This window comes from Mesoplodon densirostris, chromosome 4 (genome assembly GCF_025265405.1).
Source record: "Mesoplodon densirostris isolate mMesDen1 chromosome 4, mMesDen1 primary haplotype, whole genome shotgun sequence".
NCBI classification, from domain to species: domain Eukaryota; kingdom Metazoa; phylum Chordata; class Mammalia; order Artiodactyla; family Ziphiidae; genus Mesoplodon; species Mesoplodon densirostris.
This window is the reverse complement of record NC_082664.1, coordinates 148,678,628-148,822,181: the sequence shown is the minus strand read 5'-3', so window position 1 is coordinate 148,822,181 and position 143,554 is coordinate 148,678,628. Positions and strand designations below refer to the sequence as shown.

The 143,554-nt window shown below is 45.9% G+C and overlaps 2 protein-coding genes and 2 pseudogenes across 3 annotated transcripts; 2 read left to right on the top strand and 2 right to left on the bottom strand.

The window, feature by feature from the left end:
* Window positions 1-7,515: 7,515 nt before the first annotated feature.
* Window positions 7,516-12,234, bottom strand: RAMAC (RNA guanine-7 methyltransferase activating subunit). Of its 2 annotated transcripts, XM_060097470.1 has the most exons (5): window positions 12,080-12,234; window positions 11,269-11,317; window positions 10,932-11,066; window positions 8,461-8,639; window positions 7,516-7,745 (listed from the first exon to the last, which is right to left on the bottom strand). In XM_060097470.1, the coding sequence occupies exons 4-5, from the start codon at window positions 8,628-8,630 to the stop codon at window positions 7,559-7,561; spliced, it is 357 nt and encodes a 118-aa protein (XP_059953453.1). In that variant the 5' UTR covers window positions 8,631-8,639; window positions 10,932-11,066; window positions 11,269-11,317; window positions 12,080-12,234; the 3' UTR covers window positions 7,516-7,558. The 2 variants fall into 2 exon arrangements, with proteins under 2 accessions (XP_059953453.1, XP_059953452.1); XM_060097469.1 differs by lacking the exon at window positions 10,932-11,066 and having other exon boundaries at window positions 12,080-12,211.
* Window positions 12,235-41,259: 29,025 nt separating this feature from the next.
* HOMER2 (homer scaffold protein 2) lies at window positions 41,260-140,848 on the top strand. Its single transcript, XM_060095349.1, has 10 exons — window positions 41,260-41,386; window positions 91,579-91,735; window positions 106,563-106,694; window positions 122,777-122,869; window positions 127,255-127,361; window positions 130,986-131,142; window positions 133,148-133,258; window positions 134,432-134,512; window positions 135,695-135,891; window positions 140,555-140,848. The coding sequence occupies exons 1-9, from the start codon at window positions 41,382-41,384 to the stop codon at window positions 135,881-135,883; spliced, it is 1,032 nt and encodes a 343-aa protein (XP_059951332.1). The 5' UTR covers window positions 41,260-41,381; the 3' UTR covers window positions 135,884-135,891; window positions 140,555-140,848.
* LOC132487610 (adiponectin receptor protein 2-like) lies at window positions 101,657-102,809 on the top strand (annotated as a pseudogene).
* Window positions 108,954-109,678, bottom strand: LOC132487609 (NADH dehydrogenase (ubiquinone) complex I, assembly factor 6-like; annotated as a pseudogene).
* Window positions 140,849-143,554: the final 2,706 nt, after the last annotated feature.

The following is a 143,554-nucleotide window of genomic DNA, read 5'->3' as shown; positions in this document are numbered from 1 at the left end:
GGCTACCAGCATCCCCCCTCTTACAGATTCTAGGGATTTGGTTAAGTAGTTCCTTAACCGTAAAGCAGAATATAAATTTTAGAACCCATCATGGCCTCCCACTTCAGATTTTTTTAATGCATGTGACTGGAGACTAAAAATTTTTAAAGCTAGATTTTCAATTTATATCCAAGAGGTGGCACCATAATGCAGTAGCAGAAAACCACACATAGTTTAAAGAAGGGAACGGACTCTTAATTCCTTTAAGTGAGCAGTACTATTAGGAAATCCCTTCTGTAGTGCCTACCAATGTCACAATCTCTTATCCTTCTTGTCTAGTCTTCTCAGAGACATTCCTTAGACTTAGTCCCCTCATACCTTGAGTTTAGCATGGGCCAGAGTGTGGCATTAACCAGGGCCGGCTGAGTACTCAGGAGTCTCGGGTCAGTACTTTGGTGGAGCCAGCGAGGTCCTGAGTGCCTTAATTTTGCAGCTTTCATAAATCCCATTTAGTCAGTGTTTTTGAAAATGGAATTGGGCTGAAAAATTAACAAGGAATTAATTTCTAAAAGGATGCCAATTTATTAATTTGAGTGAAGAACGTACCTGCCAAATAGACTGTGTAGTGGGATCCTCAGCACCTTCTGTCCCTTTGGGAAATCTTGTCAAGAAGCCAGTCATCATTTGAAGCTTGGAGAGCTTGGGGTCAGAGCCAGGGAACTTAGGGGCCAGGAGCAGGGAGCTATGACTGTCTTGAGCTCCCATTTCTGCTGCAGGGATAGACATATTTATCTTACCAGCCCCTCTCTTGGGACAACACTGAACACTGATGCTTCATGGCAGAGGAGCTCCCTTTTTCCAGGCTCCAGAAGAACACCTAACTCTGCTCATATAGGCTTTTTTCAGATAATCCTTATAATTCAACTGATACAAGTTTTCAGCATTTTATAATCCTATTCTAGCTGTGTGCCACAGGGTCCATCTAGTCCCCTTATTAGAGTTTTGCAGGGGTGAATCCCCAAACTCTGCAGCACAAGGTACAGAGTCTGTGGGCATTTCTACATGCAACTCATCTCATCCATGATGTGGTTTTACTATCACAGTGTCTTTGGAATTGTTTAGAGTCTTAGGTTTCCCCAGAGATACCTGGGGGATTGGAGTGCTGTGGAGAATAAGGGAGCAAGTCAAGTCAACAGAACTCCAAGCCTTTAGTCTGCTTCTAGAACTGTGCTGCCAATACACTTGCTGCTGGCCACATGTGGCTCCTGAGCACCTGAAATGTGGCTAATCAAATTTTAAAATAAAAAAATAAAAGCATCGTAGAAATAAAGGCCCTGCTGGAAACAACACAACAGAGAAGAGGCTGAATATATGACATGGAGTTTAGAGGGCAGGCTAGAGAAAGGTGAGCAAAGACAGGAAAATGACAGATAGAGAAGTCAGACAAAGGAAAACCAACACATGCATAACTGGAGAAGAGAACCAAAGAAATGGAACAGAAGAACAAAGATTTAAAGATATAATCAAGAAAATATTGGAGGACTTTCCTGGTGGTCCAGTGGTTAAGATGCCACACTTCCACTGCAGGGGGCATGGGTCCAATTCCTGGTCAGGGAAGTTCCACATGCAGCGCATTGTGGCCCCCCACCAAAAAAGAAAGAAAACATTGGAGAAATAGAAGATAAACTTACATAATGAAAGGTGCAGTGTCCTAGGTGAAATACTGACAGTGATCAACAATGAAACACAACCTAGTAAAGTTCTCCTAAAGTAAAATAGCCTGTGGCCATCTAGACAAAACGTTGAAGTCACAGGGAGAGAGGAGACACATACATGATGGGAATTGCTGATGGGAATGTAAATTGCTACAATGCTTTAGAAAATGTGGCAGCATTTATTAAAATGAAATAATACAGGTTTTTTTAACCCAACAATTCTACTTTTGAGACTACTCCACAGAAGACATAAAATAAAAGCATTCAAAAGATATATGGACAAAAGGAATATGGCATTGTTAAGTAGGGGCAAAAAAGGAAACAACCTAAGTGTCTACCTATAGGAGAATGATCATATAATCAATGGTATATCCATACTATACAATATCATGTTATTAAAATTAAGTCATTAATTTTTAATCTATAGCTAGTGACCTGGAGTGATGTCTATTATAATATGTTGTGTGAACGAAGAATAATATACACATGTGTGTGGGTTTATATATATAACCTCACTTTAGTAAGAAAGGAAAAACATGCATATACCAAATTTATATATGTATTTGTGTGGGCATGGTGAAAGAGACAGAAGCATTCACAACAGGCCAAAGTCACTGGTTGGATGCAGATTATTCATATTTGTCTAGTTTTACTTTTTACAGTATTATTTTGTATACACACAAAACATATAGTGAAGGAAACTTTAAAATGAGAAACACAAACACACACACACACAGGAGAAAGCTCTGGCCTTTAGCAATTACAGCAGCTTTATTTACCTGATTCAGACAAAGAGGCTGGTGATCCTTTAGGGAGTTGAAGGCACCGGCAGTGGAAAAAAACCATGAGATCATCATCACATCGTCCCCTGAAGCTGTCTCAGGAGAAGTCACTGAAACCCGGAGAAAATCTAACCGGTAATTAATACGTGGGGCTCTCTGTATCCCTTAGGGACAGGAATGAAAACAACTGAATTAGCCCATCAGCACATGGAGACTGGTGAAAGAGCTGAGCTGCACTTTTTGCACGCAAGTCAGCCCAGAGGTACCCCACTCTACTTCGGGAGGCACAAACCTGACACTGAATGGGCACGGAGTATGTGCCCAGCCCAGTGATGCGTACTTTATGCAAATGCTTTCACTTAATCCTTTAAGGGGGCAGTCAAATCACATATTAGCAATTTTGATGAGGATGACTTGTCCTCGTTAACCTCCTCCCATGCCATCCTGTAAGCCTTAAAATCTGAGGGGTATTATCCACAGCTCATCCTGTTTTCCAGTCTGACAGCACTGATAACAAGCTACTCAGATACAAACGTATCTCTGGCACATGCGGGCCTCAGCTGTGTCACACCAGCTTCAGTCACTTCCTCTTAAGCCCTGGCATATCCTAATACAGCAGCCCTACTGACTGAGACCCATGGAGCCGGCCTGGCCCTCTCTCCCCCCATCTCCACAGGTCATGGGATCTCTGCTCCCATCCCTATTTCTCCCAAAAGCTGGTCCCAGTAGAGGTCAGTCAGACCTCTAGAAAGGAGGAAACATTTGCTCTCAAGGCTACTTTAGAGTCCAACAGTACAATCTACTACTTGAATCTAGTTGTTGATTTGGCTCCAAAATAATTTGATGTAGCAGGACCCAGGAAAATATCCATTTAGATATAACAGAATGTCACATCTGAATATATCTGAATTCTTAAGTATTAATCTAAAAATTAACATCATTAATTTCTACAAATGTCAAGAATATTTACTGCTGTTGGTCTTAATTCATTCTAAATTAAAAACTAGAGAATTTTAAAAGCATACCTAAGCTTATAAATAGAGGAAACATTCTCTGAGTGACCTATATAATTAGGTTTTTCACACAGAATTAGCCAAAGCCTAATGTATTTCAAAGTTCCCATTTATATACATATATATATCAAATATGCTTCTTTGGTTAAAACACAAGACATTGAAAGACAAAGCCCAAACAAGCTTTTCAGTGAATAGTTTATATATAATACCTCAATTTGTCTAACATTACCAGAGTAAACGCTTTCACAAGTAACATTTCCAGCTAATTGAAGTTATCCAACAAGCCACCTCCAACAAGCTGGGAATGTTTATGTCCTACATTTCTTAACAAGAATAAAAATTCCCAGGCTTCCCTGGTGGCGCAGTGGTTAGGAATCCGCCTGCCAGTGCAGGGAACACAGGTTCAAGCCCCGGTCTGGGAATATCCCACGTGCCGCAGAACAACTAAGCCCGTGTGCCACAACTACTGAGCCTGCGCTCTAGAAACTGCAAGCCACAAATACTGAGCCTGCACGCCACAACGACTGAAGCCCGCGCGCCTAGAGTCCGCGCTCTGCAACAAGATAAGCCACTGCAACGAGAAGCCCGCGCACCACAAGGAAGAGTAGCCTCCACTCACCACAACTAGGGAAAGCCCGTGCGCAGCAATGAAGACCCAACGCAGCCCAAAAAAATAAATTTAAAAAAAAGAATTATAGCCTTTAAAAAAAAAGAATAAAAATTCCCTTTCACTATAAACAATAGTGCTAATTAAAAGAAGTCAAAGGCCCAGAGCATAGATTTCCATACACAGCCAAATCTCTGTTTAGGTTGAGTGAATCAAACAGAATACAAAGTCTAGGAAAATTTTTAAGGTGTTAAAAACCTGTGAAACAGGAATCTAGAAAAATGGTACAGATGAACCGGTTTGCAAGGCAGAAATAGAGACACAGATGTAGAGAACAAACGTATGGACACCAAGGGGGGAAATCAGGGCGGGGCGGGGGGGAATGAATTGGGGAGGTTGGGATCGACATATATACACTAATATGTATAAAATAGAAAACTAATAAGAACCTGCTGTATAATTACATCCTTGTCTGTTGAGCATTATGTTATAAGGAATGCAGCTTTGGAAACCAAAACCATGCTGGAGATCTCACTGGCTGTCTTTTTCCTATATGGTTTCAAGAACCTAAAAACTATTCTTAGAGCAGTGACACAAGGTTACTACACTCTGGATAACCTCAAATCCTTCTAGCACTCAAGGAAAAAAAAAAAAACAGTTCTCTATCTAAGTCTCTAGCATCTATCTCAAATGGATATTAATTTGATGTGTTCCATAATGAACATTCGACATTCTCAAGTCAGTGCCAATTTCCAAACAGCAAATGCCAGTAATTCTGGCTCAACTTTTATATAAACTTTCTTTCTTCCATATTTGTTTTTTTCTTTTTTGGGGGGGGGGCCACACCACAGGATCTTAGCCTCCCAGTCAGGGATTGAACCCAGGCCATAGCAGTGAAAATGCCGAGTCCTAATCACTTGGAACGCCAGGGAATTCCCCTCTTTCTTCCATAGTTGAAGTGTTTGTTATTTTCTGAAGGATATAATGTCTTATTCTTTTGCTAATTCATATAATAATTCACATAAGAAAACAATCGCAAATCTTTAATTCTCAAGCTGCCTACCTCATTTTCTATCAGTTATTCTACATACTTTATATCAACACTATGCTTTACAATTTATCAAATCCTTCCCTCCCATTGATTAAACAAATGTTTATGCAGCACCAATTATGTACCACTGGGGTTTTAATGGTCACGAGCTTTAGTTTCTATTCTCAAGCTCTCGTATGTTTGGTCACTTATTTTTATGATAACCCTGAGAGTGACAAGGGAAGGAGTTGCCCCCATTTTTGCAGGTGAGCAAATAAGCTCAAAGTTTAAGTGATTTTCTCAAGGTCAGATATCTTGGAGCCAGGATTCCTTATGCTCAATCTATATGCTATTACAAGAGACTACCTATTTGAGATTAATTCCATTTGACACTTCTAATTCTTTCTTCTCCACTTTTAAATGATCCTTAAGTTGGTTTGATGTTCTTTTCTGTCTCTCCCACATGAAGCAGAAACCATGCCTTTATTTCTTCCTGGTTTTAAGCACACAGGGAGCAGTCTGATAATGGCTGTTGCTTAAAAAAAAGAAAAACCACCACCACATAGATTACTCATGCAGAATGCAGAAATAACTCATGTTAAAAGGAGGACTCTTCTCATATTTTCAAGTAGAGTTGATACTCAGACCATATGTACCCTACTGTTACAGTGTTAAAATATTTAAATACTGTTAGAAAATACTCTTCTTCTGAGCTTCCTGAGAGGCATCCCTCACTCCAACCCTGTCCCTTGGATCCAGATATCTCTCTAATTAGTGTCAACAGCTGGCACAGCAGAGGACCTCCAGGATCCTGCTCTAAAGTTGTGGTCAGCTATTGTCCCAACTGGTCAGTGGCTGTGCTTTATCAGGTGACAGATATTTTTAATAACCCATCTGCTTTCAGAGAAGATCTTGGCGTATAGTCAAGCCATTCTTAACTCTCTGGGCTAAATATTCTGTAGTATCAAGACCTATCTTAATGTACCAGCACTGGCTTGTTGCCTATTGATGTAATGACAAGGGTACATGGAAAACCATTATCTTATTGTTAACATTTTATTTACATCTGAGTGTGAGTACTTGGTTTATCAAATCCTTTCTAATAAAATAGTTACCTGAAAGAATGGCTCTTCAGGAAGTGGGGGTGGAGGGGAGAGTTGGATCCAGAACATGTAGAAGTAGTACCTGGAGATGTCAACCTCAAGGGCCTAGAGTGGAGTGCTAAGAGAGAAGGCAGCAGAAGGCAGATTCAGGATGTTGCCTTTTAATACCTTTGACCTATGATGAAACTTGTACTCTTTCTTAATATTATTCTTACACTAAATAAACCTTTTTCAACAGATAGGAGAACAGAGTAATAAAAAATCAAAAAGCTCGACTCTAATGAATGGGCTAACTGCCAAAATTTGAGAGAGAATACTTACTTACAAGTATTTTATTTGAGTAAAACCATTATAATGGCCATTAAAATGATGTGAAATACAATGATCACTCTGAAAGGAAGTTACAGTATCACTGGATTTACAAAGGGGAAGCAGCAAAGGTGCACATTTGGAGGTGAACATAACATTGTAAAATCAACCCACATTAAATACCATAAAAGTAAATACAAAATGCAGCATTATTTACATATGATCGAAAAGGAAGGGAACATTGCAGAGTTAAACTTTTGTATAATGCGTGAATTCTGACCTGGTATGTTTAAGTTACCAAAAAACCTTAGAGTTTGTATAAAATTACTGTGTGCCTTAATCCCACCTAACACTAGATCAAGACATTGAAACTGAGAATGATTCCTTCCTGATTTTACAGCTTTATTCTTGATATCGCTCTAAAAAGAGACCAAAATGATTGTGAAGATGATTCATACCTATAGAGTAATTACAAAGTACCACAGTCACATAATAACAAAAGCCAAACGAAATATACTATAACTGTTTTCCTTTCAACTACTACTATGTACAATGTATCACAAGTAAGCATAGTTGTGCATTTAGGAGCTGACTGTACTACTTCTGTAAAATATTAGGAATGAGCACATCCGAGTACAGGGATACTTCCTTACCTTACAACGTAAAAGCAAGCATTTTCTATGTAAAATTTTTATTTCTGTGTAAAACAAAGAACTCCTGAAAGCCAAACAAGGAAAAAATTCACAACATTTAAAGCACTATTAAGTCATGAAATAAAGAATCTGAGGTAGAAGTCAAGCAATATAGTCCACAACCTTTTTAGGGGAGTATTTATTGATATTTCCAGCAGCCATCATATCTCTCCAGTAAGATCTAATTTTAAAAAAGTCTCAAGTTCCAAAACATCAATCCACTCTCTACAATCAGATGTAAAACTATGACCAACAGAAAATACAACATAAACTTTTGTCATGTTAACAGAGTAAATGGTTTTATTAAAAGCTGCTGACATTTCTATCAGTAGTAGCCATAGGGAGGCCGTTGGTTGTAACCATAGTGTCCATATTGATGGGGGTAGTAAGGTTCTTGTCTGTGCTGTGGGTAATTGTTACCCCAGGATCGCCCATGCCACTGATTGGATCGATTGTCACTTGGCCACCCCCGTCTGCTATCCCTACCTCTAAACTGTCTGTTATCTTGCAACCTACAACAACAAAACAAAAAAATTTTTATACTTCCCTTAAAAAAAAAAAAAACACATGACAAATCTATCCTGGTGCATTTCATTTCTCAATCTAATATACAAAAGAGTAAAAAACATTTTTCTCTACAGAATGTTATAGCACTAGTTATTCAAAACTTTCCTAAGATTCATATGCAGTATTATACTGGATATATTCAATACTTTGCAGAGAAGAGGTAGACTACAACACCAAGCCCCAAACAATAGGATGGTTCCGAAACCTATTCAATTGTTCAAAGCAGTATGGTAATATTCCTTTGATCTACTTTGAGGTATCAAACAGAAGTAATTTACATTGTATAAACTTTGTAAAACCAAAAACAATATCTTCTTTATGGAATCTAATGCAAAAGTTTTGTAAAAGACTCTAGGTTTTTAAAGCATATTTGCAGAGAAAATAAAATATTAGCCCAGAGAAAGAATATTTTTTAAAAAACCATTATAACACACTCACACACAACTGCATAGCAAGGGGAAAAAAATATGGTGCTGGCAAAATATTAAAACCAAATATTTACCAGGCACGTACTGTGTGCCAAGCAGTTACTAGGCACTCGGTATACCACACAGCATAAAAACACTGATTCCTGCCCTCACTGGCCTTGTGGGCTAGCAGATTCAAGCTATCCTCTCCCAGATCAGCCACAGGCATTTACTGTTCTGAAGTAATACATACCGATTGCCTCTATTTCTTTGGTTCCCACCAGCTCTGCTATTCCATTCCTCAACAATTGGAGGGGACTCAGGAGGGCGTTTCAGGTATTCCTGGTACTCTTTGTCATCTTCTGTGAATCTACTGGCAAACATCTCTTCAAAATTTGGAACAGCTTCAGAAGTGTCAGTCATTCTGAAATTCTGTACAGTTTTTAATATGTTTCTATTAGAATTTTTTTTTAAGTAACACTATCTTCACCAGATAGTGGAAAAACAAGAAGTAAATACTCTTAGGCAGGGTATTCATAAAAGTCCTTGTGTACTTTTAAACCTAAGATAGACTAGATTCAGTTCAGTACTTCTTTTTTTTTTTTTTTTGCGGTATGCGGGCCTCTCACTGTTGTGGCCTCCCCCGTTGCGGAGCACAGGCTCCGGACGCGCAGGCTCAGCGGCCATGGCTCACGGGCCCAGCCGCTCCGCGGCATATGGGATCCTCCCAGACCGGGGCACGAACCCGTATCCCCTGCATCGGCAGGCGGACTCTCAACCACTTGCGCCACCAGGGAGGCCCAGTTCAGTACTTCTTGATTACTATAGTACAGACATTGTGCTAACTAGGATCCTGGGATACAAAGGTGAACAATATATCATGAACCCTGCCCACAAAGAGCTCTCAGTCTAGTAGAAAAGACAGATATGGTGTAAATATAAAGGGAGGAGCAGCAAATGTCAAGAAATGAAGCTGTAAAAGTGGACAGGGGTCAAACTGTGAAAAACTTTGTATTCAATGCAAACAACTTTGCCCTTTTTCTGGGAGGCAGTGGGGAGTCATAGGTGGTTTAAGCAGGAAAGTCTCAAGAGCAAATTTACTATTTAGAAGGATCACTTTTCTAACAGGTAGAGAACAGATTAGTGAGTTTAAAGGCAGATTACTGCAATAATATAGGTGACATGCTGAGGGTTTAATCTGAGGCACTGACTGTGGGAATAGTTTTAAAAGAATTCCAGGAGAAATCAGTCAATGAGTAGAGGCTGTGAGGAGAGAAGGGAATAAAGGATAACTCCTAGGTTTCTGGCCAAATAATTGGACAGGTTACGGTGTCACGGGAACTACAGAAGGGTGGGCAAAGATCCACACTGAGCTGAATTTAGCTATGGTATGTACATCCACGTGGAGGGTCTGGGATTGAGAACTGGGTGGAAGATGAATATGGGAGACATTGGTTTTGTTGGTGGATAATGCAGTGAGAATGAATGAGACTCCTCAGGAAGGCAATGGGATAAGAAAAGAGTATCGAGAAACAGAATTCTGGAGAACATCAACATATAAAGAAGTTAAAGAAGGGATAAGAGGAGAACACACACAGATGAGAGAAGAACCAAAAGAGATTATCATAGAAAGCAAGAGAATAAAGAGTGAAAGGTCATCAGTGTTAAATTGTAAAGTAATAGGAAGAACCAAGAAGAGAAAATTAATTGGATTTAGCATTAGGAAGTGATTAGAGTATTGGGGATTAAAACAGGACTACAATTAATTAAGAAATAACTGGAAGGTAAGGAAGTAGAAATCTACACTGATTAAAGACCAAGCTTTCAAGAGGCTTGGCTGGAAACAGAGACAAAACACAAAGGGCAGTAGCTAAGGGGTTACTGGAAGGTTACCTCTTTTTTTCCCCAGGCTACAACACCTGAAGTTGTTTGTAGGAAAATAAAAGAGCCAGTAAAGAGAAAGACTGTAAATACAGTAAAGACATGAAAACAGAAAGGCAAATAAAAAGGCCTTTAAACACACAGCTACTAAGGTCTAGGGTAACTACTTTATAATGGTATTCAATATATTCTTATTCCAGGTTCTGTGACATATGAAAAAACTACTATAAATATTATCTAATGGCTATGAAAACTGATATCTGTATCAGCTGGGTTTTCCAGGGCAATTATGGATTCACTTTTGAAGCAGTATTTCTTCACCCAAATTTTCAGAGAGCCCTCTACCTCTGAGAAAAGATTTGACTTAGGCTGCAGCAGCCTAATCCTCGAGAAACCAGGGGAGAAAGAGTTCACTTCTTTTCATCTTCACCCAAGACCTGGAAGCCATCCCTAGCAGTATTTTGAAGGTAGCCCCCAATTTCTAGTCCTTCCTTGATGTAGTCCCATCCCCTACCTTTCCTCACCTAAACCCCATCTTTCTGTTCTTTGCCTCACGACCACTAAAATCTGTTCTATGATTTGGGGCATATGTGACATCATGCTAAAACTTTAAAACCAAATCTCCCTTATCTGATGTCCTAAAATTATTTTTTTCCTGTATTATTTCAGTTTATAATAAAAAGTTTCTGTCAAAGAGATGTGATACTGGAAGACAGCTTTTCCATTAGTTTTTCTTTCCTCCAAATCCCTCAAAACATATGCAAATATTTATAATACTACCCTTGTCCCAAGAAAATTAAAGATTATTATTTGGATGCAAGAAACAATATCTCCATGTCTTACCTTCCAGGCCTCCGCTCTCTTACAGTATGTCTTATTAAATACCAATGTGTCTGGTATTGGCAAACAGATGTCAAATTCTCAAATCCAGGGTACGGTTTAAAATAAATTCAGCAAATTAAAGGCGTGCCTTGATTTCTATAGGAATCACAGAAATCACCAGAAAGATGACCCGTAACTAACCAGAGGGGCGGTAAAAAATCATAAGCCAAGGCAAATGTGCTATTCTAACGTTCTTCCAAGATCCCCCTCCCACAAATAAACAAATGTGTATCATCTTTATCATTACTGGTGAGAATGAAATTTAAACAGAATTTTAACTGATCCAAGCTTTACTTACCCCAGGGATTTGAGGCAGCTGTACCGTTTAATGTTTAGATTGTTTAGATCTATGGGAAGAAAAACAAAACAAAACTTGACTCCCTTGAAAGAAACCCTCAACAGGTGTGTGTCGTGGGGACAAGGAACCATAAAGGTTAACGAAGTGGTAGGATTAAAAGTGCTCTAAAGACTTGCAACGTTAATTCCAAAGAGGGAATTGGAGCTTAAAGTGCCACCGAAGAGCTAGAAGATGCTACTCAAAACCAATGAGCTAGTTCGGGCATGAATAACAACTTCACAAAGTATGTTCTTTTCTGTCGGAAAACACAGGGTACAGCCTTTCAGATACGTACTCGAAGACTACTAGTTTCTTGACCCTAAATAAAACCACAGAGAACTTTCGCTGCGGGCCACTAACCTTGTAAACGACTACCCAGAATGGGGTTTCGCTGCCCTGGGAGATGAACCCAGAGAACTAACCGACGAAGACACGGACTGAGAACCACTGCTTTTTTCAGTCCTCTCTCACAGCACACCAGCGCCTGTCTATCAAGGCTTTGACTGATGCGCTTCTTCAGAAGCACCTCGGCCCCAGGTGCGAGGGAAACTGGAGGCTGCGAGGAGTAAGCGGCTTCCGGTCTCGCCAAAGAGTCTAGTCTCGGAACGGCAGAGGCGGAGGACACCTCGCCGGCCACTCAGCTCGGCCCGCCCGGCTCCCTCCCCCACGCGGCCCCGAATGAGCGACCCCCTCCCCGCCCCGCCCCACGCCCAGGGCTGTATCTATCCCGCTCGGGCCGGACTCCGCCAGCCGGACGCTCACGGAAACCTACCTCCGACCCAGAAGACCGTCACAGGACGTCCGGACCCCTCAGCTCTCCAAAGTAACAGGCCCACTTCGGCCAGACTCCGACCACCGCCTGACTTCCGCTTCCGGCGCGCTAAGGCCGAGGCAGGCCTGTGAAGTCTCGCGGTATCTTCGGCGCACCGTGTGGATTTTTCCCAATTCATCCAACGCTGGTGGCTGGCCTGGAGCTGCACGATGGTGGTGCGTTGGCAGGCTGAAGGTGGTGGTGCCCACCGTGCGCTTTCAGTCTGCCTGGTGGCTGTGCAGGAAGAGACGCATCGCTGTATATTGAGCCCCCTTGACTGGGAGCCGGTGACGGGTAGGGACGGAAAGGCTACTTCCGGCCGCCTGCGCCTGGAGTCTTTGTGAGGAATGCGAGGCGAGGGCAGGCGGTGGAAAGTAGACACGAGTGGATTCCTTCAGTGGCGCTACACCTTTCACTCCTGTTCAGGCAAGCTTCGGTAGTAAGATTTCTGTAGTCTGTTTTGTACGTGTTTTTGCCAAAACACAGCCCCGCTTTGCTCCAGCCTAAGTCGTCAGTATCTAGCTACCTCCAGGAGTCTTGGTCATTTCTTCTGGGATGTTCAGTAGGTGTTATAAACGCTGCATATTCCCAAATATGTCTTGGCCTCCTCCCTCCCAAATTGCTTTCCAGACTGGGTACTCCTTTTGGTTAATACTCTCATGAGTTTCCAGCTTGGAAACATAGATGTCTACATTTGATGCCATTTCTTTCTTTCCCTTGCTCCCGTCAGTTGCTAAGTTCTGTCGATCCTACCCTGCATTTAATTCTGGGATCGATCCACTCTGTACCCACTGCCTCCGCCTAGTCAAGTTGTCATTATCACCCCCTGGACAGTGGGAATGTGATACCTTTCTCGTTGATGCCCTTCCTCTATCATCACTCTCCTACCTGGCCATCTTACACATCGCTGCTGTAGGCTTACTCATCTTTAAGATGATAGAAAATCTTCATCGGCTCCCTGTTGCTTGTAGATTAAAGGCCAAATTTATTAACTTTGGATTCAAAACTATTTTCTGCTGTCCCTCTTTCATTCTCCGTTTGTCCATAACAAACCAGACCATGTGAAGCGCCTCATTGATGAACTACCCATTACCTTTCTGTAGAGGCTCTTGTCTCTTTCTGCTTGGAATACTCTTCCCTCCCCATCATCTCGGGATGTTGAAATTCTATCCATGAAAGCTGAATGAAGTAACATCTCCATCTAGAAATAAGTTTTCCTTCCACTGAATGTCCATTATGCTTTCTGAGCCGTTTTTCATCTATTCATTCAGTTATTAGCACTTTTTTTTTTTTTTTTTTTTTTTTTTCTTTTTGCGGTATGTGGGCCTCTCACTGTTGTGGCCTCTCCCGTTGCGGAGCACAGGCTCCGGATGCGCAGGCCCAGCGGCCATGGCTCACGGGCCCAGCCGCTCCGCGGCACATGGGATCCTCCCAGACCGGGGCACGAACCCATATCCCCTGCATCGGCAGGCGGACTCTTAACCACTGCGCCACCAGGGAGGCCCAGCACTTTTTTAAATTAGTTATTATTTATGTGGAAGTCTTTTCCCTCTACTAGACTACATTCATTCTACATGCATTTCTACATCCTGGAGTGTGTAACATTGTAATTTGTATAAAGTAAGCACTCAGTAAACGTTTGTGGAGTGGATGATGAACTATGAATGTTCCAAGCCACGTTTTAGAGACATTAACCTAGCTAAAGTGTATAGGATAGTATGGATGGGAAGATATGATAGTCTTGGTGTTGGGTAGTAAAGGTGAGAGCAGAAAGACCAAGGTTACAATAATTGAGTGGTATTGTAACCAAGTGGATGATGGGAGACAAGGATCAGGAGGAATCAGGAAAGACTCCTGTTCTTTAAGTCTGGAAAATTGCAACTGAGAAGGGATATCTATAGCATGAGTTGGTTTTAAAGCAAAAATGAGCTCAGAGCTCAAAAAGATTTGTAGAATTTGAGATAGTAGGGAAATATTCAAAAGAAAAATTTTAGGTGGTTGTTAGAAATACAGGACTAAAGCTGATGAAAGAGAAATGTGTGAGTCATCCATGAAGAAACAACAGTTGAAGTCATCAGTGTATGTGATCTTTCCAAAGGACAAAGTATTTATAGAGAAGAGCAGAAGGCCAAGGCCTGTGCCTCAGGAAATACCCATATTTAGGAGGAAGGAGGAATAAGAAATGTGAACTTGGGGCGTCCCTGGTGGCGCAGTGGTTGAGAGTCCACCTGCCGATGCAGGGGACACGGGTTCGTGCCCCGGTCTGGGAAGATCCCACATGCTGCGGAGCGGCTGGGCCCGTGAGCCATGGCCACTGGGCCTGCGTGTCCGGAGCTTGTGCTCCACAGCGGGAGAGGCCACAACAGTGAGAGGCCTGCGTACCGCCAAAAAAAAAAAAAAAAAAAAAAAAAAGAATATCTCTCTAATTTCTGGGACAAGGCAGGTTTGCTGAGTTTATAGTTTCCTAGACTGTGCCCAGTGGCACAATTGAACTTATGTGCCTATAGCTTGAGTTGGAATTGCAGACTCCCAAATGTTCTTTCGTCTTTATATTGTATTATTCAAACCATCTCCCCCTTTTCACCCCACCCATCCCACTCCATTCACAAACACACCATCTTTCACAAGCAAAGCACATGAACTCAATAAGTAAGTTCCTAAACGAGAATTGAAAAGTGACAACCGTCCACTCACTTTTTCTGATCCGGGCAAATCTCAGCACGTTTCCCTGCCCTGATTTTATCTTCTGCAAAATGGGAATGATAATCCGTGCTACTTCTCTGCTTCATAAGGTTATTGTAAGAATTAATTATTGCATATATAAAACACTTTAGGCTCAAGTGAAGAAAGATGCTATGTAAATTCTAACAATAATTAGAGTTGTTATATGTTACATAAATGTTTAATCTCCAAGAAGAAAAAACTTCAAGTTATATGAGGCATTGGTTTAGATTCACATCTGTACTCTTGTGGCTTTAATTACATGAAATTGTTTTGATCAGAGATTACAAAACCTTAATCTAGTTCTCCACCTCAGCGTCATCCTCCCACATAAGGAGTCTCTGCGTAGGGGCCTTTTTTCAAGAGACCGCAGAAAGCAAGCCAGTACTCATTGCAAGTTTGTTTACTACCTGAGTATTTCTATTTACCGTAGAAGCCAGTTGATGTTGTTAAAGAAATCACAGAAGAAGGAAAGATAAGCAATCTTGGGGATGAAAAAACTATGAATTGGTCTTAATAGGTTGGACTAAAGTCTTTTCCAATTCTAAAATGTGTGATTGTGATATGAAGGTGTTTTCTCACCTTTTTCCTAATGTTATATAAATAAGAGCACAAACTATGTTTTCTAAGTGGACTTAATTTGGACTCGAGTTACAAGATATCTGCCTATTTCTATTCCATTTGACAGGCCCATCAAGGGCTAAATGATGGCTCTAATCTTTATTATCCTTCCTTTGCTTTTTTGGTGACTGTTTTCTCTGTTTGCTCCGTTGACTCCCTCTAGTCATCTACTTTAGTGTCTTGGTCCTATCCACCTCTTCCTCAAATATGTGTGTTACCCGCAGAAGGGACCTTGGAAATGTGTGGAGAGGCCAAGAGACTTGTCCAGAGATTACTCTCAACCACTCCTTCCCCCATAACACCATACTGTCTCCTCCAGGGGCTTTTCCAGAATACTCTTCAGTGAAGTGATAACCACAGTTTGAGTGTTAGACGCATTTCCTAAGCACTGGAAAGTGGCATGAATAAGTCAGGATCCCTGTCTGAGGGTGAACTTCTGCTCTCTTACCCATTTTAAGAGGATGAGTCTTCTCCCAGGCCCCAATCCTGGGTTTTGGCAGGCTTACTGTCCTTGGTGACAGGTAGCTTATTCTGCCCTTTTGGAAGCTGGCCTTGCCTAGTAATCTTTCAAAAGCAAGGTACAAAAAGCCCCATTTTAAAACAGATGTTTAAGTGATGCAGGTATCTTCAAAACAAATGAGTAAAATCTAGGGAGTAGAAAGAGCACCAGGCAAGGAGTCAAGAAACTTGAATTAAAATCTTACTCCCTGTGGGTTATCATGCAGGTCACCACCTCTCTGGACCTTAGTTTCTCACTTTCTTATTTTGCAGATGAAATTGGAGCTTCAGCATCGGTTCCCTTGATTTCCCAATCTCACACCTACAGTGTGACCTCTTTCTGCCCCCTTGACCTCTTGTCTTCCAGTCTCTTGCCTCTGTGTCTCTGGTCAGTACACCCTCTGCTCTTCTGGACATCACCCCTGCAGTTATTCCTTCTCTCTTCTCTGTTTTCAACTCTCCCTCTTTAATGGCTTCTCCCACCCCCACCCCCACCACACTGTGTAAACTTGCTCAAGTTTCTCCAGTCTCAAAACAAAACTGATACCCTGCCTTCAATCCTGTGTCCACCTCTGAATATCTCAGATCTCCTTTCCCCTCATGGGGAGTGTCTTACAAAGAGTGCCCACAGCTGCACTATTCTACCTCCCCCTCTTTTTCTATTCACCGCAGTCAGGTTTCTGCCTGCAGACACACCACTGAAACCACTCTGACAAAGTTCCCTAGGACAGAGTTGACCTAGGGCAAAATTCAACTACTGACCGTCTAAAATCTTCAGTTTATTTAGTATCTGTGCAGCATTTGACACTTTTATCTCCTCCCTCCCTTAAGCCTTCTTCTCACTTTGTTTCCAAATTTCTCATGATTCTTTTCTGCCCTGGATTGCTGTTTGTTCTCTGTCTCCTTGGCTGACTTCTCATTCCCCTGCTCATGGCCCTGTCCGTACTCTCCTTGTGTTGCCTATGCAGACTCAGTCTTTTTATGGCTTCAGCTTCCTGCTCTGTGCTGATGACTCAACAATGGATACCTCTAGCCATCCATCATATCTGAGCTCCTGCATGCTATAGATATTTGTATCTGGATGTCCAAGAGGCATCTCCAGCACATATCTAAATGTGAGTTCATCTTTCTTCCGGAACCTGTCCATCTGCCTCTATCTCTATTTTTGGAGAATGATTCCACCCAGTTACCCACGTCGGAAACCTGGCAGTCATGCTGGACTCCTCCCTCTCTCTCATCCTACCCACCCAGTCCCTCCCAACGTCCTGTGGACTTCAGCTCCTGACCGTCTCTTCTGTTTGTTCACTCTTCCTTTCTTCCACCACTCTCTTAGTTTTGGCCCTCATCACTTCTCGTACAGACCATGGTCATAGCCTCTAACTGGTCCCTGTATGCAGCTGTGCCCCCCTCCAGACTCTTCTCCACCCCGTTAGTAGAGCGCTCCATTACTATCCTGAAATGTACAGAAAAGAACTGATGATCATAATGTAGCCGATTCTTGTGTATCTACCAACCAGCCCAGAGAAGGCTCTTTCTAAAACACAAACTGATTCCATTTATCCCTTGATCTGTCCACTGTTCAGTGGTTCCTAGGATGCACTCTAAGCTCCTTGGCATGGAATACAACCTGTTAAGATTTAGTTCTGTACTATCTGTTCAACCGCATCTCCTGCCACTCCCCCTAAGTGAACTAAATGCACAGCCATATCGAACTGTTGACTTAAAGTTTCTGGAATACTTCATGCTGTGTTGTACACATGTTGTTCTTTCTGTTTGAAGTGCCCTCCCCACTCTGGACTACCTGGTAAACCTAAGCCTATTACATCATCTTCAGGTGGTCGTCCATATACACCCCCCACCTCTAAGTGGAACTCATTATTTCTTCCTTTATATCTTTAACATATGTAGTCAATGCATTTATCACAATGTATTGTAATTGGTTTACATGCACTTAAGTTATAAACTCCTTGAGAGTAAGGCTGTATCTTTCACATCTTTAGCAATTAGCATAGAGTCTAGAGTCTATACATAATTGGTGTTTAGTAAATGTGTATTGATATGGCCCCTACCTTCCTCTCCAGTTCTATATTTGACTAATCTTTTCCCACTTCCTCCCCTCTCAGTACACACTCTACCTAGATAAAGACTCAGCTTACCTCCTGTGCATAGCACGTGTTCCCCGGACACCCCTTTATCGTGGCACCTGCATCACTTTATTGAGTCTATCTGTTTTCATGTCCATCTTCCCTACTAGAGTATAAGTGCCCGGAGCCTGCCTCGCCAACACCTAGGGACTGTCACACACGAGGCAGTGGAGAAGCATTGTGAACATATGACTGAAGGAGTTAGACTTGCTGATTTTTAAGTTCTCCTTCAACTCCAAACCTATATGATTTGAGGTTCCAAAACTGTGACATAATCTCAGAGCTTTCTCCCAGCAGATGGTCAGAACAGTTGAAACACCAATTCAAACAGTTGGCAAATATAAAGGTAAACATTTAAGAAAGTGAGCCAGAATGAAGGTGAATCCTCCAAAAGGAGCAGGAACATTGGCAAAACAGTGCATCCATGTAGTCACAGACACCCTCTTTGCATCTGATGGTGGGTTCCATATGGTCCCCTCAAGGAATATGACACATATGCCTTGAGAGCTTCTCAAGAGGGTGGTTGACAACCTCCCTATGACTAAACCCCCACTACTAGAAAGGAGCTGAAAGCACATTATCTCTCTGCAGCAAAAATTATTTTTTTTCTTCAGCATCTTATTTTAATTTGCTCATTTTTGTAAACTAAACACCAAGTTTAGTCATTTATTTACTGTTTTGTTTCTGCTCAGATAGAGTTCTAGGAAAAAAACCCTAATCTAAAGACTCTTAGGATTTGTGACTTATTTTTTCACTCCACAAGCATTTATCAATATCCAATATATTTCTAGGCTCAGTGTTGGGGGGAGTGGAGAGATTTCAAAAAATGTGGAACACGAATCTTAAGATCTAACTGAAGAGTCAAGCAGAAGATAGTTATGATGTAGCATATGCATAATATAAAATTGTGCATGGTAACCTACTGGAGTGCAGGAAAAAGTAATTCAGACTGGATACCTAAGTACAGAGAGGCTTCAGTGTGAGGAAAATATCAGCTCAAAGTGAAATTAACCAGGAGAAATTTACTGAAGGAGGTGAATCTCCAATAACACATATCCACACACAAAATATATGGATTGCCAGCAGTAGGACCTGTGCGTAATCTGGATTTTGGGGTATAGAGGATGGAGACTGGCCATTCTTCTGTTGACTGCTCTTCAGAGAAAGACTCGGAAGATGCTGCATTTCCCTTCAGGCCACCTCGCAGGGCTCTTTACTACTCCTCTCTCCCAAGTCCCCTCAGGGACCCCCTGTGTAATATCTTCCCTGTCATATTTGGACTATGAGTTGAGACGCCAGCTCACTTGGGGAAATGCATGTCTCTCTTCGGGTTTCTGCATATTCCAGTTAGAGTTGAGGATTGACTCTCTTTTCCCCATGGCAGGTAGGAGTCAGACCCCCTCCCACAGGTTGTTGAGATCTCTACAGAAATCTTCAGCATTTTCAGGTGCAAAGGGTATTGGCTTTAGCTGCAGGCCAACCCAAGTGATTTTAGCCAAGACAGAGGTTCAGTTACCTAATTTCTAAAATGAGATTATAATGATTATTTCTACCACCACAATATAAGAATTAACAAATGTTAGTTCCCCCTCCACTGTTTTCCAGACCAAAGTAAAACACTCTTGATTTGGCTGTTTTGAATAGTAGGGAGAGGTTCTGAAACAAACATTTCACAACAGTCCTGTGAAAACAGCCATGTCAAAATGTGGACATTACTACTATTACTATTTATTGAGCATTACTACATGCCAGGCACTGGGCAATGCTTTATATTACCTCATTTCTTCCTCACAATAACACACCTAGGTAGGTATTATCTCTTTTTAAAACAAACCTTAGAGATGACAGGTAATTTATCCAAGGTTACACAAGCAAGCAGGAGAAATGAGATTTGTTTTTTTTTTTGCGGTACGCGGGCCTCTCACTGTTGTGGCCTCTCCCATTGCGGAGCGGACGCGCAGGCTCAGCGGCCATGGCTCACGGGCCCAGCCGCTCCGCGGCATGTGGGATCCTCCCGGACTGGGGCACGAACCCGTGTCCCCTGCATCGGCAGGCAGACTCTCAACCACTGCGCCACCAGGGAAGCCCAAGAAATAAGATTTGAACTGACTCTCCTTTCTATAGAAGGGACACCAAAGAACCTGAAGAACAACATATTTGAGCTGGAGTTTTGAGAAAAACCTGTCTGACAGGCTAGTCAAGATTACCCTCTGTGGTGAGAGAGTAGAATGCAAATGTTCTGTGGCATTGATTGAAGCAAGATCCATTTGCTTTCATATTAGACACTGCTGGAGCCAGAACTTGGAGTCTGTCAGGGTTGAAGTGACAGCTGAGACTCAGCTCACAGTTCCTTCTGCTTTGGCTCATTCCTGAAGCAGAGACACAGTGCGAGCAATGTGAACGAGACGGCAGGCTCCCTGATGGCCTCCGCTTTCGTACCCAGTGGAGGCGTTCCCAAAGTCCGGTGCATCTCGAGAGCCCACACAAAGTGAGATGTCCACAGGCCCAAAGCATAAAAAACTCCGGGTGTAGTGCTTAGCACCCAGAAACAGCTGTGCCTCCATCTAAAGCCATCGGTCTGCTACTCAAGAGAAGGCGACATCACCATAGGCCTTGAAATTCCTGTTGTGTGTGCCAGAATTTGGAGCAGTCTCCCTGTCCCTACACCTATGCTGCAAGGCCTAAGAATTTTCCATTTATGTCCACTTGGGTACTTTCCATAGGCAGGCCTGGCTATGGCCTACTACAGACACACAGCACAAAATTATATTCTATTGTAAAAATTGAAGAATGCAATTTGTATCCTTACCCAGAGGGCCACCCTGCTTTCAAGTAGAGGTGTAAGAGTTCATGGATGGTTATGGCCAAAATTTTGTTTGGAAAAGAACCTGAAATAGAGACAGAAAACAGATAAGTGATTGCCTGAGGTTTGGAGTGGGAAAGGGATTAACAACAAATGAGCGTGAGGGATCATTTGGGGGTTATGGAAATACTGTAAAATTGGATTGTGGTGATGGTTTCTCGATAAATTTGCTAAAAATCATGAATTGCACACTCACAATAGGTGAATTTTATGGTATGTAAATTATGTGAGAGAGAGAGGGAAAAAAAAAAAGCAGCTCTGAACCTGCTTGAATATATGGCTAGAATTTCCATGAAGCCCCAGGGTAACTGGCCATGGAGCACAGATGAGAAGATTTTGGCCTAGAAAATGTTAAAGGCAGTAGTTAATAATTAAAATCTCTGTGTCCAAACATGACTTTGAGTATCTGCCTTCCTGATGTACCCCCTAGGAAAGGTGACCATCGTAATATTAATAATGGCTGTGCAGAAACATCTGGTTCTCTCTCACCCTCATATCTGTTCTCTTTTTCTTCCACAGTAGAGAGAGGGTTTTGAGGCACTGGTCCAGAGTGGGACTGACTTTAGCAGAGTCAAAGTTTAATAGCAAGAGCCATCATTTTTTTGCTTCCAGGAATTCTTTAAAATCTATTTGAATTTTAAAATAAATTCCCCACAGTAAGTTGTTGCATTTAAAATGTCAGGTTAGGGCTTCCCTGGTGGTGCAGTGGTTGAGAGTCCGCCTGCCGATGCAGGGGACACGGGTTCGTGCCCCGGTCCGGGAGGATCCCACATACCACGGAGCAGCTGGGCCCATGAGCCATGGCCACTGATCCTGCGCGTCCGGAGTCTGTGCTCCGCAACGGGAGAGGCCACAACAGTGAGAGGCCCGCGTACCGCAAAAATAAATAAATAAATAAATAAAATAAAATGTCAGGTTAAGGCTGGCTAGCCACCCAGCCGCTGGCTAGGGGCTCTCAGTGCCAGAATTAGTAAAATTTGTTTGAAAATGGTGTCAGAGTAAGAAATGGTACGCTTAGTGGCTCTGCCTTCCCAACAGCCTCTATCCATTTCTCTCTGTGTGTGTGTGTGTGTGTGTGTGTGTGTGTGTGTGTGTCTGGTTGCCACTTTCTCTCCACCACAACCCCCTCCCTTTCCCTCCTGCCTTTGACCACCACTTCTTCCCTCACCTGGTTCAGAATTCTTAAGAGAGGAGGAACAGGAGTCACCAGCTTTAGAAACAAGAACCGTGCCCTAGTGCCCTGTGGGGAGTTGGAACAGTAGGAAGGAGCACGTAAGCTTCCTCTACCCTCCCAGAATGATTTTAATTACCTGCAGCTGCGGCATGATCCGGCACCCAGGCCTCAGCTGAAAAATCCAGAAATCAGAGTTGCTCATTATCAAGGATTGGCTATGCTAACCAAGCTTATTTAACTAAGCTACCATACTGGTTTCTCATTGAATCAGATACCAGTTTATTCATTTACAATGAGAAATACACCTTCCCTTTGAATGGGCTACTTCCTTCCCATCAGTGATTCAGGGTGCCCCTTTCCTGGTGTCTGGGTATCCGGATGCTACTTGGGGCCATGGACTATGGCTTTCCGCCCCTGCATCCCTGGAACACAGTTGGTGCTTGATAAATATTTGCCAAACGGAATTGAATTTTGCCAGGGATAAGATTTGTGTATCTTCAGCCATTTTTAGTCAAACAAAACCTAAAGATATTTTTACCCCACATATTAGCTTAGTCAAATGCTGTTTCTGAGCCACAAGGATCCATGCAAACACTGCATGGCAAGATGTATGAAGTAGCCATTTGTTCGATTTTTTTTTCCCCACAGAAATGACTTCATCATAAAGAAAATTCATCTCAGGGGATTTACCTAGCAAGATATCACTCCATTTCATTTTGTGTTTTCTCTTTTCCTTTACATTTGAAATGAATGCTATAAAAGATCCCACTGTGCCACTGGTAATAATAGCACACACAACTATAGACTGTCCACTGTGTGTCCCTGAAATAGATTCTTCAGTAGAAAGAACAACAGTGCTGTCATTTACCAAGTTCTATGGGAAGCAAGCATCAGAGCTGAAGACATAAAAAGACTTATGAGTCGGTGGAGTCCAATTTAGCCTTGATGGTAGTGTGAGGCACATTATTAGGTCCATTTTCAGGGAAAATTATGTTGTTAGGGAAAAAAGAGTCCTGTCCATTTGTTAGAGCCCTGGTACTATGGTCTTTGGGGAGAGGGACCTCTTCTCAGGCCCCCAAACAGGCTTCCCCTTCTCTTGGGCCCTCTCAAATCCTCTGCTGATGTAGATTCTCCTAAAGGTTCCCAGACCCTCCTGACAGCCCTGTTTTCCCCTTGCCTCAGGCAGGAACAGTTTCTGGTTTGAAACTGAGGAGGTCTTGCTCAAAACTCTTAGCTGCCACGACATTACTCTCTCTGAGGTCAGTGTGCCCAGGACTCAACCCTTGACCTCTTCTCGTTCTCCATGCTTTTCATGTGAATTGTATTTATTCCTATGACGTCCGCTGCCACTTATGTGCTGGAGCCTTTGACCCTCAGTTATGGTGTATGTCCCTGACTGTGTTTAGGCATCAGTGTATTCTGTGCATGAGTCCTCTTGCATCCCTCATTGGACTTCCCAGATTCCTTTTCATCAGGCTGCCTATTCAGTTCAATTCAACAAATATTCATTGCATATGTTTGGCAGGGATCTTCTGTAGTTGTCGAGGATACTGAGGTTCCATTCTATTTAAGTGAAAAGTTCCTCTATTTAATTTGCAGTGTTCGTTTTTTATTTTTTTTTAAATTTCATTTATTTTTTAGCTGTGTTGGGTCTTCACTGCTGAGCACGGGCTTTCTCTAGTTGCAGCAAGTGGGGCTACTCTTTGTTGCAGAGTGCATGCTTCTCATTGCGGTGGCTTCTCTTGTTGCAGAGCACGGGCTCTAGGCGCGCGGGCTTCAATAGTTGTGGCTCGCGGGCTCCAGAGCACAGGCTCAGTAGTTGTGGCACATGGGCTTAGTTGCTCTGCAGCATGTGGGATCTTCCCGGACCAGGGATTGAACCCATGTCCCCTGCATTGGCAGGCGGATTCTTAACCACTGCACCACCAGGGAAGTCCTGCAGTGTTCTTTATTTTTATTTTTACTATCCAGTAATTGTAGGAATCCCTGAAGTCTGAACTATCAGCTACTGTTCTTCCCTTTCTCTCCCTGCATCCTCCCTAAGATTATTCATTAGTACAGTTTCAGTTTCACAGAGATAATTTTCAGGTATGCATATCTGATTCCAAATATCTTACCTGTCTCATTTAGTGCATGCACTTAGATGTCCTTTTGTTTCCTTATAATAAACACCTGTTGTGGCTTTGGTTCCTGATATCTAAAATGCAGAAGTGAATGGAGAGATAATTTATTAAGTTATGGTGTATCAATGCAATGCAGCTTTGAGCAGCTATTAAAAATGCTTGCAAATAACTATGGATAATTTCTGCTTCTCTATGTACTTTCTAAATTCCCCCAATGAGAATCCCTTTCTTTTCCTACAGGAAAGAAGTAAGAGAGGAAACAAGTGAGATGATCAATTATGTCTTACAGGGGAAGGTGGAAGAGTGACAGCAATTTGCTGTCACCTTGCAGCCACACCTAGCTAATCCCCAAAGATTTCTCAGAACCCTTCGGTTTGGGTCTCTCCTTTCCCTTCCAAGTGCCTGGCTGTGAAAATAGCTGAGATGATCATCAGCCTTGAACCTCAACCCTTAGTTTGCCTTTCCCCACTTCTGAAAACAAAGTACTTCTTAGACTGAGCTGCCTGAGAAAAGGACCATATTTTATTCATATCTGTAACTGTAAAGCACTTACCACAGTGTATGAAGCAGTTTGAAATAGTGGAATACTATACAGCTGTAGAAAGAAGGAGGGACATCTTTTTATTGTGTTATAGGGCCAAAAAAAGGCCAACTGCACATCAGCATGTATAGAATACCGTCATTTGGGTAGAGAAGGGGGAAAGGATGTTTTACTCTCTAGAAGGTTGTATAAGAAACTGAATGCCTCTGAAAAGGCAACTATGTGCTGAGGGAAGAAAGGTGGGAGGGAAACTTTTTGCTGCAAACCCTTTTGTACCTTTTGAATTTTAACCCTGTTGAATGTTTTAGTGATAAAAATAAATAAATAAAATTTAAATGAAAAAATATGTTGAATTTATATGAAATATCCAGAATAGACAAATCTGCAGAGACTGAAAGCAGATTAGTGGCAGCCAGGGGCTAGGAGGAAGAAGGAATGGGGAGTGACTGCTTAGTTGGGTATGGGCTTTCCTTTTGGAATAATAAAAAATACTCTGGAAGTGAATAGTGGCCCTGGTTGCACAACATTATGAATGTACAAAATGCCCCTGAACTGTACACTTGAAATGGTTAAAATGGTGAATTTTATGTTACAGGAATTTTACCATAATTATATATATATATATTTTTAGTGAGTGAATGAATGAATAAAATACCTATTATATTTACAGATTTATGTTAGATGGCCCCTCTGTGCAATGAGATATCTCTGCTTTGTGACGTTTTTAATGGAAAATTCCAAACTTAAACAAAAGTAGAACAGTGTAATGAACCCCACTTACCTACCACTCAGCGACAACAATTAGCAACTCATGGCAAATCTAACTCCATTTATACCTGAGCACTTGCCCTCTACACCTACTGGATTATTTTGAAGCAATTTGTAGATATTTCAGTGTGCATCTCTAAATGCTAATGATTTTTTTAACTTACTTACAATGCATTATCAACCTAAAAAATTAAGTTATTCCTTAATATTATCAAAGAGCAGTGTTCACATTTCCCAGATTGTCTCACAAATGTCCTCTTTAGAGCTGACTTTTTGCTTTGTTGTTTTAAAGAGACCAATCTCCTTTTCCCAGAGCTGACCTGGTAAGTTCATTCTTAGCCATAATGAGATCTGGAAGAAGTTAGTTTCTTATCTGAAGATGACTGAAGTTGGACTAGATGCTATTAAAGTTCCATTCATAATCAAACATTTTCTAAAGAGTTTCTGACAAAGTCCTTTGCCTGCTGTGGCCCACAGTGCTGTGTGGCAGTAGATGTCAGTCATGAAATGCCAGTGAGATGACTGAAATCCTAATTTGAGAGGCCCCAGTTTAGCACTGGAACTCACTGGCAAGAACCTTTTCATTCTCCCTCTTGGTTATTGGTACCTTAACAATTCCTATCTTTATTTACTAGAGTTCTGTATGACCCTCCTCCCTCTGGAGACTCCTTAGTAAATTTAACTTTTCTACATTGTCCAAACTAAGATCAGAGAGTCAGGGACTGATGGGGTACTCTAGGGTATCATAGGTGACAGCTAACACTGTCTTAAAAGAAATTGTGAGGTTTGACTCTTTTCTTTCTCCTCCTCCACTTTCTTCTCTTTTTTTGTGTTTATAATGCAGTGATTGACCCACATAAGTACATATTTCTATATAACCTGTTTCAAGGTTGATTTGATTTTTTTAAAAATTTTTGTTGGAGTATGGTTGATTTACAATGTTGTGTTAGTTTCAGGTGTACAGCAAAGTGAATCAGTTATACATATATCTACTCTTTTTTAGAATTTTTTTCCGATATAGGCCACTACAGAGTATTGAGTAGAGTTCCCTGTGCTATACAGTGGTCCTTATTAGTTATCTATTTTATATATAGTGCTGTGTATATGTCAATCGCAATCTCCAAATTTATCCTTCCCTCCCCTTACCACTTGGTAACCATAAGTTTGTTTTCTACGTCTGTAACTCTATTTCTGTTTTGTAGATAAGTGATAAGTGATTTGATTTTTTAATTTTTAATTTAAATTAAATTTAATTTAATTTAATAATTTTAATTTTTAAATTTTCCCTTCCCCCTACATTTTAGTGAACACTCCCATTCATCCTGGGCCCATCACCCAGGCCTGTTCCTCCATATTGCCTCCCAGTTGCTGTGAGTTTTAACTTCAGTTTATTAACTTCAGTTTATTCTTATCCGTTCATTCGCCCCTCAGTTCTCCTGTACTCCTAACGCCATGTGTGCCGTACCCTCTAAAGTGACCACTAGTTTACCTGCTGGAAAATGGAGCCCAGAAGTGGGTCGGAGGACCCACCCTCCTTTAGGAGACAATGCCTCTATTGCTTAACAAAGCAGCTCCATGTGTGCCTTTATCTAATCCTCACCAGTACCTTCAAAAGGAGGTACCGATATCACCCATTTTACAGTTGGGGAAACTTGAGGCACAGGGAAGTTAGATAACATGCCTCAGGTTAATAAGTGGGGGAGCCCAGGTAAAACTCCAGACAGCCTGCTTACTTAACCGCTATGCTCTACTGCTTAACACTAAGAAGTGATTTTTGTGGTTACACAGACCAGTACCTCAGAGGGAGGAGAGATTCACCTGAGATCAAGCAAAGTAGCAACTGCTTATTTCTTTTTTTTTTTTAATTAATTAATTTATTCTTTGGCTGTGTTGGGTCTTCACTGCTGTGCGCGGGCTTTAGTTGTGGCGAGTGGGGGGCTACTCTTCGTTGCAGTGCGTGGGCTTCTCATTGCGGTGGCTTCTCTTGTTGCGGAGCATGGGCTGTAGGCGTGCGGGCTTCAGTAGTTTGTGGCTCGAGGACTCTAGAGCACAAACTCAGTAGTTGTGGCGCACAGGATCAGTTGCTCCACGGCATGTGGGATCTTTCCAGACCAGGGCTCAAACCCATGTTCCCTACATTGGCAGGAGGATTCTTAACCACTGCACCACCAGGGAAGTCCCAACTGCTTATTTCTTATAGGTCAAGTTGGCTCTGGGTAACAGTATCCTTTATTATTTTTTCTTAAAAAATGTTTTTTCTAAATTTTTTTATTGAAGTATAGTTGTGTTAATTTCAGGTGTATAGCACAGTGATTCAGTTATACATATACATATATATTTTTTCAGATTATTTTCCCTACAGCTTATTACAAAATATTGAGTGTAGTTCCCTCTGCTATACAGTAGGTCCTTGTCGCTTATCTATTTTATATATAGTAGTGTGTATATGTTACTCCCGAACTCCTAATTTATCCCTCCCCACCTCTTTTCCCCTTTAGTAACCATTTCTATATCTGTGGGTCTATTTCTAATGCTATCCTTTACTTTAGCATTTCTCAAAAATGTGTCCTTTGGAAAACTACTTGAGGTTTCATTGTTAAATTCATTTAATTTAGGAAATACAGTGCACTGTATTCACTTATTAGAGTTTCCTGAATCTACATTGACATATTAAAAGTTCTTAAAAAAAAAACAAACCCACACTCCACAACTAAGGAGTCCGCATACTGCAACTCAAAATCCCGCATGCTGCAACTAAGACCCGGCGCAGCCAAATAAATAAATAAATGAATAAATAAATATTAAAAAACACCCCAAAACAGTGAAGAAACCTATTTCAATTTGTTTAGCCCAGTATTTCCCAAACCTGTGAAATATGGAACCTTTCCCTGCTGCATAACACCTGTTGATAGTCCATGGAAACACTGCTTTATGTAACTTTCTGGAGTGACGATAACAAAGAGCTATTTCAGAAATTGCGTTTCAATTCAAGCCTTACCAGCTTTATTAATAGGAAGACACTTCTGAGTTTCCTGCCTGTTTTGCCGTAACCCTCTCTAACTCATTGTATGGTGGGGTAGTTGTTGAGAGTGGGGAGGATGTCATATTACAGTTGCACTATACGTAGGGGGGCCCACTGGAGCAACCAGAACGTGAGTGAGCCTCCCAGGCTTGTATCAGAAGAGCCTCAAGGTGAAATTACAGCTCAGACAGTGTAGCTGGTATCCAGTGTCTCTGTCTGTAAAAACTGACCTTGGATTTGGTAGATACAAGCTTCCCGACTTATTTCCATACAATGACCCAGCTGGGTCTAAAGGTAGGTTATGATGTCACCAGCTATCTATAGTCACTCCCTACTTAATACGTGCCCAATGAATACCTGACTCTTTGTTCTAAATTGGGACTACATCTCATCTCAATTGTCATCCCTCAACTGTGGGGAACCAAGCCAGGGGACAGGGACAGGGCTGCCAGAACTTGGGATCAGCCGAGGTCTTCAGCAGTAGTGATAGAAGTAAGAGGCAGCACGTGGACCTTGCTTGGAGGATGTCGGGGGAGGAAGGGCCAAGTCTGCAAGGGCAGCAGGCCCACAGGAGTCTTGGGGCCCAATGGACCCGCAAGAGTTTGGGAAAGTAGTCTGAGTAGTTTCCAGAAGCATGAAGTAAGTCTGGCTGGGAGCCTTCACCTACACAGCCCCAGGCAGCTAGGTTGGACCCCCTTTGCTGATGGAACCCTCTAGTTCATTCTTTCCCAAATTTGCCTTTCATAAGAATCACTCCAGGGCTTCCCTGGTGGCGCAGTGATTAAGAATCCGCCTGCTGGGGCTTCCCTGGTGGCGCAGTGGTTGAGAGTCTTCCTGCTAATGCGGGGGACACGGGTTCGAGCCCTGGTCTGGGAGGATCCCGCATGCCGCGGAGCGGCTGGGCCCGTGGGCCACAACTACCGAGCCTGCGCGTCTGGAGCCTGTGCTCCGCAACAAGAGAGGCCGTGATAGTGAGAGGCCCGCGCATCGCGCTGAAGAGTGGCCCCCACTTGCCACAATTAGAGAGAGCCCTCCCACAGAAACAAAGACCCAACACAGCAAAATAAATAAATAAATAAATAAATAAATAAATAAATAAAATAAAATAAAAGGAGAGTGTAATGATAAAATGTATAATTAAAAAAAAAAAAAGAATCCGCCTGCCAAAGCAGGAGTCACGGGTTCGAGCCCTGGTCCTGGAAGATCCCACATGCTGCAGATCAACTAAGCCCGTGCACCACAACTACTGAAGCTGCAACTACTGAAGCCCGTGCGCCTAGAGCCTGTGCTCCGCAACAAGAGGAGCCACCGCAAGAGAAGCCCATGCACTGCAATGAAAGAGTAGCCCCTGCTTGCCGCAACTAGAGAAAGCCTGCAGACAGCAACAAAGACCCAACACAGCCAAAAATAAATAACTTAATAAATAAAATTATTTTTAAAAAATCACTCCAGGCACTTATTAAATATGCAGATTTCCATACCCCACCCCAGAAATACTAAATTGGTCTGTTTAATAAATGCTCTGAGTGATCTATATGATAAGTTTGGGAAACACTGCTGTAGTTATTCAAGGAATCTTGCTCAGTAGTAATGGACTCAGTCCATTCCTCAAAGTGCTTTTTTTTTCCTGTTGAGGAGGAACAGAATATGCCACCCCAAAATATGCCACTTTGGCATGAGAATTATTATTTTTTTAAAAATAAATTTATTTATTTATTTTTGGCTGTGTTGGGTCTTCGTTTCTGTGCGAGGGCTTTCTCTAGTTGTGGCAAGCGGGGGCCACTCTTCATCGCGGTGCGCGGGCCTCTCACTGTCGCGGCCTCTCTTGTTGCGGAGCACAGGCTCCAGACGCACAGGCTCAGTAGTTGTGGCTCACAGGCCCAGTTGTTCTGTGGCATGTGGGATCTTCCCAGACCAGGGCTCGAACCCGTATCCCCTGCATTGGCAGGCAGATTCTCAACCACTGCACCACCAGGGAAGCCCCTTATTTTGTACTGAAGACAATCAAGACCCAACAGACTCAGAAAAAGCTGTTTACCTTCCCTTACCTGACTAAAAGAATTTAAATAGAGGGCATGTACCAGGAAGATAGTCAATACCAAAGATAACTTTTTATATCAGGAAGACTTATCTGCATGGCACAGCAAACATTTGTTTACTGAACATCTGCCCCTCTCATCTTCCTGTGATTTGTCTTCCCTTTGAAGCCCCTGACCCCCACCCGCTTCTCCTTAGCTCAGGATGGCATGGAAGCCTCAACTGCCTGACTGTCTTTGGGTCTCATATCTTTGGGGCTCCCATACATATGAAAATTGTTTTTCTCCTGTTCATCTGTGGTTTTTTTTTTTCTTTTTTGTGGTACGTGGGCCTCTCACTGTTGTGGCCTCTCCCGTTGGGGAGCACAGGCTCCGGACGCGCAGGCTCAGTGGCCATGGCTCACGGGCCTAGCCGCTCCGTGGCATGTGGGACCTTCCTGGACCAAGGCATGAACCCGCGTCCCCTGCATTGGCAGGTGGACTCTCAACCACTGCGCCACTAGGGAAGCCCCGTGTTCATCTGTTTTATGTCAATTTAAATATTACACCAGCCAAAGAACTTAGAAGGGAAGAAGGGAAAAGCTTTCTGCCCCTACACTGTCAATTAATTTTTTGGCCTGACTTGGGATTCCACAAGGGTCTTGTGTTCTCTGAGAAGAGATGACAAGGATCTTATCCTTCTCATTCTCATCTTCTTCAGGGACTTTGGACTTCTAGCCCCTCTGGCTGAGGCCAGGTCATAGCCTGTTGTTGGGCCCCAGCTAGAATAAGTTTATATGTTTTCTCCCTTTTCTTGGGTTATCATTCCCCCTCTTGTTTTAATAAGAATTAATTTTAGAAGAGGTGGTTTGGTGGGCTATTGGTGCCCATTTGGTGCCTTTTATATTAAACCTCCTCTTTTATATTATCTCTAATTAGCCAAGAGTATTTTTGGAACACATACTATGTGCAGAACTAGGAATAAAAAGTAAATTAAACATGTCTCTACTTTCTGGAACATGTTTGGATTTGGGATAAAGAAAAACTGCTGGAGATGGATGGTGGTGATATTTGCACAACAATGTGAATGTACATAATTCCACTGAACTGTACACTTAAAAATTATGACAGTGCTACAATGAGGTATCACCTAACACTGGTCAGAATGGTTATCATCAAAAAGTCTACAAATAATAAATTCTGGAAAGGGTGTGGAGAAAAGGGGACCCTCCTACACTGCTGGTGGGAATGTAAATTGGTGTAGCCACTGTATGGAAAACAGTATGCACATTCCTTAAAAAACTATAAAAATAGAGTTATCTTATGATCCAGAAATCCCACTTCTGGGCATATATCCAGAGAAGATGAAAACTCTAATTTGAAAAGATACATGCTCCCCAGTGTTCATAGCAGCACTATTTACAATAGCCAAGACATGGAAGCAACCTAAGTGTCCATTGACAGGTGAATGGATAAAGAAGATGTGGTATATATATATATATATATATATATATATATATATATATATATACATACACACACACAATACAATGGAATATTACTCAGCCATAAAAAGAGTGAAATAATGCCATTTGCAGCAGAATGGATGAACCTAGGGATTATCATACTAAGTGAAGTAAGTCAGACAAAGACAAATATTATATGATATTGCATATATGTGGAATCTAAAAAATAGTACAAATGAACTTATTTACAAAACAAACAGACTCATAGACATAGAAAACAAACTTATGGTTACCAAAGGGGAAGGGGGGGATAAATTAGGAGTATGGGATTAACAGATACACATTACCATATGTAAAATAGATAAACAACAAGGATTTACTGTATAGCACAGGGAACTATATTCAATATCTTGTAATAACCTATAATGGAAAACAATTAAAAAAAGAATATATATGTATATGTGTGTGTGTGTATCACCGAATCACTTTGCTGTACACCTGAAACTAACAGAATATTGTAAATCAACTATACTTCAATAAAAAATTATGAAAATGGTAAATTTTATGTTATGTATGTTTTACCACAATTGGGGAAAAAAACTTTTCAGGCAACAATACACCCTAAAACCAACCGAGGAAGACATTTACAAAGTGATAAACCAGCAAATGTAGTAGAGCGCATGAATTTAAAGGGATACTTGAGTAAAGTAGACCAAACACTGAAACAGCCTTTGTGCTAGTTTTGAAGGAGGTAAAGAACTGGTAGATTGGAGAATTATAACAATGAAAGAGATGGCATGTGCAAAGAGAACAATAGATCAGATCCAATACAAAGCAAGTTTCTAAAGGGAAGGGTCTGTCAGAGAGGGAGCCCTCACACTACTGACCAACCTGGGCTTGGGAAGTGTTTGCTGGAGGAATGAGGTGATGAGGAATCGCAGGGAAAATGGTGAAAGGAGAAGTCTCTGCAGGTGGCTGGTGACTATGAGGGATCAACCAGCCCCTTGCTTTGAGTGAGTAGAGAGGTATTGTCTTGATTCAAAGTGATTTTCTGCTAAGTATTCTGGTATTATTACTGTGAAGTTACTGAAAGGAAACTCCTGGAGACCCCTGAGGGGTGAGCTGTTGGAGAGACGGTTAGAAAAGGCCAGAAAAGGTGTACTCATTTCTGGGCCCACTGCCCGACCATGTATCTCTGCCCTGTGCAGGAGCTGGGAAAGAGCTGGAGGTGGGTTTGAGAGCAGAAGCCGGCTCTTACTGGGGAGCCCAGCATGGTCAAGGGATTTGTGGAACAGACAGCCAAAAACCTGCTGGGCAGCTGATATGAAACAGGTGGCTTTCTGAAAAGGTGTTATTTATGAGGAGGACCCCAGATTTGTAGGGGGACCTCACTTAGAACAACTGGCGGATGAGCTGAGCTTTATTGGAGGCACAGATGCTAGGAACCCAAGCCACCGTGGCCTCCCAGATGGGGCTGGGGAAGAGGGTGGGCGTGGGGCTGTGTCTGATAAGCTCAGCATATGCCATTCGAGGCATCTGGGGCAGGTCTGGCACATAGTAGGCGTTCAGTAAATATTTGCGACGTTGAAATGAATTGAAAACCCACTTGTTTCTATTCCGTATTTGCTTTTTGTTTGTCTTCGTTTTGCTCTTAGTTTTCTGGTGAAGAGTTATGACATTTTTTAAAAGAGAAGATATTTGATTCAGCTAAATCCAGCTAAAAGGGGGTGGATCCACATCTAGAACAGAATGGCACCCCCCGCCCCCGCCGGGGGCGCTGCTAATGGCCACTCTTTCACCCTCACAGGCTCCCTTTCCTCCCCTGTGCCTTCCTGCATCCCACCTCTGCTCCCATGACTCACTCTCCCTGTGTTCAGATATTGTCTTGCTAATGGCTCCCAAGTCTCCCATCCCAGCTCTATGCCTGCCGTATCTAACTGCCTACTGGACACCTCTGCTTGCTTGTTCCTCAGTATTCTGCATCTCAGCATGTTCCAAATTGCACTCGTCATCTCTCCTCTCTGATTCGCTGCTGCCCGTCTCCCTCCAGGGTTCCATGTATCCTTGAGACATGTCATTATGTGGACAACATCTCGAGTTGGAAACCTCAGTCCCACACATGACTCCACCATTTTCTTCATTCATCCTCAGTCTTGTGTCTACCTCAGACATGACTCTGGAATCTCACCTCACCTGTCCAAGCCTGCCCCATCCCAGCTATTCCAGATACAAACAGGTACCTCTCTGTTCTGCTGCTGGTGTCAATCAGAGGCAGTTCATCCATATAGCTCCAGCCCCTCTCAGAGAGATCTAGCAAGCTTTAGAATTGATTCCTTCTGCCCTGTGCTCAAAGGAGGTACAGAACTTCCTTGGCTCCACAGATTTCTTGGGTTTCTTAGTTCCCCTCCGGAGCCCTAAGTCTCAAGAAAGCCTAGCCAACAAGCTAGGGAGAGTGTGTTCCTTTTTGTTCCTACCAGTTCCTGAGCTCCTGGGGCTCTGGGTCTCACATCCACTTCTTTTGGGGGCACTATGAGGCTTAGAGCAGTGGCTGGCAAAGTTGGCTGCACATTGGAACCACCTGGGCAGGATTACTGATGCATGGGTACCCACCAAACCAATTAAATCATTCTCTCTGGAGGTGGGGCCCTGGCACTGGCATTTTGTCACAGCTCTCTAGGTGATTTTAATCCTCAGCCAAGGTTGTGAATGACTGGTTTAAAACATCTATTTCCACTCTCTCTACCTTGGGGTCTCAGAATTATGCCCCCTCTCCAGCTTTCCAGCCTGGCCCTTTCAAATTTTTCTCCACGAATAACAGCTTAACTTGGAATGACTCTACTACGTCCTTGACTATTTTTCATCCAACAATTCATCCATCTATTCTGTACCTGGCACTGGGAAACAAATATAACTACATGCTTAGAGTGGGCATCTATTATTTGGGGGCACCATTCTGTATCCATTTACTTTGATTTTCCCAACCCTTGATTTTCCTTTGGGTGTCTGTTTCAGTCCCACTCCCAGTCCATGGCCTTCTGTGAGAAGCTCACTCCAGGGCTGCATGTGGCCCAGACTAAGCCAATAAGGGTGTTTCATCCTCTGGCCACAGCGATTGGCTCAGGGATGGGCCCGTGCCCCAAGTCAGGCCAGTCAGGCAATAGTGCAGCTCAATTCTTGGACTTTGGTTTGAACTGTTTGGGGATTTGCTCATTTCTTGCTACATATGAATGTGAGACCAGAGCCAAGAAGAGAGCTTGTCTGAGGATGAGCCCGAACAGAGCAAGGAAAACCCAGGGAGGGACCCTGCCCTCGAAGATCACTATCTAGTGGAGGAGACTCACCTGTTGACACATCCCAAAGGAACAGTAAAGGGATAATCAGTGAGCTACCTCAGGGCAGTAGAGCAGCATGACCTGGATGTCCCTGGGGAGCACTAGACTGTCCATATGGTCATTTCTATTTTTGCCTCTTGTTGTTAAATTCTTTGGGGAGGCAGCCAGTGAGGCCCAGCCTCTCCTCAAGGCTGTTGGGTTGTTTGATGATTGACCCCTCTGCCCAGGAGCTGCAGCCTCCCAGGGCCCTGTGTCGCAGGAGATCGCTGGTTCCTCCCTCCTCATTCAGGCTCCCATCCCTTATGAGAGGCTGATCAAGACACTTCCTCTTCTTCTGTGGTGACCTAAATTGGAAGGAAATCCAAAAAAGAGGGGATGTATGTATATGTGTAGCTGATTCACTTTGCTGTACAGTAGAAACTAACACAACATTGTAAAGCGATTATACTCCAGTAAAAATTAATTATATATAAAAAAAGACACTTCCTCTCCTTTTCTGGCCTTGGCTGAAACCTCACTTAGATCCTCCTAACAAATTTCTCTTGCCTCCAGCCTTTGCCTCTCTGGACCATTCTCCCTACTGCTGCTAGAGAATATAAGATGCTAATCTGATCATACCAGCCTCCTACTTCAGCATTTTCACTCACTCCCTGTGGCCCTCAGAATCAACTCCAAACTCCTTAACATGCCCCTGAGGTCTTTCACATTGTGGTACCAACTTACCTGTCATGCCTGGTCACTTCCTACCACACACTATTGAGCTAAACACATGGATATTCCCTATCATTCCCTGTATGAATCATACCCTTTATTGCCCCCATGCCTTAGCTTTTTGGCCTTCTCTCCCATACATCCTTTAAGATCCCGCTGAGATGTCCCCTTTCTGAAGCCTTCCCCAGATGAAGTTAATATCTCATGGGACTTTATTCATACCTTGGTTACATTATATTTTGCTTATTAGGTTGTTTGAGGACATAGATTGGTCCTCAATCTATGTCAGAATTGGCGCTAAGTTAAGGTTGAATGAATGAATGAATGAATGAATGCTTTCAGAATCCTCAGAGGCATCTAGGACAGATAGACTTAGGAGAGCCCTGGATGAAAAGAGTAGAGGACAGTTGGGATGTTGGAAGCCATTTAGAGCTCATCTCTCCAAGAGCAGGCCCTCAGCCAGATTGGAAACAGAGGGGCTGGGGCTGGCATCTTAAAGAGATGGTCCATAGTCTTCTCTGACCTTCAGGTGCCCTTCAGAGAAATCCTGAAGCTATGAAGAGCTTTGGACACAGGTTGGCAAAATGTTACTGGGCAGGATGTGCATGAGCTGTTTCCACAGAGTTTCAGAATCCTCAAACAAATTTAGTTTATTAATTTTCAGTCTTTTTTGTTTTTCTTTTCTTTTTGGCCGCACCAAGCAGCATACAGGACTTCCCCGATCAGGGATCAAACCCGCACTCCCTGCAGTGGAAGCACGGAGTCTTAACCACTGGACCACTAGGGAAGTCCCCCCCGACTGTCACTGTTAACATCTTACATTACCAGGGAACATGTGTCATAAGGAAGGAACCAACACTGGTACATTACTATTAACTAAACTCTAGACTTTATTTGGATTTCACAGATATTTCTTCTTTCTCTTCCAGGATTTAATACAGTATTTAGTAAATCGTCATGTCACCTTAGTCTCCTCTGGTCTGTGACAGTTTCTCAGTCTTTCCTTGCTTATCATGACCTTGACAGTTTGGAGGAGTACTGATCAGGTATTTTGTAGAATGTCCCTTGATGTGGATTTGTCTGGTGTGTTTATCATGATTAGACTGGGTTATGGGCTTAGGGAAAAATAACATACAGGTGAAGTATACTTCTCATTACATCCTATCAGAGGGTACGTGATACCAACATGGTTTCTGACTGGTGATGTTAATCTCGATCACTTGGTTAAGGTAGTGCCTGCCAGGTTTCTCCACTGTAAAGTTACTATTTTTCCCTTTCCATTTTCTATTCTTTAGAAGCAAAACATTAGGACACTAAGACCAGCCTACTCTCAAGGAGGTGGAGGAGGGGAGTGTTAAACGTTACCTCCTGGAGGGGTGAGTATCTACACATATTATTTGAGATTCTTCTGTAGGGAAGATGTGTCTCTTCCCCACTTATTTAATGATTTACATTAGTATGGACTCATGTAGTTATTTTATATTTTGCATCATAATCCTGTACAACGTTATTGATTGTGTTGCTCAGATTGTTCCAGCTTTGGCCATTGGGAGCTCTTTCAGTTAGCTCCTGTATCCCTTCCACATACCGCCATCCCTTAGCTAGTGGGAAGCAGCCGCATAGCACAGGGAGATCAGCTCTGTGCTTTGTGACCACCTAGAGGGGTGGGATAGGGAGGGTGGGAGGGAGGGAGACGCAAGAGGGAAGAGATATGGGGATATATGTATATGTATAGCTGATTCACTTTGTTATAAAGCAGAAACTAACGCACAATTGTAAAGCAATTATACCCCAATAAAGATGTTAAAAAAAACCAAAAACATACCGCCATCCCTTCGTTTTTTTGAGTACCTCCTTACTTTCTGGTACTGCAAGATGTTTTATATTGGTCTTGTATTTTCCCTGCCCCAGACTACACTCAGCCATTTCTCTAGGAGCTAGCTTTTGAGATACAAGAAGCAGAGATGTGGAATGTTACCCGCCTAGGCACAGAGGGTGCACAGTGCTTATCTGCCTGGGGTGCTTGAGAGATTTGCTGGCAATACAGAGGAAGGGTACAGGTGGAGCCGCTCCCTGTTTCCGTAGTTTCACAGGTTTGTATAGCTCTCTGGTGAGCCACCCACGGTTATTCCATTTGCCCCCGTTAGAGCGCAGAATGTCCCTCAGACCGGCTATTCATGCCAGGCGATCCGATTCTGGAGCCTCTGCTGCCCACACAGAGTGGCAGGAATTCCAGGCCCCTGAGGTTGTGCTGGTCAAGGTCTGGCCTCTCAGACTTCTGGGGACATCTCTGCCCTGCTCATTCCCAACTCTGGGTCTATCCAAATGCGTTTTTATTTTCCCAAGGCTGTTGTTTCAAAGTTGGCTTCTACCCCACCTCCTCTCTCTCATGCACGTTCAGTAGGTGTCCTTGCTTCCATTAGAAAAAGGAGCCTACCAGGCAAGTGTTCCCTCCACCTCTCTCACCTTCCCCTGTGGACCCTTCTCCCCACTCCAAGGCCAACGCCTCTGCCTGGGCCTGGACCCCATCCTCTTCTGGTTTCCCCAGGACCTCCCCTTCCTTCTCACATCTTCAGTCTTGTCCCCGCTCACTGGCTCCTCTTTGCTCAACCTAAAAGAATCCTCAAATCTCTTGCCCTAAAAAGAGTCTCCTCGGCCTCGCCTCAGCCTCCAGCCAGCATGGAATCTCTCTCCTTGAGTGCGGGCCTCTCGATAGGAGAGACTTCACCAATCATTTCCCTTGACAACTGGGGCCACGAAGACCACATTGATGGGAGATTTTCCACAGAAAAAGGGTGACTGTATTGGCTTTAATGGAGGGAGGAGGTACTAATAGGGAAATTAAGTGGCCTCTCTCTAGGGAAGATTCCAAGATAGTGGAATACTGCTGACAAGGACCGGAAGCTTAGACAAGGCTCTGGGTGTCTGGGAAAGCTCCTGAGAGGTAGGTCCCAACCTAGGCCTGGAGTTGGGGTTGAAGGAGAGGAGGCCACTCCCCACGGGGACAGCAGCCTGAGATTGGAGGAAAAGAGGGGCATCCATTTCCAAATCTTGTCTGATCCACCCTTACCTCTGCCCGTAGGGAAGCCTTTGCCCAGAGTGACAGCCACTTTAATCATGGAGCATTTAACCTCACCTGGGCTCACACCTCTAGCATTGCCCTGCTTTTCCGCTGACTGTGTGAAGCAGCCCAAGTGATTCACCAGCCCCACCTGTTTGGCCTCACTACTTCTTCCCAAGGTAACTTGGGTGTGCCCTTTCCATCAGTGGAGAGAAAGGAAACTCCCATTCAGGGTTTGGGATACTACTTGGCCCAATGCACTGTGAATCTATCTTCTGGTACTTCTATTCCAGCCGAGCCTGTTTCTGCCATTCATCCCCCTTCTGCTGACTTCTCCCTTTGACACTGCCGGAAACCCGCACCCCTAACCAGCTTCACCTGGCCTTTGGAATTCAGCTTGTGATAAGTTTCCTCCAGGACCAAATGCTTATCCAGTCCTGGCTCTAAACAGACTTACCTGTGCTTACAGACCCTGGCCAATTCTGTGTATCTGTGGCCCGGCCTATTTGCTACTTCATTCATTCAACAAATATTCATGGAGGACTTTCAGGTACAGTTCTAGGACTGGAGAGACAATGATGGGCAAAAAGATATGGCTTCATAGAGTGTGCAGATGTGCCTGGGAGACATACTAAATAATTTCACAAATATAAATTACAAACAATAATTTCAATGAAGAAAAAGTACAGGAGTTCACAGTTTTGTCTGGGGCATTAGGTAAAGGTTCCACAAGGAAGTGACAGTTTAACTGAGATCTGAAAATGAGTAGGAATGGACGAGGCAAAGGGGCTGGGGTGTCAGAGACAAGAGAGGACAAAATCTTCCCAGACTGACAGAATGGCATGGGATGAAGGGAGGATGGCCAGTTGGCTGGAGCGCAGAAAGCAAGGGGAGAGAATAAGAGGAGAAAAGGCTGGAGAGGGCAATGGGGTTACAATGCGGCAGGGCCTTATAGCCATGTTCAGTATCTTCACCCCAAGGACAGTGGGAAGGAAACCACTGGAGCATTTTAAGAAGAGTGGTATGATCTGATCTGTAATTGAGAAAATTACTCACAGGGAGTCGCTAGCCACATGAGGAGACCCTGAGGGTTAGCAGGTAAAGTTGTGGTCCCAGAAGACATGAGGGTAGGGTTGGGGTGTTGGCCCTGCTCCATATGCTTGTTCCTTGACTTTTTTACTGTCCTGAGTAAAAAAAATCCTGCCCAGGCTCATGTGGGCAGTATGTTCTCAGCAGAAAATGATCCTGCGAAAGGCCCAGAGGGGGGATGAAGATTAGGTTAGTCCCAGTGCCGGCCTTTAGTAGGGGATCCGGACCTGATAAGTGGGAAGGAGATTAAGAGACTGCCCTTCTTTAAGCTCCACTTTTGCCATCTCCATTTCCCTTGCTCTAAGCCAAGTTGATTAAGCCCCCATCCCATCTTTACCCAGGGAAGAGCCCAGAACACCTGCTACGGGTGTAGGATCCTCCCTGCCCCGCTGGCTTCCAGAATTTCATGGTGGGGGTACCCTGAGCCACCCACCTGGCGGCAGACGGCAAGATGAAAGGGGGCTATAAGGAGGGACATAGCCGTGCCCAACACAGATTATGAAGACCTTGAGCTCAGATCTGAATGTGTGACCTTGGGCAAATCACTTCCTCTCCTGGGTCCTCGTTCCAGCATCTGCAAACTAAGGGTCGCCCCAAGTCCCCTCCAGCTGCGAGCCGGCCTCTAAATCCCGCAGGCTGGATGCTTGCTCGCGGCACTGCGCCAAGCCCCCGGGTGGGCGTGGGGCGAGGGCGAGCCAATGCCGAACCTCAAAGGTAAGGGGGGGTGCTCAGGAGGCGGGTGGCGACCGCAGGGCGGCGCCGGGGGGACGCCGCACACACAGCCGCGCCCCCCGCCCCTCGGCTGGGCGCCGGGCCCCGGGGGCCAAGAGGTTACGTAAGGAGCCGGGCGGCGGGAGCGGGGCGGGGCGGATACCGCCCGAGCGCGGCAGCCCAGCCCCCGGCGACCAAGACCCCGCCCGCCCGCCCGCCCGCGCCTGGTGGCGGCGGCGGCGGCGGCAGGCGGCAGGCGCGCAGCCCCGCGGAATGGAGCGGCGCCGGGGCTGAGCCGGGCGCGCACGGGCTGCCGCATGTGCCGCGCGGGGAGCGGCTGCAGAGCGGGCGGAGAGCGAACACGAGAGGCCCCGTCGGAGCGGCAGCCGGAGCAGCGCCGGAGATGGGGTGAGTGAGACCGCGCCGCGCGCGCCCCGCGCGCAACCCCAGAGGGGCTGCGGGGCCGCGGCTCGCGTCCCACGGGCTCGGAGCCCCGAGAGCGAGCCCGCCCCTACACCCCGCGCCGGGACCCTGGAGCCAGCGAGCAGTCGGCTCCTGAGAGCCTGAGGCCGCCTGACTCCGCGCCCTCCGCCCCGGCGCGCGGACACCGGCCAGGGGCACCCCGGCCTGGGCACGGACTTTCAGCTCCGCGCCCGTGGCCTTTCCCCTCCCAGGCAGCCCGGGCGCGGGCGCGGGGGCACCGGGCGGGGACAGGCACCCTGGCTGGCCTCCGTGCTTCGGCAATTCCGTGGTCCCCTCGCTCCGGGCGCGATCAACTCCAGGGCCTGTGTTTTGGAGTCTAAGAAGCAGTTAGTCTTTCTGCACGATTGGGTTTATTACAAACAAAATGAAAATCGAAGTTTTCCTGGAAAGGGAACACACCAAATAATAATAATCCCCAGTGTAGTAATAGTGGACTTTGAGTCTGCTTTGAGATGACTGAGGATGTGTAGGTAAGGCTTCAGTCTTTGAAACAACTGAGTTGATGCTCAGGAGAGAAGTTGAAGTACTCTGTCGAAGTGACTAATGCTTCTGAGTATATAAAGTAATTTAAAAAGCAGAATTGATTTCTCCTTGGCGTCTCTCTGAGCAGTAGGCGCTGTGAGTCAGGCAGCCGCTGTGCTAATAACAAAATTAACTCCTTACATCTGCTCACCCGATGTGAGCCCATATTGATGATGATATGCTGTGCACACTCAGAGAACGGTTGCTGTTCCCGTTGTACAGATAAGGAAACTGAGGCCTGAAGTGGTGGGGTGATTTCTCCCAGGTTGGGCAGGCAGCTGATGAGTGTTTGTAGAAGGACGCTGAGCGCATCGGCAGAGGGGAAGCCACAGCCTGACTGTGGGCTTGGGAGTGGGGGGTGGGTAAGTGAGCCAGAGTTCCTGCGTCTCTGTGTCCCCTGCTGCTAAGCTCAGCGGCCTTCAAACAGCGCTTCTCAAGACCCAAAGACTTTTGCTGGGTGGGTCTAGAGAGCTTGCTTTCCTATATGGGATTGGTGACGAGTGGAAAGGGGAAGGATTGTCTTGGTGGCCTGACCCAGCTCTCATGGGTCAGTGGCTTTGTTGCACCTTACTCCTTACTTTACTCCAGGTAAGTTTCTGGAGTCATTTTACCGAGTGAATTTTATCTATGTGGTCTGTAAAGTGTTTGGAGGAAACAGAGGGAGGTCAAGAGGAATTTTGAGAAGGGAAGTGTGAGAACTCCAGACCAACATGAGCAGGTCGGGGGAGACAGAGAGGGGCCAGGAGATTTGCTTAAGACATTGGTGCAGATCCAGATTTCACACATACAGAAGGTGTGAGTGATTCTACCAGAGGCACCCTGGCTGGGAAACAGTTTTTCTGTAACATTTCCAGTGACCTCTTGGTCAGCGATGAAAGGGCTGCTCTTTGTGCAGTGGGAAGCTTTGAGGCTCTCAGATTTCATACTTTAAAAAAAAAAAAAGCATGGGAAGAAGGAGTTCGCAAATGTAGGTCTCAAGATGGAAGATAAAAGGGATCTGGGTAATTTTAACACTCTCTCTCCCCCCTCCCCCCAGCCAACACAAAACCAACCCAACACACTTGCATGATCAAAAACAAATATTTAAGTTCTGTGGTTGAGATCAAATAGTTCTGTGGAAATGAAAATGTTTACCATAAAAGCTTAAAGAAAATGTCAGAAAATAATTTTTGTTTGTAGAGAAGCAGGGAGGAGTAGCTTGGAGATTTTGTTTAAACATTGAATATGCCTTTCATGTAATTTTAACATCATCTGATAAATGTCTATTACTCACTTCTTGTAGGTAACGGTTGGTTTGTAACTCCTACCTACTTCTGCCATTTTAATATATCCACCTCTTCTATAATTTATTTGAACGTACAAACCATGGCTGTAAGTTGAGATGGAGCTAAGGGCTGGGTAAGCAGTTCAGACAGAGGAGAGTGGAGGGAGCCATTTTAACCGAAAATAGAACCAATGTCATCCTTTCCGAGAGTTGAGTAGGATGGAGGGGGATGAACCAAGAAAGGGCAGCCAGTAGAAAGTCTTGCTGTGATCCTACAGCTTTGTCATGGCTCTACTGTCTAGACATGACCAAGATTTAAGGGAAAAAAACAAAAAAACCCTGAGTTTATCTCTTCCCCACTTAAGATGCTTTTCCTCATTCAGATGTTCACTGCTATTTCCCACTTCTCTTCTGAGAAGTATTTTGCATTAAGTGTGTGGTTTCCCCTGTAAGTTTGTGTTCTCACTCCCCAAGGAAGCTGCTTTATACCTTCTCCTCTTCTCAGACCTCTCTCTCCTCCCCATGCACACCTTGCCTCCTTTTCGTTAACAAAATAGAGCCACAGTCCAAGGAAAAGCCTCATCTTCCTGCCACGCCTACAGTCCCGTGTGCAGCTGCTCCTGTGTTTTCCTTCCCACCTGTTGTCCTACCAGAGGCTCACCCCTCCTGGCGGACCATTCATCCCATCCCCTTTCACCTTGTCAGGGAACATTTCTTGTTCTCTCACCTTCCTCTCTCTCCAGGGTCTTTCCCATCAGTGCACAAACATGCTTTAGTTCAGTGCTGTCCAGTAGAACTTTCCACACTGATGGAAACATTCTGTATCTGCGTGGTCCAGTACTGCCGCCACCAGCCACATGTGGCTCTGGGGCACTTGAAATGTGGCTAGTGCGACTGAGAACCTGAATTTTTAATTCAAGTTTAAATAACCACAAGCGGCTAGTGGCCGCCATATCGGACAGCACAGCTTTCGTGTCTCTCGTTTTACATCCCTGTCCTTCTTTTGTTCCACTTCTTTGCTCCCCTTCACCTGAAAACATCTCAAAAGAGATGTCCAAGCCCACTGTCTCCATTCATTTCCTCCACCTGCCATTTGTTAGCCCTTCAGAGTCTACAGTCTGGCTTCTGTCCCCACCTCTTCACCAGAACTGTTGGGTCACTGATGACCTTGTCCTTGTCTTCCTCCCCTTCTCAGCAGCGTTCCTCCCCCATGGCCACTCCCTCCTCCTTCCCACCACACTCTCCTGGGTTTCCTCTTCCCTTCCTGACGGCTCCTCTTCAGTCTCGCTGCTGGTTGCTCCTCTTTCTGACCTCAGTGTGATGGGGTGGGTTGTTTAGGAGCTTGTCCTGGTTCCTTTTCGCTGTCAACACTCTCTTCCTAGGTAATAGTATCCCATCCCAACCCCATCCCCCCATGGCTGTTTTTTATTTTTATTTTTTATAAATTTATTTATTTTTGGCTGCATCGGGTCTTCGTTGCTGCGTGCAGGCTTTCTCTAGTTGTGGCGAGCAGGGGCTACTCTTCGTTGCAGTGCACTGGCTTCTCATTGCGGTGGCTTCTCTTGTTGCGGAGCGTGCGCTCTAGGCGCTCTGGCTTCAGTAGTTGTGGCACGCGGGCTCAGTAGTTGTGGCTTGCGGGCTCTAGAGTGCAGGCTCAGTAGTTGTGGTGCACGGGCTTAGTTGCTCTGCAGCATGTGGGATTTTCCCAGACCAGGGATCAAACCAGTGTCCCCTGCCGTGGCAGGTGGATTCTTAACCACTGTGCCACCAGAGAAGTCCCGTCATGGCTTTAAATACTGTCTATATTCTGGTGACTCCCATGTTTGTATTTCTGAGGGGGTTTTTTTTGTTTTTTTTTGTTTGTTTTTTTTGTTTGTTTTTTGTTTTGCGGTACACGGGGCATGTTTGTATTTCTAACACAGCCCTTTCTCAGGGCTTCCTGCTCTTGTCCACGCATGGAGCTCTTGATATTCCTTCCAGATCTCTCCTTCCCTCTTTCTTCCCCATCCCAGTCCATGGCCCCACCATCCACCTACTTGTAAGAGTCGTCCTTGATTCTTCTCTCCCTTACCCCTGACATCCAGGCTGTCAGTGGGTCCCAGGGGTTCTACTTCTGGGATATTATCTGGGGTGCAGTCTCCTCTCCCTAGAATCATAGCTCCTACTCTAGTCCTGGCCACTGTAGCCTCCTTCCTGGACTAACTTCCTAACAGTCCCCCCAGCTTCCACTCTGGGGTGTCTCCAGTCCATTCTCTTCATGGGAGCCCGAGTGATCAGCTTTTCAATCAGATCACATCACTCTTTTCCTTAAATGCCCTCCAGCTGACAGGCAGCTGGCTTGTGCCCCGCCTTCCCAGCCACTCTGGCCGTCCTTCACTGGGTTCTGCTAACACTGGCCTCCTTTCTTTTCTTGCTCTGCCTGGGGGTCTTTGAACTTGCTCTTCCCTCTGCCTGGAACGTTCTTGCCCTGACTCTGCAAATACCTTCCTCCTTCTCATCCTTGGCATTTTGACATCAGGATCTGCTGCTCAGGGAACTTTCCTGACCACCCCTGTTACATGCTGACAGTAGCCACACTTTGTTCCCACAATTGCTCACCACAGCACACCTGCTGTCGTTTGGGTTCTACCTACTTGTTTATCATCCGCCTTCCCCTGTAGCATCCCGAGAGGACAGGGTCTTCTGTTTTTCACCAGTGAATCCCAACAGCTAGCGCAGTGTCTAGCACCTAATAGGTCCCCAATAAATTTTTTGATTGAGCTAATGCTTGAATGTGGTGGGCAGCCTTGCTTGGATGCTGGCCTGGAAGTTGTGGATTACCTTTTATATAGCACACTAAATTGAGAGTTGCAAGGGCCAAGAGAGAAAGAAGTCACATTTGGATGCAGTTTTCTTTTGCTAAAGCAAGCCATTTAGCTTTTATTGTGACTTGGGTTAATTTTCAGGCTGTCGGCTCTCACCCGATCATTGGGGTTGTAAATTACCTTTTTACCCGCCTGCAGAAGGCTAACAGAAAAGCCAGCTTGTCTGCTGTTGTGACTGTGGATGATTTTGTCAGTGTTTACAAACAAGATCTATTGTATTTCTGTTTGGCTTCAGTTTACGCTCATTTGTTTTGTTCAGCCAAGATTACGTTGCAATGTAACAATCTTGGTTATCTAACACCGTGGGTCTTCTTTTGGTAATCTATACCGATTAGCTTTCTTCTGATGACCATTCCTTCTCCTTTCATTTTCCACTCCCTCTGAATCACACCTAATTACATAGTTCCTAAAAATTACAGACTTTTCTTTGGGGTTTGTGTTGACTAAAATAGATAACAGTCTCTCAGATATATTGAGGAAATTTGTCTTCTCTTGGTCCTGTTTTGGGGTTTTTTGTTTTGTTTTGTCTTTTAATTGATTTTTGGCTGCGCAGCGCGGCTTTGGGATCTTAGTTCCCCGACCAGGCCCATGGCAGTGGAATGCAGAGTCCTAACCCCTGGACCACCAGGGAAGTTCCCTGTTGTGGTTTTTTTTAAGCTTTCTGAGGTTCACTCAGTCTCTTCATCTGTAAGGCAATTGGAGAGTCAACTGGGGATCCGGGATGAGCAAACCTACTAGTTAGTTCCTGCCCTTGTGGAGTTTTGAGGAAGAGGAGATAAGCCACATATACAAGTACCAGCTTTATGTGTGAGTTTCAACAAACTATTGTAATCCATAGGGTGTCAGAGGAACTATCTGGGGAATTAGGAAAGATGCCCCAGTACACTATGGGGAGATGCTTAGGGAGACCATTAGCATATAGGATCACCCTCATTATTTAGAAGCCCTTAGTGTCACCCTGAGTGTCAGAGATGGAAAAATACACAGTACTTGGCATGGGGTAGACACTAAGTAGATATGTACTGAATGAATGAGCGAATAGGAATAAATGAACACTCGCTTTGGGTTGACTTTTGCTTTGGGAAGATGCCATCATTCTTGTTGGAAACAGTCCTGAAACAACTGGCCTTGAAGGTTTTAGAATGGAATTGAGGGCACGTTTGCTGCTTGTGCACAGTCCCCTGAAGGAGGACCCAGAGCAGAGCAGGTGGTTTGTTTTTGTCCACTGGACTCAATGATTTGTGTAAATTACTAGGTTTCTTTTCTGTAATGGCTCCTGGGGAACTTAAGAGACAGGTGTGTGGTCCCCCTTAGCAAATGTATCAGACCTCATCCTTTACCTTTATTCCTCATTCAGTTGTATGGCCCTGCCCTTGTTTTACCTTCATCCTTTTTCATCTACCACTTTTTTTTTAACAAAATGTAAATAGCTTTGCTTTCTTCTAATTATAAAAATGTTACATGTTCATACTAAAAAATAACAGCATAAGGGAGGAAGTGAAAATTACTTGTCATCCCACATTGCAGGGATAACCTCCATCAGCAATTGTATGTCTGTCTTTGCAGACTTTTCCATGTATTGGAATATATATGTCTCCGTGTCTAGATCTATGTCTACATAAAACAAGTATATTTTTATCCAAATGGAATCATATCATACATCTGTTTTGTAACATAAGTTTTTCAACTTAAAATACCTTGAATGGACATCTTTCCATGCCAATCACTGTAAATATACATCATCATTTAAATCCAAACCTACTTCTGATTTGTCATTTTGCTGAATTTTATACATCCTTGCAAACCTGCTTAAGTCCTTTCTAGAACAAGGCAGGGTATAATTTAAAAAATAAAAACGATATTTTGATAATCTTTTAAAGCAGTTGTTTGCTTTAAATGAATTACTGAAGGAAAGAAATGGTAGAGGAAACCAGGATCACGATTAACGTTGGGTAATTTGCGGTGACTGTGTAATTTTGAGTGAGTCACTGCTCCTTAGTGAATCTTGGTAAGAACACCAAGGATTCGTCGTTGTTGCTAAGGGTGTTGGTGGACCAGAACCCAGCTGCTCAAACTGTTTCTGCTTGTTTGGAAATATCAGGGCAGAGTAATTCTGCTTTAAGACCTGGAGGAGAAGGTGCTCTACAAGCAGAAAGCACCCGTGCCCACCCCTGAGCGCCCCTTCTGCTGCAAAGCCCTTTGCCTGGTGGGCATCAGGCCCCTCCTGCAGAGAGGCTTCCCTTGGCGAGGGGATTGGCAGGGACATACATACAGGAGGGACGGTACAGTCCCTGCTTCAGTTGTCAGGCAATTAAAAAAAAACACCTGGGTAAATCCTGTGACGTTATTCAGCCAGCATTGGTGTCTAAAACCTTTGGAGAAAGACTTCCTTTTGGCATATGGAGTGGGGATGGGAGCTCCTTTTCCCTTTGAAAAGAAAAACTTCCTTCACCTTTGTCAGACGAAAGCGAACAGCAGCCCCCAAACAGATTTACAATAGAGAAAAAGCATTTTTCAGAATATTAGAACTCTCAGGTGTAACAGGTCCTGACCTTGTGGATCTTGAGGGTTAGACTTTTTTTTCTAGCATGAAAATAAATTAAGCAAAAAGCAGCCTTGAGAGGAATTGGGGCAAAGAGCTTCTTTCTAAATTTGCATGGGTTTGGAGACGCTGGTCCCCAAGCCCCGTGTGTTCTGTGTCTGCACTTCCAGGTATTGCTCACGCAGGCTGCCCGCGAGTCGTATTTTTAGGCTTGGAGGCACGCGCTGGCAGCAGGAGCCGGTGTCCTAGCGGGTGTGCGTTGTGTGGGAACAGTGTCAGGTTGGAAACCTCTGCTGAATGTACGATGAAGCCTCCAGGAGTTCTGCCGCCAGGTGCTGTTAGTCATATGGTATCATTCTGGTAGAATTTATTTAAATTGTATTTCAAATTAGTTTGTTAGAATAAAAATACGCGTGTGGGGAACACATTTAGACATTTGTCAACGACTAGAGATTTTTTTTTCTTTTTAAACATTTTTATTCACAAGCCTGGTTGACTGTCTTCTTCTTCTTCTTCTGAGGAACTGGGGACCATGACGCCCCCTCACCCCATGCAGAAATGCTTAGGATAAGGCATTGCCACCAGCCAAAGCAGTTAGCTTGAGAGCTGTGCAGTAAGAGACCCTTTAGTACCCAGGTGCCTCCCAGCCGAGTTGAGGCTGAGTCCCAGCTACCAGAGGGGCTCTGACGTCCCTTGTCCTGGGGAGATCTTGGTCCAGATCACCAGTGAGGGGCAGAACTGCCCAGCCAGCCCTTTGTCCTCCTTCCTCCCTTTGCGCTCTGGGGGAAATCTTGTCTGTGGGTTATGGGGTAGGGGTTGTCCACAGGGATCCAATTAATGAGGAATATTGTAGACCCTGCTGCCCAGGCATTGGATCCCTTTTGGGATTTTTAATTGGGAAAGCTTTTAATTGGGGTTGTTGAGATAAATGGAGAACAGGAGAGTTGTTTGTCCTGGTGGGGGGCGTGGGGTGATGGAGAAAAGGTCCTCCTGGGGAAGAGGAATGGAGCCTGTTTCGGGAGGCTCCAAAGCGCAGGAAAAGGAGCTCCTGGTGGAGGCAGCATCGAGGCTGATTTCAGGTCATGGGCCTGAGGATGAGCTCTCTAACCCCTCCGAGTGGACTGCAGATAAAACTGGCTGTCTCAGCAAGATGAGTCCATTGTCACGGAAGGCCACCTGTCAGGGGGGCTCAGGGGGACTCAGTACACATCCCAGCCCCCCCTGGTTGGCTGTGTGAGCTTGGACAAGTCATTTTATCTCTCTAAGCTTCACTGTCTTCAGCTGTTAAAGAACTGAGACGATTAATGAGAAAAATGTGTGTAAAGCACTTAGCACAATGTCTCACACATAAATATTTCACCAGTGGTGGCCAATTTCACCGTGATCATCATGATCATTTCTGTTTTGGGTAGGAGGTTGGCAGGTGTACTCCTCAAGGTACTCCTGAGGTACCTTTTGGAGTACATGGTTGGGAATGGTCCATTCTTCATCTTTAATCCTCTTGGGTGCTCCCCTGAGTCCTCAGCTGCTGGCCAGTCCTGAGTACTGCCAAGGTTGGTTCCCTGGCCCTGGGTGACCTGGAGAATATGCAGTTTGCCTTCTGAAGCTCTCGTTCATATCACTAAGCCTCTCCAGTCGTGTGGGTGGAGGAACGTTACCAGCCAGTGGACAAGGAAGGTTAGGAAGGTGACCCACCCATCCCAACAAGAAAGTCAGTCTGGGCTTCCCTGGTGGCGCAGTGGTTGAGAGTCCGCCTGCCGATGCAGGGGACACGGGTTTGTGCCCCGGTCCGGGAAGATCCCACATGCCGCGGAGCGGCTGGGCCCGTGAGCCATGGCTGCTGGGCCTGTGCGTCTGGAGCCTGTGCTCTGCAACGGGAGAGGCCGCAGGGTGAGAGGCCTGCGTACCGCAAAAAAAAAAAAAAAAAAAAGAAAGCCAGTCTACCAACCAGTTGCTTTCATGGGGAGGTGCAAGTGTGAACAAAAACCCTAAGGGGTTCTCCCCGTTGTGGGCATCAGACTAGGGATTTGTGTTGCTGGTTAGGGAACCCTTCATTGTATATTCATTCTCTTATTCTTTCAAGGAATCGTGGCTGTCTACCTTGTGTCAGGCACTGTTGTAGGTGCTGGGAACAAACACAATGATGAACATTCATGGTCCCATGATGCTTGCAGTCTAGTGGGGAGGTGGACATCAACCAAACATTACCTAGTGGACTAACATGGAAGGGATATGGGACCAGGGGCCATGTGGACTAGACAGTAGTTGGTTTCAGAGGCTCATATCTCTGATTCCCACCCACTTATATGGATCTGAACTCCTTTCTCATCACCCTTCATCTGTTCATCAGCTCCTGTAGCTTTCTTTTTTGTAACAAAAATTTTTTAAATTAATTAATTAATTTTATTTTTGGCTGCATTGGGTCTTTGTAGCTGTGCGCGGGCTTTCTCTAGTTGCAGCGAGTGGGGGCTACTCTTCGTTGCAGTGCATGAGCTTCTCACTGCAGTGGCTTCTCTTGTTGCCGAGCACGGGCTCTAGGCACGCGGGCTTCAGTAGTTGTGGCTTGCGGGCTCTAGAGCACAGGCTCAGTAGTTGTGGCACACAGGCTTAGTTGCTCTGCAGCATGTGGGATCTTCCCGACCAGGGCTCGAACCTGTGTCCCCTGCATTTGCAGACGGATTCTTAACCACTGTGCCACCAGAGAAGCCCATCCTGTAGCTTTCTTGACTCTTTGACCAGTGGCCATCCCCTAGCTCTTGAGCACCTTCTCTGGGCCAGGCTCCAGGAGGACAGAGGTTGTTAGAACAGGGTCCCTGCCCTCCTGAGGCAGATGGATGGTGGGCAGCTAATTAGGGCAGTGAGATCAGCCCTTGTATTGAAATATGAACAAGGATGAAATGCTGAACTCTGCAAGAAGTTAGAGAAGGCTCCTTGAAGGAGATGACCTTGGAACTGAGTCTTAAAGGACGAGTAGGAGTTTCCCAGGCAGGCAGAAAGGCAGGTCAAGGTGAAGCATTTAGATGGAGAGAGCTTCCCATAGGAGGCAGTGGAGTATGGAGGTCAGTACTCAGGCCTGGCTTGGCCATTCGCTGGCTGTATGACTTAGAGCAAGATACTGACCTTCTTTGACCTTCAGTTTCTTCATCTGTGAAAAGGGAATGATAATAGTACCAACGACATAGTGTGGTTGTGAGGATTAAATGAAATACACATTGTGATGTGCGTTAGCTGTTAGTAGCGGGCAGGGAGGGAGAAAGAATGTGAAGTACATGGTGAGTGTGGAGAAGGGGTCAGGAAGGTATAGACATGAAGGAAAGGCCTTTGTGCCAAGTGGTTGGGACTTCATCCTGTGGGTGGCAGGGAGCCAGCCATGGGTGATGCTGGAGGTGGGGGGAGCAGTTAGTCTTGGTACCAGAGAATGAGGCCTGACCCCCAGGGCAGTGGCAGGCAGTGGGCTCAGAGAGGAAGAGGTGACTTGGGGTAGGAGGCAGAAACATGCTGTATCCCATGGAATTGGACTTCAGTCTATACATAATGAGGGAACACTTTCAATTTTGAAGAGAAGAATGTTACTTGCGTTAGGAAAATTATTCCAGAGATGGTAATGAAGGGTTGCATAGAAAGTTAAGAGATTAGAGGAAAGAGACCTCATAGGAACTAGCCACAGTCAGGCAAGAAATGTTGAGAGCAGAAAGCAGATATGGCACAGACTTATGTAACATAAACCTTGCCCTGTTCTGTTCTAGATCTGAGGCGGCTTCTAGGAATGTACATAATACAATAAAATAGAAAAATATATGTAAGACACCTTGCTGGAGGTGAGAAGTAGAAAGCTTGAACGTCTTTCCTATAGAGTCGCTAAGTTAGGACACAAATTAAACTATTACTTAATGAGAACTTAGTGGGTTGGAGTTACCATGCAGAGTGTGTCTATATAATATCTCATTTAATTCTCACAACAACCCTCACTTTCATAGTTGGAGACACTGGACTTGAGAAATCAGTAATCTGTTCAAGCTCCTAGCCAGGAAGTGGCAGAGTTGGAAACCAAGTTCAAACCTGTTTGAGAGCAGAATCCATGTTCTTAAGATGCACTTTCTGGAGGCCAGAGACGCCCTGAGAGTCACGTGGTGGGTGGACACACGGCTCTTGATTGTTGGAATGAGAGAAAGGGAGAGGCAGAGTTGCCAGCAATTCGGATATTTCTAGACTGTATGGCTGAGTGGATGGTGGTGCCATTAACCAAGATTGGGAACACATGAGGAGGTGCAGTTTTGGGGAGGGAATTGATGAGGGTTTAGTCTGGGGCTGATTATGGTAAATTTCCACTTGTGGTGGGTCATATGGAGTGGCCTCTATCAGTAGAAATTCAGCCCTAGCACTTAGCAATTAGGATAGAATCAGAGGTACAGATTTGAGAGCCATCACCTCTGAGATGGATTTGATCAGCCAAGGAGAGAGTGGGTCAAGAAGGTGAAGATGGAACTCTGGGAAAGGATGACAGTTGAAGAGAAGGAGAAGAAGCCAGTGGGTGAGTCTTAGAGGTGATGACATTGGAGGAAGGCTGGAGGAGAGAGAGGTGTCGTGGAAGCCAGGGAAGAGGAGGCTGAAAAGGGAGGTGTACTCAACAGGAGTGAAGACCTCAGAAAGCTGGGTGGGGATCCAAGGTGCATGCTGCTAAATACCACTGTGAGGATGGGAGTGTTAGGGCACTGATGGATTTTAAGAGCAGCTTCAGCCAAGTGTGAAGGCATAAATCCATGTGCAGTGATTTAAGGAGTGAGCATGTGGTAGGGGAATAGAGAAGTCTGTCTGAAGATGCAGGTGAGTTTGAGGATGAGTCAGGGTAGAAGGAAGGCTGATTTTTATTTCATAATTGAGCATGTTGGAAGTCTGAGGGGGAAAGGAAAGGAGGAGGTTGAAGGCATTAGAGAAAGATGAGAGGCCGTGAGGTTGGCACAGTGAGGTTGGAGGCAGGCGGGAACTAGAACAAGAGCTTTCGGCTGGGAGGGTCATCCTTAGAGACCAGGCAAGGTGCAGGTATGGAGGCATTTTGAGGCTGTGGTGGAAAGGGGAATGAGGGAGCTGGGTCAACTAGCTTTTTTTTTTTTTTTAATTTTATTTATTTTTGGCTGTGTTGGGTCTTCGTTGCTGCGCGTTGGCTTTCTCCAGTTGCGGCGAGTAGGGGCTACTCTTTGTTGCGGTGCGCAGGCTTCTCATTGCGGTGACTTCTCTTGTTGCGGAGCACGGGCTCTAGGTGCGCGGGCTTCAGTAGTTGTGGCACGTGGGCTCAGTAGTTGCAGCACACAGGCCCTAGAGTGTGCGGGCTTCAGTAGCTGCGGCACATGGGCTCAGTAGCTGTGGCGCACGGGCTTAGTTGCTCCGCGGCATGTGGGATCTTCCCGGACCAGGGCTCGAACCCATGTTCCCTGCCTTGGCAGGCGGATTCTTAACCACTGCGCCACCAGGGAAGTCCCAACTGGCTTTTCCTTCTCAGTGTGAGCTAAGGAATTGATCTGAGAACCAGGCGGCAGATCGGGAAGAGAGGAAATGGTTTGGTACAGCTGGTTGTTGGGGGTGGGGCAGGGAGTTAGCTGGGGCAAATACAGATTTGTGAGCAGCCTGAGGGACTAGTTGGAGATTCAGGAATGTGAGTTTGCAAAGGTGCCAGTCGCCACAGCTAGACTAGTTGCCAACATCCAAGCGACCTGGGGGCAGGAGCAGAGGCAAGCAGTCCCAGACCCAGATGATGGGCAGTCAGAGACGGCCACTCTGTTTGGATTCCAGGTGCTTTGCTCTCCGCAGCTGTCGGGGATGCTGCGTGGGAGGAGGGGAGAGCCTGCTTCATCCCCATCAGTCCCCTTTTTGCTTTCGCTTCTCTGAGTAGCCAGTCACTGTTCTGTTGTTAATAATTCTTCCAGACCTTTTCTAAAAAATGCATTAAAGTTCTTGCCAGCATGACCTCTTTGAGTAATGAGATCTGTAAGTTTATTAACCTCTGTGAGAAGTGGATTTCCTTGCTCCATGGGAGCAGATAATCTCTTGGAGGGAATGAACATTAATGTGGTGACCCGGAGGGTCAGCTTGACACCTGAGGGCAGAGGCAGGGTGGGGATGGCTTATCTGTGCCCTCTCCCCCACCATCTGATGTAGGGTGTGTCCCATGGAAGATGGACTGAGTGCTTCTGCACAGCGCTGTCTCCTTGACCTCACTCTTGAGTCTTGCAGTGGCCCAAAGCTGAGATGGTAAGAAAAACCAGACCATAACAAAACCTCGTTTCTTTTGGTGAGTCTGATTCTCTAAGTATGAGAAGGGGAAGTGAGGGCATGGGAACACTGAGTCTTATGCAGACAAGATATCTAGACTATGGGTCAATTCACAGGGCACCCAGCTAAGTAGCAGTGATTCATGACTTCATCTTCTTTAGTTTGGCGTTTCAAGCCTGCTCTAACCTAGCCTGACCTACCTGTCTTCTGTGTACCTGAATACTTGGCCCATGTCCCTCTATATTGTTTATCACATAAAACATTTGATTATAAGACAATGGGTTTTTTTGTTTGTTTGTTTTTGGCTGCGCCATGTGGTATGCAGGATCTTAGTTCCCTGACCAGGGATTGCACCTGCGCCCCCTGCATTGGAAGCACAGAGTCTTAACTACTGGACCACCAGGGAAGTCCCTATGATACAATGTTATCTCAACATAATATCATAATCTGCTTCCCCCCAACCCTTGCCAACCAGACCAGCACAGTCCAATAGAAACATGAAAGCCACATATGTAATTTTACATGTTCTATTGTCCATTTTAAAAAAAGCAAAGGAAACAGGTGAAATAAATTTTAATGTATTTTAAACAAATATATCCAAAATATTATCATTTTAACATTTAATGATTTAAATCAGACATGGTTCCTCTTATTCCCATGGAATTTACATTCTAGTGAGGGAGACGGATTCCGCCTGTCTCTGCCCGCTCCCAGCCCTCGCCTCCCCCCAACAACAACAAAAAAACCTCTTAAAAACATCCACAAATAAAGTAACTGCAAGTCATGCTCAGAGCCATGAGAGAGAGAAGCAAGGGCTGAGACTGACTTTAGAATGTATGTTTATGAGCTGCCTCTGAAGAGGTGACATTTAAGCTGCTACATCACGTGAAGAACAGGAGCAGACCATTCTAGGTGGAGGAGCAGGTGTAAAGACCCAGTGTGGGAAGGAGCTGCCCAGAATGTTTGAGAAATTGAAATCAGACCTGTGGGGCTGGCTGGCAGCAAGTGAGGGGAGGGCGCCCAGTCTGAGGTTGGAGAGAAGTAGGAAGGGATGAATGTGGATGGGACCTCATAGGCTGTGGCATGGACTATGGTTTTTTTGTTTGTTTGTTTGTTTGTTTGTTTGCGGTACGCGGGCCTCTCCCTGCTGTGGCCTCTCCCGTGGCGGAGCATAGGCTCCGGACGCGCAGGCTCAGCGGCCATGGCTCACGGGCGCAGCCGCTCTGCGGCATGTGGGATCCTCCCGGACTGGGGCTCGAACCCATGTCCCCTGCATAGGCAGGCGGACTCTCAACCACTGTGCCACCGGGGAAGCCCTGGTCTATGGTTTTTATTTGAGATGCCGTGAGATTGGATAAGACTGAAGGTTTTTTTTTTTTTTTTTTTTTTTTTTTTTTTGCGGTACGCTGGCCTCTCACTGTTGTGGCCTCTCCCGTTGCGCAGCACAGGCTCCGGACGTGCAAGCTCAGAGGCCATGGCTCACAGGCCCAGCCGCTCCACAGCATGTGGGATCTTCCCGGACCGGGGCACGAACCCACGTCCCCTGCATCGGCAGGCAGACTCTCAACCACTGCGCCACCAGGGAAGCCCCTGAAGGTTTTTTTAAAAATTTATTTTTTGGCCACGCTGCGTGGTGTGTGGGATCTTAGTTCCCTGACCAGGGATCGAATCTGCACCCCCTGTATTGGAAGCACGGAATCTCAACCACTGGACCGCCAGGGAAGTCCAAGACTGAAGGTTTTTTTTTTTGCGGTACGTGGGCCTCTCACTGTTGTGGCCTCTCCCCTTGCAGAGCACAGGCTCCGGATGTGCAGGCTCAGCGGCCATGGCCCACGGGCCCAGTCGCTCCACGGCACGTGGCATCTTCCCGGACCGGGGCACAAACCCGTGTCCCCTGCATTGGCAGGCGGACTCTCAACCACTGCACCACCAGGGAAGCCCAGACTGAAGGGTTTTAATAGGCCTGCGACACGGCCCTTCCTAATTTTTAGGAAGACTTCTCTGGTGCTCTGTGGAGAATGGAATGAAGAGGATGAGCCCTGGGCAAGAAGAAGTGACAGGGCTCCTGGGTTCCCGTTCAAAGAGGATGCTGGCTGAGCCTAAGGTTGCAGAGGGGAGGGAGCGAAGTGGGCGGATTCCACAGATGGTTTGGAGACCTTTCAGAGGGATTGGATAAGGGAGAGGGAGGAAATGGTTTGGGGGTTAAGCAAATAGTAGGTGTAGGGAGGCCTACAGGAGGAGCAGGTTAGGTGTGGAGTGGGTGAGTCAAGGTCAAGTAACTGCATCATGTTGAGCCAGAGGTGCTGCGTGGAGCTGGGCAGAAGGCAGTGGATTGTATGCAGCTTGGGCTCAGCGGAGGTCAGACTGGAGGTAGATTGCGTGAGGTCACGATGGATCGGGAGGGTAGGCAGAGGGGGAGAGGGCTCAGGAGCACCCACTGTCGAGGGGCCGGTAGAAGAGGAGGAGCCAGCAAGGAAGACAGAGGAGGAACGCCCGGGGAGGGAGGAGGAACTGGGGCCGTGTCTCCAGGAGGAGGGCTTGGGCATCAGTGTCAAGTGCTGCTGAGAAGTGGCCTGGGACTGGGTGGCATGGTGGCCGCTGGTGGCCCTGACCTCAAACCAGTCAGGGACGAGGTGGGGCCAGACACCAGGTGGGCTGGAAGTTGAATGGGAGGCTGGAACAGGGGTTGCGTGGGGGATGCGTGGACCACTTTTTCAAGAAGTTGACTGTTTAGGGAGCAGAGGAATGAGACAACATGAGAGGCTGTGGGTAAAGGGGGAAGGTATTTAAGACAGGAGAACTCCAGCATGCACGGATGCTGGCAGGAATGCTGCCCAAGAGAAGCGGGGTGACGGGGGAGCCCAGGCCTTGAGAAGATGACAGGCATGGGGCTCAGGGCATCAGGGGAAGAATTGTCCCTTGGAGCGGGAAGAGGGAGGCACCCTCTCCTGGAAAGGAGGGAAGGAGGTCACAGTGGGAGCAGATAGAGGCAGGTCTGGGTGGGGTGGAAGATGCATGAGTTCCAGTCCAAGCCTCCTGTTTTCTCCTTGATGTTTGAGACAAGATCATCAGCTCACAGAAAGGGTGGAGGGACTTCCCTGGTGGCGCAGTGGTTAAGAATCCACCTGCCAATGTAGAGGATGTGGGTTCGAGCCCTGGTCTGGGAAGATCCCACCTGCCGCGGAACAGCTAAGCCCGTGCGCCACAACTACTGAGCCTGTACTCTAGAGCCCACGCCACAACTACTGAAGCCCGCGCGCCTAGAGCCCGTGCTCTGCAACAAGAGAAGCCACTGCAATGAGTAGCCCCCGCTCGCCACAACTAGAGAAAGCCCGCGCGCAGCAATGAAGACCCAATGCAGCCACAAACAAACAAATAAACAAACAAACAAATAAAAAATAATAAAAAATTTAAAAAAGAAGGGTGGAGGACCCGGTGTGGGAAGTTTGAGAAGTGGAGGTCCGGGTGTGGGAAGTTTGAGAAGAAGAAAAAGGTGTGAAATTGGGAGTAGGTGGTAAGCCTCCCAGAGAAACCCAGGCTTTGTGGGCCATTGCAGAGCGACAGTTTGAGGTCCAAGAACATGCCTTTAAAGTGAAATACGTCCACCCAATTTTGTGATGTTGCCTGTTTGCTTGGGTGTGGGCACGGGAGGCAGATGGCAGGACGCATCAGGCTGAGAGGCAGGGTATTCCCACGGGGTTGGGAACAGCGATAGCCCGTGGGAAGGGTATGGGCCGTTCAAGGAAGGAAGGAAAGTCACTGAAGGGCATGGGGAAGAAGGCATTGGACTGGCGGAGGTCACGGGGCTGAGTCCAGGGTGCTGGGGGCTATCCGTGTGGGTGGTGGTGGTGACAGGAGGTGGCTGGAAGAAGCAGCTGGGCTCGGAGCTGAAGCCCCCGATCAATGACCAGAAACACCTGGAGGCTGGTGAGGGTGGGGAGGGGAGGCAGGTGGCTGGAATGGCCTCGCCTTCAAGCGCTCAGAGAGAGCCACGTGCTGGGGGGGCCACAAGGACACCAATCGCCCGTCTCCCCTTGTGTTCTGCTTTTGTGGGAGGCGAGAGGAGCAGACTGGCTGTGCGTGGTGTGGGGAGTGCTATCCTCAGGGACCAGCCTAGTGTCAGGTAAGGCATGAAGGTGAAGGGAATATTCTGGCTGGACAGCTGCTGCCCGCTGATTTCAAGGACTTCAGTGAGGCCACAGAGGATTTGAGAGTGTAGGGAGGAGCGAAGGACTGGCTCCGATTTGGGGATGAACAGAGCAGGGAGGACCGAGAGCCTGGATGATGCTGGGTGACTCAGAGGGTGTGGCCTCCTGGCTCTCCCCGAGGTAAAGGGGTGGGAAGTGGGGCAGATCTTCCCGAGCCTGTGAAAGACTTGGGGATTTTGAGTTGATGGTGAGTTCCATGTGAGTCCTCCCAGGTGGTGTGGTTGTCTCGAAGGCTGGCTCAAACTTTGAAGACCTCAGTCGAAGTATGAAAACAGCTATAATAGAGGTGACGGGTCTGCTTCACTCTGCATCTAGAATGTTGTATTTGGTTCTGGGTGTCAGAATTCATCCAATTTAGGAGGGAGAGCAGAGCAGGAGGGGTCTGGCCACATGTTTCCTGAGGATGATTTGAAGGAAGTTTTCTTAAAATGAAGTCCCTATATGCAGTTCAGGGGTCTGTGAACACCCCTCCCCACAAACTGTATGAGCATTGTGTATGTGCATGTGCTTTTCTAGGGAGGATGGCCATAGTTTTTTGTGGTTTTCTGCCATAGTTTTTTAATCAGATTTTCAAAGGGGTCCTTGACTCAAAAAGAGATTAGAACCACTTGTTTAAAGGATTTGGGCATGTTCAGCTTAGAGAGGGGAGAACATGGGCCAAGAGGTAGGGGGAGGAGAGAGCTGTTTCCATGTAGGTGAGCACTGCCATTTGGAGGAGGGGGATTTGCTCTTGTGGACACGTCTGGGGGAACTCCGACCAGTGGGAGGGAGGCCCAGGCAGCCGGGCGGGTGTCTGAGGGGGCCTGAGGGCACATGTTACAGGTTGGGTATATACACAGGGCAGGGACAGAAAGAGGTGGCCTGTGATGGCTGCAAAAGCTTTGTCCAAACCTTCTTGTCCTGAGGAGCACACAACTCTGGGCATTGCCAGGTTTTCCTCATCCTCATGAAGACCGTGTTGTGGGCTGAGCTTTGCTGGGAGAGATGAACCCCCTGCAGATGCTCAGCTATGCGGCTCTGGGTTGCAGAGGCCCCCTGGAAACGTGCCTGCCTTTTTGGAGACCGTGCATGAACTGTCCTTTTAGGGAGTGGGCCCTTCACCCATCCTGGGGCCTCAGGTGACCCCTCTGAGGTGTGGGGATGTGTTCCTTGGGCATTGCCTTGGGGTGTGCCTAGCCCCTCCCCATGTCTCATCCGGGGCTGTGAGCCCACCTTTGTGGGCCCTCAGGTGCCCACCTCGATGGCCTGTGGCCTCTCTTCCAGGATGTGGCGTTGGGTGAGACGAGCACTGAATTGGACCTGGGGTTGAGCAGAGCTTCCTGTCTTAGGGGGGCCCCGTACCTCCCTGCAACCAGCGTGTTCCCAAGCAATAGCTGGGCTCCTACCTGACTTTGGCACCAACAGAATCTGATCCGCTAAATTTGAAAGTGACTCCCATGGGACAAAGCTGATGATTAATCGAGTTTGGCCTTTGTCAGGGCTTCCTCCCTTTTTTTTCTTCTCTGTTTTTTTTTTTTTTTTTTTTTTTTAAAGCAGGCATGTTTCATCAAGGATGGAATATTCTGGAAAATTGGAATTGGAATCCCACAACCTGATTGAAAGCCATATCCCTTACTTCAAGGGAGGGAGCTAAAAGAAAACCACTCCTTGGCTTCTCCCGTGAATTTTAAATATTCTGAAAGCTTTGCCCACAAAGGAAACAATGCCTCATTCCTTAAATAATTAAGTAGAGTACACCCAGCATGGCAGTGTGGCCCAGACCTGGTCATACTGTACCTCTGGGAGCCTCTTAGGGGGCGAGCTTGGCTGGGTGCCCGAGGAGGTTCTCCTCATAGAGAAAGGGATGCATCTTCAAACAGCTGCCTTGCAAGCAGCCGACGAAATTGGCACAGCCCTGGAAATGTCACGAAAGCGGATGAAGGTGTCATGTGATATAATGCAAGTTTTCCCCTGAGAGGCTGCATCCATCAGCTGTTTGTATCAGCCCTATGAATTCTTAGTTGGTCTTATTTGTCCCTTCACTGCCACGTGACTGTGCACGTGAGATGACCGTGGCCTTGGGCCACATCTGCATCCTCCCAACCACTGTAGTATTGGCACTGGTTTCTATATATACTTGGTGGAGATTTCTGGAGACTCTGCAGGGAAGAGAAGTCTACTTTATCTTCTGGCAGATGACCCTCCCCTCAGGAACCATGGTGGTATCTCAGAACTGGCCGATTATTTCCCAGCTTTCTTCCTGTCTGTAATTACACAGGTTCTTTATCTGTGAGGCCACAGAATGGTGTGCTAGACAGACATAGGTCATGCCAGACGGTCATTGTGGTGTCTTACTTGGATTCTGTAGAAGATTGAGTTCTGCCAGGAGGAAGGGAAGTAATATTTGTTGATTATCTATAGGCATTATTTCATTTAAGCTTCATGTTTTATGGATAAGGAAATGAGTTCAGAGAGGTTAAGGTACTTGTTTAACGTCACACAGCCAGGACCCTGAGTGGGCTGGTGGTTATATACGTTATATGACTCTGAGACTTTTACAGTTCCATGACAAAAACAATCTTTGTTTCAAAAGTACAACTTGAGGTTTAAAAGAAAAGAGGTGTGTTTAAGGAAGCTCTGTTAGCACACCTTCCAAAGGGCAGGGGTTATAAACAGGTATTTAGTCTGATGTGAACCCATGGCTGTTCATGCAGCTGAGTTTTCTTTTTCTTTCCTTCCTTTTTTTTTTAAATCCAAAATGTGTTTATTGGGATGGTTTCCCGTTCATCTTGACTCAGGGTGCTTTTAGTGTTGCCCCTGTCTGAAGGAGCATCCTCCTGTAAGCCTTGCTTTTCCTCCTGTAGGCTGGCAGAGGACAGTAGACCAGCCAACGCACAAAACTGTTCGTGCATGGCTAAAGACGGTGGTGATTTTATAGCATCCTGGGCATTTCCCATCCATGAAATAGGAATTGGGGCTCTGCACCAGGCGCTTCCTCTTGTGTTTCCTCTTCTCCTCCTCTGGAGAGGGATGAAGGAGATCCTTTGCAAGAGGTGTATTCTCGTGGGGAAGTCATCACCACCGGAACGCAGCTGAATATTCTACTTTTTGCCCTGAATCTACCGAACCCATTCCTTCGTCTTCCTTTTCTCATCCTTCTCTCTTCCAGTTTCTCTCTGGTCCTTTTTCTCAGATTTCAGTAGAGGTTCTCAGAATGACTTAATTCTTCAGTCTTCTTGAGTTGTATGTTGCAATCACCTCTATTAAGACAATGTTCAGATCACGTCGTAGGCATCTGAGTCCCCAGTAAGTAAACCTGTTAGGCTGGGTCTATGTCGGATGAGTTATATCGATATTAATCTTGACACAGGGCAGGGTGGTAAGCTCACCAAAGCCCACATTGCTCTCACCTGCGTTTTGGTTGTGAATCAGGATCTTGCCCACACTTGCCAGGGTTCAAGCTTTAGCTGATTGCCTGCATTGTTTGTCTGAAGGATGCGCAAGAACTATTTTCCCCCAAGTGTCCTGGCAGCTTTGCTGTAGCTGGGCCTCTCCTGGCTGTAATAGAAGGAGCTGCCTGTCAGGAACCGGAGCTGGAAGGTGCTTGAGTGATGTGATTTTCAGGACTGGTTTCCCTGTCAGCACTTTATCTCCACAAAAGGGAGTGCTTTTCAAGCCCCTCCATCCTAGGTGAGAGGTCAGACTAAGTCTGAAGTAATGAAATTTGGTTCTGTTTGTGCATCTTACAAAACTTGTTTGGTTTATTTGTATGTTTTTTTTCCTAGAGCAAATCCCTTACCCACGAATGGCTAAACTAGCCTAGTGAGTCATGAGTGCAGCTTGAAGAGGAGGTCACAGACTGAAATTATGATCTGAAACCTAGATAGGATCTCGTTAAGTGTCTTTTGCTGGGAGGAAGTTCATGGTTGAGGGTCTTCTAGGTAATCTGTTTTTAGAAGGAACTTTTTCAGGTAGCCTCTGAAACTATTCTTGGTAACAGGTAAAATGAATTTCCCCCACATCCATGGGATCAAATATTTGCATGGCAGCAGCAGAAAGCACTGTTTATGCTCAGATCTCCGTGTCTATGGGCTTCTGATGCTTCATGCTTGGGTTTATCAGAATCAACAGCTTTATTTAGGTCACCTGTATTCAGGTGGCAGCCAGTGGGAACAGAGCTGCATCCAAGCAGCCTGGGTGGAAGTTACCCTTGCAAGCAGCAGATTTAGCCCAACAATGCAGTTCTTAAATATGAACTTTGCTCCTCCATTCCCTCAGTTAAGTAGTATTTACTGAGTACTTCCAGGGGTGACTAAGATGGATTTGACCTCTGTCCTTGTAGAGCTTACAGTATAGCAGGGGAGATGGATATTGAATAATTACAAAAGTAAAAGTCATTCATTCAACAAGTGTTTGTTGAGTGTCTCGTATACCGGGTGCTGCACGTGGTGAACCAGACAAGAATCCCTGCCTTTGTGACACTTACATTTGAATGAGACACACGATAAATCAAACTATAACAAATAAGTAAATTTTATGGCATGTTAGAGGTGATAAATGCCATGAGCAATAGAGCAGGTAAAGGTGATTGGGAGTAGGAACTGGGCAAGGTGGGTGAATGGGTGCCAGTTGCAGAGAGTGGGGCGCATGGAATGAAGATTATAGACGGGTTTGGAGTTACTGATAAATGACAGGTTTTGACAGGGAGTTGGAGAGGCTGAGGGAGGTTCAAGCAGTTAGGGGGCCAGTTGGAAGGATCATGTATGTGTGGGTCGAAATGACTGAGAATCAGGACAGGAGTCGTGTAGGAGAGAGGACCTGTGATCCTGAAATCATTAAGAAACGAGGGGGAATGACATGGGGTTGGTGGTTGACAGCAGCAGTGAGGGGTAGAGGATGACAGAGTCCGATGACAAGAGATTGAAGCCCGGGGACTTTGAGGGAGGAGGGAAGAGGTGGAGAGGAGCCTGGCATCCAGCTGTGCTCTGCAGGAGAGGTACAGGGTGTCGCGAGGGCAGATGGTAGGGGTGTCTGGCCTGGAAGGGAGAGGCTGGGGAAGGCTTCTGTGATAATTTATAATAAATATATATTTGATCTTCGTCTTGTTCCTGGCACAGAGCTCCTCAAACCCTTGGAATTTCCTGTGAAGAGAGCCTTAAAGGTGTCTTGTTATGTTAATGAGGTGACTTGGAAAGCACCTGAGGATGGGGGACCCAACCACATGATTAGAGGGTTGGAACTTTCAGCCACCCTCCTCCACCCCTGGGGAGGGGAGAGGGACTGGAGGTTGAATCGATCGCCAATGATGTCACCAGTCATGCCTCTGTAACGAAACCTCCATAAAAACCCAAAAGGGCAGGGTTCAGAGAGCTTCCAGGTTGGTGAACACGTGGGCATTTGGGGCAAGTGGCGCTCAGAGAGAGCAGGGACATTCTGAGTCCTTTTTCTATACCTTGCTCTATGTGTCTCTTCCATCTGGCTGTTCCTGAGTTATATCCTTTCGTAATAAACCAGTGATCTAGTGAGTAAAATGTTTCTCTGAATTCTGTGAACTGCTCTAGCAAATGAATCAAACTGTTGAGACCTTGAATCTGTCGCCAGCTGGTGAGAAGCACAGGTGGTAACTGGACTTGTGATTGACATACAAAGTGGGGGCGGGAGGGGGTCTTGTGGGACTGAACCTGTAACCTGTGGGATCTGACCCTCTCTTCAGGTGGATGGTGTCAGAATTGAGTTGGATTGGAGGACACCCAGCTGGTGTCTCAGAGTTGCTTGGTGGTGTGGGGGAAAACCCACACATTGAAATTGGGTGTAGGGACTTCCCTGGTGGTCCAGTGGTTAAGACTTCGCCTTGCAGTGCCGAGAGTTCGGGTTCCATCCCTGGTTGGGGAGCTAAGATCCCACATGCTGCGTGGCTAAAAAACCAAAACATAAAAAAAAAGAAGCAATGTTGTAACAAATTCAACAAAGACTTTAAAAATGGTCCACATTGGGGGCTTCCCTGGTGGCGCAGTAGTTGAGAGTCCGCCTGCCGATGCAGGGGGACACGGGTTTGCGCCCCGGTCCGGGAGGATCACACATGCCGCGGAGCGGCTGGGCCCGTGAGCCATGGCCGCTGAGCCTGCGCGTCCGGAGCCTGTGCTCCGCAACTGGAGAGGCCACAACAGTGAGAGGCCCACGCACCGCAAAAAAAAAAAGTCCACATTAAAAAAAAATTTTTTTAAAAACGGAAGAAATTGGGTGCAGAATCTTAGCTTCCCAGAGGAAGTGCTGTTTGAGAGGGTGGTGGGTGGGTAGATGTGGTCCAGAAAAGGTAAATAGGGAGCACGAACTCTGTAATGGTCGGGAGGAGGCCTGCCTCACAGATCAGGGGTGAGTGTGGACAGGAGCTGGAGAGAAAAGGGGGCTTCCTGAGTTAGTTGTTTAGTGCTGCAGTGGGAAGAGACCTGTTTGGGTGACTGGTGGCTGCATAGAGACCCAGGTGGGCCAGATGGACATTCTCGCTGGCCACCCAGGAAGCCAGCTGTTGAAGCACCAGGTGGGCCAGCTGCTGCCTGCTGCCCCATCTTACTGCCTGGTGGGTGGTTCATCAACATGGTCCAGACAAGCCCCAGGGGCACCTTTAGGAGTCGTGAGCCTTTGGGCAGGAACCTGAAGGTTTGGGGGACTCAGGAGGTATTTTCTGGGTTTTCTCCTGACTGTGGAGACTTTGGGAAGGACTGTGGGGTTGCTCCTGGTGAGCAGGATTTGGATTTCTGGATCATTCCGTAAAGCCTGGGATGACAGCCTTGGTAAGAGATGGATAAGGATGAACCTGTTTGCCCAGAGACCCGCTGAGGTCCTCAGGAGGGCTTCTGCCTGAACATGGTGGCAGGGGAGGTGGCCTGGGGAGGAGGGTCAGGGAACACCGGTGTGGGGCCTCATGGAACAAGTGGAAAGGGAGCCTGAGGGGCGTGTTGGGTTTAGGTGACCCAGGTGACTCCCGCCTGATAACTCTGTGTGCCTTTGGGTGCGTTACTTAATCTTTTCCCCCTGTTTTCCTCTGTATAATGAAGACACAGACACTGATTCTCAAGGTTGTTGGGAAAATGAGGTGAGCTATGTATGTCAGCGCCCAGCACGATGCCAGACACCGACAGATGATCAATACATGCCAGGACCTCTAGGAAATACCTTTCCCGAGGTACTGCCGAGATCTGGTGAGTGGATCTCAGCATTGCTATAGGACATGGAAAGGCATTTCCTATTTAAAAACCAGATGCCTTAGGAGAGGCACACGAATTGAACTGCAGATGTGAATGTGCGTGGAAACCCGTGAATCTGAGGATGGAAGCTTGACGCAGAGCACTTGGAGGAGATAAAAAGGAAGTGGGCAGAAGTCTACACACAGGCCATCTGGGCCTTTGGAGGGGACGGGCAGTGTGTCCTTGGTATATGGGAAGGAGCACGGGCTGTTCTGGGCACACGTAGGCCCCAACTGTCTGGACACCTGCTAGCTGCCTGGGTCTGCTAAAAGTCGAGTGTCAGACCTTTTCCAAAAGGGAGACGAACCTGTAGAAGATCCAGTATGATAAATAGCCCCCATCTGATTCATCATAACCAGAGCACAGTGTGATAGGAAAACATGTCATTCTTCTAATAGTCACTTATTTCTGTCTAATGAAGACCTACCAATGCTCTATACATTTCCTTCCAAACCTAACGAAGTATAAATGGAACTCGACTGACTGTTTACTTGGACACTTTTGTTCTCTCTGTGCACCCTTCTCTCACCCCTTTGTTTTTTGTTTTGTTTTGTTTTGTTTTGTTTGTTTTTTGGCTGCGCCATGCAGCTTGCAGGATCTTAGTTCCCCGACCAGGGATGGACCCTGGGCCACGGCAGTAAAAGTGCCGAATCTTAACCCCTGGACTGCCAGGGAATTCCCTCACCACTTTGTTAAGACATGTTTTCTGGGTGCCAGGCTCTGGCTGTGACATGGCACATAAAATGTAGTCCTGGCCCTTAAGCTCACCCCAGTAGAGCTGTGCTTTCAGGCCAGGCAGAGTGCATTGGGAAAGGTCATTTGTACAGCACCTGGGGTAAAGGGAGGAGTTGCTGGTGGAAGCCATAAGCTGGGCCTCCAGCTGTCCTGTTGCAGCCTGGAGCTGAGAGGGTCAATATATCTCTGCATGCCTCTGTGTGTGTATGTGTGCATGCACGTGTGTATGTGTGCCTGGAAGGAAAACATTACCTAGCAGTTCTGCTGTAGAGAGAGGTTCCCACTGCTGTCAAACAAAGGTTTGCTTGTTTGCCCTGTGGAATTTCACAGGGTCACACCGGCCAGGGGCTAGTCCCTCTGGGCCCTCTGTGACTTGGGTTCACTCAAAGCTCTGGCCACAGCTTCAAGCACTTCCTCTATCAAGGTGCTGCAGGGGCTCTGGAAATGAAGACCTGATTCCTGCCCAAGGGGGCTTACAGTCCAATTTAGCGGGTATAGCACACCTATAGCTACCCAAAGACAAGGCAGAATAATATGAGGGCCACAGAGGAGACACAGAAAGCTGGGCTCCCGAGAAGGAATCAGGTCTGGTGGTGGACCCAGGTGCCTCTGATGGAAGAGGTGACCAAATAGCACTTTGTCTTAAAAGATGGTAGGATTCTGACCAGTGGGGGTGGGCTAAGTAGGGGGTGGCTGTGAACAAGGGGGCATTCCAGGGGGAAGGCACAGCTCCTCTGAAGGCACAGGTATGGATGAGCAGGAACTTCTGTTTTGTTAATCCTGTACGTTGTACAGGGATTGATAGGGAAGAGGAGACAAAGGCTGGGTGAGGTCTTGGATTTGGGCTCCGGGGCTGGGGCTGGGGGCTGCCTTCACAGCCCTTGTATGAATAACTAGACAGAGCAGACGTCCGTGGTTGGTCTGAATGGGGTGCAGTTGACGCTCTGTAGTACAAGGGAATCCAGCACAAAAAGGCTCCCTTTACTCGTGTATCGCTTGTTTGAGGTCCACAAGGGCTGACTTTCTATTGAACGTGGCCTGTCTCAGCTCCTGCGGGGTCAGCATACACCTGGTGCCATGGGGCTCTGTGGAGCCTCGGGCACAAATTATTTTTGTGCTCCTTCAAATGCCCGTGTTTATTTTTAAACTTGAGGCTTGGTAAGGCAGGGATGTGTCATGCAGGCTTTGCTTTTGAGTGAAAAGTTTCTCTTGGGCTGATGGAACCTGCAAAAGCTGTTCCCCATTTAACATTGTCCCTTCTCTTCATTTCATGTCCCAGTGCCTGTATTCCGGCCTTATAGGGAAGGCCACAGAAGTAATTTGCTTTTTAAAAAAAATCCTGGAAAGAGGAAACCCGCATGCAGTTTGCCAGTCCCATAACTCGCACTGGCAGATCTGTGTCAGGAGCAGCGGTGCTCAGACAAGGAGGCTCTGTGTGTGTCGGAGGTGGGTGGAAAGTGACAAGCTGGGATGTGAACCTGAAACCTGCCGTCCCCACTCCCATTTCCCACCAATGGGAGCCCACGGACAAGGGGCTTAGAACAGAATGTCTGTTATCTTTGCGGCATATGCAAGTTATAACTGAACAGTTAATGTGATTAATGTAGAGTTCAAGATGAAGGATTCAGCGCATGTGCCTCTGTCTACCCTTCCTCCCCAGAACCCATTAAAGTGATAATAAAGAGAGTATTAAAAGTATAATCCTATGACAGCAAAGTGAATGGGAGGGGATTAGCATCAGCTGAGAGATTGCAACAAATTTCTGGACGATAGAAAGCAGGTGGAGGTCTGGCCACATCAGAAATGTAGCAGAGAAGCCCAGAGCCCAGTGGGTCTGAGTGGAGCGGGCCAGTCTGCCCTGCCCAAGAACCCCAGAGAGCCTCTCAACTAAGCCTGCAGGTCCATCCCAGGGCAGGAATGAGACGTGGTGCTGAAAGCTGGGACTTCAATGGAAGGTCTCAGGGGAAAATGAGGACAGGTGAACTTCGTTGGCAGAGGCAAGGCTGGGGGTGTGGGTGTGGCCTTCTAGAACAAAGCCTGCCTTCCTGCGTGGATCTGGGGTCAATGGATGGTGTTTGAAGCCATGGTACCTACTCAGTTAGATTAGCTAGGGAGGGACCGAGGAGTGCTCTCACGCTGAGGAATCAGGAAGAGGAAGAACCGGCAAAATAAACGTCTAATCAGATAACATGGATGAAAGACAATCAATAGTAAAGCCAGGCCTTCAAGACACCGAGGGAAAGTAATTTTTTAACCATTGGAAAAAATTTTTATATCCTGCAGAGTAGACTGAAAAATGTCCCCTATAAATATCAGGCCCTTATCTCCTGAACCTGTAAGTGTTACCTTATAAGGTAATAAAAGGGTCTCTAGATGTGATTAAGGGGAGGATCTTGAGATGAGGAAATTATGGTGGATTATCCTGATGGGCCCTGGTGCAATCACACGTGTCCTTATGAGGGAGAGGCCTAAGGAGATTTTACTATACACAGATACAGAAGAGAGATAGGGACATGAAGACCTCAGCAGAGAGAGAATTGAAGATGGAGGGAGAGGTCAAGGAATGCAACCCTAGAAGCTAGAAAAGGCCAGGAGTCGGATTCTCCCCTCAAGCCTTTGGAGGGAGCTTGACCTTCCTGACGCTTTGGTTTTAGCCCAGTGAAACTGATTTTGGACTTCTGGCCTCCACACTGTGAGAGAATAATCCTGTTGTTTTAAGCCACCCAGTTGGTGGTCATTTGTAGCCCTAGGAAGCAAATACACCTCGCCAAATTCATCAAGTGTCAGCGGGGAGAGTGAAGGCAGTTACAGGTATGCAAGGACTTAAAAGTTTACTTCCCACTCATTCTGAGGGTCTACACCAGCCAAACAAGGGTGAAGCCTATGAAGGAGGCAGTTGGGGGCAGAAAGAGAATTGGTAGCTTCTGGGAGCCTAAAGAAAAGAACTTCCAGACAGACGGCTGTGAGTGGGCCTCAGAAGTACCCAGTCCAAATTAGAACTGGAAGTCGTCAGCTCCAAGAATAATATCTCCAGGACAGAGACTGGAATGGATTCCAGGAAATGTTCAGAATGAACAAGAAGCTGGAAGACCACAAGGGTTATAGGAAGATGGGCTGTGTCTCTTTTCTCAATAGGAAAAAGAAGGCAATAGAAAAATGCCACAAAAAAGAAAAATGACCACAGACATGTTGTGATCCAAATGTGAAACACACTAAGATACCACCACCACCTGCTTTGAACAGTGGGGAGAGTGCTGGAGAGGAGAAGCCTCTCTTTGACCTGGATGCTGGGAATTTTTCCCTTTGAGGAGCACTTGGCTCTTGACAGTGGAACTGTACAGAAGGAAATAGAATTCCTGGCACATTTCTTGGCTCTGCAGGGAATAATATTTATATAGTCATAATAATGTTCTCTTTTTAAATGGTGACATAGTGCTGTACTGTGGTAATGTATTAACTGAACTCTTCCTGGACATTCCATTTAATTCCTGGTTGACTCTTTGACTTTTTTTCTGTGTGTAACTAATGCTGGAGTCTGAGGTCAGTTTGACCCATGAAACCTCTTTGTGGGGAGAGTTGAAGAACTGAATTGTTAGACTAGTAATGTGTAATCATGCACCTGAGGCGCCCCAGGTGGAAGAGTGAGGTGGGATTCTGGATGGAGGTGGTTTCGTGGCCCACCTAGACTGTCCCCATTACTGGGCCTTGGTCCTCCTGGATCCTTCCCTGGTGAGCAACCTGGTGCTGCTTCCCGGAGCAGTGGCCTGTGGGCAGAAGGGGATGTTGGGTGGGGCAGGCACGCGGCCTTACAGGTGGTGCAAACGGGAGAAACCTGAGCTTGTTTAGATGCCAACAGAAAGGATCCAGAAACAGAGAGAGGCTGTGGTTGTAAGCGAGGCCAGAGTTGCCCAATCTTCTTAACGTCATGGACACACGGAAAATATTTGTACAGCTCATGGGTAAACAGACGAGACTGCTCATGGTCAGAAGTGACCAGCCCAGGCACTCCAGTCGTCCCCGGCTCTGCTGTGCACCCGAGGGTTGATGAGATCCCCTTGTCAACAAGCTCCTTCCTCCCAACCCCATGACATCTTTGTACAAATGAGAAAAAAGCCACTTCTTTCTTAAGACACCTTCCAGACGCCTGCTTTCTGCCAGGCAGTTGACAGAGTCAGTGTGCAGAGCTTTTATGAGCCACACCGCCATGGATGGATGCCCTCTGAGTTCTGTGCCGTGCAGACTCATGACTCAGTACACCTGTGGCCCATTTGAGGACGCTGCTAGGAAGAAGGTTAAGGGCCTGAGCTGCAGGGGAGCGGACAGAGGCCAGAGATGTTCCTGCTGTGTGCTGGCATGAGACTCCTCGGGATTCTGCCGTGCTGACAGAGCCGAAGGTGGGAGCACCTGAAATAGGGCCGCAGGGAGGTGAGGTGTGGGTGCCACGTTCAGGAGAGACACCTGGGCTGTAGGCAGACATCTCGGCATCATCACGAGGAGATGGTTCTTAAAGCTGTGGAAGTGAGCGTATGGAAAAGCTCCATGGAGAAGAACTTGGGAACAAGCAAGTAAGCCTCTGTGGATCACCCAGCACCCCTGCTAAGGTGGGGCCTGATATTCAAGTAGAACATGGAAATGAGCCCCCAGTGGGAGGGGAATCTGAGCACTGTGATGTCCTGTCCCATGGCTTTTGGGCACTGTCCCAACCAGATCGAGGATCCCTGCCAAAGGCCTCTGACTGCCATACCTGAGCCCTCAGGTCTGCACCCTTAGGTGCTGGCTTTCTTCACCCAGTAGTCACTCGGTGTCACTGCCAGTGCTCTGGGACAGCATCTCATTCATCTCTCTGTCCCTAGGGCCAAGTGTTAGATTTTTGAAGGGCTTTTAGGAGTGTAGATAGAGGTTTGGGCCTGGATGCTTGGAGGGTGCAGGGCTCCAGCAGCCCTGCCTGCTCTTGGCCCCGGGTGTCCTTGGGCATCCACTGCCCGGGTGTTCTCCACGACTCTTGACTCTGAGCTGCTCCATGGAGTGTAGGGTCCAGTCCTGTAGAGCTCTGGCCTCGCCAGCTGTCCCAGGGACGCTCTCCGGAACTGAAGGAGGCCTGCTCTGGGGCCCCCACACCTGAGCTCTTGGACCAGATGAGCTGGTTACACATTTGCCCTTGACATTGTGGGTAATAATAGAAAGGAATTTTTGCTTTGTTGGGCACATCCGATATAATTTCCACATTACATCGAAGACAAATCATTTAGTTCAGCAAATATTTTGGACCTACCGTGTGCGTGGGACTGCAGCAAATAAAAGGCTGGAGAGATGTGTATTGTTTCTGCATGTCAGAGTAAACTCACGGTAGCTCTAGAACAAGGGATTTATTTTTATTTACTAGGCTTCCTTCCCTTAAGACATACAGTGTTTCAGCCTCATAATGTTAACTGCTAAACATGTCACTTCTGCCTTATGTGGTGCTGGGACTTGTTGCTGTCCCCACGGGGGCAGGTCCTCTCTGCTTGTGCCTTCCCGTGTGTGTCTTTGGCGTCATGTGCAATGTCCTTGGGTGCAAAGGAAATGGCTGTCCAGCAGTTCCCACCCAGGGGCCTGGGAGGGTAGGAACCAGTGTCTAAGCTATTTCATTATTTCCCCAAGACAAAGGGCAGTTGTTCTGCTTTAGGCTGCTTGGGCAGGTAACTAATGTACCTTTCTTTTTGGCTGGAATCCTATCAATTCTTGAGGCCACCTTGGTGAAATCCTGCTGATTAGAAAGCTATTTGGGAGTTATAAATGACTTCAGTCAATAAAGAAATGAGAAAACAGGGCCTCCCTGGTGGCGCAGTGGTTGAGAGTCCGCCTGCCGATGCAGGGGATACGGGTTCGTGCCCCGGTCTGGGAGGATCCCATATGCCGTGGAGCGGCTGGGCCCGTGAGCCATGGCCGCTGGGCCTGCGCATCTGGAGCCTGTGCTCCGCAACGGGAGGGGCCACAACAGTGAGAGGCCCGCATACCGCAAAAAGAAAAAAAAAAAAAAAAAGAAATGAGAAAACAAATGATTCTTTCATAAATACTGCCTGGAAGGTCAAAATCTTTCAATAAGTGGGGTCCACAGGGAAGATATGAATAATAAATGGCCACTTCTTGGTCAGTAGGCTGGAAACCAGTGGATTAACTGTGAGTTAGAAACAAGCCCAAACAACCACTAAAAATGAGGGTTCTGGCTCTTTCTAGGGCAGTCCGTGGTTTGGAGATATCCAGCCAAGCTCCTGCACACTTAGAGGGCACCTTGGGTCTCAGTTCTGTTGGTGCCAAATCCCTATTCAGCTTCTGTCATTTCTGTTCCCTTGCTAGCTAAACTTCTTAAGAAAAAACAGTTTATTGAGGTATAAATGGCATACAAAAAGCTGTACATATTTGATGTACACAACCTAATGAGTTTGGAGCTAGGAACACACCTGCGAAACTATCACCACAATCTATGCCATAAACAAATCCATTCCCTCCAATAGCTTCCTCCTGCACTTCTTGCTTATTATATGTGTGTGAGATAAGAACACTTAACAGAAGATCTTTGCAAAATGGTAAGTATACAATATAATGTTAACTCTCGGCACTGTGCTGTATAAAGTTCCTTTTTTTTTTTCTTGGCTGCGCTGCATGGGGGATCTTAGTTTCCTGACCAGGGATTGAACCCATAACCCCCATGGTGGAAGCATGGAGTCTTAACCACTGGACCGCCAGGGAAGTCCCTGTATAAAGTTCTTGAGAGCACCTACCCCTCTCCCTCTGTCAACCGTGGTGTTTGGGGTCCTCTCACACCTGTCTTATTTGGTCCAGGTGATTCTACACTTGACCTCTAGGTTGGGAAGCGAGCGACACTGGCCTCTCTCTTGCCCAGACACAATTTCAGGTTCTAGCAAGTCTCACTGTCTTCACCTCGCACGCATTCAATAACCCTCATTTCTCCCTTGCCAGAGAAAACCCCAGCTCTGTGGTCACCATTCCCTGGTCTTTCTCATGCACACACATGTAGCTCTAGAGCTCCATGGATTCTGAGGCAGAGGCCATGGTGGTCTTGTTCTGGGGTATTCCCAATGGTCAGCATAGCTCTCCTATGGAGCTGTGGAGTAGATATTTGCTAAGTTAATATATATTTATATTAGTATGCATATTTATAAGAATGAGATCAGGGCTTCCCTGGTGGCGCAGTGGTTGAGAGTCCGCCTGCCGATGCAGGGGACACGGGTTCGTGCCCCGGTCCGGGAAGATCCCACATGCCGTGGAGCGGCTGGGCCCGTGAGTCATGGCTGCTGAGCCTGCACGTCCGGAGCCTGTGCTCCGCAGCGGGAGAGGCCACAGCAGTGAGAGGCCCGCGTACCGCAAAAAAAAAAAAAAAAAAAAAAAAAGAATGAGATCATAGTAGGATGCTTTTTTGTAACCTTCTCTTTTCATTTTAATACTATATGTCCTTAGTAACATCTATAGTCCTAGTGTTGGCGAGCTTTTGTTGGAACTCTGGAACCTATGAGTTCTTTTTTGTTTGTTTGTTTTGTTTTCTTTGAAGAAGAGATTTTGAGTGACACTGAAGCCCTTCAAGTCCTAGCTTTCTGTTCAGAAGGAAAGGGGACACAGACTGTACTCAGCAACACCTGTTGGCCTCCTTATTCAGTAACTTCTGGATGTAAATCATTGAATAATAATTTAACGAAGTAAAGAATAAATCATGATGGGTAAAGGAAAAAAGAACATCTTTCCATGTTAGTAAGTACTACAGTTTTTAAAGGCTGAATGGTATGTCTTGCATGGGTATATTATGCTTGATTTAAACAATCCCTCACTTTGGAGCATTTAGGTTATTTACAAGGATTGTGTGTGTGTCGGGGGAGGTGTGTGTAATAAACAGCTCTTCAGTGACTGTCCTTTTGCCCTCATACCTTTGCACGTCCTCATTTATTGCCCTTGAATAGGTTTCTAGAAGTGGAGTTGTTCGAAATTGAGTTATTTGTAGTGAGGTGGATGGACCTAGAGTCTGTCATACAGAGTGAAGTAAGTCAGAAAGAGAAGAACACATACCGTGTGCTAACACATATATATGGAATCTAAAAAAAATGGTTCTGAAGAACCTAGGGACAGGACAGGAATAAAGATGCAGACATAGAGAATGGACTTGAGGACCTGGGGAGGGGGAGGGTAAGCTGGGATGAAGTGAGAGAGTGGCATGGACATATATACACTACCAAATGTAAAATAGATAGCTAGTGGGAAGCAGCTGCATAGCACAGGGAGATCAGCTCCGTGCTTTGTGACCACCTAGAGGGGTGGGACAGGGAGGGTGGGAGGGAGACGCAAGAGGGAGGGGATATGGGGATGTATGTATATGTATAGCTGATTCACTTTGTTATAAAGCAGAAACTAATACACCATTTTAAAGCAATTATACTCCAATAAAGAAGTTAAAAAAAAAAAAGTGGAGTTGTTGGCTTCAGGAGAACGCAGTTTTTTTTGGCCGCATGCAGCATGTGGGATCTTAGTTCTCCCACCAGGGATCGAATCCATGCTGCCTGCAGTGAAAGTGCGGAGTCTTAACCACTGGACCGCCAGGGAAGTCCCAGGAGAATGCAGTTTTAATCAATTTATTAGTGATTCAATAAATTGCCTCCCAGAGAGCTCTCCCGGTCATACCCCATTAGTAGTGTAAAAGAGACAGATGCGTTCCACTCTAGCAGGCTGGATTTTTTTTAATCTTTTTTTTTATTGCAGTAAAATGTACACAACGTATGATGTACCATCTTTTTTTTTTTTTTTTTTTTTTTTTGGTTTTTTGGCCACAAGGCATGTGGGATCTTAGCTCCCCGACCAGGGACTGAACCTACACCCCCTGCATTAGAAGGCAAAGTCTTAACCACTGGACCACCAGGAAAGTCCCTGATGTACCATCTTGACCATTTTTAAGTGTGCACTTCACTGGCATTAAGTGTTTTCACATTGTTGTACAATCATCACTGCCATCCATCTCCAGAACTTTTTCAGCAGGCAAGTGGCTTTTGTTTTTGTTTTTTTAGTCTTTGCGGTTTGATGCTGAAAAACCTCTCATGGTTTTAGTTCACAGTTCTTTTTTACTGAGAAGGTGCAACTTGCTGTCAAGTGCTGTGGACACTTTGGTGTCTCTGTGCTCTCTGCAGTCTTCAGCATCCTCGGAGCCGCTAGAGGCTCTGGACAGCTCCCTCCTTGAAGCTTTGAGCTCCCGGGCTTGGTGTTGGCCGTCTTCCCTGGCTTCCCTCCCGCTTGCCCAACGTGCCCACCTCTGCTCCACCTGCCCTTTCAGTGCGCACTGTTGGCAGTTTTCCCTCTGCTGCCTTTGAGCTGTTCTTCAGGGCTGCTCTGCCCTGCCCCGTCCCAGCACACTCTGCTGCTGTTGTTGGAAAATAATACATAACGTAAAGTTTAACATTAAAAAATTTATTTATTTATTTATTTATTTTTGGCTGCGCCATGCAGCTTGTGGGATCTTAGCTCCCCGACCCTCTCCCGCTGTGGTGGAAGCTCGGAGTCTTAACCACTGGGCTACCAGGGAAATCCCAAAGCTTAGCATTTTTACCACTTCTGAGTGTGTTCGCAATTCAGCGGCATGTAGAACGTTCGCAGTGCCGTGTGCCTGTTAGTGCTGACCCTCTCCAGACCTTCTTCATCGTCCCAAACAGAGGCTCTGTACTTGTTAAGCAGTAACGCCCCATTCTCTGCTGCCCCCAGCCCCTGGTAATCATCATTCTACTCTCGGTCTCTATGCATTTGGCCGTTTGAGTTATATAAGTGGGATCATGTAGTATTTGTCCTTTTGTGTCTGGCTTATTTCATTTAGCAGCGTATTTTCAGGGTTCATCTGTGTTGTGGTATATGTCAAAATTTCATTCCTTTTTATGTCTGAATAGTATATTCCATTATATGTATATAACCCATTTTGTTTATCCATTCATCTGTTGGTGGACATTTGGGTTGTTTCTACCTTTCGGCCATTGTGAATAACGCAGCTGTGAAGATTAGTGTACGAGTATTTGTTTGAGCCCTGGATTTCAGTTCTTTTGGGGTATATACCTAGAAATGGAATAGCTGGATCATACGGTAATTCTGTGTTGAACTTTTTGAGGAACTGCCAAACTGTTTTCCACAGTCTCAGCACACTTTTTGAATAAATGACCAGAAGAGATGGCACCTGAGGCTCCCCAGGCTGAGGGACTCTGCCATGCAGGGAACCTGGACCTGGGAGTCTAGAGAAAACGATTCAGGCAGGGGGACTGGGACAAGAACCGTTCCCTAAGGCATGTAGAGCTTGACTGTGTAACCTACTGTCTGCCTGTCTGTCGTAGTTTACTCTTCTAAGCAGTGGCTTCTGTAGCTTTTTAAAGAAGGTAACCTGAGAGAGAGCTGCTGTTGGGCACAGAAGCAAGGACAGTGGCCAAGACAAGGAGGCAGGAAGGTGGGGTGCTCTGGGCTGTAGGTAGACTCTCAGTCAGACTCTCAGTCTCTACCAGCAGGCACCATTGTGTGGAAGCAGCCAAGGGGCTTCCAGCTGCACAAGAGAAGTTCTGGAAGGATCCAGAGCTCTCTTCTTGTAGCTCAAGCCTCTGTGAGATGGTCACAATAGCTTGGAAGCAAAGCAAGAACAGTAGACGTGTTCCTGAGGCACTGGGGACTTCCATAACCACCTCTCCCCAGCCCGCAGGGATGCTGAGTTTCAACTCTGTCCGGGCCACTCCAGACAAGGGGAGAATGGCAGAGCCCAGGAGAACATCTTCCTAGTCTTTGAGATATAACCTGCCCACAATCTACAGCTTTGCTTGTATCTCCCAAGGTTCCTTACCTAAAAACCCTTTGCTTTGGTATTTACTGAACTCCTTCCTTGCCTCTCTCAAAACCTCCGTTTTCTGTGTTTTCAATATTTCTAAAAGCATTAAAAAAATTCTCCTGTTCATAAGAGACCCTGAGATAGGCAGCCTAGTGTGAGGTGGGTTCCTCCCTGGGACAGCAACGACCCAAGTAACGACAGTGGAGGCCCAGAGTGGGCACACATTCTGTCTGTCTACCTAGGGTGTAGGTCACCTTCATCAAGTACACCATTGTCCCACTAGAGGTGTGTTAGGTATCTGTTAGCCTCTACTTCATGCCCACTGGGAGGGCTGTAATAAAAAAGACAGACAGTAACAAGTTCTGGAAAGGATGCAGGCACGTTGGAATTCTCAGACAGTGCTGGTGGGTATGCAAAATGGTGCAGCCTCTTTGGAAATAAGCCTGGCAGTTCCTCAGGAACTTAAACATAGAGTTACCATGTGACTATTCCACTCCTAGGTATAAACCCAAGAGCCAAGAAAACACATGGCCACATAAATCTAGTACACAGATATTCGTAGCAGCATTATTGATAACAGCCAAAAGGTGGAAACAGTACAAGTGTCCATCAACTAATGAATGGAGAGACAAAATGTAGTATATCCATACAATGGATTAATATTCAGCCATAAAAAGGAATGAAGTACTGATATATGCTACATGAGGGATAAACCTTGAAAACATTGTGCTCGGTGAAAAAAGCCAGACACAGAAAGCCACATACTGTGATTCCATGTATATGAAATGTCCAGAACAGGCAAATCCATAGAGACAGAAAGTAGATCAGGGGTTGCCTGGGGCTGGAGGTGGGGAGAATGGGAGTGACTGATAATGAGTATGAATGGGGTTTTGGGGGTGATGAAAATGCTCTGAAATTAAATAGTGGTGTTGGCTGCACAATGCTGTAAGTAAACTGAAAACCACTGAACTGTACACTTTAAAAGGGTGAGTTTTATGGTATCTGAATTATAGCACAATGAAAATAATTTAAAAATTATCCATGAAATTTAAATTTCGCCAGTTCTGTATTTGCGTATATGTATGTGTGTGTGTGTGTGTGTGTGTGTGTGCGTGAGCGCGCACCAAATCTGGCGACTCTATACTTGCCACCTATTTTTGTAGAAAATTTTGTATTATAATACACACATAAAATATCTATTAGCCTGAGAGACCAACTGATAGATAGTGTAAATGAATACATCACAAATGCTCTTTTGAGGTATGTCTGCACCTTTGGTTTTGTATTTTACACCTTTTGCAATTGACTTGGCAAGTTACCAGCCTCTTCACACCATGCAATTCTAATTTTACACCAGTGGTTCCTAGGAAAACAAAAAGAGCTTTTTCCCCCCGAACCCAAATTCAGAGTGCTAAGCTACATACTTAACCAGGGTTGGTTTCTAGAACTGGTACTAGGATCCCCCTTGCTGCTACCCAGGAACCCAAAAGACAAAAATGAACCACAAAACCAGTTTGCCATAGTTAGTACTAATTTGCCAGTAAAGGAAAAAATAAACCCCAGGCTTCTAAATTTTTTAAGCTATGAAAAAAAATTTTTAATTGTGGAAGTGCACAGTTATTCTTTTTGAAGATTCTCTTCTGTTTAATTTGCTGATGATAACAGGGAGAGAGAGCTAGGTCTCTTTGGGCATGTTGCGCTGTCTAAGGTGGAAAAGGGGATTGTCTTCCCTGCAGTGATGTCTCACGTGTGTAATTAATATATTATCATAATATTCCTTTAACTGGCTGCTATTACTAACAAAAAAGCACTTTGCAGGACCTCCCTGGCGGTCCAGTGGTTAAGACTTGGCGCTTCCAATGCAGACTGCGCGGGTTCAATCCCTGGTCAGGGAACTAAGATCCCACATGCTGTGCAGTGTGGCCAAAAAGTTAAAAAAAAAAAAAAAAGGAAAGAAAGAAAGAAAGCACTTTGCATATATTATCACATTTAATCTAAACAGTCCCTTGAGGTGGTTGTGTTAATGTTTAGGGAAGTGACTTGGCCAAGGTCACACAGATGATCAGGTCCTCCTAGGGAGCATGTACTGTTCCACAGCCTGAACTAGTCTCCCCGTTACTCTTTTTTTTTTAATAAATTTATTCACAAGTTTATTTATTATTTATTTTTTGGCTGTGTTGGGTCTTCGTTGCTGTGCACGGGCTTTCTCTAGTTGCGGTGAGCGGGGGCTACTCTTCGTTACAGTGCTCGGGCTTCTCACTGCGGTGGCTTCTCTTGTTGCAGAGCATGGGCTCTAGGCGTGTGGGCTTCATTAGTTGTGGCTCGCGGGCTCTAGAGCGCAGGCTCAGTAGTGGCGCACGGGCTTAGTTGCTCTGCGGCATGTGGGATCTTCCCGGATCAGGGCTCGAACCCATGTCCCCCGCACTGGCAGGCGGATTCTTAACCACTGTGCCACCAGGGAAGTCCCCACCGTCCCCCGACCGCCCCGGCCCTCCGCTTACTCTCAACAAAGAGAAGCAGCACGATTTTGTGGAGCCACCCTCCTCTTCTCCAGCTTTGTCTCTGACAGGTAAAAAGAGCCAAGAAAGGAACTAGAATTAAAACCAAACCCTGTTATGTTCCTGACGCGAAATAAGGACTGTTAAGTCGTTTTGGTATATATTTCATATGTCCATCACTTTGTTTTCCTTTCCCGATAAAGGTTGGGCTACGTGGTGGCTTCCAATACGATACGAAGCCAACCGGATTTTTGGAAAGCTCTGTCAGCCTGAATGACCCTGAGGACTCTTGAGCTCCCCTGCTCTTTCCTGGCTCCCCTGCTGCTTTCCTGACCCCTGTCCTTCATCTCTAAGGGTGGGTCCTCTTCCTGCCCCTGTCCTGGGTGTCCCCCAGCTGGGTTGTCCCTCTCCTTCTCTCTCCCTGTGTACTCATCCTGCATGGTTTCATCCACCTGTGATTTCTGCTCAGCTGCTGCAGTGGGTTCCCCAGTCTAGTCTTCTAACCTGAAGAGTCACCCTGAAAAGGGGTCCCATTTGCCTTCTTTTTTTAAAAAAAAAATTTATTTATTTATTTGGCTGCGCCGAGTCTTAGTTGTGGCACTCGGGATCTTTAGTTGCGGCATGTGGGATCTAGTTCCCTGACCAGGGATCGAACCCGGGCCCCCTGCATTGGGAGCATGGAATCTTAACTGCTGGACCACCGGGGAAGTCCCCCATTTGCTTTCTAACATCTCTTCCAGATGGTCCACAGGCAAGGTCCACTCATCATGACTCACATTTCCTCTCAACTGCCCAAGCCAGAAAACTTGGGTCTTTTTCCCTCATCCTTTTCTACACTTGATCTTTAAAAAAAACAGCTTTACTGAGATAAAACTCATGCACCATACAATTTACTTATATAAAATATGCAATTCATTGATTTCTTTTTACTGTATTCAGAGCTTGTACAATCATCAACACAGTCTAATTTTAGAACATTTTTCCCTCCTCAAGGAAACCCAGAACCTGTTACCAGTCACTCCCCATTCCCCCCATTTTATGTTTACTATAGATGAATACAAACGCCCTCAACATTTAAAACTGAGAACATTATTTTTCCAGTCTTATAAGAAAATCATATCTGCTTAATTAGGAATGATGTTGCCAAGTCATACCCTCATAGCAGACACAGAATAAAGTCTTCTGTATTTTGTTTGCATTGCAGTGTAACAGGAAAATCCATGTGCACAGGTGTGTTACAGCAAAAGGAAGAATGCAAACTGCTCCTTTGGCAATATTTTGCACTCTCTTGAATTAGCTGTCCCAGGAATCATTAATCGTTATGACTTGGCTGCTTGCCACCTGACTTTTTAGAAATCATCACTTGGATGTTTTCTGGTTCTTGGCTTTTGGTGTTCATAGCACGTGAATCATAAAACTCTGCTTTTTGTTTTAAAACTCCCATTTATCACCACAGATTCAGGTGGAATGACTTTTTTTAGTATAAATGTTCAATATACCACATATAGAGTAAAATCACAAATGTATGTTGAAACCCTAGGATACCTTCCATAGATGAAATATCATGCATAGAGGGTGCCTGTTGCTTCGGTGGCTGGTTTGTAAGTGCAGGTGACATGCCCATGTGCAACTCAAAAGACGGGCATTGGTGCATCACCCGTGACCCAGTGGTCCTGGGTAGAGAACACAATCTCTTAATGATGATATCCCATAATTATGAGAACAACTATCCAAGTGCATTTAACATTTTTCCTACATATATATTTCTTGGACTGTATTTGGAAGAGAAAATAGCTTTGACATAAATTTTCCACTGAGCACAGTTGGACACGGTGGCCCCCAAGATAAAGACCAATTTCCTTAGCGTGTCATTCAGAATCCATGGCTATCTGGCTTCAGCCCACCCTCAGGCCTCATCTCGTTTTTTTAAAACTATTTATTTATTTATTTATTTAGGCTGCACTGGGTCTTTGTTGCGGCATGCAGGATCTTTCAGTTGTGACATGCAGACTCTTAGTTGCGTCGTGCATGTGGGATCTGGTTCCCCGACCAGGGATCAAACCTGGGACCCCTGCATTGGGAGCATGGAGTCTTAGCCACTGGACCCGCAGGGAAGTCCCCAGGCCTCATCTCTTGCCACCCACTCCTGTAGCTACAAATAACACTTGAGCACACCTCTCATGTCTGCAGTCATTTCCCCCTCACCTGCTAAACCCAGATTTGCTGGACTCTGGGCCGGGGGTAGAGGGGGACGTTTGGAGGAGGGGGAGGAATTTCTGTGCAGGAGTAGAAGGGTGCTGTTTGAACACGAGATGGTCTTGCAGTGTTGCTGGTGAGTTTTATTTTCTTCCTTGATCCCGTCCTTGGTCTCATCTTCCCATCATATGTTTCCCTATCCTGCATGCTCAGAGAAGCCCCTCACCCACCCCATGCAAATACTTGCCTTCCATCACAGATTTGCTTTTCTGAAATTCTGCCTCTTCCCCTCCCGACCACTGGGATCCTCACCCACTGCTCTGGACCCACCACCCCTTTTGGAGAGTCCGGACCCTTTTCCAAAGCACATGGCAATGGACCTCATGGGCCCTCTGGGGCAGCACTCAGCCTGTGAACCAGTCCCAGAACTTAGTCAAACCCACATCACAGGAGACCGGCAGGAGAACGTGGGCTGAGAGCTCCTGAAAAACTGTCAAGCCCTCTACGATAAAGGTAGTGTCATCAAGAAAGCCTGTCAGTGTTCATCAGGGGTACTTTCCTCATTCTGTTCCGTGATGTAAATGTGACCCAAAAAGAGAATCCCTAGTCAGTGGAGTAGGAAGATTTGTGACAAATGTGACTTATGTGATATCTCTTATTTATCAGCTTTGTTAATCTGGGCAGTTTTGGGGCAGATGAAAATCACTTCAATAGAATGGGTCTGCTGTGTCCCCCTTCAAGGGGCTCAGACCAGACAAGGAGATGGACTTCTGGCTAAGGTCCAGCAGGTGCAGGTTTTCCCCAGGGAGTTGCTGGTCCATTGTTCTAACAGGGTTTATGGAATGGTTTCTGTGTCCCCACTGATGCCTACATCAAATACTTAATTCCTTGGACTCCTGTTTCTAGATTCTGTTCTGTTTCCATTAGTCTGTCTATTTCTTTGCTCATAGCTCTTCATTTCATTTGCTGTAACTTTATAATAATACATTTCAATATCTGGCTACATTATGGCTAAACCTCCTCATTGCTCTTCATCTTCAGAATTTTCTTGGCTGTCCTCTCATGTTAAGTTTTCCACATGAATAACCCTGTCTAGTTCTAAAAATAATTCTGTTGATATTTGTATTTTGTTAAATGTATGTATTAATTTAGGGGTAATTGACATCTTCGTATTGACTTTTCTCATTTAAGAACAGGATGTCTTATTTATTAAAGTTTTCTTTTGTATGCCTGAGAAGTTATCTTAGCTTTTTTCGTGCAGATCTTGCTTACTTCTTAAATATATTCCTAGAAATTGTATCTTTTTGGCTGCTACTCTAGATGGGATCTTTTAAAATCTATTATATTGTCCATCTGGTTGTTTGTATATATAGAAAGGCTACTGATGTTATTTTTTATTAGTAATTTTATACCTAGTCACCTTACTGGATTTCATTATTCATATTCACTTTTTCAATTGATTTTCTTGGGTGTTCTAAATGTGTGATCCTATTATCTGCAAATAATGGTAACTTTATTATGGGGATTTTGTGTGAAAGTAGAACTACAATATACTTGTGAGTTTGGTAGATTCTTTGCATGAAAGAATTGTGCTAGAACCTTTTGTCCATTATCTCCTTTTTCCCCCAGATCTTTTTCCTAGGCTCAGGGATTTGACCCTGCCAGCTAGGGGCCTGTTGACCATCTAGAACGAGGGCTGAGAGCCTGATGAGCCCATGCTTCTGTTCCCTCATGACAGGCGCTCAGTCCAGGGCCTGTATCCTGAGAGCACAAATTAGACGTCTCAAGATGCTGTGGTAGGGGACTTCCCTGGTGGTCCAGTGGCTAAGACTCCGTTGTCCCAATGCAGGGGGCCTGGGTTTGATCCCTGGTCAGGGAACTAGATCCCACATGCCGCAACTAAAAGATCAAGCACCCCCCTGCAACTAAAGATCCCACGTGAGGCAGTGAAGATCCCATGTGCTGCAACTAAGAACTAGCACAGCCAAATAAATACATAAATAAATATTTTAAAAAAGAGAGAGAGAGAGAGAGAGAGAGAGAGAGAGAGAGATAACTACCTTGCCCAAGTTTAAAAAAAAAAGAAAAAAAGATGCTATGGTAGAACTCAAAGGACTAGTGGGAGCCTTTCTGGCCAGTCAAGGGGGAAGGATATTTTAGCCCCAGTGAAGGGCATGTCCATGGTCATGTGGAAATGCAGGTGCTTTGGAAGTGTTAGCAGAAAAGCGGCAGAGCCTGTCTGGTGAGGGGACAGGGACAGGTGCTCAGGGGTCTGTGAATCATTCTGATGCACTTGGAGCTGGTCCTATGGGGCATAAAGCCAGGGAAGGTCTTTGAAGCTGGGTGGGCAGTGCCATGCCCATCGAGCTTGGGGCTGCACCTTTCTCTTGCTGCTGTATGAATGATGTGTGGAAGGATTCAAGAGTCAAGCCAGGTAAACTCATCAGGGCATCCTTTGAGACTTTGAAACATGTTTAAATGGCTGTAGGGTAATGTCTGAATGGTTTATTTTAATTCAAAGCAGATAGAAGCAGGAATAATAAGAATCATGAGGTTTTACAGGTTCCTATCAGGAAAAGCCTGGTGAACATGGCAAGTGAGGGATTATAATAAATTAAAATATCATCTTTCTTTTTTTTTTTTCTGCAAAGAGTAGTCATGCCAGTTCTTTGCAGAATCATTTCACATGGAGCCAGAAATTGTTCAAAGCGGGAGTGGTCTCTCTGCCGAGTGGTTTTCATATTCCAGGCATACGTATGTTTCACAGTGTCTAATTATTCTTGGGGACCATTACTGTCAGCTTCCAAAATGTGTTCAATGAGCAACAATTGGTGTTTATTCAGCTCTAAAAAGACTACGCAAGGGAACAGTAGGTTGTTATTGTCTGCCTAAAGAAACGTTCTGCCATCCGGAAACATCTGCTTTCTATTTAAAGCACTGAAGAAGGAATGGGAGTATATTTGAAATATACTCCCTAAGGATCAAACACCAAAGAAAGGAGAATAAAATTGGGTATGAAGGTAATTTCTGTTCTCTGATACACACTCTCTTCAGCTTTTCCCTGCTGGGAAGGAAAGGTGGCCTCCTGGCTTGGAAAGTTCTGCTTCTCTTGAATTTTTCTATTTATACTGATTTGCACACTTCCAGGAACTGACTTCTGTGTCCTAGTTCCAGCTCTTTTAGTTTCTCAGGTAGGGCAAGGTGCTCTTTCAGAGTTGGGGTCTGCTTTTCTGGATTTTGTGGTGAGGTTTGTTCTCTGATTTTGCTCATAAAGATGTAAAGATTTGCTGTCTATGTTGCCTGAAATCACCCTGTGACCTTCAGTTTTCTCCGTGGAGAATGCTGCCCACTCACAGTTCTGCCCAGAGGGTTTTAACCCTCTGAGAACATATACAGTCTGCTTGGGGTGCAATAAACTTTCTGTGAAGGTCAATATGTTAGTTACCTATCACTGTGTAATCAAGTGCTACAAATTTAGTAGCTTAAAACAAAACACATTTCTGTGTATATCCTTGACAGTTGTTGAAACAAAGAATTAACGGGTTAGATGGCTGGAGGCTAAATCAAAATGTGTGGGTCTGCTCTCATCATTATAACCCCTTTTGGCAATAAAGAAAAAGGATAAAATATATCTGCATTGCCTTTACCTGGTTTTGAAAGCAGAGTGGTTATGACCTGAAAGGGAATTTATACGCAGTGGGTTTGAAAGCAGGCTGAAGGCCAAGATTTCAGAGACAAAGGTAGGTTACTTCAAGCACTTCTCATAAGTACCAGTAGATATTTATAGAGTACATCTAGAAAGATATATTCAAAAACTACATAAGTGTTTCCTCTGGAGAGAACTGAAGGCCTAGAGACAGGAGAGAGTTGTGCCTTTCACTGTATGCCCTTTGGTGTCATCGAAATTTTGTACCATGTTCACATATTATCTATTGAAAAACTGTTAATAAAAAAATAGGAGACCTGATTCCTACTCACAGAAAAACAAAAACAAACAAACAAAAAACACATTTCTGTGAGTCAGGAGTCTGGGAATGGCTTAGCTAGGGCCTCTGCTTCAGGGTCTCTTAGGAGGTGTCATCAAGGTGTCAGCCAGGAGTGGGGTCTCATCTGAAGGCTCGAGTGTGGACAGATAAGCTTCTAAGCAGTTGTTGGCAGAATTTCAGTTCCTCAAGGATATTGGACTAAGGGCCTCCGTTCTTCTCTGGCTGAAGGTCACCCTCTCTGGCTGGAGTTGCTGCGGGATGGTCCTCCCCAACATGGCAACTTGCTTCAGCAAAGCCAGCAAGAGAGTCAATCAAGGGAGTCTGCTACCAAGACAGAAGTCACAGTCCTCTGTCACTTGCTCAAAGTGACCTCCTGTCACCTTCACCATATTCTGTTGGTTAAAAGCAAGTCACAGGTCCCACCCATGCTCACAGGGAGGGGATTACACAGGGGATCACAGGAGTCACATCAGAACTGCCTACTACAGACAGGTATTATTTTAGGAAGAGAGTATAATGGCTAAGGGGGGGGGGTTGTCCATGTCACTTAGAACTGACTTCAAAGCTCAGATCTGCCACTTACTAACTGTGTAACCCAAGGCAGGTCCTTGGCCTCTCTGAGCCCCGTTTCCCCACCTGGATCCCCATAGGATCATTGGGATCTTAAATGAGAGCTCATATGTGAAGCCTGGCAGATGGTAAATACTCAGTAAATATTAGTTGGCTTTAAACTAAATATCAGCTAAATATTAACTGGCTTTTCTTTCCATCCCCCTTTTTCTTTAAATACCATTCGATTTTTGAATTTTAGAAGAATAAAATAGAACTCTCCAGTGGCCAAGGACTTGGTTATTCACATGGAAATCCCAGTACTGTGGGTAGTTTTCTGGACTCAAAGCTGTGCCAAGCTGACCTCCAGGTCCCCAGGCCTGAGGATTGCAGGTCTTTGACCTCAGAAGGGCTGTGGCTCCTCCCATGGTGCCCACACTCAGCATGGGGTCTGTGGGTCTCCCTGCAGCTCCCTTCCTGGGTCACTGTGCTCTCTCCACGCTGGAGCAGCCACTTCCCCTGCAGAGGCCTGACCATGGGACCAGGGCTGCAGCCACTGAGGGTATGGCCAGCTGAGCCAAACGTGTCTCCCAACGTCCTTGCGTTTCTGGTTGGGGTCCTGCCATGGCGTCACTGCATCCCCAGAGCTGAGCGGACAGATTTGGAGATGGGGTCCTTCTTGTCTGCATGCTCCCCTTGACCTGAATCATGCCAAGCAGATGACTTGTGGCTTTGGCTTATCCGTGGTCAGAAATCTCTACCAGCTTCTCTTGTCTCCCTGTCCCTCCCCCACCATCCCTCTCCACCTTGCTTTCCTCACTCCCTCGCTCCTGTAGGCCTCAGGCACACAGAGCACTATCAGAAGGTCGCTGCTCGACCACCACAGGCTGCTGTCTGTCCTGACCAGAGCACCTCTGCCTCTCCATGACCCTCCCCCCAGCCTTTGCACCCAAAGATCCTGTTCTCTGTCCCTCTGTTGTCCCCTTCACGCTGTGGAAGGATGTCTTGGAGTCGTTTCTGTCATTCTGGAGGAGAGATGACAGCTGTAGGGGTGACTTCTTCCATTATTTCTAGATTATCTGATAATGTCTAATGTGAATATCTCCCCAGCTTCCTAGAGGATAAAAATCACCTGTAGCTCTTGTTAAAAATAGAGCTACCCAGGCCCCATCCCTGGACAGCCAGGTTCCTGCGGGGATAGACTGGGGCCCAGGAATTTGTATTTTTACTAAATGCCCCAGCTAATTCCTATCAGAGGTTTAGGAAACACTGGTCTAAAGGTCCTAAAACCTAGACCCAGTCCCTCTTCCCCGGTGTGGAGGACACAAGGGAAGAACCGAAAGTCTGGCCCCTTCCCCTGGGAGGGCTCCTGCGTGGCCCTGGGTCCCTGCCCAGCTCGTAGTGCTCTGTAAAGGAGAGGCAGAGAGTTTAGCATAATTCAGTTCTCTTTTTAAATTGAGGTATAATTGACATATTAACATTATTTTAGTTTCAAGTGCACTACGTAATGATTCAATATTTGTACACATTGCATAATACGGTTCTTTTAAAAACCTCTTCTGTGTTCCTGCCCTTTCAATTGCTCCTTCCTCTTAAATATGCAGAAGAATTCCACGTGAGCAAGTATTTTCTTTGATGGTGTTGTACTTGGATGATTAGCAAGACGTGGTGCCGGGGCTTAAGTAGCACAGCTGGGGGACGCAGATGTCAGGCTTCCCCACGTGGATTGATTAGGAGGGCTGGGACTCACAGGCACACACGTTCCCCCACAGGCTGGCCCCTCTCGACAACAGATGCAGGAAATTACAGTGAGAATATTCCTTTTGTTTCTACAGCTGTCACCCTGCGGCTGGAGGGGTGTTGATTTAGGATTGGGTGGGTGGGTGAACTTGGTCACTGTTGAGGGAACACAAACGGCCTAGTGATCCACACCCCAGAGGCTCTTGCCCAGCTCCTGGGACCTAGAAGGGAAGCTTCAGGGGGCTAGGAATGCTGGGCTGTGTCCGATCTGGAAGGCTGGATTCTAGAAACAGCTGCATTGAGGTAGCAGGAAGAGCGTGCCCTTGGCTTTTATTGATTCAGAGAAATAGTCATGAAAACGTTTCTGCATTTATCTACACCCACAATTGATGGTTAATGCTAGTATTCATGGTGTTATTCAGTATTCCTTGCATGAGGCTCAAATACATAGTAATTTGCTTTTCTAGGAAAAAGGTTCTCTCTTAAGAAAGAGCTTCCTTTCCAATAATGAGCCTTCTATAGCCAGGATGGGTTCAAAGACAGCTTTACCTAAAACCACTCCATCGAGAGACCGGCACACTTAAAATTCACTTTTCCTTTTGATTTTATTTTTTGTTTCCGCTTGGGTGTCCTTTTATGTCATCTCTTTGACATTGTGAGGTTTAAAAAAATTTAATTTTTCTGATTTTGATTTAATTTTATACCTCTAATAACTGCTTATTAAATCTATAGTATTTTATGAATGATGGGATTATTTTTACATCCTGCTGGCTTCCCCCCCACCGCCATTTTGTCTTATTTTGGACCACCTAAAAGGATTTTCGAGCCAGTTTGCCTGAAGACCCTTTCTTCAAAAATAATTATATTTTAAAAAATTATATTTTGTAATGAGTCTATGATTTATTTTGTGTTATTCTGTGAAGTAGATACCTTAAAATATGAAATACAGTGAAATCCATTACAATTTTTATCCATCTACCTTATTAATGCTTATTGTCAAGATCTAATTAATTCCTCCCTCAACAGAAAGAAACATAGGTACTGTGCTAATTCGGTTAATAATCACATGAAGAATTTACAGGCATGTGAGTGAAAAAGCAACAATAATACAGAGGTAAGAATAACAAAAGAGATAGATTTGATGAACATTACATAAAACCCAAAGATTTATAAGTTGGAAACATAAAACTTTAAGGCTTGGTCAGTTATAAATGAATGCATCATTCATAAAATGCTGCAAATCTGAGAAGTATTTAGTAGAAATATAATATGAAGTCACAAATGGTTTGCAAAATCCTAAAACTGTTGCGTAATCCTCCCCGCTCCCCAGTGAATTTGTTGCAAAATCCTAAAAATGCCAACAGGATGTCAGAAAAAGAATAGGACACTTGACGGAGATGCAAAAACACCGCACGGGGAGTTGCCCTTTTTTTTTTTTTTAACATGTTTATTGGAGTATAATTGCTTTACAATGGTGTGTTAGTTTCTGCTTTATAACAAAGTGAATCAGTTATACATATACATATGTTCCCATATCTCTTCCCTCTTGCGTCTCCCTCCCTCCCACCCTCCCTATCCCACCCCTCTAGGTGGTCACAAACCACCAAGCTGATCTCCCTGTGCTATGCAGCTGCTTCCCACTAGCTATCTATTTTACATTTGGTAGTGTGTATATGTCCATGCCACTCTCTCACTTTGTCACAGCTTACCCTTCCCCCTCCCCATATCCTCAAGTCCATTCTCTAGTAGGTCTGTGTCTTTATTCCCGTCTTACCCCTAGGTTCTTCATGACCTTTTTTTTTTTTTTCTTAGATTCCATATATATGTGTTAGCATACGGTATTTGTCTTTCTCTTTCTGACTTACTTCACTCTATATGACAGACTCTAGGTACATCCACCTGACTACAAATAACTCAATTTCATTTCTTTTTATGGCTGAGTAATATTCCATTGTATATATGTGCCACATCTTCTTTATCCATTCATCCGTCCGTAGACACTTAGGTTGCTTCCATGTCCTGGCTATTGTAAATAGAGCTGCAATGAACATTTTGGTACATGACTCTTTTTGAATTATGGTAAAAGGAATCCAAATCGGAAAAGAAGAAGTAAAAGCTGTCACTGTTTGCAGATGACATGATACTATACATAGAGAATCCTAAAGATGCTATCAGAAAACTACTAGAGCTAATCAATGGATTTGGTAAAGTAGCAGGATACAAAATTAATGCACAGAAATCTCTGGCATTCCTATACACTAACGATGAAAAATCTGAAAGTGAAATTAAGAAAACACTCCCATTTACCATTGCAACAAAAAGAATAAAATATCTAGGAATAAACCTACCTAAGGAGACAAAAGACCTGTATGCAGAAAATTATAAGACACTGATGAAAGAAATTAAAGAAATTAAAGATGATACAAATAGATGGAGAGATATGCCATGTTCTTGGATTGGGAGTTGCCTTTTAAGCAAATTTCTCATTAGGCCAATTGCCCGGCAGCCTCAGGGTGTTGGGTTTCAGTAACTACTCCGCTGGTGTCTTTTCTTCTCCTCTCTTCCCTTTTCTTATTTTAATTGTTCTCGTGCATATGTATCTTTCTCCATAAATGATTAAAATCTTAGGTGGCTTAGAAATCATAAATGATACATAAAGTTCCATCAACTCATTCGCCCATCTTTCCTCTTGCAGAGAACAGCCCATCTTCACCACCCGAGCCCACGTTTTCCAGATCGACCCCAGCACCAAGAAGAACTGGGTGCCTGCGAGCAAGCAGGCCGTCACAGTCTCCTACTTCTACGATGTCACAAGGAACAGCTATCGGATCATCAGTGTGGATGGAGCCAAGGTACCATCTCGCCAGCTCACTTGAAGTCACTTATTTTCATCAAAAGCAATACGATACATTTGAAAAGTGGAGGGAAAATGGTACACCCCAACACCTGCCACCTTAACAGAGATGTTATTGTTATCATGTCTTTATAATCACAGATCCCGCTTTTTTTCTTTTTTCACTTAAAGTTATGGCCAATTAAAAAAAAATTTCCCTGTTAGCACGCTGTCTTCATAACTAGCATTTTAATGCTATTTTAATAATTCCACCAAGGGCCTATAATGTCCTTAATCTCTCCCCTTATGGTTAGATACTGAAGTGGCTTCCAGTTTTTTACTATTATAGATAATGAGCATCTTCATGAAACAGATAACCTCATTTGGTCATCATGCCTATTTCTTTTTGGATATTTCCTTAGGATAGATTCATGGAAGAAATGTTATAGGTCAAGATATTAATGATGTATGGCTCTTGATGGTTATTACCAAATGGCTTTCCGAAGAGTTCTGTCTTCCAGCATGTATGAGAATGCCAGTTTATTGCACCCCCGACAGCATTGGGTATTGTCACTAGTCTGGTTTTGGTGTTATTCGGCGTGAGAGTTGAATTTTATTAAATGGTTTTGGAGTATTTCTTGAGATAATTCTTTTCCTGTTGTTTTCATTATTCTGCTGTCTTCCTCAATATTTTTGCCACATTATGATGGGAGCAGAATAAAGGATTATCAGTAGACGTATCACCAAGTTTACAAAAGAAAAAAAAAGTAGACTTGATGCTTTATAGTTTCTTTTCTGTGTTTAATCTGTGTTCATCCTGATGGACCTTTTTACATGGATAATCTGTTGTCACCTGAAATTCAGTGTATCTGAAGCTGAATTCCCCTATTTGCCCTCTAAACCACCTCTCCATTTTCACTTCCCAGTCACTTGTTGCTGGAAGGAAAGAAGGAACAGAGGGAGGGAGGGAAGGAGGAAGGAAGGAAGGAAGGAAATGGAAAAGCACAGTCATTCCCTTTTTAGTTGGTAAAATGAACCTGCCTTTGAAGTGTCTCACGTTTATACCTAATGCTTTGTTTCAAGGCCATAACTCTTGTCCTGGTTCAGTCTTGCTCAGACTATTGCAGTAGCCTTCTGACTGGCCTCCTCTCGCCTGCAATCTGCCTCTAGGTCAGCGTTCCTGGGGAGTTGGGTCAGGGCTGGGTAGTAGAATAGGGCCTGGCTGTGGGCTTCTCCCTCCACAACCCCACAACCACAGAGCAGGAGGCACGGGAAGCCTCCACTGACCAGGGTTCTGATGAGTGCTCAGGAAGTGTAGAAGTGCCTGGCGCATAGTAGGTAGGCACCTTGTGTTTGAAGATTGACTATCTGAAAGATGCCTTTGTTATTTCTTTTCTTCTGGGAGACATGGTGATACAGCGGTTGTATTACCACTTTCCTTCTCTGTGCTTTTGAGCTGGAATCTTCTCAACTCTTGCCAGGATGTTCTGCTAGCAGTGGTGAATCAAGCGGACTTGCTTTCTTTTATCTGTAGATTCTGTCAGTTCATCTGCCATCCTTTGAGATGGGTTTGCACTTTTGTCAGTTGAGTTATCCCAGGACAGAGTGGGCTTAAATACAGATAAAGTGCATTTTATCTGTATTTAAATACAGATAAAATGCACTTTCTTAGAGAAAGCGCTTTAGTCCTATTAGCTGGGCTTTGAGTAATTTGTCAATGTGTCAGCCACTGCGTTGTACCGGTCTGCAGCTCCTGAAGGCTGTGACAGTGGTGGGGTCCGAGCCAAACGAGCCAGCTCTGAGAAATCAGGTGGGTGGGGGAGGGTGGGCTATCCCCCGGCTGAAGAATAGAGCTAGTTCCGGCTCAGTGCGGGGGGTCCGTCAAGTTATGGAGTCACTTAAAAAGTGGGAATTGGGAACCCAGGCTGTGGGGTGCCACTGGAATCCAGCAATGGAGCCCACAGCCCTCTGGCCACGCCTCCTAAGCGCCACACCACCTGGCATTCCAGGAGCCCACCCAGAGTTCCTGCCTTACTAGTGGGGCACAGGCTCTGGGATGGGGCCTTGTTCTGCGAAAGGGAGTGTCCTGTGACAGAGCATAAGGCCCAGGGGAGTGGGTAGGGACCATCCTTAGTTGTTTAGTACCTGTGCCTGGCACTTGGGGCCGCGGGTGGGTGGCAACTGTCCTGCTCTGAGAACTGGAGCACAGAATACCAGACAGTGGTCCCCAGGCCTCCTCAGCTCAGCTGGACCTTGCCTGGAGCTGCTCAGCAACAATGTGCAAAACCAGCAGGCCAGGTCTAGGTCAGATCCCATTCCTCCAGCTGCTCCACAGGTCAGGTGAGACATGGAGGAGGACCTCCGGCTGGTGATTTCCCCAGAGTGATAGCAGCTCTTGACACTGCCCGGTCTTCTGCACCTTCCTCCTCCCCACCCATGGCTGAGTTCCTGATCCCCCCAGCCCCAGCTCCTGCCCTGCCCCAATAATCCAGATGGGTCTCCTTCCTCCCTAGGGGCTGGAGTAGGGCGCAGTATGCTGACCCGATGCCCGTGCCGCGCTGTTCCAGGGCTCTTGTCCGCTGCCCCTCTGCATCCCACCCCTGCCCCTGGCTCCTCATCCTTGTGTTCCACCACGTTGGGACAACCCCACTCTGTTTTAGGCCTTTGATTCCAAATGTTATCGGAACTAAGATGACAGATGGTCAGATGCTTTTAGCCTTTGGGGTGGTGTCTTGGCCCATGGGCTACACCTCTGACCTTGGGCAGTTCTAGGGCCCCCGGTCCTGCCTCTCTCTCCTGGCCTGGCCATGTCACGTCTTCTGCTTGGTGCTTCTGGGCCAGCTGTCCCTCCCAAGGCAGGAGGCTGCTGCAGCCTGGAAGGGGAAGCCTGCTCTGCCCTCCCAAATGAAGGAGTCGATGTGCTTCAGGAACAGGTTGCTGGTGTGGAAGGGACTTGGAGGTGGTTGTGAGCAGAGACCACGGTGGACTCAGCCGCTGAGTCAACCGCGGGCAGCCCACAGAGCATGGGCCCCCCGTGAAGTGAGGAGGTGCAGCCGGCTGCTTTAGCAGCTGTCGTTCCGCACCAGGCATAGCAAGCTCCTCTGCCCTGTCCGAGCGTTGGTCGTGCTCTACTTGGGGAACGATGTGGGGAAGCCCTCTCCTTCCCCTGAGAGCCTTTGGTGCTGTTCATCGTAGGAAAAATCTGTGCGCAGACCTTTTTTTCCTTCTTCCAAGGAAGGTATTTCATGTGTCAGTCGCAGCTGCTGCTGAAGACATACGTGGGTGGGAGTACCGTGGTGCGTAGCTCCAGCATTGCCTGGGGGTTCTGTGGATCCATGTCTGGGCGTGGGGGGCTACCAGGAGACTGTGCTCTTTGAGGAACGGGCCTGGCTCATCTTTGGAGTCTCAGCATCAAGCTAGAGTGGGCCACGCCATAGACATGGGTCGGTGACGAGGTCAGGCCTGGCCACATCCTCTCCAGGCCTGCAGGAGGTGTGCCGTGTCCACAGCGGGACAGTGGGCAAGAGTAGGATCACCGCCAAGAGGGAACCAGGACCAAAACCTCAGAATGTCACCCAGGGTCAGCCCTGTGCATGGACAGATGGGAGCCACATGAGGGCACATCCCGTCTCCCAGCTTCCCAGAGCGCTGATGTGAGCCATCACATCACCGACAGCCGCAACCAACAGCCGTGTGACTGATGGTGAGTTTTTGTGCGGAACAGCCAACTCCGTTATAAAGGGACTCCATTTCCAGAGGATTTGTTAATTGAGCCGTCGCAGCAGTTGATTTCATTGTGCTGTTGGCACTCTTTACAGACTGAGTTAATCATTGCCATCCTTATGAGGAATTGCCTGCACCTGTGGACAAGACCTGCCTGGAGCAGGTGTTTCTCCCGGGTGCTCTGGATGGCTCCCCGCCCTGGGTTCTCAGTTATTTATAGGATCACAGAAGCCTATATCGGAAGAGACCTTAGAGGTCATCCATTCTACAAATATTTAGCAGCACCCGCTGTGTTCTGCCTAATCACAACGGTTTGGAGGATATAAGCCTCTGAAACTCTGACTTGTTTGGTGTTTTGTCTGGGAATGTGAATTGCTTTCAAGAACACAGTCAGGGTCCCCTCCTCCACCCATCAGTATAGTTTCCTCTTTTTTTTTTTTTTTTTTTGGTCATTGTTTTGTTTCTGTTTTTTGTTTTTGTTTTTTGATGTGGACCTTTTTTTTAACATCTTTATTGGAGTATAATTGCTTTACAATGTTGTGTTAGTCTCTGCTGTATAACAAAGTGAATCAGCTATACATATACATATATCCACATATATCCTCCCTCTTGCGTCTCCCTCTCACCCTCCCTATCCCACCCCTCTGGGTGGTCACAAAGCACCGAGCTGGTCTCCCGGTGTTATGTGGCTGCTTCCCACTAGCTATCTATTTTACATTTGTTTGGTGGTGTGTAAATGTCATGCCACTCTCTCACTTCATTGATGTGGACCATTTTTAAAGTCTTTATTGAATTTGTTACAATATCGCTTCTCTTTTATGTTTTGGTTTCTTGGCCATGAGGCATGTGGGATCTTAGCTCCCCAACCAGGGGTAAAACCCTGCATTGGAAGGCGATGTCCTAACCACTGGACCTCCAGCGAAGTCCTTAGTTTCCCCTTTTGGATAAATACAGAGCACCTTCTGTTAAGGGAGCAGACATATGGAAGGTTCTCAGCACACAGTAGGATTTTCAGTGAATGTTGGTTTCTCTTTTTCCCTGACTATGGTTTAAAAAAAAAAAAGAATAAAAGCATCGATTAATACCTTTTCTGGAAGCAGGCAACAAGTCTTTTAATTGCTGTAACTCATCCCCAGCCTCTTCTGTGTTCTGACTTCCGTCTCCGTGGATTTGGGGACTTGCCCTGAATAGGAACCAGGGGGCCTGCCTCCAGCTTCCTCTGAAGCCGGAGCTGCACTAGGGACTGGAGGAGCTTAGCTTTTTGCTTCTTCCAGGTACCTCTTGGTTGCATGTGCTCTGTGCATTGTCTGAGAAGTGGGTTCCAGTGATCTGCAGGAACTGAGTCTTTTACTGGGGAGTCTCTTTTTTTTTTTTTTCTCCATGAACGTTTCAGAGAGAATTCACAAAAAAGAGGAAGGGGGTGGGCATAGGGGTCGGGAGCCCATATTAAAGGTTGTGCTTTAAAGCAGCCCCTTCATCCTTCTGGGCTTCACTTTCTAAGGGTGCTCCCCTGCCCCGCCCACCCCCACCCCCCACTGGCCTTCCCAAGTCCCCAGGGAGGTACCAGTTCTGGTCCTGCTGAGTCCGTCTGCTTCATCGAACACCCACGCGTGCCCTTTCTCTCCACACCCAAGGCCTTATTCTTCCTTGTTGCCTCCTGACTGTCCTGGCTGCCTTCTGCATGCCTTCACTCCTCAGGCCCTGCCTTGGTGCTTCTAAAGTCATTTTCTACCCAGGCCTCTTCCCTTGAAACTCTGTCCCCTCTTGCTGGGTGACATCCTCCACTCCTGTGACCCCAGAGTCTGCTGAGCCTCCCCCCGCTTACCTGAGGCCAGAACCCACAGGTCCAGCCACTTCCTCTGCCCCCAACACAGTTTTCCGGTGTCCCCATGCACAGGGCATCGCCTTCCCTTTTCACAAGCTTCTGCTCACATGGGGAATTCGTCTCCCTGACAGCTTTGTTATAGCTTTGCATGTGCTTTATTTTTAACTGTTTATCTGTGCCATTTAATGTCTGATAACAAAGCAAATACTCATGTACCCAACACCCAATTGAGGAAGTCTGTCCTTTACTAGTCCTTCAGAAGTCTCTTTCTGGACCTCTCCCTAATATAGGCACCTGCCGTCCACCCTGCAAGAGGTTACTACTTTCTTGAAATTCGTATTAAACATTCCCTTGCCTTTCTTTATAGTTTTGCCACCTGTGTATATATCCCTAAGCCAGAGGTTGGCAAACTTTTTCTCTAAAGGGCCTGATAGTAATTTTCTTATGAGCTGTACAATCTCTTTCCCAGCTCTTCAACTTTTCTTTTGTATCAATAGCAAGGAAATGGCCAGAGGCCAATATGTACATGAATGGGTGAAGCTGCGTACCAATAAAACGTTATTTACAAAAACAGGCTGGATTTGGCCTGAGGGCTATAATTGTTGACCCTTGCCCTAAATATATTATTTAGTTATGCCTGTTTTTGATTTTTACATAAATAGAATCATACCGGAGACCTATACTGTATGTCTTCTTTTGTGACTTTTTTTTTTTACTTAAGTTTTTGTTATCATCCATGCTGATACCTATAGCTTTGATTAATTTTCACTGCTAGGTAGTATTTCGTTGTATGAATATACCATAATTTATCCATTCTGCTGATGGTGGACATTTATGTTTGCAAACACTGCTACTGTGAACATCCTTGTGCATTTCTCCTGGTGTACCTATGCAAAGGTTTCTCTCAGATATATACTTAGGAGTGGAATTGCTGGGTGGTAGGGAATGTGCATTTTAAACTTTATCAGAGAAAGCCACATTAGTTTTCAAAGTGATTTTGCCAATCTATGAGAGCACCCATTGCCCCACATCCTCACCCCCACCCTTGGTATCATCAGACATATTTTGAATTTGGTGAGTATATAGTAGTAATGGTAATGCAGTTTCCACATTCCTAGTGACATTGAGCTTGTAGCTTATGTCCGTCAAACTCAACCTACCTCATTCTCTCCAGTCTCACAAGAGAGGGGTCCATTCACCTGCCCAGAACTAAGCCTCCCTCAGGTCCCATCTCCTCACCCCCACCCCCAGAATATCCCTCACATTCACACAGCTGCACTGGGCACTCAACTGTAGCAGACCCAGAATAGACAAAAGGTCATATGTGTCCACTTCCTTTCACTTCTTCATGCATGCTTGAGGAGGGTGAAAGTCAGAAATGAGTCAGAGCCTCAAAGAGAAACAGGCAATAAGGTGGATTTCAGGTGCAAGTGCAGTTAGCCAGCAATGATTTGGGAACCCAAGAGGAACATGCACAGAAGGAATGTGTCCTTAGAAGCTTCGATCTGCCCAACTTCTCAGGAGGACTTGGTGTTGGTGGGCTGAGCCAGGGGTAGCACAGGATGGAGTTTCCATGTTAGTGGGAAATGAAAGAAGAGGGTCCTGGGATTGACCACTTTTTAATGGCTTGATTGCCCCAGCTGTCCATCTTGCTGCTTTTGAGGTCAGTTCACTGGATTTCCTGGGAGAATGGCCAGCCAGTTGCCTCACTAATTGTAGAGATGAGTTTACTGTTATGACCTTGAGATTGTTCAGACCAGCTACCTCTGGTGAGTCATGGCAGTGTAAAGGATATTGTAGAAGTAAATGATGGCTTTCCTTCCCTTCTTCTCTCTCCTCCCCTTACTTCCTCCCTTCTGGATCTTGGAAGTTCCAGAAGTCCCAGAGCCTTTGGTGAATCATTAGGAGACAGCCAGGGCATTGCAGAGTCCGCAGAGAAGCAGCCTGACGGATTGCAAGAGCAGCACGGTGAAGGGAGGAGGCTTTCCTTTTTCACCCTCCTGGCTGACCTCCAGTTTGTGGGATCTTATAGGTTGTGTTTGGTAAATGCCTGGGCACCTTGATGCCAGTGACAGAATGAAAGGTAGCCGTGCTGAACTGGGATCAAAGCAATCCCCCAGTAGAGCAGACATGTCAGTAGGGAATGAAGAGGACAGAGGCACTCCCACTGCAAAGTTTTGATGAAGACGTCCTGCAAGACTGGGAGTTTGTGTTCCAGGAGTGAGCAGACCTTTCGTCTACGCTGGGTCTGTGGTGGTGAGCACCTAGTGCATTTGTATGGGTAGGAGGGACATCTTGGGGGTGGAAGTGAGGAGGTGGGACCTAGGGGACTGAGGCTTAGTTCTGGGCAGGTGAATGGACCCTTCTCTTGTGAGACTGGAGAAAATGAAGTAAGGTGGGTTTGATGGACTAAATTACAGGCTGGGAGTTCTAATACACCTCTGTACCCTCCACTCCCTGCCAACACACACATGATACAGGAGGGGAGGAAAGAGATGGGCAGTTAGTGAGAGGTCTGGAATCACTGCTTAGAGTGAGCACTGTGAAATATCTGCAGCTAATCTTAGCTACCCATTTGAAGTCATACTAATCAACTGTATTGGCATGTTGAAGTTCAATTTTGCTTCTTGTTGTAAATAGCAACCTTATGAGAGGTTGCATGCTTCCCATAAACATTATAGAAAAATGTCACTTGAGACACATAGTAAATTGCATCTCCATAATTCAGCACTTCTGCTTTTGAGTAAGGTATATAGATGCAGCAGGCCAGTGTTCCTTCTGATGGCAACTAGAAAAAGCTGGATAAACACAATTTAAAGACAACAGAGAACTGTAGAAACAATGAGGACTAGAGGGACTAAAATTCCAGAGAGGTGAGGACCACTCAGGGATGACAATCAGAAGGTCTTTTCTCTCTTGGGAGCATTTGTCAATCCTGGGTGCGGCCTGAAGACTGGGGCTTGGCCCATGTATAGGGATGCCGCTGGGACAAAGAGACACTAAGGAAACATTTAGCAGTGCACAGGGCTAGAGTGACAAAGGTGGAGATTTGAGGGGCTTCAAACCCATGGCTAGTTTTCCCCACAGGACATTTGCTGAATTCCAAGTCTGTGCCAGCATAATGAGTTAAACTGGACATTTCTGAAAGGCAGAGTAAAATTTTCCTCAGATTTACAGTGCTTAGAAAGCAAAGACCTGCCAAGGGGTCTGAGAAGAGAAGAGTAAAGACATGAAAGCCCCAGAGGGATAGGGAATGGACACTGGGCATCTGCATACCCTTTTCACCTGGGGCACTCACTGATTCTAGAAGTAGCTAGGTGCTGAAAAGCCAGGTTTGGCTCCTGGGAAAGATGACACCTAGGGAACAGAGAAACCAGCAGAGATTTTGGAACTTGAGTGACAAAATTGGAGACTTGAGTGGCCCAAATACATGGCTAGTTTCTCCTTCAAGGTTTGCCAGATTTTGAAGATGCATGGTTTTGGAAGGCTACAGAAGCTGAAAACCTGTGATAGACAGAAGTGAATCTCCTGCTCTCTTTCACGGAAGAGCAGATAAAGACCTGCCAGGTTCTCAGCTGAAAGCTTTAGAGGGCCTGCCCTAAAAACAGGGGCAAACCGGTGGCAAACTGAGCATTACCAGAACTGAAACCGAGCCCTGACCCTTAGTCACTGAGTTAGGGATTACCGATCTAGCCTACTTGCCTAGCAGAGGAGAGAGAAAACTCTATCTGTAGATGGTAACATCATGTGAAGCCCTAACAGTTCTTTTATACCCATTTTCTACCATACAGTGAAAAAAATTCCTGCATGCCTAGAATCAAGAGGGCAAAAATCAGATAATAGAAACAGATTCAAAGATAATCCAGACGTTTGAGGATTTAAAAATAACTATGAAAAAAAATAAAATTAATAAAATAACTATGAGTAATATATCCAAGGACATGTAGGAAAAAATGAACAAAATAGTTGAAGGAGGATATTCCCAGAGATTTATATTTTTTTAAAAAGAATCACAAGGACATTCTAGAACTAAAATAATACAAAGTCTGAAATTTAGAACTCAGTGGATAGGTTTAACAGCAGTTTGGATATATCAATAGCCAAGACGCGTGAACTAGAAGACAGATCAATAGAAAATACCCAAATTGAAATGGAGAGACCCAAGAATCAGGGGATGAAAACTGATAAGAATATAAGCTGTGACGCTGGGTCGCGGCGGTGGCGGCGGGCAGCCCCTCTGCTCGTTTGGGGTCCCAGCAGCCGCGGTTCCGAGGAGCCTGAGACGCGTGGCAAGGCGGCGGCGAGCTCTGGGTCCACTCACTATCCTAAAAGTCTGTCCTCCCAAGAAGAAGGAACAGAAAGACCTCTTTGTAAGAAAGGTGCAGGTATCCCATGAACAAGACAGCAGAAAACCGGCGAGTACAGCAGGACTCCAAAGCCAGATATAAGGCTCAGAAAAGGGCACCAACTTGATGGTACAAGGAGAGGTGACAATGGCATCCACCAAGGAGATTTGGAGCCTCTTGTAGAGGCATCTGTCCTTTCTTCCTATCAAAAAAAAGCTTGGAGGAAGGTCACTGCAATGATGGACCATCTCAGGAGGAAGAGGGGCTTATGGGCACGTCCCTCCTCTTACAAGCCCACCACGCCATGGAGAGAATGGAAGAGTTTGTGTGTAAGGTCTGGGGAGGTCGGTGGCAAGTAATGCCTCATGATGTGCTACCGACTGGCTCAAGGATAACGACTTCCTCTTGCATGGACACTGGCCCCCTATGCCTTCTTTCCAGGCCTGTTTTAAGAGCATTTTCAGAATACACACTGAGACAGGCAACATCTGGCCACATCTCTTAGGTTGTGTATTCTTCCTGTGCCTGGGGATCTTTTATATGTTTCGTCCAGACATCTCCTTGGTGGCCCCCCTGCAAGAGAAGGTGGTCTTTGGATTATTCTTCTTGGGGGCCATTCTCTGCCTTTCTTTTTCATGGCTGTTCCACACAGTCTACTGCCACTCAGAAGGGGTCTCCTGTCTCTTCTCTAAACTGGATTACTCTGGTATTGCTCTTCTGATTATGGGAAGCTTTGTCCCTTGGTTTTATTATTCTTTCTACTGTAACCCACACCATGCTTCATCTACTTGATTGTCATCTGTGTGCTGGACATCACAGCCATTATCGTCTCCCAGTGGGACATGTTCGCTACCCCGCAGTATCGGGCGGTGGGAGCAGGAGTGTTCTTGGACCTTGGCCTGAGTGGCATCATTCCCACCTTGCATTATATCATCTCGGAGGGCTTCCTGAAGGCCACCACCCTAAGGCAGATCGGCTGGTTGATGCTGATGGCCAGCCTGTATATCACAGGAGCAGCCCTGTACGCTGCCCGCATCCCCGAGCACTTTCCCGGCAAGGATGACATCTGGTTTCACTCCCATCAGCTCTTCCACCTCTTCATGGTGGCTGGCGCTTTCGTTCACTTCCACCGTGTCTCGAACCTCCAGGAGTTCCGCTTCATGATCGGCGGAGGCTGCAGTGAAGAAGATGCACTGTGATACCTGCTGGTGGCCGGGGACTGTGACCTTTAACCAGGGCCTGCGGTGCCTGCAGGCCTCCCTCACTGGCCGGTGACACCAGTACCAGAGGAACCCCAAACCCTGGCAGCCTCGTGGGCTTTGTGACGCCCCAGGGCTCCAGGTGGTCCGCGACTGGGAAGAGAAAACAAAAATAAATCCCACCTCAGAGGTGGAGAAGAGGGGAGATGGCCCAAACCCTGCCTTGTTCTTCAGTCTGCTGAGTGAGGGCACTGCAAGACCCTGGCAAACTGGCTTCTGATCCCTGTCCTACTTCTTTGTAGATGCCGGGACAGTTTAGCTGGAGGCTCATTCTTTTCCCTCTTCTCTCCTTAAAACAATACGCAAACCAGTTTCGATGAACATTTATATCCTATAAGGGGTGGGGGTGTGCTTTTGGGAGAACAAAGGAATTAATGTAAATAAGATTTCTGACTTACTGTTTAAATAAAAATTTATATAAATGTTTAAAAAAAAAGAATATAAACCATGTTGGACACGCTCAAAAGATCTAGCACACATGTAATGGGAATCCCAGAAGGAGAGGAGGGAGAATGGAGCAGAAGTAATATTCATAGAGAGAATGGTTGAGAATTTTCCAAAAACTGATGAATTTTCCAAAATTGATGAGTCTACAGATTTAAGAAGTTGAATGGGACTTCCCTGGTGGCGCAGTGGTTAAGAATCCACCTGCCAGGACTTCCCTGGTGGCACAGTGGTTAAGAGCCCACCTGCCAATGTAGGGGACACAGGTTCAAACCCTGGTCCTGGAAGATCCCACATGCTGCAGAGCGACTAAGCCCATGTGCCACAACTGCTGAGCCTGTGTTCTAGAGCCCACGAGCCACAACTACTGAAGCCCACGTGCCTAGAGCCCATGCTCTGCAACAAGAGAAGCCACTGCAATGAGAAGCCCATGCACTGCAACGAAGAGTAGCCCACCCCACCGCAACTGGAGAAAGCCCATGCGCAACAACAAAGACCCAACGCAGCCATAAATAGATAGATAGATAGATAGATAGATAGATAGATAGATAGATAGATAGAATCCGCCTGCCAATACAGGGGACATGGGTTAGATCCCTAGTCCAGGAAGATCCCACATGCTGCGGAACAACTAAGCCTGTGCGCCACAACTACTGAGCCTGCGCTCTAGAGCCCACGAACCACAACTACTGAAGCCCAAGTGCCTGGAGCCCGTGCTCCGCAACAAAGAGAAGCCACCTCGGTGAGAAACCCGCATGCTGCAGCAAAGAGTAGCCCCCACTTGCCATAACCAGAAAAAAGCCCGCAAGCATCAACGAAGACCCAACACAGCCTAAATAAGTAAGTAAGTAAGTAAGTAAGTAAGTAAGTAAGTTGAATGAACCCCCCAGGAGCATAAATATAGATTTAGTTAATCATTACCTTATGTAAGCAATACATACATTATATTCTTTTTAACCAGTTACTAGTTTTATGACCTTGAACAAGTCATTGGAGCTTGTTGAGCATCAGTTTCCCCATCTGTAAAAATGGGGATCAGATGAAAGACTGAAAAACTACCTTAGGAACTGTTAAGTTCTAAAGCGATCTAAAGATGACCAGTGGGCATCACCATTCTTATTCCAGCTTGACTGACAGTGGGACAGCTTGTTTGGGACAGGCTTCAGAGGAGTATCAGCCTCTGTCCTCTGCCTTTCAAAGGGGCTTCAGGGAGAGGGTGTGGAAGCTGACCTAGGGGCAGAGGTCCGTTGTGAGGAGCAGAAAGATTTAGAATGGGTGTGGTCATTGCTTTGCCCTCCCAGGATTCTGGTAATTGAGAGGTGATCAGGGTTGCTTCCTGGGATCACATGATCCACTCTGATCCAGCTCCCAGCCACATGCCTTCCCTTGGCCTGCCTTGGTTCCACTCCATCGGTCCTGCCTGGGGCTGAGCCAGAACCCAGCCAGCCTTCGAGGTCCCAGACGCCTTACTTTGTACTTGCCTCTGGTTTAGATCTGCATTTTCCACACCTCCCTCCGCTGCCCCCATTTCTTTTTTTTTCTTTTTTTTTTTTTTGCGGTACGCGGGCCTCTCACTGTTGTGGCCTCTCCCGTTGTGGAGCACAGGCTCTGGACGCGCAGGCTCAGGGGCCATGACTCACGGGACCAGCCGCTCCGCGGCATGTGGGATCTTCCCAGACTGGGCCACAAACCTGTGTCCCCTGCATTGGCAGGCAGACTCTCAACCACTGCGCCACCAGGGAAGCCCTGCCCCCATTTCTTGATAGTGTCTGGTGACAGCAGGCAGAGCTCTTTACTAACTGTTGCGTTCAGTTATCTGAAAAACATGTGATAAAAGTGTCTTAGCTCACACAGTCTTGGGAATTAGAGGAACTAGCACAGGAAGGAAAAGCAACCTGGAATGCGGTGAAGGCATCAGTACTTCATAGCTGGGGCAAGAACAGGAGCCATCATGTATAACATGAGAAGCACGTCATGCAGAAGTTCAGAATACAGGACTTTGAGTCAGACAATCTGGGTTTTACCTCTAGGCTTTGCTACTTGCCAACTCAGTTTCTCCTGTGAAATGAAGGTGGTAGTCGTACCTCATAGGCTTGTTGTAAGGCTTAAGAGCTGATATAAGTAGTTTTTTAGTCTTCAGTAATTTAGTATTCAGGCTGCCAAGGATTTCTGCCAAGTGAGCCTGTTATTGATACTTTATAACACTGATCAATTGTTTAGTGATTACTTACATGTCTCTACCCTCTTCCTGACTACCTGCAACTTGAAGACCAGGACTCTTGACTCCTTCCCCTTTGTGTCTTTGGATAGTAGACTATCAGGCATATAATGAATGTTCAGTGAATGTTCGTTGAATGAATGAATGTACTGTGTGCTGGATATCATCCTTTTACCTCCACATTCATCCTCTACTCTTCTTCACCCTGCTCTGGTCCCTGAGGGGCCGACCCGCAGATGACATCAGTGGGCTTGCGGGGCCTCTGGCTTCTGGTTGGGTTTGGCCAGTGGCGGGAAATCAGAATGGCAGAGGCGAGGGCATTTGTCCCACTGGCTCCCCCTCTTGTGAGGTCACCATGTGCTGGTGTGTCCCTCAACAGAAGGTCTTCTCTCTCGTTAAGGCAGCCTGTGCTCCATGACTCTCTCCTTCCACGTCCCATAGCCTCTTCACCCCCTCATCCTTTAAAGCCAAGGAGAGGTGGCACCAGGTCCCTGCACTGTCCATACACCCAGCTCACACCTGTCTAATTAGTCAGTAAATTAACCCTCCAGAAATTATCCCAATTAGAGTGTACCTTTTCTTTCCCGTGGGGAAGCAGCAAGCCCCCATTGCTCGTGGAAATTTTAAATGGTTTGAGCTGGACCCCGGGGGCTCTAGGCACTTAAACAGGTAGGCAGCGTGGTTCTTCAGAGGATGTGTGACATGGCTGGCCGTTAAGGGCAATCGGATGTGCGACAGCTTTGGGGAAATAAGTAGCAGTTTTGGAACCTGTTCTCTACTTAGGAGATAACCTGTGAAATCTTATTTTAGGCTGACTCTCTGTTTTTAAATCTCTGAAATTGCCTCTTATCATGGCTGTGTGTATATGACTCAGCGTGGGATGTGCCAGGAGAGGAAGAACTCAGGACCAGATACAACAGTGGGGATGCAGGCTTTACCTACTAGCTTTGCCAACAGAGGAGTTTTTAAGGAGTTACTTTGGTGTCTAATTCAGTGTTTAAATGTCGACTCTTTGGGCTGTTTCGCTGCAGGTGATCATAAACAGCACAATCACACCCAATATGACTTTCACCAAAACATCGCAGAAATTTGGGCAGTGGGCCGACAGCAGAGCCAACACGGTGTTTGGTTTGGGGTTTTCCTCGGAGCAGCAGCTGACAAAGGTAATGTGGTCCTTCCTGCAACGCCGTGGGTGCCATGTCCAATGCTCTTCTCATTCAGTCGGTAATTGCCTGCTGAGGGATCCAGTGCTGCTACTACTGGTTGAGCAGATTCCTCTCTGGCCTTCAGTTTTCTCCCCTCTGGCGCTGCAGGGCTGCCAAACCAGATGACCTTTTAGAAACATCAGTTTCCTTGAAAATGGAAATGTTGTTTAGAGAAGGAAGACATCTCTAACAATGCTGCCTCACAGCCTGAGGTGTAGCCTCAGGACGCAGCTTTGCCAGCTGTTCCTTCCCCAGGTGTCCACCGGGCCCTGCACCCAGGGTGTGTCTGACAGCCGTCAGTGTCACTGACTGTGGTTGGAGCCCTCAGAGAGGGGGAGTAAGGTGATGCTCAGTAAGAGTTTTAAAAGGTTTCTGCTCCCAATTTCCAACATGCATGTGGGTGGAGGGTGGAGGGGTTCCCCGAAGCACCAAGCACTTCTCAGACCCCAGATGGGTGTCCTGCAATGCAACTCGATTCTGACACTGCCTACCTGGAGGAAGCATCCAATCCCTCAGGTGAAGGGCTCAGTCCTGCAAGACCCCCCCCCCAACTTCAGACTTCAGTTGTAAGCCCAGGGTGTCACCTGTGCTTCTGACTGATCGGCTATAGATCAGAGGTTCCAATGACCCCCTCCTAAGGTTCAGTTAATTTGCTAGAGCTGCTTATAGAACTCAGAGAAACATTTTACTTACTAGGTTACCAGTTTATTGTAAAGGGGTGTAACTCAGGAACAGCTGGATGGAAGAGACATAGGGCAAGGTATGTGGAAAGGACGGAGCTTCCACGCCCCTTCTGAAGTCTGCCACTCTCCCCAAATCTCTACATGTTCACCCACACAGAAGCTCTCCAAACCCATCCTTTTAGGGTTTTATGGAGGCTTTATTAATTAGGCATGATTGATTCCATCACTGACCACTGGTGACTGATTCAGCCTCCAGCCCTCTCCCCTCCCCAGAGGGACTGAAAGTTTCACCCCTCTATTCATGATTGGTTCCCCTGGCAACCAGCCCCCATCCTTAGGTCCTTTGCAAAAGTCACCTCATTGACATAAACCCAGTTTTGACGGAAAGGGGCTTGTTATGAATGGTAAGATACCCATTTCACCTTTATGGCTCCGAACTCAGAACTGAAGACAAGAGACCAAATATTGTGACAAAAGATGCTCGCATTGCTCTTAGCGCTCAGGAACTGTGAGCCAGGAACCATGGAGGAAGACAAGATATATATTTCTTATATGTCATAGGATCATAAGTTCTTAACTTGGAGTCCCCACAACCCTTAAAATGTCACACAGTGTTTTGTGTGTGTGTTGCTCTTTTTCTAGGTAGAGCGTTTATAGCTTTGCTTTGATTTCCAGGGTGTCTGGGACACACTCTGTGGATAGTTAAAAAGGTGTTGAGGAGCAGGGCATGACTGACCACAGACTTGGAGAAGCCCAAGGACCGAGGAAACGAACTGACCACCTCTGAGAGGCCTCGCCTAGCCGACTGAAGGGGCCAGAAGCTTATTTTAGGAGAATAGGCTTCCTTTTAGGATGGTGGAGAGTCCTGTGTAGGTATTGAAAACGTACTGGTTAAAAGCAAGACTGACTAGGGACTTGCCTGGCAGTCCAGTGGTTAGGACTCCATGCTTCCACTGCAGGGGACCCGGGTTCAATCCCTGGTCGGGGAACTAAGATCCCTCGTGTCTCGACGCAGCCAAAACAACAAAACAAAAACAAAAAGCAAGACTGCCTAGTTTATGTGACACAAGAACTTATTGGAAGCCTATCAGAGTATCTCAAGGAATCCAAGAGAGAGTTGAAAATCCAGGAAGGGCTGGAGCCAGGCTGGCTTTGGGAATCTTGGCTAAAGGAGTTCTAGACCATCCAGCCGTGACCGTCCCACTGACTGCTGGGCAGGTGTTTATTGAGCTCCTGCTGTGCCGACACCGTGCTGGGCACCAAGGATGCAGAGCTGTGGTCCCGTCCCCAGAGGGCCTTACAGAATTCCAGACGCCTGGGGAATTGACAGAGCTGCTTAGTACAGACTTGGTTGCTTGGGTTCCCTGTGTACACTAAGGACTATTTTCACAGGGGGATTAAGCTGAATCAGGAAGCCACCCTGGCAGGAACTTGCTAAATGCACCTTTTATTTGTCCAGTGTGTGTGCATGTGTGTTTGTACACCACATACACACACATGCACATTTCTTTTTTTTTTTTGCCATGAAATTATTTTAATATCTTTTTCTCCATGACTGAATATACAAAGATAATGGAAGTAAAGTATTCTTCTGCTATAAAGATGGGTGGAATATATCAAAATCCACTTGTTGAATTTTCTTTAAATAGTCCTCCAGAGCAACTGTCTGAGGGAAAGCAGGAAATGGTTTCACAGGAACACTTTTGTGGAAGGACCTAGCATGCTTTAGGTGCAAGTGTGCCTGGCTGGCCATGTCATATACCACATCTCTCACATTTTTATCTTGGCTCTTCCATAGAAAATCCTCTTGTGAAACACCGTGCAGCATACAAATGTCCATGGGAAGGAATACTCTTCTTCTACTACCATGATACGGCGTTGCTCTCAAGCAAGTTACAATGCCTTGTGCTTTTCCAATGTGACTTGTGGCATGATCTGCATGAAGGTCCTTTATACCCAATATTTCTAGTGTTAGATAAAGAAGAGAGCTCTGTGTGTTTTCAGCATAATTTTCCAGTTCCTGGATATTACGATATGCTTTGTCATCCAAATTTTTTCTCTTTCATCAATGATTTTCATAAGCCATCTTTTAGTCAGATTATGTCTTTTGACAGCCTTCCATAGTTCAATGGCCGCAGGCTGATGTGGTGGACTGTCACAATATATATCATCCACAGTTTTTTTCCAAAACTGCATTCTCGTCAGTCCAGTTGTTTTCTCAGAGACAGAGTCCTTAACCAGCCTGAGCCAGTTCCACATGGGAAGCTCTCAGTGCAGAGGCAGAGCTTCTGGATTCTGCAGGGAGTAGCAGGGAGCATGACTAGCCTTCATAATCTCGTTTCCGCAGTAGTCAGTGCCCGAGGCGCCAGGTCCGCTGACCACGGCCACGCTCCGCCCGGACGCCGCGGGCTCCGGGAGCCGCCATGCGTGTGCCCACAGGCCCCTGGGCTGCCGGCAGCAGCACAGGCCGGGACACATGCACATTTCTAAGGAGGCCTCCAGCCCACAGACCCAGCCACAAACAAGCCCCCTAAGGAAGGGTACCCCACAGTCTGTCCTCCTCTGCATCCCCGCCTATGAGGATGCTGTTCCCTAGAAGCCCAAGAAACCCAAAATGACCTGTTGGCACGCCACACATCCTCCTATGCCACCCACTCATAGAAGCATCCTTTCCTGGGTACTGAAATCTCCAGATCGCCAGGGCTCAGCAACATGGGGCAGGAAGCAAAAATCTTAAGGGTAGCTCGCGGGGTATAAACATGGGAGATGTCATCTCCATCCCTGATCCCTCAGTCCCTGGACTGCGGCTCTGAGGAGAAGCATCACGTCCCACAACTCTGCAAGATGTGGTGTTCTAGCAGGCAGCACAGCAGAGTTCTGGAAGGCCTGCTGCTTCTGCTGATAAGGTTTGTGGGAGGATCAAGAATCCTGCGGCAAGTAGACCTTGCTTCATTTCATTTGCAGAGAAGTTGGTTGGTTGGTTGGAGGTGGTGCTGTGTGGTACAGAAGGCATTAAGTAAGTTTGTGGGTCGGGGGGCCGGGAGGCCTGACAGTTCGTAGTATACGTCTGTCCCGGTGAGGGTAAATTACTGTGTGCTCTGGAGGAAGGGCCCAGCGTAATCAGCTTTCCACCAGGGAGCTGGCTGGTCACTTAGAAGTGTGATGCAGAATCAGGGCCTCAGGGTGGGTCACCGCTGTTGGCAGTTGATACTCAACGGGGCCAGAAGTCAGGGTGGCCATGACAGGAGTAGGTATTGTCAAGGCCACACTACATTCTCTCCCCGGCACCAAGGCCAGTGTGTCCATAAGCCTTTTGAGCAAGTGCCAGGCTGCCTGGGGAAGAGAATAACTGGGTATCCATAGAGCAGCCTTCCTGCCCTCTTTTTGCTGGAGGGTGGAGGCTTCAGAAGAGCATTGTCTTGGTCTGTTCAGGCTATTATAACAAAATACCATAGACTGGGTATTTAAACAACAGCCTCTCACAGTTCTTTTTTTTTTATAATTAATTTTTATTGGAGTATAGTTGCTTTACAATGTTGTGTTAGTTTCTACTGTACAGCAAAGTGAATCAGCTATACGTATACATATATCCCCTCTTTTTTGGATTTCCTTCCCATTTAGGTCACCACAGAGCACTGAGTAGAGTTCCCTGTGCTTATACAGTAGGTTCTCATTAGTTATCTATTTTATACATAGTATCAATAGTGTATATATGTCAATCCCAATCTCTCAGTTCCTCCCACCCCCACTTTCCCCCTTGGTATCCATACATTTGTTCTCTACGTCTGTGCCTCGGTTTCTGCTTTGCATAAAAATGGTATAAGATCATCTATACCATTTTTCCAGATTCCACATATATGCGTTAATATATGATATTTGTCTTTCTCTTTCTTACTTCACTCTGTATGACAGTCTCTAGGTCCATCCACGTCTCTACAAATGACCCAATTTCATTCCTTTTTATGACTGAGTAATGTTGCATTGTATATATGAACCACATCTTCTTTATCCATTCCTCTGTTGATGGACATTTAGGTTGCTTCCATGTCCTGGCTATTGTAAATAGTGCTGCAATGAACATTAGGGTGCATGGGTCTTTTTGAATTATGGTTTTCTCAGGGTATATGCCCAGTAGTGGGATTGCTGGGTCATATGGTAATTCTATTTTTAGTTTTTTAAGGAACCTCCATACTGTTCTCCATAGTGGCTGTATCAATTTACATTCCCACCAACAGTGCAAGAGGGTTCCCTTTTCTCCATACCCTTTCCAGCATTTATTGTTTGTAGATTTTTTGATGATGGCCATTCTGACCGGTGTGAGGTGATACGTCACTGTAGTTTTGATTTGCATTTCTCTGATAATTAGTGATGTTGAGCATCTTTTCATGTGCCTCTTTGCCATCTGTATGTCTTCTTTGGAGAAATGTCTATTTTCGTCTTCTGCCCATTTTTTTTTTTTTGATATTGAGCTGCATGAGCTGTTTATATATTTTGGAGATTAATCCTTTGTCAGTTGCTTTGTTTGCAAATATTTTCTCCCATTCTCAGGGTTGTCTTTTTGTCTTGTTTATGGATTCCTTTGCTGTGGACAGCCTCTCATAGTTCTGGAGGCTGGAGTCTGAGATCAGGGAGCCAGCATGGTGAAGTCAGGTGAAGGCACTCTTCCAAGTTGCAGACTGTCAGCTTTTCACTGTGTTCTCACATGATGAAAAGAGGGCAAGAATGCTCTCTGCGGTCTCTTTTTTTTTTTTTTTTTTTGCGGTACACGGGCCTCTCACTGTTGTGGCCTCTCCCGTTGCGGAGCACAGTCTCCGGATGCGCAGACTCAGCAGCCATGGCTCACGGGCCCAGCCGCTCCGTGGCATGTGGGATCTTCCCGGACCGGGGCACGAACCCGTGTCCCCTGCATCGGCAAGTGGACTCTCAACCACTGCGCCACCAGGGAAGCCCTGCGGTCTCTTTTATAAGGGCCTTGTTCCCAGCCATGAGGGCTCCATCCTTATGACCCAGTCACCTCCCAAAGGCTCCACCTCCTAGTCCCTCCCACTGAGGGTTAGGATTGCCTCATATGAATTTGAGGGAGACACAGACTTTCAGTCCATTGCAAGCATTCATGGGGAACGTGAATATCTCCAGGCTCTGGTTTGATTTGGGCCCATTGTTGTAGCCATTTCCCAGAACTCTTTATCACTACCCCTCCAGCTTGATTTCTTCCCAGTCCCTCCCATGCAGCTAGACCCTTAACCATTTCCCCAGGGTTCAGTGTAGACTCCAGCTCCAGGTCACCTCTCCTGTGCACACCGGACAATGAGATGTTCCACGTCGTGCCACAGGGAGGATTTACCTTTTCCATCATCCTCCGGACAACGGGAGGAGCACGAGCAAAATCCTGACACTGTGTGAGGGAAGCTGCAAACGGTTCACTGTTAACAGGGTGCCCAGGTGTTGGGGGTGGGTAAGGCTGATAGAGGCCAGCTGTCAGAAGGCCTTCTGTGTCATGCCAGAGTTTCTGGACTTTATCCTATGGCCTGTGAAAGATTTTAAGCCAAGAAAGAAAATGATCAGATTTTCATTTTAGGTGAATTTTTTTTCTGGCATCAAGACAGATTAGCTTGTGTTAGTCCAGATCAGAGATGATGAGGGCTTGTGTAAGAGTTGGAGAGATTTAAGAAATACTGAGGAGCTAAACTGGTGGCACTCAGTGAGTCGATGTGGGAGGCAAAGACTGGGGTGGTGGTGGATGGATGATGTGATGCCATTGTCTGAAATGAGGAAGAGGAATAGGTGCTGTGAGGATCAGAGTGAATTTCTATAAAGTGGAAGCAAGTATGATGGTGATTTGTTGAAAGAGGAATTAACCAGAACCTCTGTCTGAAGTGGCTCTTGGGGATTGCATGCCTTTTCCCTCTGAAGTGCCTGGTGGGGAGAAGAGGGGTGGTAGGAACAATGCCTCCCCTGCCAAGTGTCTCCTATCCGGACTGATAGGCCTGGAAGCCTCAGACTGCTGGGCAGGGTCAGATGGGGGGCTTCTGTCAGTGGCGGGGTCCTGGCTGGGCCCACCTTGGCTCAACTGCCCCTGATCCCATCCAGGGCTGGAGTTCTTCACGGAAGCCTAGGATGGTTTGAGGGTTACTCTCAGCTGCCTGGAACAATTTCTTCAATCTTTGGAGGACTCAAAGTAGCTAGGAAGGATAAAGGGGTAACGTATCAATGAAAAGAATTGAAAAGAGGGAGAACTCAGAACAAAAATGAGAACAAGCTGTTAAAGTTCCATTCTTTGTGCCCCTGAGAACTGAAGAGACCTTGGGCCGCGCCTGCTTCCAGGTGTGGCCACTTCTAATTTTTTCCAGACGGAAGAAGATGTCCTATCATTAAAGGGGAGTGCCCTGTCTTCCCGAGTTACCCCATCTCCTCCAGTGGCATTGGAGTCCCGCTTTGTGACTGTGACCTGCCGTGGTCACAGAGCCGTATCAAAGAAGCCCTCAGATGTCTCCTTTGTTCAGAATGTTTCAAATCAACTTCTCCCCTTCCCTTTGAAGGGAATGATTAACCACACACTGGTAAATTACCATGATGTGAGGCTGGCAGTCTCGACAAGTGGCAATTAGTTAGCACAGAGGAACTTGGGCCTAACGGGTTCCCGAGGTGTGTTGCTGAGAGGACAGCTGTGGCTGAATATTCTCGACTTCACAGAGCAGCCACCCACAGACCTGAAAGGGGAATTGGTAATCAGACACTGTAACTAGGCTAGAAAAAGGGACACCAGTGTGGATGTTTTCATTTAAGAACACTTTCTACACACTTCTCTTTTACCCCCCCAGGAGGAAAATAGATACCTTTGTCTTTACGGCTCCCTTTATAAGGACCACTTCACACCAAAATCCAGAAAGTTTTACAGGGACACTTTCTGCTCTTTATATAGGCTTTCCAAAATAACAGGAGCTACATTTTCCCAGAGGTAAGCTGGGACTCTGTCCACCCGCTGAAGAGGGCATAACGCCTCAGCCTACTGAAGAATGTTGAAAAGGGGCTTACGTGTTCTGACAAAAGGAAGGGCTTCTGAAGAGATCAAAGGAAGCAGAACCAAGTGTAAGAATGAACCAGTTGTTAAAGTTTAGATGATTTCTGGCACATGACCTTGAGATGTTTGTCTCCATCTCATTCATTGTAGGCAGAAGGAAACACATTCTGCCACAAAGGGGAGTGATCCAGGGTGGAGTTGCTAGTGCTCTGTGATTGATCCATCTAAACCCTGACCCATACGTGGCATTTGCTTTTGACCCTTTTCAGTTATGTCATTTCAAATTCAAATTTGTGTTCTTATGCTCACTTCATTAACTCAGTGTAGTTGTGAGAGCATTGCTCTATCTCTTACCTCTGTGATTTAAAAGACTAAGTTTTCTTTCAGTGGGGGATATTGATCATTCTTTTGATATGTTTTAGTTAGAATGTTTTTGGCTGCAAGTAACAAAGAGGGCTTATGCTTTTCATACAAAAGGAAGTCCTAAGGCAGGCAGTTGCCAGCATGTGGCTCCATGATATTGGGTGTAGGGCTCTGTGTGTTTTGTTTCTTTGACTTGTCCTTTTCCTCATGAAGATAAAATGGCTTCTTAAGCTCTATCCATCACATCTGCATTTGTGGCAGGAGGGTGGTACCACAACCCTCCCTGTAAACTTCCTTGGCAGATTTCTTTTTGGGATACTGTTATCAGTCTTGGGTCCCTAGGCCACCCTCCCACACCCAACTTCAGGAAAAAAAAAAGAGGCAGACAAATGTCTTACCATGGTCAGCTTAGATCAGTTCTCATTCTCTACCACCTGGGAAATGTCCTGCTCTAGACAAATTGAGATTCTGTTAAGCTAAGGGAAAAGAAGAAATGGATTTTGAATAAGCAAATAGGTAGCGTCTGCCCTAGGGTCTTCAAAGACCAAGGCCAAAAAAAGCCACAAATGAAATAAAGCAATAGTCTTTCATTTTCTATCATAATATGATGATGATGATGATTTTGATTTTGATTATAAAATTATTACCACACATTTAACAACTATAGAAAATGATCCTAATAAGTAAAGACATGAGAATTTGGCATATATTAAGAAACATTTGTGGTTTGAATGTCCTTTGATCCATGAGTTTTATTTATAGGAATCTATTCTAAGGAAATAATTGTAACTGCATCGAGAGAATTAGCTACAAGAATTTTCCTTGCAGCATCATTTATAATAGCAAAAACAAAAAGACAAAAACACCAGCCTAAATGTCCAGCCATAGGAAGTTAATTAAATAAACTCCAGTATATCCTTCAGGGTGATATTATGCAGCAATTCAGGTAATGTAATAGAAGATCATATAAGTGCATGAAAATATTGTTATATCGTTAATATCAAAAGTAGCTATAAAAGCAGATGTACAATAGTCTTTCTTTTTTTTTTTTTTTTTTTTTGTGGTACACGGGCCTCTCACTGTTGTGGCCTCTCCCGTTGCAGAGCACAGGCTCCGGATGCGCAGGCTCAGCGGCCATGGCTCATGGGCCCAGCCTCTCTGTGGCATGTGGGATCTTCCCCGACCGGGGCATGAACCCGTGTCCCCTTCATCGGCAGGCAGACTCTCAACCACTGCACCACCAGGGAAGCCCTACAATATTCTATTTTTTAACGAATATGTGTAGTGGATGCATGTATACAGATAGGAAAAAATCAAAAGTTTATGTGGTTAGTGCTTATCTCTGGGTGATGGGACTATAGGTTTTAAAAAGATATTTTTTCCTAAATTATACTTACTAAATGTACAAGCATGTGTGCTTTTTTTATAATAAGGGGGGAAACATGAGAAAGCTTAAGACTTGGAGGGAGGGGCTTTTTCACCAAAGGACAGTCATCTTGGCACCTCGCTCAGTGAGGACTGCTTTCATTCCAACCGTTGGAGGCTGTGAGTGGAAACCTCCCATCCTTCTCCCAGGGCGCCCTGGATTGCTTCCAGTTTTTCATGATTATAGATAATGCTAGGATTAACATCTTTATATTGAAGGCCTTTTATTTTCCATATTCCCAATTATTTTTGAAGAATAGTTTCCCAAAAGTGATTTCACTAGGTCAGTGGGTAGGAACATTTTTTTCTCACTTACGATACATATTTCCAAATTGCTTCTCAGTGGGGCTGTACCAGTCACAATGCTGCCAGGAATATCTTTGCCAGCACAGGATATTATAATTGTTTTTAGCGTTTGCTAATTCAGCAGGCAAAGAATGGTGCCTTATTATTTTGCTTTGCATTTCCAGCAAGGCTGAACGATCTTCTCTATAAATTGTTTACTTGTTGTATTTTTTATTCCTGAATTTTGCCATTTATCTATTGGGGTTTTCACATTTTCCTTTTCAATTTGTACAAACTCTTTCTATACTAAAGATAATGGCCCTTTTTCTGTTGTACTGACCTAGCTATAGATATTTCCCCCAGGCTGTTGTTTCCCTTCTGATTTAGTTTTTTTTTTCTTTCTTTTTATATTCAAAAGCTTTGAATTGTTAAGCAGTCAAGTCTGTCACTTTTGTGATTTTCTTTTGTTTCTTACAAGTTTAGAAAATTACCCTCTCACCCCTCAAGCAGAAGTCTGATGAATGTTCAACTCTGCTTGCATCCAGATTTAAAAAAAAATACTTACCCCTTTAACCCATCATTGATTTATCATGCTACTGGTTCGCCTAAGGATTTAAATTAATTTCCCCTCAGTTTACCAAAATTATCTCAATCATATTTTTGAATAATTTTCTCCATGCGTAAGGATTTAAATTAATTTCCCCTCAGTTTACCAAAATTATCTCAATCATATTTTTGAATAATTTTCTCCATTAGTTTATGATTCCTCCTTTGTCATAGCTAATTTTTATATAAATGGTAGGGCCTATTCCCATAATGCCACCTCTTTTTAAATGATTATTTATTTACCTAAAATGTATCTGATAGGGCTTATCCTACTTCATTACATTTTAAGCTTATTTTCTGATAAAAATTCTTTTGATTCTCACCCATTTGAATATAAAACGAAATCCCCTACAGACTCAGAATTCCTTTGAGGACAGGAACTAAGTCTTTCTTGGGTATTTCAGTGTACCCAGCACAGTCCCTAGCACATAGAAATAACTAGTTAATACTTTTGAATGAATGAATTCACCCTTTTGTGGCATTCTTTTACTAAAGTTCGTGGTTTTAAGTCCAATCAAGGCCAGAGAAGCTGTGCTTCTCTCTGTTGAACCCCTATCATACACCCAGCAAAGCCCCATCTCTCATCCTCCAGTGATCCATGGAGGTTGTATTAGTATCCACATTTCATAGATAAAGAAACCAAGGTGCAGAACAGTTCATTTCCCTGCATTTGAGAGGCTGATAAGTGTCAGAGTTGGGCATCTTAGCTAAGGTAGCAGTTAAGCAGGTAAATCATAGGACCCCGGAGTGTCCAGCACTGGCTTCAGATGGCCTGTGTTCAGTCCCAGTGTGACCTTGGCCAGTTTCAAAACCCATCTGTGCCCCATTTGTATACTGACAGTAGTAAGAGGACCTCAGGGTAGCTGTGAGTGCATAGTAAGACTGTACATTCTAACCGAGTGTCTTATCTCATCCCTAGGAGTCGAGAATACATGTCCTTTTTTCCCCTTTTTTGAGATGTTCTAGGCTGTTACTGTTCACAGGCGTGCCTTGGAGATATTGTGAATTTGGTTCCAGACCACCGCAATAAAGCAAATCTTGCAATAAAGCAAGCCACACAAAGTTTTTGGCTTTGCAGTGCATGTAAAAGTTATGTTTACATTATACTGTAGTCCATTAAATGTGCACTAGCATTATGTCTAAAATAACAATGTACATACCTAAATTAAAAAAATACGTTGTGGCTAATAATTGCTAACCATTATCTAAGCCTTCACTGAATTTTAGTAACAGCAAAGATCACTGATGGCAGATCACCATGAAAGTTTGAAACATTGTGAGAATTAGTGACACAGAGACACGAAGTGAGCAAATACTGTTGGAAAAATGGTGCCGATAGACTTGCTTGATGCAGGGTTGCCACCAGCCTTCAATTTGTAAAAAACACAGTATCTGTGAAATGTGATAAAGTGAGGTCTGCCTGTGTAGTAGCACTGTCACCTTGAGGTCCTATAAGGATGTGTGTTTTGACGTATGTGTGACAGTTGTTCCTTGCCCCTCTTTTGTAACTGAGAAAGAGAACGGCTAAATAGTGAAGCTGAGGAGAGCTGTAAAATCAGAACTTGTCGCCCGGGCCCCTCATTCTGTATCTGCTAATCTAATCCTCAGGCCTTGTCTTTGCCTTAAAGGTTCCCATGGCCTGTTTTGGAGTTAAAGCTTTTAGAATTTTCTTTTAAAGGGGAAGTGAGTACAATTCTATTTTAAGGTAAGGGCATCTCTTTGCAAATGGAAAATCCAATCAATAAATGTTTAGCAACTGCTGTGGACAAGACTCTTGGCATTCTTATAAGCACACAAAAGTAACTGGATGTGTGGATGATTGTGTGGAAATCAGATCTGGGCCCAAGTTCAGGTTTATTATTTACTAGCCATGTGACCATGGGCAAATTTTAACCTCTCTAAGACTCCATTTTCTTTTCAGGAAACTATACATAAGAATTCCTGGGGCTTCCCTGGTGGCGCAGTGGTTGAGGGTCCGCCTGCCGATGCGGGGGACACGGGTTCGTGCCCCGGTCCGGGAGGATCCCACGTGCCATGGAGCAGCTGGGCCCATGGGCCATGGCCGCTGGGCCTGCGCGTCTGGAGCCTGTGCTCCGCAGCGGGAGAGGCCGCAGCGGTGAGAGGCCCGCATACAGCAAAAAAAAAAAAAAAGAATTCCCATCCTAGGGACTTCCCTGGTGGTGCAGTGGTTAAGACTCCGCACTCCCAATGCAGCGTTCGATCCCTGGTCAGGGAACTAGATCCCACATGCGTGCCGCAACTAAGAGTGAGCATGCCACAACTAAGGAGCCTGCCTGCCGCAACTAAGGAGCCCAGCTGCCACAACTAAGACCCGGCACAACCAAATAAATAAATGAAATAAATATTAAGAAAAAAAAAGAATTCCTGTCCTACAGAGGATGGAGAGAGGCAAACAAGAGAATGTGTGTTAAGAAGCTATTAAACTCCTTACCTTGTAGATATGCCTATGCTGAGGGTCTAGGGGAAGAGGGTACTAAGTAGGCCCACCCAAGACAAAACTGTGGGACACCTGGAGGGGCCACCATGATGGGTGTCAGGGGACAAAGAGAGAAGGGCCCATTGGAACTGAAGGTTTGTGCTCTGGGCTGAGTCTCCAAGAGTTGAGCTGAGGGTCATCCCAGATGTTCAGGGTCAGGTAGGAGGAGACATACAGAATGGAGGCCCCCAAGCTCCATCCAGAGGCAGCTTGTTCTATCAAAGCCCGGCAGGGCTTTATTTACTGACTTCTTTGCCACTATCTCCTGCTACCCAAGTCTCACCCTCTCTCTGATACTTACACAGTGTTCACACCGCAGCACCTAACTTAGGGCATGGCCCAGCTCACTGTGAAAATTTTTGTTTGCTGAAGGTGTGAGTGGTGCTCAGACCATGTTTGTTGACTGAATAAGCATGACCCTGGCTGATGACATGTCCAATCTAGTTTACAAGCAACTTCGAATAAGACCCTGAGAGAAAGAGACCCTGACAGGCACAAGGACGGTCTGTAAAGAAGAATGCTTTTGGTTTGGGAGCCTGGTGAATTGAGATGCTTGTGGGAGACAGCCAGCCCAACCTTCCTACGCACAGCATGGGGGGACTCCATTAGCAGGTGTGTCTACTGAGAACCACATGCATTACCGTTTTCTTCAAATCACGTTTGACTTCTGGTTGATAGTGGGGCATAAAAACATTTAAGATCATACCTTTTAAAAGTTGCATCTTTTAATGTCTTAATAAGATTGAAAGGCCTTTATAGTGCCTGCACAAAATCTCTTCCGGGATAATGTTCATATTCCAAGTGATGCTCTATCTAGTTCCTAGGTTGATCCAATCAGTTAAGCTTAGGAAGCAGAAAGATGGGGCAGAATACTCCCAAGACACCTACCACAGTACCTTCCTAGGTCCTTAGGTTTGGCCTGTACTTTGACATGATTTTTTTTTCAAGTGGGCGGAGGTGTGCAAATCTGGAACCCAGAGCTCATTCATTCACTGAACAAACTTATTTGTGCCTGCTCTCTGCCAGGTGTCAGGGGAGGGTGCAAAGAGGAAAAGCGTGGACCCTGCCATCAAGGAGTTCATGACATGATGTTTTTACTTACGGGGCCCCTAAAAGGAAGGCGGGTGCTTTGTCCATCCTTGCTAGACCTCACGTCTTTTAAGCAACAGGTAATGTGATTTTTCTCTGACAGCTCTGGGTTGGTTAAATGAAGCCCTGTAGCTATGGCTTTATTTACAGGCCTGTGGGAGCAACACAGGCCAGCGTTGCCACACTGACCTTCTCTGCCTCCACTGGGTGCTTGGTTGACCAACGGCTATCACCCGGCAAGGTTTCCCAAAGCAGACCGCTATTGGCTTTGTGAAGCACTCAGAGGGCGGCCTGTGCTCAGAAATAGAGTTATCAGCAAAAGCCACAGAATTGTTGGTGGCCTTGCCACTTGGCCAGCTGTTTTTCATTTCTCAGCAACATTTGGCTCTCTCTTGCTGTGTGATGTCAGCATTAGCTATCACAGAATGTTCTCTGTTCAAACAACGTATTGGCTGATTAAAATCAGTTGCCTTGTCAGTGACTATAAAGCAGTGATTGATATGATTGCCCTGGGATTTTAAGAATTTTTCTTTTAAGAAAATATTAAAACATTTTTGAAAGTAGACAGCATAGTATAATGGGCACCCATATGCGCATCACGTAGATTTAACAGTGAACACTGTGCCACATTGCTTCATCTGTTTTTATTGCTGCTGAAGTACTTTAAAGTAAATTACAGACATCGAGACATTTCACGCCTAAATACTTCAGTGTTGATCTCTAAAGAATCACATTCCCCAACAACCACAACGTCATCAGCACTTCTAACAAAATTAATAATAACTCCTGGACTTCCCTGGTGGTGCAGTGGTTAAGAATCCACCTGCCAATGTGGGGGACACGGGTTGGAGTCCTGGTCCGGGAAGCTCCCACATGGCGCGGAGCAATGAAGCCCGTGTGCCACAACTACTGAGCCTGTGCTCTAGAGCCCGCGAGCCACAACTACTGAGCCTGAGCGCTGTAATTACTGAAGCCTGCGTGCTCTAGGGCCCGCAAGCCACAACTACTGAGCCCATACGCCACAACTACTGAGACCATGCGCCACAACTACTGAAGCCCATGTGCCTAGAGCCCGTGCTCACAGCAAGAGAAGCCACTGCGATGAGAAGCCAGCGCACCACAACGAAGAGTAGCCCCCGCTCGCTGGAGCTAGAGAAAGCCCGTGCGCAGCAACGAAAACCCAAAGCAGCCATAAATAAATAAATTAAATAAATAAATAAATATATATATATATATATATATATATATATATATATATATATATATATATATATATAAAGTAACTCCTTGGTGTCATCTTTTTCAGTCCATGCTCACATTTCCCTCCTTGTTGCCCAGAAGTCTTCTACTTGGTCTGTTCAAAAGAGGACTCAGTCCTAGGCTACACGTTGCATTTTGCTATTTTATATCTTAGGCTTTTAAAATCTAGGACTGGGATTCCCTGGTGGTGCAGTGGTTGAGAGTCCGCCTGCCAATGCAGGGGACACGGGTTCGTGCCCCGGTCTGGGAAGATCCCACATGCCGCGGAGCGGCTGGGCCAGTGAGCCATGGCCGCTGAGCCTGCGCGTCTGGAGCCTGTGCTCTGCAACGGGAGAGGCCACAACAGTGAGAGACCCGCGTACTGCAAAAAAAAAGAAAAAAAAATCTAGGACTGTTCCTTCTCAACTTTTTGGATGTTTTTGTTTTTCATGACATTGACTTGTAAGAGTTCTTGGATCTTTCAATAGGGATTATGAAGTTTTTCGTGGATTCCTTTTGCACTATAGCTAAATTTCTTTTGTTGCATTTGTATTAGGTGCTGTTAGTCAGAGGTATGTGTTTTTAATATTTTGCCATCAAATCTAGCTTCAATATCTTAGAAATTCGTTCAGATCTGACCTTGGCCAATAGTGGGTTTTTTTGGAAAAAACATTCATTATATTCATTTCTTTTTAATCTCAAATAAAATCCTTCTTCTGGATTTATACAGAATTTATTGGCTTAAAATGAATGCAAAATAATAAAGGTAGGTTCTGAATATCAGCCATGTGTAAGGTTAAGGAAATCCCTAATAATTCTTCTTCACGTTCAGTTTGCAGAGAAATTCCAGGAGGTGAAAGAAGCTGCCAGATTAGCCAGAGACAAATCCCAGGAGAAAATTGAGACCTCGAGCAATCATTCCCAAGTAAGTAATTTGTCCGTAAAATGAATGAGTGTGATCAGTGATTGAGACTCTTTGTTCCTTGTCACTTTTGACAAGAAATAGGAAATTTTCGCAGTAGGGCATTTTGAAAACTTTTTCAGCTATTAGCCTGCTCACAGTGAGATGAATGTGACATGTAAGAGACTCTTGAATTTTTCAGGATGTGGTGATATATTTTGGATGGAAAACGTTTGATGAGATTAGAGTTAATGCATGTCCCTGGTCTGGGATGTCCTCTGGTCACGGTTTAAAAACCAATGCCAAGGTGAAGTGTTTTCTTTCTGTGTTGGGAGGTGAGGTCTGCATGAAGGATGCTCATGGACAAATGCAGGTACCTGTGCCCATAACAGAGAAAACTTGATCGATGCCAGAGAGTCCTCGTCTGTCTCCCTATTATAACAAAGTCAGGTGGGAGGTGGTATTCCAACAGCTCTGGTTTAGCCAACGTAAATGTGGCTTTGCCAGGAACTGAGTTATCTGTCTACTTAAAAGTGTGATAATTGACTAAAAGGGACCTATTTTAACCTGAAATAAAAATACCTGCCTTCTTGACGTCTAAATTGGGGTGTGTAGTGGTAGGTGGAAACCTTGACCTAGTGACAGAGTTACGTGTAGAGAGACGGGGAAAGGGAGATCTGACGAGGCGTAGGAGCTGGGGTCTGGGATTAGGGATAAGCATGATGTAAATGCAAGGCAGCCAGGGGTCTGCCTGCCTGGGCGTGAGGTGCACAGTGGGAGGAACAGAGATGCACTTGGAGGTACTGTGGAGGACCTGGAATTCTTCATTAGTGGATCATTCTTACTTAATTATTTATTGTTGGATAATGGGAAGACATTGGAGATGTTTTATGGCTACTGATCAGGAATTGACATGAAGGTTGCATGAGGGTGGTGAGGAAGGCAGGGAGGAGCTGAGGCCAGGAAGATCGGAGAGGAGGCTGTGGGGTGGAGAATGACCAGGCCAGGACAGCCTTGGATGGATGTCGGGGCAGCTTGTGGAAAGAGAACAGGAGGCATGGGCATCCTGAGCGGTCAAGATCAACACCCTAGACTTGGCCGTCAGCAATAGCTGAAGCTGAATCCTATAAAAGATGCCCCTATGGATATATGGAAATGAATGTGTATTAGACTTCAAGTGGACAGGAACTTTCCTGAATCTTTGTAAATAATCTTTAATAACATCTAAATGATACTGTTAATTTAGTATACTAATTATTGTACTGAGTAATCGCTGAGGATCTGTAAAATTGGGCACTTGAAATGGTCCATAGTCTAAGGACTTTCTCTGTGTCTTTTTTTTTTTTTTTGGAATGCTAAGATTATTATACAATAAGAGTTACCAAAGATATTTTGTTAATGTTTTTGTGTGTTTCTTCCTAATATAGCTTTCCAGTATATTTTTGTGTTATTCTTTGTAATCTTTTTTAAAAAAACTTATTTGTTATGATCCTTTCCTTGTGTTTTCAAATATCCCTTTTCAAAACTATTTTAATGGCTAGATAGTATTCCAGTGTTTGTTTGTATCACAACTTATTCCATTAACCTCCTATAATTTGGGACATCTGTGTTGTTTCTAATTTTTCATTAATATAAATAACACCATGCTAAGCATTCTTGCACACCTTTTGTGCACTTGATGGTTTCTGCAGGATAAATTCTTGAAGTATTGGGTTAAGGGTAGGACTTTTTTTTTTTTTCTGGTCAACAAGTTTTTTGGGGGGATTTTATTTTATTTATTTTTTATACAGCAGGTTCTTATTAGTTATCCATTCTATACATATAAGTGTATACATGTCAATCCCAATCTCCCAGTTCATCCCACCACCACCACCCCTGCCACTTTCCCCCCTTGGTGTCCATACGTTTGTTCTCCACATCTGTGTCTCTATTTCTGCCCTGCAAACTGGTTCATCTGTACCATTTTTCTAGGTTCCACATATATGCGTTAATATACGATATTTGTTTTTCTCTTTCTGACTTACTTCACTCTGTATGACAGTCTCTAGATCCATCCACGTCTCTACAAATGACCCAATTGCGTTCCTTTTTATGGCTGAGTAATATTCCATTGTATATATGTACCACATCTTCTTTATCCATTCGTCTGTCGATGGGCATTTAGGTTGCTTCCATGACCTGGCTACTGTAAATAGTGAACATTGGGGTGCATGTGTCTTTTTGAATTATGGTTTTCTCTGGGTATATGCCCAGTAGTGGGATTGCTGGGTCGTATGGTAGTTCTATTTTTAGTTTTTTAAGGAACCTCCATACTGTTCTCCATAGTGGTTGTATCAATTTACATTCCCACCAACAGTGCAAGAGGGTTCCATTTTCTCCACACCCTCCCCGGCATTTGTTGTTTGTAGCTTTTCTGATGATGCCCATTCTAACTGGTGTGAGGTGATACCTCATTGTTGTTTTGATTTGCATTTCTCTAATGATTAGAGATGTTGAGCAGCTTTTCATGTGCTTCTTGGCCATCTGTATGTCTTCTTTGGAGAAATGTCTATTTAGGTCTTCTGCCCATTGTTTGATTGGGTTGTTTGTTTGTTTCTGATATTGAGCTGCATGAGCTGTTTATATATTTTGGAGATTAATCCTTTGTCCATTGATTCGTTTGCAAATATTTTCTTCCATTTTGAGGGTTGTCTTTTTGTCTTGTTTTGTAGTTTCCTTTGCTTTGCAAAAGCTTTTAAGTTTCATTAGGTCCGATTTGTTTATTTTTGTTTTTATTTCCATTATTCTAGGAGGTGGATCAAAAAAGATCTTGCTGTGATTTATGTCACAGAGTGTTCTTCCTATGTTTTCCTCTAAGAGTTATATAGTGTCTGGTCTTACAGTTAGGTCTTTTATCCATTTTGAGTTTATTTTTGTGTATGGTGTTAGGGAGTGTTCTAATTTCATTCTTTTACATGTGGCTGTCCAGTTTTCCCAGCAAGGGGTAGGATGTTTTGAGAGCTTTTGACACACACTGCAAAAACATCCCTACAGAAATGTACAATTGTGACTCCCACCAGCAGTGAATGAGAGCATTTTTCCCTCCCCAACAAAGCTTTGTTGATTTGACAGAAGAAAAATGTGTTTTATTGGCTTTTTTCATTTTGTATTTCTTCACTAGTGAGATTAAATTTTTTTGTTTATTAATTCTATGTATTTCTTCTTCTGTAAATGTCAATTGCATATCCTTTCTGCTTTTTTGTGTTCATTTCCAAGAACTTTATTTTTAACATGGCTAGTTCTGAATATATACAAAACTAGGCAGAACTGGGTAAATGAACCCCCATGGACCCATAGGTCAGCTTTAACAATTAGGACTCTATGACCAATGGTTTGATCTACACCCCTCTCTCCCTCCGTCTTTATTTTAAAGCCACTCCCAGACATCATTTCATCCATAAATATTTCAGAGCGTCACTCTAAAAGTTGAGGACTCTTAAGAGTTTTTTAGTATAGGAAAGGTATTAGCATTTTTGTTTTTAGTATGCATTGCAAATATTTCCCCCACATTGTTGCTTACATTCTGATATAGTTTTTGGCACTTTTTTGCGATGTAGAAATTTAGTCATATGTCATTCCCTTCGTCTTTATTCTTCTTGGAGGCGAAATAAAATCGTTCTAAGATCTCCAAGACCAGATGAGGTTTCACCTCCATGTAGTATGGCTTATTACAGAAAACATTTCAGAATATTCATAACATTGCTAAATAGTTGCAGACACCCATATCTGACTCCTGGTTTTTTTTTTTCAAATGAGTGTGTTCATCTCTCTGTAGCCCTGGGATTTTTAAGTCATCTCAGCTTCTTATACTTTTTCTCTTAACTCCTTCACTGTTTCTTATTATAAAACCCTCCTCCCCCCTTTCTTTTTCTTTTTTTTTTTCTTTTGGCCATGCCCTGCAGCATGTGGAATCTTAGTTCCCCAAGAAGGGATTGAACCCGCGCCCCCTGCATTGGAAGCACGGTGTCTTAACCACTGGACTGCCAGGGAAGTCCTTAAAACTGTCCCCCTCTTTTAATCTGTGGCTTCTGTCCTGTGTTATTTAAGGAGATCAGGTATCCGGGCTTGTTAGGTTTACCTGTAAAGTTTGAGTGAAAAGGTTCTGCATAACGGCCCTGTATGCTGTCTTGTGGGTAAAATGCACAGACTGTCTGGACTTCAAGTGGAGTCTCCACGGATAGTCTTGTTACTAGTCTGTGGACTTGTCAGTCTTTGCTGCATTCTGGTTGGATGCGTTGGTTCTCCCACACTCATAACCACACAGTTCCTCATCATGCCTGATTTGCTTCCACTGTGAGGACAAGCGATAAGGTGTGCAGGTGATTCACTCTGGCCAGGAATCTGGATGTGAAACCCCATCTTCCACTCAGGCATCCAGCATCAACGGAACAGACGATGAAAAGGCGTCTTGTGCGGGTCCTGCCAGCACACACCTCAGGTCTGAGAACGACAAGCTGAAGATCGCTCTGACACAGAGGTGAGCGTGTTCAAATCCAGGTGCTGTTGTCTCCCAGGTCAGCACTTCCCTGCAGCCTTTCCCACTGGGCAGGGCTTCAGGAAGTTGGGAAAGGAGACTGGGTCCTGCTCAGAGCGTCCGGTCTTGTCTCCTGGCCAAAGGAAGACCAGCTGCCTTCATGGCTGTTCTCTGTGCACATCAGCATCTATGTGTGTGTGTAAGAAAGAGAGAGGTGTCCCTGTGCTCTTTTTTTTTTTTTTTTTTGCTGTGCTGCAAGACTTGTGAGATCTTAATTCCCCAGCCAAGGATGGAACCCGGGTCCCCTGCAGTGGAAGCGTGGAGTCCTAACCACTGGACTTCCAGGGAAGTCCCTGTCCCAGTGCTTACGTTTCATTTTTGGGGGGGGGGGGGTGGCCCGTGCCATGTGGCATGCGGGATCTTAGTTCTCCAACCAGGGGTCAAACCCCTGCCCCCCTGCATTGGGAGTATGGAGTCCTAACCACTGGACAACCAGGGAAGTCCCTGTTTTGGTTTTTGAGAAGCCAAATTTATCATTTATTCATATATGATAACACTGAAAAACATATTAAAACCTAAGAAAGTATCTTGAAAATAAAATAAAATCTCACAAAAATCAGTAGCTTTTCTATATACAAACATCACATAGACTATATATTTGAAGAAGAGATTTCCTTTACAATATGAACTAGAACCATAAAATACATGGAAATAAACTTAAGAAATGTACAGGATCTTTGTGAAGAAAACTCAAATGATTTTGAGGGCCATACGTGAATAATTCAACAAATAGAAAAAGTCTATTGGGAAGTGGTAGGAAGCCTCAATATTTAAAAAAGTATCAATTTCCCTTAAATTGATCTACAAATTTAATGCAACCCCCATGACAATATCAACAAGATTTTAACTTTTAATGACTATACTAGCTGTGCTTGTGTTTTCATATCTTGAGAATGTGGCCTGTTTCCCAAAGGCTATGCTGGGCCTTACAGTGTAAGGCTGGCCCCATGAGCACCTTCAGAACTGCTGTCTTTGGGGGTCATTCTGCTCACCTGGCAGGGGACTTGGCTGGCTTCCCCCAGCCTCTCTGTGGCTGAGAAGCTGCTTTCCTCAGACCTGCCCCATTTAAGAACTCTATCATATTAATTCCCCCATTTTACAGGTAAGGAAACTGAGTCCCAGGTGGTACAGTGAGTCCTTGCCCAAAGTCACATGGCTGGTAACTCTTCCCAGAGGCACCCACCTCTGCAACCCAGCCAGCCTGACCAGTGCGTGGAGCTTAATTCCTGTGATCTGACCTAGGAATTCCAGAAAGAACATAGGACCCTTAGATTCAGCCACCTTCTTTGGACCCTGGGTTTTGTCAGATACTTCAAAGGACAAAACTGTGACCAGCCTCTTTTTGGTTGAGTCACAGTGGGCTGCCTGGATGAAAACATTCCACCCCTAAAAATAAATGTCTTTAAATCCCAGTTGAATGGACGAGTGAATTACAGGAATGGGTGTGAAGCCATTTCCCAAAATCAGCTCAATCATTAACTCTGAAATTAATCATATAATAATATTTTGCTATGTTTTCAGTCTGTGGTGTTTGAAACCAAAAGTATATATTTTCCAATCACAGTTCTAGGACCTTGAGGTGGATGAAAGATAATGCAGATTATTAAAATACAGTTGTATTTACTTTTTTAAAAATTAAAAAAAAAAAAAGCCTTTAGAGACAGAACTCTCCTCAGCCAGGCAGTATTGATTAGAAGCCAAAAACTTTCTTTTTTTTTTTTTTTTCAGAGTGGCTAAGTCTGAGGTGGTTTTTTTTTTGTTAATTAATTTTTATTGGAGTTTAGTTGCTTTACAATGTTGTGTTAGTTTCTGCTGTATAGCACAGTGAATCAACTATACATATATCTCCTCTTTTTTAGGTTTCCTTCCCATTTAGGTCACCATACAGCATTAAGTAGTGTTCCCTGTGCTATACAGCAGGTTTTTATTAGTTATCTATTTTATACATAGTAGTGTATATGTGACAGTCCCAATCTCCCAATTCATCCCACCCGGCTACCCTCACCCCCTGATAACCATACCTTTGTTCTCTACGTCTGTGTCTCTATTTCTGCTTTGCAAATAAGTTCATCTCTACCATTTTTCTAGATTCCACATATAAGCGATATTATGTGATATTTGTTTTTCTCGTCCTGACTTATTTCACTCTGTATGACAGTCTCAAGGTCCATCCTCGTCTCTACAAATGATCCAGTTTTGTTCCTTTTAATGGCTAATATTCCATTGTCTGTATGTACCACATCTTCTTTATCCATTCCTCTGTTGACGGACATGTAGGTTGCTTCCATGTCCTGGCTATTGTAAATAGTGCTGCAGTGAACACTGGTCTCTAAAACAAGGAAACAAAAGAAGCGTTGAATGGGAGCGGCAACTGAGGGCAACCTGATTCCAGTTTGTTTTTTCAAACTTCACTGATCACAGAGGATTATCATGTGGTTTGGTGATAACGTGGAGGCGTCCCTCGGACCTGAGGTGACCTAGGGTCGGCCAGGGCTCCCTCACACATGCTGCGGTTGGAACCCCAGTTCTGCCCTCAGGGGACTCCCAGCCCCTGTCTCCTATGTCCTCAAGCCCTCAGCTCTCAAATCTGGACCCAGGCTGTTTGTTTAAACCTGGGGTTGTTGGGCTCCAGAGAGGGGGTGTCAGGAGCTTGTTGAAAGGGTCCGCAGCTTTCATGAGAGTGTCAGAGGGCCCGGGGTCCACCCCAGCACTTCAGAACCTACATCCCTGAGGCTCATTTCAGGAAGGAACGGACATGGGGCAGGAGAGAACAGTCCTGTGGCCAGGGGTCAGTAGGGAGCAGACGGGGGAGGGGTCTCTACCACAGTCTGTGGCTTCATTCTTAGTTTCTTTTTTTTTTTAATTGAAGTAGAGTTGATTCACAGTGTTGCGTTAATTTCTGCTGTACAGCAAAGTGACTCAGTTATACATATATACATATAATTCTTTTTTATATTCTTTTCCATTATGGTTTATCCCAGGACGTTGAATATAGTTCCATGTGCTATACAGTAGGACCTTGTTGTTTATCCATTCTGTATATAATAGGTTGCATCTACTAACCCCAAACTCCCAATCCATCTCTTCCTCAGCCCCTTTCCCCTTGGCAGCCACAAGCCGGTTCTCTTATGTTTGTGAGCCTGTTTCTGCTTCATAGATAAGTTCATTTGTGTCATATTTTAGACTCCACATAAGAGTGATATCATATGGCATTTGTCTCTGATTTACTTCACTTAGTATGATAATCTCTCGTTGCATCCATGTTGCTGCAAATGGCATGATTTCATTCTTTTTTATGGCTGAGTTCATTCTAAGTTTCATCTCTTCTCTGAGAATTCTGTTCTCTTCTAAAGTGATGCCTTGAGAAAATCACCCATCAAGGCAGCATGTTCCCACTAAAGGGAGGTGCCAGACCCGCTCAGCACGTGGTTCTTGCCGCCAGGCCACCGGCGGGAGAGGGTGTGGCCCCGAGGCATGGGCTGAGGGGGTGGCCGGGTGCCCCCTCCCCAGGACAGCTGGGTGGACGGCGCCCACCCTCGCGGTCACCGCCTGGCCCCCGCCCTGCAGCGCCGCCAACGTGAAGAAATGGGAGATCGAGCTGCAGACCCTGCGGGAGAGCAACGCCCGGCTGACCACGGCACTGCAGGACTCGGCGGCCAGCGTGGATCAGTGGAGGAGGCAGTTCTCCCTCTGTCGTGACGAGAATGACCGGCTCCGGAACAAGGTGGGGAGGGCCGGGGCGGCCGTGACCTTCCTCTCCCCACTGCCTCCCACTTGGCCCTCAGTCCCATGTCCCAGGGGCAGGAGGAAGACCCGCTGCTTCTCCCTTTGTCCTCCCCTCCGCCTCCCTGCCTGCCTTAGTGGGAATGCTACTACGTACAGAACTGACTGATTACCTTTCCTGAACCGAGTTTTAAAATTGCAATCGCAAAGGAGAAGAGAAATCAATGGGAGATTGCAGCTTTGTCTCTCACAAAGATCACCCTCTGATGCGAGCTGTGGGTTGGCCTTTCGTGGGTGGCCTCCCTCTGGCATTTTCTGTGGTTCCGTGATATTCGGTAGAGAAAAGGGATCCAGAGGGTGAGTGAAGAAAATAGATTCAGGAGATGGTGAGGCGTGATTGCTCAGAAACCCTGCTTCCCTGCAAACCGCTCTTTCTAAAAATGTGAGATAGGCAGCAAGGAAAGGAATACGGCCCTTGACGTGTGAGGTGGGCGGATGCGGACGGCACTCGTGTGCCCTCTACCCTCCTACCCTGACATCGGAGCTTTTCGATTTTTTTCAGAATTCACCCACGCCCTTCCCTGTAATAGTCGCTCATGCTCTGGAGTTGGGCTGAGTTGATGCGGTCGTTTTAGGGTTCCCAGGTGAGGTCCTGGGTTGCTGTGCTGTTTTGCTGGTCAGCACTTTTATCCACAGTCTGATCCGTAAATGCAGGATTTCAGGGTACGGGTCGCATTGAGATTTGTACTGGCTCCCCTTGCCCCCGTTTATAACCCACCCACCCGTTCTGAGTGGAGCCCCTGGAAACCACTCCCCTATTTCACGTCTTACTTCGGAGCAGGTGGCACGTGAAACTGCCTCGTGTCGTTTTTTCATGAAGTGCCGATGGTGAGGGGCGCGGGCCAAGTGCTGACTCTCCACCTTCCCTTCTGAGGCTGGGCTGATCTGCCTGCCAGAGGGATTGATCGCCCTTTCTTTTTCCAAGCGAAGAGCTGAGTTTCTTGCTTCGCGTCTGAGTGTAAGAACCAAAGAGCCGTGCGGGGGGCGGGGAGTGGAGGAAGTGCGTGCAGTGGAACCTACTCCCCGCGCGGAGCGTCAGCTTCCCTGGGTGGGAAGCACTGGGAATTTGATTCCCAGGGCGGGATGTGGACGTTGGTGGGATCTCCGGCAGCTCCTGTGGCTGGAGGTTCAGATCCTGAGGGCTGGTGCAGGTCATCTCTGAGAATTGTCCTCATGTTGACCACTTAGTGCCCTGCACCCTGAGGACTGCCGCTGCCTGCTTGTGGGGAAGCCCATCAACATGGTGCTCTTGTGTTACTTGCTGGTTACACCCCTGCCATCCACTCTGCACCCATGCTTTGGCCCCTGGGAAATGCCCGGAGTCAGAGGTGTCAGGCTTGGGAAGGAGAGAAAGATGCACTCTGGGGATGTACCTCAGCCTGCACCTGTCATCTCTCCAGGAAGAGGCCCACGGGCCAGGCCCCTTCTGCGTGCATCAGTGGGGAAAGGTCATCTTGATTTAAAATGTTTGAAATGTCATCGAGTCCCAGTTGGTAGCCACTGTCCCACAGAGTTGCTCGGTTCTCTACCCTGCTCGCTTAACCCCTTGAAATGCAACAGAATCATTCAGGGCATGATTAAAATGATGTGACAATCATTCTGCGAAGCAGCAGATAGATTCATGGGACGTCTGGCCCCGACTTGTGACAGATCCTTAAAGCAAACCTAAAGCTACCGTCCTGTGACTGTGAGAGAAAACCAGAGTCCCAGAGCATACTGAAGCCAGGTTTTGTGACTTCTGTGGCTTTGTTGGTATTAAATGGGGGCATCCTGTGCCAGCAGGAGCAAACACCCCAGGGGGAGCCCCATGGAGTTTGTTTGTAGCCACAAGGAAAATTTTATAAGTGGGTTAATTTATGGTTTACTTTAAAAGAGCTGTGGTGATCTTTTGTTTAATGACTAAAGTAAACTGGCATCCCTGCTTTAACATGTGATATTAATTAAAGATTGACGAGCTGGAAGAGCAGTGCAGCGAGATAAACAGAGAGAAGGAGAAGAATACCCAGTTGAAGAGAAGAATTGAGGAGCTGGAGTTGGAACTCCGAGAAAAGGAGACGGTGGGTAGTGGGGCTCTGAGCGGTGCTGCTCGGCGTCCCCTAGGCCTTGGCGGGTGATCTCCACCCAGGGACACGGCAGGCAGCTGTGGGGCATGTGACCGGCCCTGGCAGCTGCCCGGACCTCAGCACAGAGACAGAGCCAAAAGCTACACCAAGGCACAGATAGTCCAGAGCAAAGGCCTGACCATTACCCTCTGCAGCCTCCTTGTTGTACTTATTCTATAGTCAGTCACTCAGATGCAAGAGGGAGCTCAACATTCACAAAAGCACCGGAAACTTTCATAGGTGGTCTTTTATCAGAAGTTGTGTTCTGCTGTCAAATTAATGCAGCGAGAACCCCCTGTCACACAGTCATTTATTTTCTGGGGGACAGGACAGCTAAGTACAGCAAGTCCCCTACCCACGAACGAGTTCCATTCCAAGAGTGCACTTGTAAGTCCAATTTGTTCGTAAGTCCAACAAAGTTAGCCTAGGTATGCAACTAACACAATTGGCTGTATCCTACTGTACTGTAATAGGTTTATCATACTTTTCACACAAATAATACGTAAAAACAGACCCCAAAACCAAAGAAAACATTTTTAACCTTGCAGTACAGTACTTTGAAAAGTACAGTAGTACCAGCTACATCACTGCTGCTTTTACGCTTGCTTCCAGACATCCTGGGCATGAAATAAAGATACTGTAGTACTGTACTCTATACAGTACTGTACAGTAAAGTACACAAACACACAACCACTTGTAGAGGATGCACGCACGTGACAGTGTACGCCAGACACTGACTTACATGATTGGACATGTGAACCCCCATTTGCATCTTTGAAAGTTCGCAACTTGAATGTTCATATGTAGGGGACTTACTGTATACAGAGGGTGGAGACCATGGGCAAGTTACCAATCCTCTCTCAGCCTCGGTTTCCCCATCTACAAAACAGGAATCATACTTCTCTTTTCATGGTGGTGTTCAGCCTTCATGCATTAATTCATGGAACATACTCAGCCTTTAGAATTACCTCATGTGTGTTAAGTATAACATCATCGCCTTTATTATTTACGCAGACGACACAGGTTCCAAAAACTGCTTGATTATTGTATGCACGAGTTGGGGATTTTCAAGGATACATTTTATCTGACTTGCTTTCACATTCTTTTTCCAATTTCTGTCTCCTGTAGGAGTTGATAGACCTCCGAAAACAAAGTGAAATCATACCTCAGCTCATGTCAGAGTGTGAATACGTCTCTGAGAAGTTAGAGGTAAGGACGGGGAGCACGTCCACCTGGACTCAGATGAGAAGGCATCCACTGTGTTACCCGTTTCTCCGAGGCCTCTCCCTTTCACGCCTGGCTTGGTAAAGAAGAGAGACTTTGTATTCCTAAAAAGCCAGCGTAACTACATGCCAGATGCCAGCTTTGCTCCCGGGTGCAGACTCAGCAGTGTTTGTCTTCTGTTTTTTCCACTTATATGAAGGTGTCCTGTGCATAACCATAGTGTAGGTGACTGTTTCCTGCCCACAGAAGTCCCTACAGAACCACAGAAGGGTGCGGAGCAGGGGATGGAAAGGAGGGCTGAGAGCCTAAGACCCAGGGTCTATTGTACCTCCCCAGCCAGTGACCTTGAACATGACCTTGGACAGGCTCCCCCCGCCCCCCCACCCTGCTGGCTTCAGATTTCTGATCCACCTGCTCCATTTCTGAAGGAGCATTTTCAGGTCCTCCTTCACCTCCGAGGTTCTCCTCACTTCGAGAGCACTTTGTTCAGATACACAACCTTGGTATTAGTAACTGGTTCTTGTACACCCATTCAAAAATTCTCATGCCTGTAAGATGAAAGCTCTTATTTGGACTCACAGCGGTCCCGCCATTGGGAGCTTCAGCGTCTCCATGGCAACACCACGGGATGGACAGAGCACAGACCCACTGTCCCTGTGTCTGGCACGGCCAGTCCTCCCTCGATGACGGCCAGAGGCTGGCCTGGGGCCGAGGAGGCCTCGCCTTCTCAGCGGAACTGGGAGAAACAAGTCACTCTTCCATTTGTGCTATTTCTCACTCTCTCCCAGAATGGAACCCGAAGGGGGCCTCTGCTGACCACCCTGGGCTTGGGGCTAAAAACTCCATGTGCTGGGATTTCAGGCTTCCTCTGCTGGGCACTTTGTGAAAAGATCACTTAGCACCAGGCTCCCTTGGGCAGGAGGCTGAGTTCTGTGTTCTCTGTGGGGGCATCATTTTAAGGCGAGATGCTGGCCGTTGGCACCTCTGCCAGAGAACAGCAGAAAGGAGGGGCACACACCTGATGCTAGGGGGGTGGGGGCAGGACACTTAACACCTCCAGGAAGGCAGGCCCGCCCGAGGGGGACGGACAGTCTGGCTGTCGCAGGTCTCAGCGGGGCTCCTCCCGCTCTGTCCCCAGACCCTCCTTTCTCTCTCTCTTTGCTTCAGGCGGCAGAGAAAGACAATCAGAACCTGGAAGACAAAGTGCGCTCCCTGAAGACGGACATCGAGGAGAGCAAGTACCGCCAGCGCCACCTGAAGGTGGAGCTGAAGAGCTTCTTGGAGGTGCTGGACGGGAAGATCGATGACCTGCACAACTTCCGCCGGGGCCTCTCCAAGCTGGGCACCGACAACTAGGGCTGCGCGTGAGTCCCCAGGGTGTGTGTGACATGGAGTAGCACTAGGACGTCCTCCCGTTCGCGTGGCTTCTGTAAATGCAGGCGTGGTTTGTCATGTTTCCAAACCAGGGGTGCCGTCCACTCTCTCCTCTCCAGAATAGAAACCTCCCCTTGCTCCTCTGGCCTTGCGAGGTCATGGACAACTGGACGATTCTGACTCAGGAATCCAGAACTAGGTCTACCTTAAACATTTACGCAGTCAGGGCAGGGATGTTTATATCTTTCTTAAGGGCTGTTGCAACCATATGAACTGGAAAAAAAAGATTTTCTAATTCAAGTATGAATACCCTTTCCAACTCCTTTTTTTTGAGTAGCGTTCAGAGTATTCGAATGTCCACCAGGCACCAATGCGTGGGGCGTGGTGATAGCAGCTTTCCTCTCAGTATATACAGAGGTGCTTTAAAGCAACCACTTAGTAGAGACTTGTCCCAAGAGAGAAAACACGCTTCTGGTGGAGGCGTTTTCTGGCAGGGGAATCGCCTGCATCCACTCCGCCCACTTCCCAGTTTGTAGGGTTGCGACAATGTTCCTTTTCTTGGTTTTAATTTCTGAGCAGGTTACTGTGCTGTGGGGACAGCACGCAGCAAGGGTGCCTAGCACAGTGCCTGGCACAGAGTAGGTGCTTAATAAATATTTGCTCAATTAAACATATAAACAGAATTTAGTGTTTTCATCACATCCCCCATCAAGCCCCTGTTGGACAGTCCACCATCCTGGTGCACTGGGTCATTATCAGGCATGTATGTGACTTTGTGGACAGACTCGTGGGTTGGCTCAGGTGGCCCTGGGGCCGGGAGGGTGGCGGTGGAAGCAGCAGGAGCTGGTCTGAGGCCCCCCCGCCCCCAGCAGCCCATCCATGATGCTCTGCCCCTGGGGGCCTCTGACACTGAGACCACCCTTCCTTTCCAGGGGTGAGGCCTGTGGCCTAGGGATTCTAGGACCACTGACTGTCCCTGGTATAGGGGCTGCCCAGGGCTTGGGATCTAGGGTGGGATCCTCTGTTGGGTTTAGACAATTGAAAAAGAAATCACACAGGCCCATGAGGGAAAGAGTGGGCTCAAAGTGGCTGAGCCTTGGCCTTAGAGGAGTTCTGCCCAGGTCTGCCTCCCCCTGTTCCTGCTAAGGAAGGGACCAGAGCCATGGACCTCTCCTCTCTTACTGAGTTTCTCAGTGGGGCCAGTGGCCATTTCATTTGCCCCATGCGTGGCAAGATGGTCTGAATCCCTGGCCATCGGCATTTCTAAATCCCTTTGAAGGAGGGGGAGGCTTTGCTGCCCCCTTACCTACTTTGAGAACCACTAAGAGAACTTCCCCCTCTAGAAGGATTTTCTCACACATTAGAATTGCTCCCTGCTGAATTGTTTAGATAAACTATAAAATAGCCTGAGGAGGTGGGTAGGGTACACAAGGATGTGACCCGGGCCCCAGGGTGACTTTACAAGTCCTGCTGCTCTCTTTCATGTAGCTGAGACCATCTCCCTGAGCAGGGAGGTCTTATTGGGGATGGGGAAAGCACCAGGACATGTAGGGGAGACCCGCAGGCTGAGTGGGCCGGCTCTGGTGGAGTTCACTGGGCTGGTGGCAGATGGAAATGGAAAGCGTGGTCAGCCCTCCTGCTGGCTTGTGACTGGGCGCTGCTGGCCCTGCCCTTTCCCTGGAGCTCCAGATGGCTCTCAGGACAGTGGTAGCCGCTCTACTGACCTGGAGATCAGAGAGCTGGGCTGACCGTGAGTTGGCCTTGTGGCCCAGCAGTGGGCTAAAGAGGATTCTTCTCAGGCTAGGCCAGTCCACCTGCCCAGGAGCAGCAGACACTGGGATTCTGAAACCTCAGCTTGGGTCTTCTGATGCCCACTACCCCTGTCTATGAGGCAGTTTATTCATCCAGAAGGAGCTGTCTTGACTGACTGGAGCATGCTCAGATGACGTATTCATTGGAGGATAGAGTTGCTAAAGCCACTTGCACATTCTGGGCAGTGACTGGAGAAACCGGTGGCAGCGGTAGAGCCATTACCACAGTGGGCTGCTGTGTCCCTGTGCAGTTGAGACCCATGACCCCTGCTCACCGACCGTGGAAGAGTTTGGTGAGCCCTTGTAGGCAGTAGGTGAGGAGCTGAGAGCCCCACACTATGTGGCCCCAGCCAGCTTTACACCATGCAGCCCAGGAGCTAAGAGCAGCAGGGGTTCCTCTAAAGGAGAAGCTAAGTTGGGCTCAGCAGGGAAAGCACACCTTTACAAAAGCCCTGGACTTTCAGTTCCTTCTGCTTTTCTCTAAAGGTCTTAATGTTTCTTCATTTACTTTCTTGAAAAAAAAAAAAAAAAAAAGGCCTGGGGACAACCTAGACAGTCTGTCGAAAGGCTAGCCCTGTCTAACAGCCTCGGGATATAAGGAGAATGACCCGCTGAATTCATCCCAGTTTCCCTTGAGCCAAGCCCTCATTTGTTAGGACGTCCAGCTCCAGTCTCAGCACTGATGCCCTTTGGTTGTCGTGATCTGAAGCCAAGTGCAGGCAGGGCATAACCCTTGCCTCACAAACACCCCAGCCCTGTCATGCTGCTGGAGGATTTAGAGCTAGGACTGCGTCTTTGTTTCCAAGTGATGTCTCCTGATTGGACATCTCCAAGACTGGCTGCCTGAACCTCAATTAGCTTTTTTTTTTTTTTTCCTTTGCATCTGTGAAACCTGGGGCCTAAAAAAAGCAATGGAAAATTTGGAATCCTTTAACCATAATGATCCTTAAAAATAATTTTCATTCCAACTAAAGACCCACTGGATGCATGATACAGCTGAGAGCGGCAAGGGGAGATAAAGTCTTCCTAGTGCCTCGGGAATGGAAAACCACCTGAGTGACAGGCTGGGACACTGTGGTCAGGCCTTGAAAGAGAGCCAACGTCCACATGAGACCCAGAACTTGTACGCTCCCTCCCTTCCACACTCCCCTGCATGCCGTCACTTTAGACCTCAGCTGAGTGAGAGAATGGGGCAGAGATCCTTCCCCATTTTGCAGAGGAAGCAGAGACAGGTGACTCACCCTGAGTCACCCAGCTAGTGAGCAGCAGCCTGGGCTGCATCTGGGTCTCCTGAACCCTGGTCCAGTGTCTTTCTACGAGTCATGCTCTCTTCTCCCTTTAGTGACCTTTGGGTGCCAAGAAAAAAACACTCTCGTGTCCTGATAAGAGCACGTTGCAGTTATAGTGTTTTCACATATGTCCACAGCAAATGATAACTTATAAGTGAACGAATCAGAATTACATTTACATTCATTACAGCAATAAGTTCCACTTTTGAATGATTCTGCTTTTGTAGGGATCTTTCCAAGAGATTGTTGGTTAAAATGATGTTGGTGCTTTGAGAGGCCAGAACGATGAGACACATTTTGAGTTCTTCGTTGATGGCTTTCGTGGAGGCAAAGCAGTTTGTTCAAAACAAGCAGGAGGCCCCAAAATGGCAGAGCAGTAAACAGAGTGATGGTGGGGCAGGTGGGGTGTGGGGGGATTGCCCATCACTGCCCAGCCCCTTCCCAGACAGGAGCCAGCACTGGGGAGGGAGTAGACCAGCCAGTGGTTAGAGCAGGTTGAGTGGCGCCTGACCGGCCCCTGGGAGGACTGTCCACAGCGGGCAGTTGGTCTCCATCCTGCAGTCTCCTCATGGACACCTCTAGACTTGGGAGGCCCGCGGGCACAGCCTGGACGGTGGTTAGCTAACGCCTGGCCAGTATTTACTACATTTGACATAAAACATCAAATAAAGGGTGGGATACAGTGCTACTCAGAGGCGTCACGATCGGCCTGTTGTAAAAGGACTCCTTTTCTATAGGCAAGACTGCTTTTCTATAGAAATCGGGGGCAACTTTGGGTGAGAGCCAAAGCCAACCACAGGGTGTGCCAGGGACGTCAGGTGTGGCCAGGTGCTCCCTTAGAAGGCAGGCAGCCGGGATGGGACTTAGCAGAGGTGCTTGACAGAGGTTGCCCTTTAAGACAGAGCCAGCCGCTGCATTCAGCTCATCGCTGAAAGTGGCTCTTGTGCCATGTGTCCATCTAAAAGCTATGGGTTCTTTTATTCACTCGAAAGATCACTGGATTTTGAAGCGCTGGCGATTTAAACTAGAAGCCTGCAAATCAACATCCATACATATTCTTAAATGACATGCATGGTTTAAAAGAATTCCAGTTTCTGCATACATAGTTTCCCCAAAATAAATATATATTCTTGGGATGGTGGGGGTGACGGCATGGAGAGGGAATCCTGTATAAAAATGTGTGTTGTTTTACGTGTCTTTTTCATACACCTATCTCAAGAATATGGGTTTTTCCAGTTCCTCTTTAAACACCAGCCAGGAAGAAGGTGATTATGGGAAGAATTTGGCAGCCAGATGATATGGTCTAGTGAACTTTGGAATGTGTGTGTGTGTGTGTGTGTGTGTGTGTATTGGGGGAGGAAGCAGCAGGGGGAAGCAGGAGAAACGACAAGGAAGGGTTTTCAATTAAAAAATATATGTATAGCTAAGAGGAGTCTTTAATAATCCTGGCGGTGATGTTGTATGTTCTGGAATCCATCTTTGAGAAGAAGAGCTTGTGGGTCTTTTGTTTTGAGCGGAATTGTACAGTGCCCTACTCTCTTTGACGAATGCAGAGCCTTGTGAAGAGTGCCCCCCCCAGGCCACACAGACCCCCGGTGCACCTGCCAGGAGCCCAGAGAAACCACGGTGGAGTCCAGACTGTGGGACATTTTGGCGGATGACTGACAGGTCCGATGATATGCAGCTGTGGGGAATGTGTCACTGTTCTTACCCTATGGACCACTTTTAATATAAAATCCTGACTTTAAATAAATTGTTGTAGCAATGTCTTATGGTGTGACAGACAATTAGGCATTTCTTGCATCAAATGTAAGAATTTAACGAATAGCATGAGGTGGATAAGTGGACTCTCCCAAGAATACTGTTGTTTTTTTCTTTTCCCTTTTCAAATGCCTTTTTGGTACATAAATAATATATACTTTTCTAAGAAGAAATGAAAAAAATCACCTGTTATTACACCATCTGATTATAACCACTGTTAACATTTTGGTATATATCTTTTCAGACTTCTTTTCTATGCATCTATAGCTGTTTTATTACTTTTTTCATGAGATACAATCATATTATACATTATTATACATATACTGTTTTATAACTTGCTTTTTTCCCTTTTAACACTATAGTGAATATATTTCTATGTCAGAAATATGTAACAGCATCATTTTTAACATCTGTGTAAGTTGTACCTTGGGTACTTGTTTCCAGTTTTATACTGTTGTACTCAAGGATATGATGGAAATCCTTTCTTCTAACACCTTCATGAACTTTTTAGAATATTTACTTAGGATAACTTTCTAAAATTGGACTTGCTGGCTCAAAAGTGTAATGGGTGCTACAAGCACTGCTCCGTCTCCTCCTCTCCCTCCTGGGCACACAGGAGATGCCACTTACCATCCCCTATAGTCACTCAGGGTCCTGGTGCTAATGCTGGCCAATAAAGTGTGAGCAGAAGTGACATGTGCAACGTCCAGGCTGAGACTGTGAGATGCCCCCGTGCAGGTCTCCAGTCTTTCTGTTGCCTTGCCCCACAGGTGGTGATGTCCCAGGGCTGGAGCCTATGTCAGCTGGAGCCTTTGTCAGCCTGGGTCCCTGAGTGACTGTGTGGAGAGCTCCCCTTCTCCCATCATGACACCCCCCTCCCCACCTGTGTGGACGTGTACTGTGAAGAAAGAATAAACTTTAAGTGTTACACTATTGGGATGTCAGGGTTATTTTGTTACTGCAGTGTAACATATCCTGACTAACAAAAAGGTATGCACATGTTGGGGACTTTTAATATATCTTGCCTCTAATTGCCTTCCAGAAAGATGATACCAAATTATGCTCCCACCAGCAATGTGTGAGAATGTCCGATTCCCCTCTTTCACACTGGTGTTCCCATGGGGACTGGGGGGGCTAGTTTTGATATGCATATTTTGATGATAGTGTGACCCTCCTAGCCAACATATTTATTAGACTATTCTTTTGTCATTTACCTATTCGTCTTCTCTGGCCAATTTTCTCACAAGGTGTTTGTGTTTCTCATTGATTTCTAAGAAGTTTTTTTTCTCCCTATAAATATTATTTTTTAAAAGTTGCATGTATTTGGGGCTTCCCTGTAGTGCAGTGGTTAAGAATCCACTTGCCAATGCAGGGGACACAGGTTCGAGCCCTGGTCTGGGAAGATCACACATACTGCGGAACAGCTAAGCCTGTGTGCCACAACTACTGAGCCTGTGTGCCACAACTACTGAAGCCCGCACACCTAGAGCCCGTGCTCCACAACAAGAGAAGCCACCACAATGAGAAGCCTACACACCACAAGGAAGAGTAACCCCTGCTCACCTCAACTAGAGAAAGCCCACACACAGCAACGAAGACCCAACACAGCCAGAAATAAATAAATTAAATTAATAAATTTATTTTTTAAAAGTTCAATATATGGCTTAGATTAAAAAAAATTTTTTTTAGTCAAATCTACCTTTTCCTTTATGGTTGCTGCCTTTGCTGTCATGCTTTTGAAGATCTTTGCAATTCTGATTCCAAGGTTGTATGAATTTTCACCAGTATTTTATTCTTGTACTTTTATTGTTTTGTTTAAGCAATTAAATCTATGATCCATGTGGAATTTATTTTTTAAATTACCCCAACATCACTTACTGGGAAATCTATCCTTTCTCTACTGATACAAAATCCCATTTTCACTATATACCCAATCCATATATATATATATACTTTTTTTTTTTTGCGGTACACGGGCCTCTCACTGTTGTGGCCTCTCCCATTGTGGAGCACAGGCTCCAGACGCTCAGGCTCAGCGGCCATGGCTCACGGGCCCAGCCGCTCCACGGCATGTGGGATCTTCCCGGACTGGGGCACGAACCCATGTCCCCTGTATCGGCAGGCGGACTCTCAACCACTGCGCCACCAGGGAAGCCCCTCTTTTTTTTTTTAGAAAGCATTTTCTTTTTTTTTTTTAATTATTTATTTTATTTATTTTTGGCTGCGTTGCTGCATGCAGGCTTTCTCTAGTTGCGGCAAGCAGGGGCTACTCTTCCTTGTGGTGCACGGGCTTCTCATTGCAGTGGCTTCTCTTGTTGTGGAGCATGGGCTCTAGGCGCACGGGCTTCAGTAGTTGTGGCTCGCGGGCTCTAGAGCACAAGCTCAGTAGTTGTGGCGCACGGGCTTAGTTGCTCTGTGGCATGTGAGATCTTCCCAGGCCAGGGCTTGAACCCGTGTCCCCTGCATTGGCAGGAGGATTCTTAACCACTGCGCCACCAGGGAAGCCCTCAATTCTTACATTTCTTTAAGCGTACTTCTGAACTTTCTATTGTGTACATTCTGGCACTGGTACCACATAGTTTGATCATCTCAGATTTAGACTAAATGTCCCCATTAATTAAATGTCTTCAAAAATGTCCTAGTACTTTTTGTGTATTGACAGTTCCAAAAGAAATTCAGGATCACTTTGTAGCATTTAGAAGAATTGGAAATTGGATTGTGTAAAATTTATAGGTAACTATAGAGAGAATTAACATCTTCATAATATTTAACCTTTCATTTCAGTAAATTTA

Excerpts from the sequence above, each read along its gene's own strand:
- RAMAC (XM_060097470.1), bottom strand. The coding sequence starts at position 8,630 with ATGACTGACACTTCTGAAGCTGTTCCAAATTTTGAAGAGATGTTTGCC. Across the intron at positions 7,746-8,460 it reads CAAAGAAATAGAGGCAATCG|GTTGCAAGATAACAGACAGT; the intron begins GTATGTATTACT and ends TTGTTGTTGTAG.
- HOMER2 (XM_060095349.1), top strand. Across the intron at positions 106,695-122,776 it reads CGGAGCAGCAGCTGACAAAG|TTTGCAGAGAAATTCCAGGA; the intron begins GTAATGTGGTCC and ends CTTCACGTTCAG. Across the intron at positions 133,259-134,431 it reads AACTCCGAGAAAAGGAGACG|GAGTTGATAGACCTCCGAAA; the intron begins GTGGGTAGTGGG and ends TGTCTCCTGTAG.